Source organism: Pituophis catenifer, unplaced genomic scaffold, assembly GCF_029215685.1.
Source record: "Pituophis catenifer annectens isolate HBS135680 unplaced genomic scaffold, rPitCat1.0.hap2 SCAF_8, whole genome shotgun sequence".
Classification (NCBI taxonomy): domain Eukaryota; kingdom Metazoa; phylum Chordata; class Lepidosauria; order Squamata; family Colubridae; genus Pituophis; species Pituophis catenifer.
This window is the reverse complement of record NW_027256888.1, coordinates 24481819-24625997: the sequence shown is the minus strand read 5'-3', so window position 1 is coordinate 24625997 and position 144179 is coordinate 24481819. Positions and strand designations below refer to the sequence as shown.

Sequence of the window (144179 nt, the reverse complement as noted above, 5' to 3'; positions counted from 1 at the left end):
TCTATAGTCCCATTGTATTATTTTAGTGTGTAAAAATTTATAAAATTTATCCTGTTGTTGATTAGGTGCATATATTCCAATTAAAATCAGGGTTTTTAATGATTTTTTAAGGGGAACCGGGAGGAAGACCAATGGGGTTGAGGGGGGTAACCTACTAAAGTCGGAGCCGAGCCCGGCACGGGGGAATGGTTTGGAGGGTGCAGGTCGAGGGATTGGGGAAGGGTGGACGGGCTATCCGAAGGAGGAATTTACCATCAGCACCGTGAATGGGAGGGGCAGATATGGCAGAAGTAAGGAGCCACATCATGTGCTGGGGGCGCGCACTCACTGTTTGAGAGCAATTGCGTGCCCCGGTCCCCAAGGCTCCACTCAGGTACTAGGTGGCTTAGATACTCAGGACCTGGGCCTCCGGCTGATGTTATGCAATGCCAGGTCCGTGGTTAATAAGGCCCTCATCCATGATCTTATACAGGAGGGGGGAGCGGACCTGGCAGCTATTACTGAGACTTGGTTGGGCCTGGAGGGAGGGGTCCCCCTGGTTGAGATGTGCCCACCGGGCTTCAGAGCGCTCCATCAGCCGAGGGCCCAGGGAAGGGGCAGGGGGGTGGCGATTATTATTAAAGAAGGTCTTGGTCCGAGGGAGACTACTGTGCCACAGATTGCCGGATGTGAAACCCTCTTTGTGAGATGGGGTCATGGGGCTCAGATGGGCCTGTTGCTCACATACCTGGCTCCCTGCCGCATGGCAACGGCCCTGCCTGAGCTCCTCGACGTGATAGCCACGGTGGCAGTTGATACACCCAGGCTTATGGTCATGGGTGATTTCAACCTGCCATCCGTTGGTGAGATGTCTGAGATGGCCCGGGAGTTCATGGCTTCCATGACGGCCATGGACCTGACCCAGTTAGTTCATGGCCCCACCCACAGGGGGCGGTCACACTCTGGACTTGATTTTTGTCTCTGGCCAGTGGTTGAGTGGCCTTGTTATAGGGGATATAGACATGGAACCCTTGTCATGGTCTGACCACTCGCTCCTTCGCCTAGATCTTCGAACCGCTACACCCCGCCGCAGGGAGGCGGAGCCTATAAGATGGGTCCGCCCCAGGCGCCTGATGGATTCTGATAGATTCCAGATGGAGCTTGGGCCATTTCCTGAGGTTCTAGCACATGACTCGGTCGGGGACCTGGTGGCGGCCTGGGATCAGGCCACTAGCGGAGCCTTAGATCGAGTCATGCCTTTGCGGCCTCTGACCCGGTGTTGATCCCTCGAGGCTCCTTGGTTCACTGAGGAGCTGAGGGAGATGAAGTGCTGGAAAAGATGCCTGGAAAGCGGTTGGAGGGCCAGTCTCACCGAATCTGAACGAACACTGGTAAGGTCGCATATTAAGACCTACCTAGTGGCGATAAAAGCGGCGAAGTCTAATTACTTTTCCGCTCTTATTGCATCATCAGAGAATCGTCCGGCGGCCCTGTTCAGAGTGACCCGCTCCCTACTTCAACCGGGAGTGCGGGAGGACCCCTTGGAGGGCAGGGCTGAGGATTTCGGATGATATCTGTATGACAAAACCGCTCAGATCCGGTGGGATTTGGACTCTGACTGGGTAGATCCAGGCAGGATGGCGAGGAATAGTCTTGAGAATGTTATCTGGGAAGAGTTTGACTCTGTGACTCCGGATGACATGGACAGGATTTTGGGGAGACTTAATGCGACTACATGTTTACTGGACCCGTGTCCCTCCTGGTTAGTACTGACTTCCTGGGAGGTCACACGAGGCTGGCTCCAGGGAATTATCAATGCTTCGTTGAGTGAGGGTCACTTCCCCGCTGCCTTGAAAGAGGCGGTGGTGAGGCCTCTCCTCAAGAAGCCCTCCCTGGACCCGGCAGTATTGGCCAACTACCATCCTGTCTCCAACCTTCGCTTCGTGGCGAAGGTTGTTGAGAGTGTGGTCATGCGACAGTTTCCGCAATTCCTGGAGGAAACGTCTTATCTAGATCTGTTCCAGTCGGGTTTCAGGCCTGGGCACAGCACGGAAATGGCATTAGTCGCGTTGGTAGATGATCTCTGGAGGGCTTGGGACAGGGGTTGCTCCTCTGTTCTAGCCCTGTTAGACCTCTCAGCGGCTTTTGATACCATCGACCATGGTATCATGCTGCACCGGCTGGAAGAGTTGGGGATGGGGGGAACCGTGTTACGGTGGTTCTCCTCCTTTCTCTCCGACCGGTCGCAGTTTGTGTTGACAGGGGGGCAGAGGTCAACCTCGAGGCCTCTCATCTGTGGAGTGCCTCAGGGGTCGGTCCTCTCACCCTTTCTGTTCAACATTTATGTGAAGCTGCTGGGCGAGATCATCCGTGGCTTTGGGGTGAGATACCACCAGTACGCTGATGACACCCAGTTGTACATCTCCACCCAGGCCACCCCAGCGATGCCCTTGAAGTGATGGCCCAGTGCCTGGAGGCTGTACAGATCTGGATGGGGAGGAACAGGCTCAAGCTCAACCCTTCCAAGACCGAGTGGCTGTGGTTCCCGGCATCCCAATATAGTCAGCTGACTCCATCACTGACTATCGGGGGTGAGTCTTTGGCCCCCGTGGAGAGGGCGCGCAATCTGGGTGTCCTCCTGGATACACAGCTGTCCTTGGAGGCTGTTGCCAAGGGGACCTTTTGTCAGGTTCGCCTGATTCACCAGTTGTGCCCCTTTCTTGATCGGGATTCCGTGTGCACAGTCACTCATGCCCTCGTCACCTCTCGCCTGGACTATTGCAACGCTTTCTACATGGGGCTCCCCTTGAGGAGCACCCGGAGGCTCCAATTGGTCCAGAATGCAGCTGCGCGGGTAATTACGGGAGCTGCATGACGCTCCCACATAACACCGCTCCTGCGTGAGCTGTACTGGCTCCCAGTGGTCTTCCGGGTGCGCTTCAAGGTGTTGGTTACCACCTTTAAAGCGCTCCATGGCATAGGACCTAGTTATCTTCGAGACCGCCTTCTGCCACCGATGACCTCCCATCGACCCGTGCGCTCCCACAGAGAGGGCCTCCTTGGGGTGCCATCAGCCAAGCAATGCAGGCTGGTGACCCCCAGGGGGAGGGCCTTCTCTGTGGGGGCTCCCACCCTCTGGAATCAACTGCCCCCAGAGATAAGGAGAATCCAAGACCTCCGTGCCTTCCGCCGTTCCCTGAAAACTTTCCTTTTTCAACAAGCCGGGCTGGCCTAACAAATCCTTTTAAATGATTTTAAATTCGTTTGTCTTTTTAAATTCTGGGCCAAATTGAGATATTTCCTTTTAATCTGTTCTTAATTTATGTATTATGTATTATGTATTTATGTGTTTTTACTTGGCTGTACACCGCCCTGAGTCCCTAGGGAGAAGGGCAGTATATAAATTTGAAGTAAAATAAAAAAAATAAAAATAAAAAAAGCAACTTTCCACTCTGAGTTAATAGTTCAATTGCAATATATCTTCCTTGAGTATCTGCCTCAATTAAATTAGCTGATAGTCCTTTCTTTACATATATAACTATATATATATATAATTAAAAGATAGATTAAGGTATTAATAGAGAAGTAAGAAAAATGGGGGAAATGTTATAATAAAGGGAATGATAATATTAAGATATGATAAATATTGGAGGAGCAAAAAGAAGACTTAAAAGATGTATTCAGAAGATATAATGGTAAAGAATCATTATATCTTCTGAATACATCTTTTAAGTCTTCTTTTTGCTCCTCCAATATTTATCATATCTTAATATTGTAAACAAACAAACAAATACATAATCCATCATTCAATATATCTTCTGAGTACATCTTTTAAATCTTCTTTTTACTCCTCCAATATTTATCATATCTTAATATTATCATTCCCTTTATTATAACATTTCCCCCATTTTTCTTACTTCTCTATTAATACCTTAATCTATCTTTTAATTATATTAAAAATTAGACAACCATTTTATCCCCACACAACCTTCAACTCCTCCCTCCCCACCCCCACCCCCAACTTCCCAGAGCAAAAACAGGGTATAGCATTAAACTAAACATAAGCTAAAATATACTAACTTGCTACAAGATTCAAAACTCCCTCACCCTCTTTAACTTCTCTTTTAAAAATTGTTCATCAGCCTCCCCTTTTAAAATTCTAATTTAAACATTTTAAAACTCTTTAAACATATCTCTTTAAGAAAAAGAAAAAAAAGAAAATATTATTTTGCATCCATTCAATTTTAAATTAACCATTTTAGTACTTCATTAAGTTCTTTTTTTTCTTTCTTTTTTCTTTCTCTCTCAAAAAAAATACTTCAATAAAATATTCTTCAGAAGTATAGTATCTTAAAGATACTATTAATCCATTGAGTTTAGTTATTTCTAAGTCTTAAATTCATTCTTCAAAATATCAATTTCAAAACTTTCAGAAAGCTATCCATTAACTTTAAAGTTAACCATTTTAATACCACAGTCATTTTTTTAAAAAAGCTATCCATTTTTAGTTAAACATTTTTACTTAAACTTAAAAAAAGTGCTAATTTCAATAGACTTTTCAAATTTATTAAGATCCTCCCCAAAAGAAATTAATCTTCAATTCTTCCTTTCTTTCTATATTTTTTCCAATCCTTCTTCTTCAATAATATTTTCTCCCTCAACGTTGCTCCTCCCCCTGCTTTTTTTTTGAAAACTTTTGAATGTAGATTTGAGACTGATGCATCTTTGAAAATCGCTCTCTCCTTAAAGTTATCGCCTTCATTTTGAAAACTCCATTTCTATTCTTCCTGCTATAATCAGTCACTTCCTCCCTTAAAAATTGATTCTGTCTATAAAGCCAAGAATTGTCACGATAAAGTTTTATCAATCTGCAGGAAAGAGTCTATTTGCTGCTTTTCAGTTAACTGCATAGAAGCCTCTACCAAAACCTCTGTTTTCAATGTGGTAACTTCCATCATGTTCCTTTTCCCTGCTCCAAAGACAAATTAGTTTGATTTTCTTGTTCTTTTCCAGCCAGCAAATCATTTTTGTTCTCCAGATTATAATTCTGAATAGTCCTTTCAATTGATTCCAGTATAGCAGAAGTATAGAAATTTAAAAGTTCTTGTAAAACCTCTACAGTCACAACTTTGAATTTGCTGGCTCATATAGTAATGATCCTCCATCCTTGATGTCAGCCATATTTCAATTCCCAGTTTAAGTTTATTCAGCTATCAGGTCAATAAATCCAATAGTTTTCCACACAATTTAGAAGTATAAAGTAGTTGAAGTCAATACCATAGTCTTTTCCATTTCACTAGCACTTTAAATCTTTTTCTTGCCATGTAATCTGATAGCTTTTACAATGTTGCAGCTTTAACGATCACTTTCATTTGTAAGTTTCATTTTAAATGCCCTTAAGCGCCATCTTTTTTCCTTTTTCTTTTAAACGGAGTTAAAGTTTAATACTTGCATTTTCTGTTCTCCTGATTTGCTCTGCCAGCATCCAGATTCGAATTTTCTCATAGTCCCTAAAATTGCACTGCTGGTGTGGTCGCGACCCCTTGTTCTGCATAGAGCAGAATCGACCCGGATCCGGAGCACTGAAGGGCTTTCAGGGAGCTCTCATCCTGCAAACCCCAGGCTTAGGGGAGCCTGGGGGTCTAGGGGAGCTCTACCCAGACCCTTCTGCTCTTCTCTCCCCCTTTTTCCCTGGGGGAGAGTTTCGAGCCGCTAGAACAGCTGATTTTCGCTGTTCTAGCGGCAAACGGAATCACGGGGCTGGAGCTCCTAAAGGAGCGTCCATTCGGGGAACGCGGAGCCACCGGAAGTCGAAGATGAACAGTTTTTGAATGTAGCTGATTTAAAGACTGTAAAGGAGATCTGGCTGAAATTAAAAAATGTGCACATGCGTGTGTCAGCATGCAATATTGTACAATTATCCAGAAAGTTATACAGAGCCAATTTGCAACCAGGTGAATCTGTGGAACAGCATTTTATACAAAACACAAACTTTGTTTGTGGAGTTAGAACTGCGTGGCATGGAGATCCCTGAGTCTCAGAAGGTGCTGCTAGTGTTAAACAGTCTTGATGAAACATGGGACATTGTTTCTGCAGTGTTTGAGTGCAAACCAGAGCAGGAGTTGCATTTGGAGGCTCTAAAGGCTTGTTTGATTGCTGAGGAGCAGAAACGCCATTATAGAAAGAGTCACAAGGAGGAATTCCTGAGGTGGGGGCCCAAGGAGCAGATAGAGAAGAATGGAAAATTCCACAGACTGGATGTCTCCAAAGAGATAAGAAGTAGCAGAAGATATCAGATTACAGCCCAGCAAAGACTTTCTAAGCAGAAAGCCCAGCAACAATGGAGGTGTTTAAAGAAGGACTGTTTGCAAAGGACAAGTTGTTTGCAAGGAATAAATTATTTGCAAGACAAGAATTATTTGCACGGAAAATTGCACGATGGACAAATTACTGTTGCAAAAGTTGGTTACTGCAATAGCAGAGACAAATGGTTGATTGACAGTGGGGCAAGTCAAACAATTGTTAACAATTCTAAATTGTTTTACAGGATGGATTCAGCTGCTGGAAATGCAGTAGCCTTGGCAAATGGCCAGAAGGCTAAAGTCATTGGAAGAGGCAGTGTGCAAATTCATATTTGGAAACAAAGTTTAATGATGTATTATGTGTGCCTGAAATGGAGCATAATTTGCTGAGTGTCTCTAGTTTAGACAAGCAAGGATTTGAGACCACTTTTGCAAATGGGAGGTGTCTCATAAAGAGAAATGGGAATGTACGTGCACAGAGTATAAAAGAGGATAATCTTTATGTGTTGCAAGGACAAAAGGTTCAATGTGCACAAACATTTGGAAATGCAGCACATGATTCATATGTTCATCTCTTGCACAGGAAGCTTGGCCATGCCAGCTTCAGAGTTTTGCAAAGGATGGACCAGTTTGCAGAAGGATTAAATTTAAAGGGATGTAAGGCATACTTGGACTGTACAGTATGTAAGTCATCAAAGTTCAAGGCATTCCCAGTAAGCAAGTGTAGCATAAGGCAGACAACCTCTAGAGCTGGTACATGCAGATTTGGTTGGGCCAATGCAAGCCAGTTTGGGAGGAGCAAAGTATGCAGATGACTGCAGAAGGTTTGGGTTCTGCTATTTACTAAAGAGTAAAATAGGGGTGCTACAGAAATTTAAGCAATGGGTAAGCTTCATAGAAAGAAGATATAAACAACAGGTATGTCAGCTACAGACTGACAGAGGTTCAGAATTCATGTCAGCAAGTTTTCAACAATGGTTGGGACAGCTAGGTATAAAACACAGACACACAAATCTGTACACAGCTGCTGAGAATGGTGTCTTACTAACCATGAAGAACTCACTGCTGGAGGATTCTAGTCTGAGAAGGTTATATTGGGGTAAAGCCATGTTGACTGCTAATTATTTAATTAATAGTCTGTGAAGTTCCTCCATTAATGATACTCCATATGCAGTGCTATATGGGAGAAAGCCATGTCTGGCACATTTAAGAGTTTTTGGAAGTAAAGCATGGGTGCGTATTCCAAAAGCAATTAGAAGAAAGGGACAACCAAAGGCTAGAAAGCTTAGGTTTATGGGCTATGAGCCTGGCTCAAAAGGCTATCGTTTTAGCGATGGGAGCAAAAGAATAGTGATTTCCAGGTCAGCTAGTTTTTGCAGAGCAAAATTGGAACAGAATTGATTCAAATTTTTGGAATGATTCACCTAGTGACAGTGATTCACTTAGTGACATAAACTCACAGTGATGATGTCAGCATTCAGGGAGGAGAACCTGAAAAAGATATAGAAGCAAGAGTCAATGCCACGCACATTTCAAGAAGTTTAATTGAAAAGCCCTGATAAGCCATCATTACAAGTACATATCTACATATGACAGGAACCAGAAATACCTCACAGGAGCAGCTGAAGGCAACTCCTGGAGAGGCAGAAAATACATCTCAGACTAATCCTGCCAACACAGCAGACATAACCACTGTAACATCTTCCCTTTTCATATTAACACAACTAATACATATTAAAACATTATAAAACCTTATTAAACATTATAAACATTATAAACATTATAAACATTATAAAACATTGTAAAAGTTCCGATGAAAACAACTGTAATATCTTCCCCTTTTCATATTAATACAACTAACACATATGAAAACATTATAAAATCTTATTAGACATTATAAACATTATAAAACATTATAGAACATAATAAAACATTGTAAAAGAGTTCAAATTGTAAAAGGGAACAATATCAACACTTTCTACAATTTAAGTCAAAGATTCAGCTTTGCTGTTAGGTTAAGGTGACCAGATTTTAACACTGGTAAAGAGGGACACCATTGACCCGGGGGCTGGGGGGGTGGGGGGTGGGTTCTTGATTAAAAAATTGGTCTATATGGAACAACAAAAATTTTCATAGAACGCAAAAATAGTATTGTAATATATTTTTTTTAATTTCAACATAAGTACAATTTACAAATATAATAAATAAAAAAAAATATGTATAGTATTATTTTATTCTTTGGCATATTTCTCATTTGAGTGAATTTTTTTTAGTAGATTGCTGTCGTTGTTTAAAAGGTCATGAAATTCTTCACAAGAATTTGTTAAATTATATTTCACACATAAAATGGCTTTCAAAGTCTCAACACTTAATTGTGATTTTTCTGATGTCCACACTTTATTTACCGTAGAAAAAACGCATTCAGTCACAGCATTAGTTCCTGGTAAGGACAGCGTGTATTCCACAATTTTTAGTGCATTATTGTATGGAACATGGTTTGTTTCAAAATGATGAAATATTTCTAACCATTTGTTCTCTATTGTGATTTTTGCTGATGCCCAAGATTTAACCTTTTCCTTATCAATATATTTTTTTAATAATGATACATCATTAAAAAGATCATTTTTGGAAATATTACTATATGGGAAATTTTGAGTAATATGATCGAATGATTTTTGCACATCATTCCAATTAAGTTCTTGTTTTAATGTAACCCAATGAAAATGTTCAATATCATTGTAATGTACCGTCCACTCTTCTAAATAATCTATGCAGTTACTATAGAACTTTTTGACGTGATTCATGATATCTGCACGATTTATTGCACCTTGTTCTTCTAGCTGGCTTATACTAAAACCAGGTCTGGTCACATGATGATTCCCTTTACAACTGCACCGATGTATAATAGAAATTCTGGTCCTGTGTCATAGGTTACCTGTAGCTCTTCACACTTCTATGCACTCTGTGATGTACAGTACTTTTCATTCTGACTCAAATACCTCCAAATTCTCTTTCCTTGTATCCCCTTCCATTCATTCTGTGGTGAGAGTCACCTGTCTTGTAATATTTTTTTCTTTTTTTTCTTTTTTTTTATTGAAAAAGTTTTAAAACAAACACAATTTCCCCACAACCCCCCTCCCAACCCCCCCTCCCCCTCCCCGACTTCCCAGAGCAGAACACAAGGTATTTCTATTGACCTTTAACAATAAACTAAATTGCATAACCAATCATTAAACTAACACCCCTAAAAAAAAATTTCTTAACCCCCCATATATAAAATCCTATTTCTTAAACATAATACTTCTAATATCACTTATATAACGCTTATACAAATAAAAGAAATCATTCATAAGCTATTTGATATTTTTTGGTCTGATACTTATTTTGTATATAGTCAATCCATCTTCTCCAGTCCTGTATGTACCTTTCTTGTGTGTGATCCTTCAGATATGCTGAAATTTTAGCCATTTCAGCTAAATTAGTTACTTTCAATATCCAGTCATCAATAGTAGGCAAAAAGTCCTTCTTCCAGTGTTGTGCTACCAACAATCTTGCTGCTGTTATCAAGTTCAAAATCAATTTAGTCTCTGCAACTGTACAGTCCGTAGTTATACCCAGTAAGAACAACTGTGGAGTAAATTTCAGTCTCTTTTTAAGAATATTCTGCATCACCCACCAAATCTTTATCCAAAATGCTTTGATTTTTCTACAAGTCCACCATATATGATAATAAGTTGCATCATCACAGTCACATCTCCAACATTTAGCTTGCACATTAGAATACATACATGATAATTTTTTAGGATCTAAATGCCATCTATAAAACATTTTATAAAAATTTTCTCTTAAATTTTGCGCTTGTGTAAATTTCACATTTCTAATCCAAATCTTTTCCCAAGTCTCCATCATTACTGGCTCTTGAAAATTTTGTGCCCATTTAATCATACAGTCTTTAACCAATTCCGTCTCAGAATCTATTTCCAATAAAACATTATACAACCTTTTAATATGCATTTGTTTTTGATCTCTAATTTGTTTTACCAAATTCTCCTCATTTTGCACAAAGCCAGTTTTTTGATCTTCCTTCCATCTAGCTTGAAATTGACCGTACTGAAACCATGTATAAATTATACCTTCTTCTCTCAGTATATCTAAAGATTTCAAATACATTACCCCCCTTTCCATAATAAGAAGCTCTTTATAGGTAATCACCTCCTGTTTTTGTTCTATACTTATATTTTCTATTGCATGTCTAGGATTTGCCCATAAAGGTATCTTATAATTTAACTTATATTGATATTTTTTCCAAACCCTTAACAAGGCATTTCTTAATATATGAACCTTAAATACTTTATCCACTTTTTTGTCATATAACAATTAGGCATGCCATCCATATAACAAATCATAACCTTCTAAATTCAAAATTCTCCCCTCCGTTAAATTAAACCAATCACTAATTTGTGATAAAACCGCTGCTTCATAATATAATCTTAAATTAGGCATTTTAAGACCCCCTCTTTCACGTGTATCTTGTATAATTTGCATTTTTATTCTGGGTTTTTTCCCAGCCCAAATAAAAGTATTAACACCTTTCTGCCATTCTCTCAGATTTTCATCTTTCTTAAGCACAGGTATCATTTGGAACAAAAATAAAAATCTAGGTAAAACATTCATTTTAATTGCTGCAATTCTTCCCAATAAAGACAACTGTAATTTTTTCCAATTTTCCATATCCTTCTGTACCTTCTGCCAAAGTACCTCATAATTGTTTTTGTATAATTTTGTATTTGAAGCTGCTATGTATACCCCTAGATATTTAACCTTTTTAACTATTTCAAAATCTGTTAATCTTGCTAGTTTATCTCTTTCAAGTATAGTCATATTTTTAACTATCATCTTTGTCTTATGTGAATTAACTTTAAATCCTGATACTTTCCCGTATTGATCAATTATATCCAATATATATGGAGCCGACTCTATAGGTTGGGATAAAGTAATAACCAAGTCATCTGCAAATGCTCTTAATCTATAATCTTGTTGTCTAATTACAATACCCTTCAATTTTTCTGAATCACGTATCTTGTTCAATAGTACCTCCAAAGTCAAAATAAATAATAGTGGGGACAGAGGACACCCCTGCCTTGTTCCTTTCTCAATTTTAAAAGCCTCTGTTAAACCTCCATTAACTATAATTTGTGCTGTTTGCTGCTGGTATATCGCTCTAATTGATTGTGTAAAATATTCCCCAAAGTGCATTTTCTCTATTATTTTGAATAAAAATTGCCAGTTCAAACGATCAAATGCCTTCTCTGCATCCAAAAATATAAACGGTGCAGGGACTTGATTATTTTTTTCCAAATATTCCAGTAAGTTTACAATTTGTCTAACATTATATCTCATTTGTCTCCCTTTTATAAACCCTGATTGATCATTGTGAATTATTTGTTGCATAACTGGCATTAATCTATTAGCTAATATTTTAGCAAAAATCTTATAATCAGTATTTAGAAGTGAAATTGGCCTGAAATTCTCAGGTTTAATGGAATTTTGGTCCTCCTTTGGAATTAGTGAGACAAAGGCTGTTTTCCAAGAAGGTGGTACTCCTCCTCCTACTTGTATTTTATTAAATAAAATTTTGAGTGGTTCTAACATTTCAGATTGTAAATGTTTATAATAAACAGCTGTTAGTCCATCTGTTCCTGGAGCTTACCTATTTTTAATTGTTTAATTGCCCCAACAATTTCCTCGGAAGTTATTGGCTGATTCAATCTCTCTCTCTGTTCCAGCGTTAATTCAGGAATCTCCATCTTTAAATATCTATCAATATCAACATCTTGAATTGCATCTTTAGCATATAACTTTGTATAGAACTCCAAAAAAGCCTTTTTTTATTAAATTCTGTTGATAAATCTCTTTACCTCTAAATTCTATCTTGTCTATAACATGTGATTTCTGTTTTTTCCTCATCGTGTAAGCCAACCATCTCCCAGGTTTATTAGCATTACAAAATGTAATATGTCTGGCATATTGTATGCTGGTTGCTACTTGCCCAGCCATTAACATATTAAATTGCTCTCTTAAAATATTAATCATATCTTTTGCCTTTTTATCTCCCGGGTTAATTATAAGCAATTGTTCTTTCTTTTTAATTTCCTCCTCTATCTCTTTCCGTCTGTTTTGTTGTTTTAATCTATATTTATTATTCAAAAAAATTAATGTTCCTCTCATATATGCCTTACACGCATCCCATACCATCTCCATCGAAGTTCCTTTATTCATATTGTTAATAAAAAATTCTTTCATTTGTTTTTTAAGCTCACACAAGTTATCTTCATATCTAAATAAATTCTCATTTAACCTCCAAGACCTCCTTTCCCCTCTTTCCTGCTCTAGTTCCACCCAAACCGGGCTGTGATCAGTTAAAGTTCTTGGACATATCTTCATACTCTTCACCCTAGAAAAAAGATCATTTGTAGTTAATATAAAATCAATCCTAGAAAAAGATTGATGCCTATCTGAAAAAAAAGTAAAATCACTCTCCAATACGTTCCTTTCTCTCCAAATGTCTCTGAGCTCCATATCCTCCAAGATATCAAAAAAAGATTTAGGCAATTTAGCACGCATGGAAATCTTGGAAAGACTTTTTTTATCTTTCTGGGTATTTAATACCCCATTCCAATCACCCATTAGAAGTAAAGATCTATAATCCCATTGTAATATTTTGGTATGTAAAAGTTTGTAAAATTTATCTTGTTGTTGATTAGGTGCATATACCTAATATACCTTGGAGTATACGCATCTTGTAATATTTTTTTCATATAGGATTCATATTTTCTCTTCCCTCAACTGTTTTTATGCTAATTTCTTTCAGTTTTCTTCCATGTACTATTTTGTTTCCTGAAATCCTCTCTTGACATTAGCAAGAAATTATCTACGCCACATTTAGATTCTCTCCCCATCATTGTACCATTCACTAATTCAATCTTTCATTGTGAACAAACAAATAAATTATGTTCTTAGAATTCTAGTCATTCCTTTGCCCTGCCTATACATTGATGGACTTATGTTTAAATCACATAATCAAAACAAATATATGTTTTTTCTCAAAATTGGTTACTAAAGACTTTCTTTTGTACTGGGATCTCCAAATGACCAATTCACTATTTTATACTGTCTATCTGGATCCGTTCCAGTCCGGCTTCAAGCCTGGGTACAGCATGGAAACGGCATTGGTCGCGTTGGTTGATGATCTCTGGAGGGCTCGGGACAGGGGATGTTCCTCTGTTCTGGTCCTATTAGATCTCTCAGCGGCTTTTGATACCATCGACCATGGTATCATGCTGTGCCGGCTGGAGGGGTTGGGAGTGGGAGGCACCGTCCTATGGTGGTTCTCCTCTTATCTCTCCGACCGGTCGCAGTCCATGTTGGCTGGGGGGCAGAGGTCGACCTTGAGGCACCTTGTTTGTGGGGTGCCACAAGGGTCGGTCCTCTTGCCTCTCCTGTTCAACATTTATGTGAAGCCGCTGGGTGAGATCATCCGTGGATTTGGGGTGCGATGCCATCTGTACGTTGATGATACTCAGCTGTACACTTCCACCCCAGACCACCCCAACGATGCCCTTGAAGTGATGTCCCGGTGCCTGGAGGCCATGCGGGTCTGGATGGGGAGGAACAGGCTTCGACTCAACCCTTCCAAGACCGAGTGGCTGTGGATGCCGGTGTCCCGATATAGCCAGCTGGTGCCATCGCTGGCTATTGGGGGCGAGTCATTGGCCCCCACGGAGAGGGCTCGTAACTTGGGTGTCCTCCTGGATGCACGGCTGTCTTTATGATGGCCGTGGCCAGGAGGGCTTTCTATCAGGTTCGCCTGATACGCCAGTTGCATCCCTTTCTGGATCGGGACTCCCTATGCACGGTCACTCACGCCGTCGTCACCTCTCGCCTGGACTACTGCAATGCTCTCTACATGGGGCTCCCGTTGAGGAGCACTTGGAAGCTCCAGCTGGTCCAGAATGCGGCCGCGCGGGAAATTATGGGGGCGACATGGCGCTCCCATGTGACACCTTGCCTGCACGAGCTGCACTGGCTTCCGGTGGTCTTCCGGGTGCGCTTCAAGGTATTGGTTCTCACCTTTAAAGCACTCCATGGCTTAGGGCCCGGTTATTTACGAGACCACCTTCTGCCACTGATAACCTCCCACCAGCCAATTCGCTCCCACAGAGAGGGCCTCCTCAAGGTGCCGTTGGTCAAGCAATGTCAACTGACGACCCCCAGGGGGAGAGCCTTCTCTGTGAGGGGCACCCGCCCTCTGGAACGAGCTACCCCCAGGAATACGACTGATCCCGGACCTCCGGACCTTCTGTCGAGCTTTGAAGACCTTCCTATTTCAGCAAGCTGGGCTGGCTTAAAATTTTAATGGGTTATTTTAAGGGTAATGGGTTTTAATTTTTGGGAAGCCAATTCGATTTAATTCTGTTTTAAATTATTTTAAATTTTATATTGTATGTATTTTAATTTTGGCTGTTCACCGCCCTGAATCCTTCGGGAGAAGGGCGGTATACAAATTTAAACAATAAATAAATAAATAAATAAATAAATAAATAAATAAATAAATAAATAAATACCTTGTCTTGTTTTCACTATCAATTTATGTTACACAACCAAATTCCCCCCATGCCATTTTGCAATGTTGCACAATGTTCCATAATTACCCCTGAAACTCCTATTTGATCCCTCCATTATTACCGTTCTACTATTGGAGTGTAACGTTTGCTGATTTTATTATTAAATATTTGAACTGTTTTTTATATGTGATTTGAATATTAAATGTTTCTTCTGTCAATGTAAATGTTACAAATGTTAAATATGTAATTATGGAGGCTTGATAATGTAACTCTAAATTATGGGGAAATGGAGTTGATAAACAAGACTCTAGTATGTCAATATACAAGAAACAAAACTGAACGAAAATGTCTAATTATCCTTTCAAAGGGTGGTGACTTTTTATGTTTTGCTGATAATCTTCATCCTTCATTAATGACTGATCTTACCCCTATTTCAATGTCATATTACATTACTAGGAAATGTAGAGATAAAACAAATATCTAAATTCAAAAACCACCCTTCATCAAGATATTTGCCTTGGGCAAGTCACTTTATCCAATGCATTTTACTGGGTGGTTAGGAGAGAAAGCTGTATGATGAAGCATTTTGTTTACAGTGTCTACTACACGAACCTGCCTTCAGAGACCATCACATAAGGCCTAGTCTCAGTCCTCAGAAAATTGGAAGGCAAATCAAAAGTGTATAGCAGTATCTCCACTCGGGAATACTTTGGTAGACATGCAACTACCGTCTGGTGTATTTTTTTAAATTAGTCATCTATTTGCCTAAAGTTCAATTGGTGGATATGCATCTTTTAGATTGATGTTTATTTTGTGTCCCATTATTGGCTTTTTTCCCCCCAGAGTAAAAAACAATAACAACCCCAGAATATAGATTTTAGACACCCTTCTTCGAGATATTTGAGCCGCGTTTCAAAGATGCCTCTATCAGAAAGGCAGCAAGTGGAAATTTAAATATCAATAGAATGCGTCCGCATTCTCCTTAAAAGTGAAATCGGGGAACAGGTTTGGATTTAGTTCTGGCAAGTGAAACAAACACACGGACGCAGAAATCCCCAGCCCCGCCCGTCAGAATCACCATCAGTGACACACTTAAGATACGCTTTAAATCGACTTCCGGTTTCTCTGCCTTCGGCGACGGCGGTGCCTTTCGGAGCTCCGCCAGCCCCGCCGCCCGTAGAGCCGCTTCGCTACTCAGAAGCGGCTTGAAAGCTTCAAAATCCTAAGGATTGAAGAAGTAGAGATCGCAGGGTACAGGTTGAGCCCCCTTGTCCCCCAGGGAATTGTTTCTGGGGAGAGAACGGGTGTGGCTCCCTCCCAACCTGCGGAAACTCCGGGCGACGTGGGACGATTTTGCTTCCGCAAAACAAGCCGGCTGCAGGAAACGTAATTTGAAAAGAATCAGCTTTAACAAACAGCGAACCTATCTGAACCCTGAAATTTGGAAACGCAAGTATCAGCGCTTTGTTGATTTTTCAAACTGAGACAAATTTGAGTGAGTGAAAGTGCTTTGAAAAAAAACATGGCGCTTAGCCTTAAAGTTAACGAGCCAATGAGTGTGGATTGGTGAAGTTATTTTGTGTTACAAGTTTCCAAGTTGTTGCAAAGTTGCCTTGTTTGCTATAAGAGAAGCAAGTGGAAAATTTCTCCCTTTCTAATATTGGACTTTGTTCTACTTTAGCTTTTAATTGATTAAATCTGGGGGACTTTTTTAGAAGTCTTTGTGCAGGAGGGAAAGGAAAAGGAACTTCCCTTTTTAGAAAATCCAGATTACGTGGCAGGATGGCTTCAAAGAAGCAGGAAGGGAAGGCAGCAGGGGGGGGATCCCCCACACATAAACAAGAAACGCAGCTTCCCTCTGCACAGCAGTTACAGACCCAGAAAAAAGAATTTGATGTGGGAGATTTAAAACAATTTATTTCTAAAACTCTGGATGATAAATTTTTAAAATCTCAACAGGAGATAGATGACAAACTTCAAAAATCACATCAGGAATTTATGCAGGAAATTAATGAAGTTAAAGATATGGTGAAACAGAATCAAAATAAGGTGACCAAAAAAATATCAGAAGTGGCGTCTGGCCTGGCAGAATTTATTGGGAAAGTTGATTTTAAAGTTGAAGAATTTAAATCAGAAGTTAATGTCAAGATGAAAGACAATGATTATAAAATTGATGAAGTTGACAATAAAATGCAGAGAATTGAAGATGAGATTGTTATGATACAATTCCGGGCGATGGAATTCGCCATACGGCTTCGGGGAATTCGAGAGGGGGAGAGACAGGATTTGAGACAAGTTTGTTCTGAAGCCTTGGCCAAGATTCTACAAGTTAATCCTGATGTGGTATTTCACAAAATAGATAAAATCTACAGAGTGAACTCTTGGGTGGCCAGACAAAGACAACTGCCTAGAGATGTGGTCATATACTTTACAGAGAGAGAAATTAGAAATGATATCCTGCAAAAATCTTTTCATACTTCTGTACAAGTGGGGGGTTCACGACTTGAAATTTTTAAAGAATTACCTCCTAAAATGTTGAAAGCCAGAAAAGAATTTGGTTTTCTTGTTAAGGAATTGAAAAATCTACAGATACCCTTCCGGTGGGACGCACCAGCTGGGATAATTTTCAGATATAAGGGAGAAGGATATCGGTTGAATACCGTGGAGAAGGCACAACACTTTTATACTACTATTCTTAAGGAAAGAACACCATCTCCACGTACATCTACAGTTTTGGAGATTAAAGAGAGTGAAGAGAGGCAATTGCAAGAACAGTCCAAGCAGGAATCAGAAGTAGTGCAAGGTGCAGAAGGAGGTTTTCTGAGTGAGCCCTTGTTTGATTCTTCTCCAATTTTGGACTTGATTCAGTTGACTGAAGTTAAAGATCAACGTATAACCAGAGCTCAATCTAAGCTACTTAAACAAAAGCAACAACAACAACAGGAAAGACAAGACAAGAAGGCAGTTAAGAGTACTGTACAAGAGAGTGGAGCTATGGGAGGAGCGAGATCGAAGCTTTCGGATGATCTTCAAGTATTTTGCTCTGTGCTCCAGAAAGAGGCTGATGACCTTTAAGTGTTTATCTTGGAATGTCAATGGGTTGAATTCAGCACAGAAAAGGAAGAAAATATTTACATATTTGAAACAATTTAATAATGATATAATATGTTTACAAGAAACGCATATCACAACTCAAGATCAAAAATATTTGATAAACTCAAAACTAGGAGCACATTTTATATCTTCAACTTCGCAGAAAAAGAATGGTGTGGTTATTTATGTAAATAAAAAGTTAACAGCTAAAGTTATAGAAGTAGATCAAGATGGTAGGTTTGTAGCAATTGAACTGTTTACTGTAAAAGGCCAAATTCTTTTGATTGGAATTTATGCTCCCAATCAACAACAGGACTATTTTTACAAGATGTTATATACTAAAATATTGCAATGGGACTATAGATCTATTTTAATTATGGGAGACTGGAACGGAGTAATTGATTCTAAACTAGATAAAAAGAGTTTGGCAAAGTCTAGAATTAGACTACCATAGACTTTTTTTGATATGAAAGAAGATATGGAACTAAAAGATGTTTGGAGAATACATAACCCAAAAGAATTGGATTACACTTTCTTTTCTGATAGACATAGATCTTTTTCTAGGATTGATTTTATCCTGTTGTCAAATGATCTACTTGTTAAGACAAAAAGAACAAAGATTTTTCCAAGAACTTTGACTGACCATAGCCCTGTATGGATAGAAATTGAGATGGATAAAGTTGAGAGACGTTCTTGGAGATTAAATGAGAACTTGTTTAGATATGAAAAAAATACAATAGAACTTAAAAAGCATTTGAAAGAATTTTTTGAAATAAATTTGAATAAAGGTACCCCAATTGAAATTGTTTGGGACGCAAGTAAAGCTTATATGAGAGGGGTACTTATCTACATGAACTCTAAACATAGACTGTTCCGACAAAAGAAAAGATCTGAATTGGAAACGGAAATAAAGAATAAAGAACAGTTATTTATTAAAAATCCAACAGATGAAAGAATACGAAATGCTATAAAACTTTTGAAAGACCAATTTCAAATGCTTATGGCGGAACAAGTTGCAACAAATTTACAATATGCGAAGCATAATACATTTTGCAACGCTAACAAACCGGGCAGATGGTTGGCTTACACATTGAGGAAAAAACAAAGTATACGGACTATTGATAGTATTGATATTGGAGGGAAAGAAATTTTTCAACAAAAATTAATTAAAGAAGCTTTTGTGGACTATTATACCAAACTATATGCCAAAGAGGAGGTGCAGAATGGACTTATAGAAAAATATTTAAATGATAAGAGAGTTACAAAAATTACTGATCAACAAAAGGAAAGAATGAATTATCCTATAACAGAGGAGGAGATAACAGCAGCAATTAAACAGCTAAAAACAGCCAAAGCTCCTGGCACGGATGGTTTGACTGCAGTGTATTACAAAACTTTACAAGCTGAAATGGTGGGACAACTTAGAGATTTATTTTGCAATATTCAACAAGGGGGTAAAATACCCCCATCATGGACAACTGCTTATATATCTTTGATACCAAAAGAACAAGTTGGTCCTAAAAAACCAGAGAATTATAGACCAATATCTCTTTTGAATACAGACTATAAAATCTATGCGAAAGTATTAGCCAACAGGTTGATGCCAGTAATCCAAAAGGTGATTCATGAGGATCAAGCGGGATTTATTGAGGGCAGGTATATGAAGGACAATGTAAGGCAAGTAATAGATTTATTGGAATATCTTGATAAGAATAAACAGATTCCTGCAGTGCTGGTTTTTTTGGATGCAGAGAAGGCCTTTGATAGAGTGGATTGGAATTTTCTACTAAAGACTTTAAAAAAGATGGATTTTGGGGACCAATTTATACAGGCGATTTCAGCAATTTATCAAGAGCAAAAGGCACAGATTATTATTAATGGAAGTCTGACGACAGAGTTTAAAATTGAAAAAGGAACAAGACAGGGATGTCCGTTGTCCCCACTTTTATTTATTTTAACATTGGAAGTCTTGCTAAACACAATACGGGACTCTAAAATTTTGAAAGGCATAATGATAAGGCAAGAGGATTATAGAATAAAGGCATTTGCAGATGATCTGGTTGTTACCCTATCACAACCAATGGAATCAACAATCCTGATGAACGACATTATACAAGACTATGGTAGAGTTTCAGGTTTTAGACTGAATTCAAAAAAGACTAAAATGATAGTTAAAAATATGACACAAGATCGTAAACATGAGCTTGAAAGGAGGGCAGGTTTTGAAATTGTACCTAAGGTAAAATATCTTGGAGTTCAGGTTGCAGAATCAAACATGAAATTGTTTCAAAATAATTATGAGGTGTTGTGGCGAGAGGTTCAGAAAGACATGGAGACTTGGAAAAAGCTGCAACTGTCTTTACTTGGAAGAATAGCAGCAGTTAAGATGAATATTTTGCCAAGATTTCTGTTTTTGTTTCAAATGATTCCGGTGCTTAAAAGTGATAAACAACTGAAAGTTTGGCAGTCTGGTGTGAATAAGTTTGTCTGGAACGAGAAGAAGCCGAGAGTGAAATTGAAAATTATGCAAGATGTTCCAGAAAGAGGAGGTCTTAAACTCCCAAACCTACAGTTATATTATGATGCAGCAGCTTTAACTTTAACAAGTGATTGGTTTGGAAGTAAAAAGACTGGAATATTGAATGCAGAAAGTTTTGATCTTGAATTTGGATGGCATGCTTATTTATTTTATGACGACAAAGTAGATAAAGTATTTAAAAGTCATATACTTAGAGACTCTTTGATGAGAGTTTGGAAGAAGCACCGATTTAAATGGGATTATAAAATACCGCTATGGCTGGATCTTGGTCATACTTTGTGGAATACAAATATAATGTCACTCGGGGGGTTTTTATATAAAGAGGTTCTTTTCACAGATGCGGGCAGATGGCAGCTGAAGACATTACAGACACTGTTGGATGAAGGGTTTAATTTAACTTGGTTACAATATAATCAATTACAACTGAGATGGAAAGAGGACCAAAAAACTGGTATTATGTTGCATGAGGAAGAATTGGTTAGACATATAAGAGAGAAAGGTCCAATGCATATTAAAAGGCTTTATAATGTATTGTTAGAAAGAGATTCAGAAACGGAATTAGTTAAAGATTGTATGATTAAGTGGGCACAGAATTTTGAAGAACCAGTGATGCTGGAAACTTGGGAAAAAATTTGGGTTCAGAATGTTAAATTTACACAGTCGCAAAACCTGAGAGAAAATTTTTATAAAATGTTTTATAGATGGCATTTAGATCCTAAAAAGTTGTCATGTATGTACCCTAATGTTCAGCCAAAATGTTGGAGATGTGAATGTTTAGATGCTACGTATTATCATGTTTGGTGGACCTGCAGGAAAGTTAAGGCTTTTTGGATAAAAATTTGGTGGGTCATGCAGAATGTTTTGAGGAAAAAAATTCAATTTTCTCCACAGTTGTTTTTATTGGGTATAGTTAAGGGTTTTACACGGGGTGAGATAAAACTGATATTGTATATGATAACAGCAGCAAGATTGTTGATAGGTAAATATTGGAAGAATGAAGCTTTACCCACTATCGAGGAATGGACTTTGAAGATGGCTAGTTTTGCAGAGATGGCGAAGATTTCAGCATATTTAAAAGACTGTTCACAAGAGACTTATGAATGGGAATGGAAAAGGTGGATAGAATATGTTCAGAACAAATACCAAACTAGAAAGTATCAAATAGCTTTTATTTGAAAATAATGTATTAGAAATATTTTAATGTAAAGAGACAAAGAGGAAAAATTATACAGGGGGAGGGATGGGTTCAAGCTTATATATTAGTGTTACTAGTTATGAGTACATAATAGGGAAGTCTGGGGGGGGAGGGTTAGGGAGGGTTAGGGAGGGTTTGGGGAGGGAGGTGGGGGGGGTGAAAAAAGGGGTGAAAATGTAATTGTAAAACTTTTGCAATAAAAAAAAAAAAAGATACGCTTTAAATCCTCATTCCGATCTTGTGTCTCTCAACCGCAGCCAGGATTTCAATAATGCAACCACGGCGTCTCTGTCTCTCTCTTTCAACTCCCGCCGTTTCCTAGCTTGTTGTGCAAAAATTGGGACTTTTTTAAAACACTGCGAGACGCGGGACAAATTTTTAAAAATAGGGATTGTCCCACCAAAAGCAGGACATCTGGTCACCTTATGTTAGCTTGCAGATGATGCGGTGAAGAGGTCACATGCTCCAACTCCCACTCAGCAGCAAATTTCCTAAATGGTAAACTCGTAAACTGAGGACCATCATTATCTGAGATCACTTTATCTGGTTGGCCATAACGTGCAAACTGAGTCTTGCATCTCCCAATGGTAGTCTCAGCCAAACAGTCCGTAAGGGGTTCAATTTCCCAAAAGTCAGAATAATGATCAACTAATATTAGATACACTTTTCCTGCATAGTTGAACAAATCCATACTAACAATCTGCCAAGGACGTGATGGTATCTCGTGTGACATAATGGTTTCTCTTTGTTGCAAATATGCATATTCATTGCAGGTGGAACAATTGCTAACAAAATCCTTGATTTCGCCCTGAATGTTGGGCCAGTAAAGCATGTCACGAGTTTGTCTATATAGCATGCCTCTCCGCCAATATGGCTCAAGTGTATGCACAATAACCAGTAGTGGGATTTAATTTTTTTAACAACTGGTTCTGTGGGCGTGGCTTAGTTGAGGGTGTGGCTTGTTGGTCATGTGACTGGGTGGGTGTGGCTAGCTGGTCATGTGACCGGGTGGGCATAGCTATGTACATAGGGACTACTCAGAGGGCTGGAAAAAGTCATTTCTGACTGATCCTCACACTTTTGACCAGTCCTCACACTTATGACCATCCTCACATTTATGCCCGTTGTGACATTTTTAACAACCGTGACAGTCATTTCACCACTACTTCTCTTCACCACGGTGACAAGATAGGGCGCAAAACGTAAAATGTGAGGACAGTCATAAGTTCAAGGACTGGTCAAAAGTGCGAGGACCAGTCAAAAATAACTTTTTCAGCCCTCTGAGTAGTCCATATGATTTCTGACAGGTCCTCGCACTTTTGACCGCTCATCATTTATGCCCATTGCAGCATTCTTAATTAAATTAATTAAATTAATTAAATAAAAATGACCTGCTGGAGTGGTCGGAGGCAGTCCGAGGCGGGCATTCAGGCAGGGCAAGGTGATACAACCGGGGTAGGTAGGCCGCTGCTGCCCAGGTGGGAGGCGGGCGCAGGCCTACAGGGCTGGCTGCAGGGTGAGGCGATCGGATGGGGTAGATCAGGGGTCTGCAATTTTAAACACTGAACCTTAAACACATTTAAACACTTAAACATAACCTTAAACTTGGGTGGGCATTGCCAACTCCATATCACTTACTCCCACCCAGGTTTTGTGGCTCTCAGTATTTTCTTTTAAACAGGTATCTCTGTGTGTCTCTTTCATCTCTTTCTCTCCATCTCTGTTTCTCCCCCCTTTCTCTCCTTCATCTCTCTTTCTCCTCCCTTTCTCTCCTTCATCTCTCTTCCCCCCTTTCTCTCCTTCATCTCTCTTCCTCTCCATCTCTTTCTCCTCTCCCGCCCGGGCAGCGGCGGCAGTACACCTACCACACCATTGGGTCAGCTTGGAGGCAGCACCTTAAGCCTGCACCCCACTGTGCGTGCGTCTGCCCGGCTGCGCCTGCAGCCAGCTCTTGTTGCTCTTATTGAGCTTCACAATGGGGCAGACAGTGCCCCTCCTCCTCCTGGAACCCATTACGATGCGGAGCTTCAGCTGCAGCTGCACTGGGCAGCCAGTGTTCCAGGGCGGAGAAAAGTTGTGCGTCTCCCCCAGCGACTGGATGGGCTAGGGCAGGGGTGGGCAATTGTGGCTCTTTTACAACCTGTGGACTTCAACTCCCAGAATTCCTGAGACAAGCTTGTCTCAGGAATTCTGGGAGTTGAAGTCCACAGGTTGTAAAAGAGCCACAATTGCCCACCCCTGGGCTAGGATAGGCTGACGCCGCGTGGGTGGAGGCGGGGCAAGGGGCGGGCGAGCCAGCAATTTAACAAACAGTTCAGCTGAACCACCTAGAATGGGCAGAATCCCACCACTGGGAAGGATGCTGCAAAATCCCAATTCCCTCCCCACTCCTGGGGGAAAGATATTGCAAAATCTCCATTCCCATCCCACTCTGGGGCCAGCCAGAGGTGGTATTTGCTAGTTCTCTGAACTATTTCTGCTACCGGTTCTCCAGAACCTGTCAGAACCTGCTGGATTTCACCCCTGGGATGGAGGTATTCTTCCAGTCCCAGAAGGACATGTCCGGCTCGACAAAGGAGTGGACTAGAACAGGAGTCTCCAACCGTGGCAACTTTAAGCCTGGCAGACTTCAACTCCCAGAATTCCCCAGCCAGTTTTGCTGGCTGGGAATTCTGGGAGTTGAAGTCCTCCAGGCTTAAAGTTGCCAAGGTTGGAGATCTCTGGACTTGAAGACCTCCAAAGGTCCCTTCCAACTCTGTAATTCTGGTATTGGCAAGCAAGCACAGTTAAGCTACTTAAATCCTCCAGAGCCTTAGAAGATGGTAAAGCAAAGTCCCCTCCCCCCAGCTTTCCGCCCAGAGCCTTTTCCTCTCTTCCTAAGGCTGAATCTCCCCTTGTTTTGGAGGAACTTTAGTCGCAACACTCAGAGCACGATCTAGATTGGGATCTACATTGATGTGGTGCAACTTCAGGATTGCCCCCTCTTTCTGCGCCAAGGCAGCAGCTCACGATTGGTGTGTGGGGGGCCTGAGCCAGTCTAACTTGGCTCAAATCAGCGGCCCAAGCGCGAATTCTGGCTTCTTGCAGATCAGCGGGCCTGGCTCTCTCCACAGATTTGCTGCCTCGCTTTGATCAATCAATCCAGCCCCACTTTCTCCCTGCCTCCATGGTGGAGCCAACTCCAACATCACTTCGGCATCCCTCAGTGTTGCCTCTTACCAGGCAAGGGAATGCCATTGCGCCCCGAGAGAGCTGCAACGAAACCCAAGGGTTTCGATTGTTGCTGCCAGAGGGATCCAGTTTGCCCGCTCCTCCGACCGCCTTAGTAACGGCCTTCCTGCCTTAAAGGGGAAGATGGTGTGGAAAGGGGGAAAAAAAACAACTCTCTGCCGATGCAAAAGGGGCCAACTTGGAAGCAGCCGGTTTAAACTGGTCAGGGCCAGTGGGAAATTAATTCCCTCTCGGTTTCTGGAATAGGAATGAAGGAAGGGGACATTTCTCGGGAAATAGCCAGTGAAAGTTCTTGGACTTAAGTTGAAACGTTTAAGAATGTCAGCTAAAATGAGTTTATGATAGAGCTGTGCCCATAAGAGAGTAAATCAGAAGAGGGGCTACTTATTATATACAGTATAAAACAGAGGTCTTCAAACTTGGCAGCTTTAAGACTTGTGGACTTCAACTCCCAGAATTCTCCAGAATTCCCCAGAATGGGCTAGGGTAGGGTAGGCTGACGCCGTGCAGGTGGGAGGCGGGGCAGGGTGAGGGGCGGGCGAGCCAGCAATTTAACAAACGGTTTGGTGTGCTGCAAGGCCAATAAATTACAAAAAAACACCGAACCGTTTGTTAAATTACTGGCTTGCCCGCCCTTTGTCCCGCCCCGCCCCCACTATTTATTGGCAAGGGGCGGGGCGAGCCAGCAATTTAGCAAACGGTTCAGCCGAACCGCCTAGAACCGGCAAAATCCCACCACTGGCAATAACATCTCTGCTCTCATTGACCTAGACACTATGACTCTTGGGCCCTTGTACAAGATCCCATTTTGTATAGCAATCTCATCTCTGAAAGACCAATATTCCCTCATTATTACTGGAACTGACTCCTTCTCATCCAGCCACCCACTCATAACGATAGTCTTCAGTGCCTGTAAAGCTACATCAGTACCTGTGTGCTGCCTAAGCTGACATAGCCACTGATTTGTGACATTAAGATAGTCTGCTTGATTAACTTCAGTGAAAAAAGTTTGTTCCTGTTGCAACCAACAGACCGTTTGATGCTCATGTTCTCCTCCGAGTGTCATATGATCTAACGTAACCCTACTCAAAGTATCACTAATATACATTTCACTTGCTTGTAGACAATGCTTGTAGACAACATTAAGGTTGTAATTCTGCAAACTAAGCATCATGCTCTGCAACTGTTTGGGAGCGCTCAAGAGGGGCTTCTTGAATATGGCTATTAGTGGCTTGTGATCAGTTTTGGCAGTGATTGTATCCCGGCCATAAAGATAATGATGGAAATGCTGGCAGGCAAATATAATACTTAAGCATTCCTTTTCAATTTGAGCATAATTCAGCTTGGCAGAAAAGAGCGCACTGGACGCATATGCAATTGGCTGACCTTCTTGCATTAGGCAACATCCTAGGCCATTTTTGCTCAAGTCACTTTGGATGGTAACAATCTTTGTAACAACATAATATTTTAACATTGGAGCAATAGTGACCAAGTATTTTATCTCCTGTACTGCCTGCTCATGCTTGGGAAGCCAATGCCAAATCTTTGTCCAGAAGGTGTCTCAATGGCTGACATACCTCCGATAGGTGCGGCAGAAATTTTTCTAAATAGGTAACAAAACCAATAAATCTCTGCACTGATTTAGCATCATCAGGCGGTGGCATCTCCACAATGGTTCTAATCTTATCTGGATCAGCTTTCAAACCTCGTAAGGACAAGATATGCCCGTGGAAGTGGACTTCGTGTACCTTAAACTGCAACTTCTTTACACTGAGCCTTAACCTCACCTGCCTACACCGATCTAATAGTGCTATTAGCTTCTCATCATGGTCATGCTCAGCTTCTTCACCCGTTTTGCCACAGCCAACTATAAGAATATCATCAGCTATTGGCTCAATTCCACTGAGCCCTCTTAATAGTTCGTGCTGCTTTCGTTTCTGGTCCTACAGAAACTCCAAAGGTTAATTTGAGCCATTTTTTTCTGTCCTATGGAGTCCAGAATGTAGTCATGTAGCTACTCGTTTCATCCAGTTTACACTGTAAGAAGGCATCTCTGGCATCAGCAAGTGTGAAAACCCATGCTTTGGATAGCTTGTGCAAAACGTCATCAAGTGTTGGCATTAAGTAGTAAGACCGTTTCAGGGCCATATTCAGAAATTTAGGATCGATGCAAATTCTTATCTTCTCCAGCCTCCTAATAACAACCATGTTGCTTATCTAATCAATGGGCTCAGATACTGACGTAATATGTCCTTCTGCCCCGTACTTATTCCAGTTGTGCTTTAACCTGCAGCTTAATAGCTATAGGCACATTATGTGGAGCACTTTGTACTGAAGAAATGGTAGGGTCAAGTTCAAAATGAACCTCTCCTGGAACAGATACTATGGAGCCCTCAAACACCTCCTTATAAACTTAGAGGATTTGCTGTTTTGTCAATGGCCCCACCAGAAATTTGGGGGGGGGGTGTTAACTCACAACATTGTGTAACTCGACTGGAATGGTAAACTGCATCAACCCCAAGCGCTCATATGTTGATCCTGACAATAGTGGTTTCTGATCAGTTTCCACAATCTCAAATTCAAGTTTATAAATATCCCCACGTATGCTGCATTCTGTTTGAAATAGGCCCAGTGAGTCCACTAGTTCCCCTGAATATAACTCCAGTTTAGTACTGCTAGGCTGAAGAAGTATCTCAGGTGCCAGTTTTATTTTATCTTTTAGACTCATAACATCACATGTTGCATCTGAGTCCAGTTGGCAGGGTTGAATTATGTTGTTAAACCTGAGATTTACAAACCATTTTTTGCCTTTAGAGTGTACTGCACCGATACATTCTTTCCTATAAACCACATCAGTGGTAAACAAGGATGCATCCTCCAAGTCTAACATTTCCTCAATTGTGTGCAGCTTCCGCACTTCCTTTTTCCATGCTTGACACACTCCTGCAAAGTGATTTAACCTCCCACATGCTCTGCAGGTTTTCCCATATGCAGGGCACTGCTCTCTCTCTTGTATATGCACACTGCCACAATACTTGCATGCTCTTTGATTATTTGCAGATGAATTATAAAGCTGCATTTTATGCTGGCACGTGTGTTGATAATTCATCATACTTGGCTGTTGTTTAGAGACAGTATTAACACAATCCATAACCTGCTCTAGAGCTCTCAGCTGTTTGTCAGTAAGTTTTATAGTCTGATCAATTGCTGCTTGTAGGCTTAAATTATGCACCCTCAAGAGACGGTGGCATGTGCTTTCACTGGTAATGCCCAAAACTATTTTGTTCTGAGTTCATCCCTTGAGGGGCCATAGTCACAACTTGCAGCTTTTTCCTTTAAGCGTGTGATGAAGCTATCTATTGTTTCACCTTCTTCTTGCTTGCAGCTGCCAAATATATATCTTCATAAATGACTTTTTTAAGAAGTCTAAAATAGATCTCTAAAGTATCTAAGATAGCTTTGGAATCACTTTTTTGCTCCTTAGAAAGGGTTAAGTTGTGTTTATAAATGTGGAGGCATTCACTGCCCATCAACCACCAGGAGTTGCCTCAAATGTATCAGGAAGTCATGGATCCCACTTCTGACACCATGTTTCAAGAAGTTTAATCAAGACTTCCGGGTTGGCTCCGCAGCGCCATTGACGGTCTTTTTAGACCGCCGCCCCTGTGATTCCGTTGAGCCGTTCTGACAGCGTTAATCAGCTGTCAAATGGCTTGAAAATCTCCCCTTCGGAAAAGAAGGGGAGGAGAGCAGGTGGGTGAGGGTAGAGCTCCCCGAAAACCCCTGGATTAATTCCAGGGGTTAGGAGGGCGAGAGCTCCCCGTTCAGCCCACTGAAGCTCCGGATCCGGGGGGACTCTGTTTTTTTTTACAGAGCTAGGCGTTGCGTCCAATTTCTGCTGTCAAACAGAAGATTAAATGATTTCAAAAAAGCAGGCGGAACAGAAGCAGGAGGACAAGCTCTTTGCAAGTATAATACTTAACTCCGGGGATACAATGTTTCTAATTGGATTTTCTGAGCTGGAAGTTAAGATGGCGTTTCTTTGTTGCGATTTTAAAACTGAAAGTTAGAAAGGAAAGTCTTCGCTAATAGACTCGTGCTCAGAGACTGGCTTTAAGTTGCTGGAATAGATTTTGAAGAGCTGTTTGGGAAAAGATTATTTCGTTTGGTGATTTATAAAGAAATTGCTGAAAGCTGCTCAAAAGGATGGCTCTGATTTTTTGATTTTATGGTTGTGGGAAGAAAGAAAATCTTTTTAAAATAAAATGGCTTCTAAGAAAGGAGATCTTGAAAGTGCTGGAAGCTATTTGGAGGTGTCAGAAACGAAACAGTTGTCTGATTTACAGAGTTATAAGGATTTTGATGCAGAATTTACAGAATTTATAAAAGAAGCCATGAATAATCATACTGCAGCTATAACTAATCAAATAGCAATTCTTAAAGGGATAACAACAGAAATGACTGAGGAGACTAAAACAAGTACGGAGCATGATGACAATTCAGGATATATTCTGATTGCAGCAGAGAGGGTGGAAGAATCTTCTCAAGAATTTTCGAGCTTATTCTCTGCTCTTTTCGGAAAAATTGATAGAATCTTTCAAAATTATGACTTGGTTTGGAAAAAAGTAGTAAATGACCAGACTTTCGAAGTTTCAGAAGATGAAGGAGATTTGCCACTGGCATTTATACATTTAATAGAAAAGAAACAACTGAACTTTTTTTCACAAACTCTTGGCAAACTTTGGTTTTACAGACGAAGGAATGAACTGATTTATATAAGCATGAAGAGGCGATTTGGGGGCTCTAAATCAGAGGAAATTTTCTCAAAAAGGGGACAATCTTTGCAGTTACATCAACCTCAAATTAAAATGAAAAACCTCCTCAAAATAGAAGTAGGAGGGATGCAGAAAGACTGGAAAAAATATAAAAAGAAAGCAAGAATGGAAGATTAACCTTTTCTTTTGGCTTTGTAGTGGTTCTACTCATGGTTAAAAATGATTATGTTTTAGGTGTTAAAACTACTGAGGGGGGAAAAGTATAAAGTTAAATATTGATTTTTAAATATGATGTATTAATGGTTGATTAATCCTTTTTGGTTTTCTAGTTTATGTATTAATGGTTAATTATGTTGATGATTATCTTTCAAAATTTTAAAAGCTGGAGGGAGGAATAATGAAGGGGGGAAATTTAGAAATTTAAAAAATGTAGAAATTTAATTAGTGAATACCTAAGGTTTATTTTTTGTTATGAGATTTCAAAACAAGAAAGCAAGAATGGAAGATTAACCTTTTCTTTTGGCTTTGCAGTTGTTCTACTTATGGTTAAAAATGATTGTTTTAGGTGTTATAACTACTGAGGGGGAAAAAGTATAAAGTTAAATATTGATTTTTAAATATGATGCATTAATGGTTGATTAATCCTTTTTGGTTTTCTAGTTTATGTACTAATGGTTAATTATGTTGATGATTATCTTTTAAAAATTTTAAAAGTTGGAGGGAAGAATAATGAAGGGGGAAAATTTAGAAATTTAAAAAATGTAGAAATTTAATTAGTGAATATCTAAGGTTTATTTTTTGTTATGAGATTTCAAAATATCTGAACTTTGAGAAAAGTAGGAGGGGGAAAAATGTTTTTAGGTTTGAATGTTTAATATTTGTTAATGGTTTTAAAACTCTTAGAGTTATTGGATTATATGCTACTTTGAGTCTATAAAAAGGGAGGTTGATGAAATTGTAAAAGGGGAATTAAGGGGTCTTGGGAGTTATTAAATCTTGCAGTTAGCTAGTTTATTTTAGCGAATGTTTGGTGAAATCTATGCCCTGTTTTTGTTCTGGGAAGTCGGGGGTGGGGGGTGGTGAGGAGGGGTTGAAGATTGAGTTTACCAAGGATTGATTTTTTTTCTTTTTCTTGATGATACTTTGAATGATTGTTTATATTGTATACTTGTTTGATCAGAAAATAAAAACCTTTTATTAAAAAAAAAAGAAGTTTAATCAAAAAGCCCTGATAAGCCATCATTACAATTATATATCTACATATGACAGGAACCAGAAATACCTCACAGGAACAGCTGAAGGCAACTCTTGGAGAGGCAGGAAATGCATCTCAGACTAATCCTGCCAACACAGCAGACATAACCATCATAACAATGCAGGTCAGAGCGATGGAACAAGGGGATTCCACCTGACAGGTATTCTGCTAGTAAAGTAAAGGTGTGTAATGTATGGTATGAGCCAAGAAACTATAAGGAAGTATTGGTATTACCTAAAATTGAACAAATAAAGTGGAAAGAAGCCATGGACAAGGAAATGAAATCCATGGATGAACATAAAGTATTCACATCTATGGCTTTGCCACAGGGTAGCAAAGCTGTAGGATGCAAATGGGTGTACAAGAAGTAAGTACTACCCAATAATGAGGTACAATATAAAGCAAGATTAGTGGCACAAGGTTTTTCACAGATGAAAAATGTGCACTATGATGAGGTATTCGCGCCAACTGTAAAGAGTGAAAACATAGACTGGCACTAGCATTGGCAGTGGCACATGGCCAAAACATTTGGCATTTTGACATAACCACTGCATTCCTCAATGCACAATTAGAAGAAGAAATTTACATGGTTCAAGCACCTGAGTATGAAAGTAAAAAGCCTAAAATGGTATATAAATTGAACAAGGCCATTTATGGGCTGAAGCAGTCAGTCAGGAATTGGAATATATGTTTAGATACTGCATTGAAGGATCTTGGGTTCAAGAGTTGCAAGGCTGATGGTTGCATATACACTGGAAAGTTACAAGGTGAAGATTGTAAACTATTAGCATTTGTGGATGATCTTTGTTTCATTTGAAAGGATGTATCACAGTAAAAGGGTTTTCAGGTATTTGAAGGGAACTGTGAATGTGAGTCTTCAAATACAGGTATCTGAAGAATATTAAGTTATTCAATGTTATGTCTATTCCAGTCACGAAGGGAGGAGTGTTAGAATATTCATGACTGGGAAGACATGGTAACAAGGTCAGCCAATGAATAGGCATAGCAACTAAGTCAGCCAATTGGGAGCTGAGGCAGACTGGAGCCAGTGTGTGTCTTAGTCTGCAGCTTCTGATTCTGTGCAGAGAAATGAAACTGAAACCAGTGTGTGTGAACTTGTCTGCTGATCTGAGTTGAAATGAAACTGTGAATCTGCTGTTGGTATTGTAATTTTACTTCATGTCTTATTATGCATATAAAGAAGTTAATGAATCCAGCTGAATCAGTTATCTGTGTGTGCTTCTGGGTTTGATTTTTGCAAGAAACTCTGACAAATTCATTCCATCCTTTGTCGAGATTGCCCTGCCCATCACAGAACTGTTAAAAATTGGGGGGGGGGGACAGCCATGGCCAACCCAATCCCTAAACTGGACTTTAGACTGCCAATGGGCATTCAAAATGCCAAAAGCCCTGTTCTCCAAGGAGCCGACCCTCAAGCATCCTGACCCAAAACAGCCTTTCACTGACCAAGCAGACACTAGTGACTTAGCCATCATGGCAGTCCTCCTTCAGAAAAATGCCAACAGTGATTTACAGCCATGCACCTACACCTCCAAAAAACTAACCAAGACTGAAAGGAGATGGGTGGTGCAGGAGAAGGAAGCCTATGCAGTCCGATGGGCCTTATTGACCTGTAGACACTTCTTCAAGGGTGGTGATATTCCGTTTGAAATGTGGACCAACCACAAGAACCTAGAAGCACTAAAAACCCTGCGAAGGCTTCCCCCCAAACAAGTCCGCTGGGTGCAGTGCTTGTAGTACTTCAAAAGATTCAACTTTGAGCTGAAGTACATCCCTGGGGGGAAAAACCTTCTGACAGACACCCTGTCATGCAAGCCACAATATGAAGCAAACCTGAAGAAGTGATTCATGCCCTAATCCTCCTTCCCAGCCTGCCTCCCAAGCTACGATGCGTGGCCAAGCCAGTGTTGTGGTCCGCCAGCAGCCTGCGGAGCTGGCAGTGGAGTCGGACAGTGATGAGGCTGAGGAAGAACATAGGCCAGTCCTGGAGGCTGGGGAAGGCCCGGATGAGGGCTCTGCATCGGAGGCAGAGATGGGGCCAGGGCCATTGGGGAGTGATGTGTGGACTTTGAAGCCTCCAGAGGCTGACAGTAGAGAGGCAGAGGAACAGGGGCAGCCTGTTCCTAGTGCACGTATGAGAAGAGCTGCCAGAAGGCAGGAGCAGATAAAGTAGAGAGGATGTCTCGGGAGTAGGGCCAAGAGATGATTGGCCCCTCCCATAAGGCTTAAAAGACCAGCAACAGCTCTTGGCCTCTTTGCTGGAAAACAATGTTGAGAGAATTGCTTCTTGTTTCACTGTATTCATTTCTTGTTGGCATCTTCTGCTTCTGAACTTTTGCCAAAGAAGCCTTTGGCAGTTTCCTAATTATCCCAAGGTCAGTGATAAACTGAGGAATGGTGTTTTGAAGAATTTGCTTTAATTTAGTTTGGACTACGCTGAGAATGAGTTAATTCTCAGCTGTTCTAATAAAGTCTGTTCGTTTTTGAACTGTTTGTATTTAATACTAACTACTTAGGCCTGGGTCACAACAGCCAGATGGGATGGAGCGACAAGCGGGGGGGGTGGGGGTGACCAAGAAGTTGAACAGTGAGCTGCCTGTGGACCGATGATACAACAAAAACAAGGAGGCGCTGACCCTAAGTGAAGGACTCGCCTGGAAAGGCTCCAAGCTGTATTCTCCAACAGAGTGATGACTCCAAACAGGCAGGACATTTCGGTTACTTAAAGACCCTGCATTTGGACAGAAGACAGTTCTGGTGGCCCAAGATGAAGAAGGAGGTTGAGGACTATGTCAAAAGCTGTGCAATGTGCACAGCCATGAAAAAAAGACCAGAGAGACCCCTGGTCTGCTGCAGCAGGAGGCAGACCCATCATGGGCCTGGGAGGAAATTGCTATGGACTTTATCATTGAGCTTCCTGAAAGCAGTGGAAACACCATCATCTGAACCACGATAGACCTGTTCTCCAAACAGGCCTACTTCATCGCCTGCTCTGGGCTCCCCTCAGTGACCAAACTTGCCAAGTTATTCATTAAGCACATGGTTGCATGGTGTCCCACATAGGGGGGGTGTCCAATTCACCGCTAAATTCTGGAGGGAATTTGTTAGGTCCATTGGGTCCTCATAGGGGCTTAGGTTGGCTTTTCATCTGAGTACCAATGGGGCTGTGGAATGAGTGAACCCTATGGTGGAGCAGTATTTAAGGTGCTATATCAACTATCAGCAGTCCAATTGGGCAGAATTGCTGCCATTCGCTGAAGTGGCATACAATATTGCTGTGCATAGTAGTACTGATCTAACCCCTTTCCTGATCACTAGTGGCATGGAATTCATCCCCATGCCCAAGCTCCCTAGGGAACCCCCCTCATCAGTATTCTTAAATGAATGGGTGGAGTCTTTGAAGGAGGGGTGGGAAAATACTAAGCGTGCTTTGCAGGAAGTGGCAAAAACCTACAAAACACAAGCAGACAAACTCCACCGACCCCAAGAGCCATTTCAGGTCAGCAGTAAGGTCTGCCTTTCAATGAAATACCTTAAACTAAAACTAAAGGACTTCCAGTTGGCTCTGCGCGCTTCGAGACGCTCCTCCGTGAGTGCCCGATCCCCGGCACCGTAAAAGCCTCCAGAACAGCAAAAAAACAGCTGTCTGGAGGCTGGAAACCCTCTCCCCGGGCAAAAGGGAGAGAGGAGAGCCGACAGGTGGAGGTAGAGCCCCCCCCAGTGCCCTAGGAGAATTTCTGGGGTGCGAAGGGTGAGAGCTCCCTAGAAGCCTGTCAATCCGCTCCGGACCTGGATCGACTTTGCTAATTAGTGGAGCAAGAAGCCACGACCAATTCTACTAAATACAAATGAGGGGAACTACAACATCCTGAATTGCTGCAGGCAGAACAAGCCAGGAGAAGTCAGACTGCAAGTATTTAACTTAACTCCAATGTTTATTGCCTCCTTCGGAAGTAACAATTTAGTAAATTTGCAACAAAATGGCGATTGAAGTTTGAAAAGGGCGTGGAAAGTGAAAGTTAAAGGAAAGTTTCATTTCGCTGGAAGCCTCTTGCCTGAAAAGAGCTTTTGTAATGAGAGAAGGAGGATTTTAAGACATCAATTTAAGATTGGGGCCTCTCAGCAATTATTGATTGGATAAATTTAACGGAGGAAAGGATATTAAATATTGAAGGATATGGTCTGGTCTACAGCTGGCATGCTTATTTATTGTATGATAAGAAAGTAGATAAGACTTTTAAAAGTCATATATTAAGAAATGCTCTATTACGTGTATGGAAAAAGTATCAATATAAATTAAATGATAAGTTATCAATATGGACAGTACCCAGACACGCGATAGAGAATATAAATTTGGAGCAAAAGCAAGATAAGACTACATACAAAGAACTCCTTTATAAAGAAGGAGTCAGACTACAATTAAAACCTATGGAGCAATTAAGAGAAGAAGGAATAATTAGAACTTGGTTTCAATATGGGCAGCTGCAGGCCAGATGGAGAGAAGATCAAAAAATTGGTATTTCGCAACAGGATGAGAATTTGATAAAACGAATAAGAGACAAAAGTCAAATGCATATAAAAAGGTTGTATAATGTGTTAGTGGAAATAGATTCAGAAACAGAGCTAGTCAAGGACTGTATGATAAAATGGGCACAAAATGTAGGAGAACCAATAATGATGGAAACATGGGAAAAGATATGGGTTAGAAATGTAAGATTTACACAAGCTCAAAACTTAAGAGAGAACTTTTATAAAATGTTTTATAGATGGCATTTAGAACCAAAAAAACTAGCCTGTATGTATCCAAACTTACAACCTAAGTGTTGGCGATGTGGATGTGAAGATGCTACGTATTTTCATATATGGTGGACATGTAAAAAAATTAAGGCTTTTTGGATAAAAATATGGTGGATTATGCAAAATATTAAAAAAAAAAAGATTAAATTTACACCACAGTTTTTTTTGTTGGGAATAGTTACGGATTGTACTGTAATAGAAACTAAGTTGGTTTTGAATTTAATAACAGCTGCCAGGTTACTGGTGGCATAGTATTGGAAGAAGGAAGATCCACCTACTATTGAGGAATGGACACTAAAAGTCGTGCATTTGGCAGAGATGGCAAAAATTTCAGCATATCTTAAAGACCATTCAAACGAAAGATACATAACGGAATGGAGAAGATGGATTGACTATATTCAAAACTACTATCAGACTAAGAAGATTCATATAGCTTATGAGTGAAACATTTTTAACATTTTAGTGTTTTGAGTTATAAGGAGTTGAAGACCTAGAAAGAATTTGAAGTCAACAATTTGTTAGCATATTTTAGTTTTATGTTTGTGGATGCTATACCCTGTGCTTGTTCTGGGAAGTCAAGGGAGGGGGGTGGGGGGGAAGGTTGAGGGGGGATGGGGGGGGAGGGCAAGGGGGGAGGGAAGGGTTGAGGGGGGAAAGGCGGGGGGGAGAAAATATTTGTATTTCTTATAAAACTTTTCAATAAAAAAAAACCTAAAACTAAAGAAGCTAGGACCTAAATTCATAGGTCCTTTTCCCATAGAGAAGATAATTAAATGCACAATGCAACTTATACTCCCTTGACTGCTAGGGAAAGTGCATCCAATCTTTCACAGCAGCTTGTTAAAGCTGGTGGTAGGCTCCCTAATCAGGCCAGTAGATTGGGCAGCCCTGAAACCAATAGTCATGCAGGGGGAGATGCATTATGAGGTGAAGAAGATTTTAAATTCAAGGCTGCACAGGGGTCGGTTACAATACCTTGTACATTGGAAGGGGAACCCCCTTTCTGAGGCCACATTGGTCAAGAGGCAGACAGGTTGATTAAACAATTTCATTATGATTTCCCTCAAAAGCCTAAGGGGACTCTGGGGGGAGAAAGAGGGGGTTGAGGTGAGACTTAACTAATTTCTTCTGTGTGTCTTGCAGGAAATCCTCTTCAACTGAGGGGGGAGGGCAGCCTGTAAACCCTGAAGCTGACCTGGCTGAAGCCATCTTGGAGTTTCAGTGTTGCCACACTAGAGCAAGGAATAGGGAGGGGGGGATTAGAGATAGCTGGGATTGTGTAGTCAAAATAAAATACTTTCTCCTGGGAACCAAGAACATTCTCACACCTGGCCGGAGGAAGGAGGAGTGATATCACCAGACCAGTGGATGCTGCATTGATTGGACCATGTGACTGATTATTTGGGACTGGGGGGAAAACTTTTACTTTTAATTAGGTGAAAACCAAAGGGCCCTTCAGAGTTGGCTTTCACCAGATACGTGCCAATTTGATATTTCCAATAAAGATATTTTTTGAGGAATCTATCTGCCTTGGAGTTCTTGCTTGCAATGGATATATTACTTGGAACCCTGACAGTTGCTACACCAGAGACATGACCAGGAAGACCCCAGATCCCCAGAGAATACCGGCACCTGGCAGAAGTGTTCAGTGAGGAACAATGTAATGACCTCCCACCTCATCACCCCACAGACTGTGCCATAGAGTTCGTACCAGGGGCCAAACTGCTCAAACCAAAGATGTACTCCATGACCCCAAAAGAGATGACTGAATTAAGGTAATACATCAACACTAACCTGGCCCAAGGATTTATACAACCTGCCAAATCCAGAATCCAACCCTTTGTCGTCCAAGCCGACGCCAGCAACTTGGCTGTCATGGCAGTCCTTCTCCAGAAAAATGCCAATGGTGATTTGCAACCCTGCGCATACACCTCCCAAAAACTGATGGAGACCGATGGCTGTGTTGCACAAAAGCTCTTTTGAGCACTACCATTTTTTGTCCCATCACATACATCTTTTGAACCAGCCTTAGTCATAAGAACCCCAAACAGCTATTTCTCTGGGTTTATGTAAATCAAGCTTCTTAAGGGGCCTTTTTGGCTTAGCAGGAAAACATTTGAGAACATTCTTAGAGAAAGATGAAAATACAAATATTTGTAAAAGCAATAGTTTTAGTCCTAGAAACATTCTTCTTCTCCTACATTAACTGCTCTTTACTTTTCCCCATGTTATGATTCTTCTGCATTTTAAAATGTAACATTTTGATAATGAATATTAGTATCCTCCCCCAGAAGAAACAAACTACAAGACACTATTGGAAGAAATATCCTTCTGGGTTCAGTTCCAAATGGGGAAAAAGACACTGGATTCATGGAAGTTGCTTGGAAAGAAGGTTTATTGATGAACAGGATCACATGGCTTGAGATCCTGAGCAGATTCATATAGCTTGAGTTCCTGAGCAGAAAAAAGGACCGAGATGCTGAGAGTGCCTTGGTTTTATGCCCTCTGTTGGGCTTTGAATTTGAGCTTGTATTCTGATTAGTTGTCAGACTCCCATGGGGCCATGCAGGGGCAATTCTGTAGTTTCTCCTGAGTCCCAAGCTTGGTGGAGCCTTGCTGGATGATGCAATCTCCCCAGGTGCCATGTGGTGAGTTCTGTTACTAGATGAGTAGAGGGCTAATCCTATCTTCCTTGGATCTTGGTTGAGGGCATTTACCTATGCATAGACCTAGCTATCTCTTTATCTCTTCAGTGTGGATATCTGCTGTGGGCTATTGAGGGTGGTGGGGGCTATTAAGAGTGAGTCTGTTTTCTGCCTAAAAACATGTTTCTACATTTCTTATCCAGGGAAATAAAATATTCTGCCTTTTTAATATTTCCTAGAATATTTCATTTTCCTAGGAGAGGGTGGATACTAACTTCCTACAACACAAAGCAGAATTAAAACCGGAGTGACAAGTCTCCACCGGTGACCATTCAATGAGACAGAATCTGAGTCAAGCTGGTGCTGTCCAACTTCAAGTGAAGCTTTTCCCTTGAGCCAATAGAAATGCATCTCAGGCTTCTCTGCAAGTGTGTCTTTACAAGTGTGAGCCAGTGAGCCAGCAGAGAAAAATAGGAGGAGGAGGGGCAGGAGCAGGAACCGCATAAAAGCTACATTGCTGCCAGAAGTGAAGGAGGCAGAAAGTTCAGCTGTTGCTGCTTTTCAGAATCTTTTACTAAAATGCCCTTTCAAAACAGTTCTTCCTGGACAAGGAAACAGAAATTGATTTTGACAGGGGTGGTAGTGGTGCTTTTGGGCACCATGACTGTTTTTGTGGTTTTTGGACTGCTCAGGGTTGGAAGGAAGAAGACCCCCACTGCAGAAGAACAGCAGTGGAAAGGCAGAGGGACCACTGAACACCTGGTGGAAATTGTCCTGGGAAGATGTTACAACTTCATTACTACAATAAATTCTGAACTCAGGTGAGTGGCAGGATATTCTTGCAAAAACTGAAAGCAGGACTGATCCAAAGGGTATGCAAAAAGGAAATAAGTAGGAAAAGGAAATGTCTGAAGCTTTTTTTCCAGAAAAATATTTTCTAGCAGTTGGAAATAATTTTATTCCGAAATGTATCATACTTAGGCTTGCTATTTTCTTCTGAGGAGTGCTCTATTTTATTACAAAAACATATTTAATAAAATAATATAAAAATGTATGTTCTGCCTTCAAATGCATCTGCATCCTTTAGGGCTGATCATATCAGAATTTCAATTATCCCAGCAAACTATTTCAATTAATGGAAAATCCATATACATAGACATTTTCACATTTCTTCCACAGCAAGTAGTATAGGCATATCTGTTGTCTCTAATATTAGAAATAATACCTGACAATTGATTACCTTCTCTGAAAATCCCCCCCCCCACTTTTTTGAAAATTCCAGCTATGTCTGAAATGGTGCAGGATCTCCTGCTTGAGTAAGGGGTTGGACTAGAAGACCTCCAAGATCCTTTCCAACTCTGTTATTCTGTTCTGTTTAAAATTACCTATTACTAGAGCAAAATCAGAAGGAGAAAGGAGAGTTTATTAGTACGAGTGAGGGATACCTCTGTCATATTCCCACTTAACCTTCCTTTATCTTGAACTACAAAGCCAAAGTGTTGCAACCTTGCTCCAGCAGCTTGACCCTTTGATTGTTTCTTTCACAATCCTCTGAATGTGGCATGTTCCAAAAAGCATACCTATTCTCTGATAAGAGTGATTCATGGGTGCTCGTGGTTCTGGTGTTACAAACTAAGGATTTGTTTTAGCATGCTATGGCATTTCAGACTGGAAACGAGACATTTCAATGACTTCTTGAGGAGTGGAAGGTGTAACATATAAGATGGCTAATGAAGGGGTGTAATACAAGAGAGAGATGAGGACAGATGGATCTGAGAGGTGATCTTCAAAAATAAGATTGCATTAATTGTTCAAACTATAGGTAATCCTCAATTTACAACCACAATTGAGCCCAAAATTTATGTTGCTAAGTAAGATAGTTAAGTGAATTTTGCCCCAATTTACAACCTTTCTCGCCACAGTCATTGCAACTATTAGGTTAGTCATACAGTTGTTAAATGAATTCGGCTTCCCCATTGACTTTACTTGTCAGAAAGTTGTCGTAAATATGAATCAATTGCCAAGCATTCAAATGTTGATCACGTGACTATGGGGATGCTTCAATGATCATGTGAAAAATGGTCATAAATCACTTTTTCCAGTATTGTTGTAAGTCTGAATGGTCACTAAATGTACTGTTGTAAATCAAGGACTACCTGTAGATTATCTCTGTATTTCAGGTATGAATTTGGGGAGAGAAAAATTCTGGATCTTAATGATTTTACTTTGTCTTGAATCATGGATTTGCATTTCAGGGCTCTCTCTATAAAGTTTACTCAGAAGTAAATCTAATTATATTCAGTTGGGTTTCCTGCCCACTAATGCAAACAGAATTGTAGTTCTAGTAGGAATATTAACTCATGAGTAAATCTTGTGTGCCTCATTGTTAAGTAAATATCCCATGGTTATAAAAAAAAAGTCCTGTTAATTTACATTCCCAAGGAAATCAGGATTTTAAATCAGGAAACAGAGAAATGTGATTAAATTTGGAAATGCATGGCTGATTGAATTAGACACTATTTTTTAAAACTGGTTTGTAATTATTAATGCAATGGAGGTGGTAATCTGCAAAACTCAATGGTAAAGGAATGTATTGTTATCTTTGTGTAAGCAAGATGCTTCCGGAATTTTATCAAGGCATTGCAATTTTAGTGCATTAGTGTGAGCTTGAAAGGGAGATGTTATTGCTCTAAAATGAGTCAATTCTTCAAAATAAATGTAACTCTTAACAGAGTAGCACTATTTCTTTCTAGGCTCATTTGGAAATCGGAAGAAGTTCCAAACCTTACTTAAATACTATTCCCTGAGAGCAACTTCTAAATGCATACCATTTTAAAATTACTTTAATTTTTCTTGAAATTGTTGAATTCTTTAGAGAATCATACTCTTAGAGGATTTGAGGAGATATATTAATATTAATCCACATCCTTTCTTTTCTGGGTTGCTAATGGTTTTAAATGATAACTGATCTTTTCTATAAAGACAAACACATCAAAGTTTGATCATACTACTTTAAACAAAGAGATGCTACATTCATGTTCACTCTCATTCCAAAGTATTTCTTCCATATTTTTGTGAAGTGTACTCATCCTGTATTTATGGATTCATTTTCTTTTTAAATCCAGTTTATACAAATCAGCATTTGTTGTGTCAGGGAGGCAGGCTAGACTGGGAACTATATACTATTCAGCCTCCATTTCTCCATCCCTTAGGCATTATTTCTGTTTCTGTAATATTTAAATTTTGTAAGTCATTAACTGGTGGAGTGGTTGTGCTAGTCTCACATTCAGACTTTCAAAAATTATAGGTTGATTACATAAATTGTTATTATTTTTGTTAATGTTAATGCCATATGTCTATTTTTATTATGTTTATAAATAGGTGGTTTAATCCCATATACATATAGTAAAATTGTAAGATAGATGGCAAATGCTACATAAATCTGGTTATAAAATAGAATAGAATAACAGAGTTGGAAGGGACCTTGGAGGTCTTCTAGTCCAACCCCCTGCCCAGGCAGGAAACCCTACACGACTTCAGACAAATGGTTATCCAATATCTTCTTTAAAATTTCCAGTGTTGGGGCATTCACAATTCCTGCAGTCAAGTTGTTCTACTTATTAATTGTTCTAACTGTCAGAAAATTTCTCCTTAGTTCTAAATTGCTTCTCTCCTTGATTAGTTTCCACCCATTGCTTCTTCTTCTACCCTCAGGTGCTTTGGAGAATAGTTTGACTCCCTCTTCTTTGTGGCAACCCCTGAGATATTGGAACACTGCTATCATGTCTCCCCTAGTTCTTCTCTTCATCAAACAAGACATACCCAGTTCCTGCAACCATTCTTCATATGTTTTAGCCTCCAGTCCCCTAATCATCTTTGTTGCTCTTCTCTGCACTCTTTCTAGAGTCTCAACATCTTTTTTACATCGTGGCGACCAAAACTGAATGCAATATTCCAAGTGTGGCCTTACCAAGGCATTATAAAGTGGTATTAACACTTCACGTGATCTTGATTCTATCCCTCTGTTTATGCAGCCCAGAACTGTGTTGGCTTTTTTGGCAGCTGCTGCACACTGCTGGCTCATACAGATAGTCTTCAAAATATAACTGTAATGGAACCTGCCCATTACAGTGGCATGTCACAATGGTCGTTAGGTGAAGTATCTCACCTTCTCACATCCCTGTTCTCCCTAATGAAGCATTAAACATCTAGGTTATTAAGTGGAGCAAGGGATGCTACATTTAGGTCACTGCTATGTGGCCCAGTAACCTGAATGTTTTGCTGCCTTAACAGGATCTACACAATGATTCTGAGTGCTTCAGAAAGCATCTGCAGCACTGTGCAGATTGTCGAGCCCGAAATCCTCCGACATGGTGGAGTCGGGAGAAACACATGAGGAGATATAGATATGCACACGATAGGTGGTGGTGGCATGGTAGGCAGGCGGTCGATCCTGGGACTGCCGGACGCCAGGGGTAGGACAGGGCCTGAGGGGCTGCAGAATGAAACCGGACAGAATGGAGCGTGCAAACGAAACCAAGACGCGCTATGGCCGCTGGAGCAAATTGCTGGGAAGCTGACAGCCCGGAGAGGAGGGGCCGGAGCAGAAGTAATCCAGTTGAGGGCGTTTGCCCAATTATACTAAACTATGGAAAGGGAGGGGTAATAAACCTACGGAAGGGAGGAGTAATAAAAGGTGCTATGAGGCGAACGCTCGTAGCGCCAATTTTGAAACGCTTGGGCTCAGCGTCTTTTTGATGTCACAGTCAGCATTAAACCAGCATTGCCTCTTATCTACATGCTTGCTGCGTTTTCTGGTTGTTTTCGATTGATTTGAGAGATAGAGCTGAGAGAGATCTCTTTAAGGCAACAAAATGAAGTAGTTTGTCAGGCAGCCACCATTTTGTTCCCACCGACAAGTGGGTGGCAGCCACATTCAAATCACCTCTGTGCAGTCCAGGAACATGTGGCCTACCCTTTCCCAACATAAGGTCCAGAGGATTTCAAAAGGAAATTGCAGTGGTTGATGGGCATGAGAGGAACAGGCCCAACCATTGAGTGGTCTCAGATTGGGATGCGGGGGGGGGGGGAGGGGAAGGTGGAGGTGCTGCAGCAGCTTTGTGGTTGGTTGTAAGGACAAATGACTGCAGGGGTGCTGCAGCCACTGTAAATTTGAAACAGGGTCATAGGTAATTTTGGGGTGTCTAATTTTGAATGTTTGTTAAGTAATCTGTTGTACAGTAGAACCTCTGGTCATGAATGCTTCTGACCACTGCCAAATCGGGTTCCGACCAAAAAATTCACATTTTTTTTTCATGGCCGATTTCCCCTTCTGCACCATTTTTTCGTAAGCACCAATTTCCAAAATTAGGTACAAGTCACAACCAAATTGGGTTGTGACCAAAGTAATGGAACAAATTATGGTCGTGACCAGAGGTTCTACTGTATCTCAAGGACTACCTGTAAGCCAACATGCTATCTTTGTCTTTTCTTCATTCAGGAAAACAAAACAGCTAGTTCTTGCTTAACAGTGGCAGTTGGGACCAAAATTTCTGTTGCCAAGCGATACTGTTGTAGAGATGTTTTGTGGAGATGAGGAATTAAGAAAACATCCCAATTAGGGCAGACAGAATCAGTTTAATTATTTTATTGCAATAAAAGGATCAGATAGGTATTGATACCTCAAGATCTGAACCCCGTTATGATCCTGAGACTCCAGTTTTATACAGTTTCAAACAAAGGATCCTTTGAAGTTAGCAGTTCATATGGTCCTATACATTTATCAATTTTAATGGACATTACAGAATTTCTTTGCAAAACAGTCATAATTCTTTTTGTAGATTACTGAAGCATATCTGTTATCTTTTGTTGAAATAACAAAGTGGACATCCCTGTCACTTTAACCTCAAGGTGTAAATCACGTAGACTGTTCTTATCTGTGACAACTGAGAGGCCTTGAAGTAAGCATCCTGTGTTCTGAATATAATTACAAGCAATTTCTCTCTTACAATATTAAGAACAAAGAAGGGCCCTTTAGTGACTATCTAACTGGACCCGTGTTTTTTATTTATTTTATTTTATTTGTTACCTGTTCCACCATACTCCCCCCTCTGAGAGTTTGTCTTAAGCATAAACTCTCACAACTTACTTATAAGTATAACTACTGAGTATAACAAGTTCCAATAAACAATTCTATGATATAAAAATACTAACAAAATATAAGAATTAAAGGCATATAGAAGATTATATATGATTGTTTCCATTCTTCTAAGTCTTAGGAAGATTCTCTCCATCTTTCCATTGGTCCCATTTCCACATATGGATCTACAGCAGGATCTGTAGGTCCTTCCATAGGGTAGGAACCAAGTTGATTAAGAAATTGCTCTGTCAGAGCTAGTTCCCTCTCAACTTTAAGTTCCTTTACTGCTTTTATGGACAATTGTCTGAGGAGTGGTATGACACATGGAATGAATGCTAAACCAGCAATGGCACATATGAACAAAAATAGCATTTGCTTAATCCAGCCGGACCCAGGCACCCAAGAAAACCACATGTCAGAAGCTTGTAACCTCTGACTTATCTTGGAAGCCCTATCCTGTAACTCCCGAGCACCTTCTCTGACCACACCTGATTTGTTCATGTAGAAACAACAATCTTCACCTAAAAATATACATGTTCCTCCTTTTTCTGCTGTCAGGAGGTCTAAGGCACGTCAGTTTTGTAACACCACTGCTGCCAAGGAGTCTATTTGATTTTGGACCTCTATCAAAGTACCAGCGATCCGATTCAAACTTCCTTGTAACTCTTCTGAGATTTGTCTGAATTGAATTACTGAGTGTGTAATTCCGGCTATACCTGTCCCAACAGCTGTACCCATGCCTATAAGCACTAACAGTGGGATAAGTATAGGGACCCTCTTCTGGACATGTCCCAAAAGGGGAACAGGAATAGCATGCTCTGCACTGACCACACCTATTTTAGGAAAAAGGTGGGCCAATGTACAAGTTCCAGTCCAGTTTGTTGGTATGCACAAATATGCATTAGTTCCACACAGAAAAAACACTCCTTTTTCTTCCACGCATATTCCGATGTTCATGGAAAAGGCATGGATTCTTCGGTTGTTTTCATTAGTCCAAACACCTAGAGTACCTGCTACAAACATTCCTGCTAAAGGTTGTAATGGGACTTCTAGTGAAGGGTCCTTCTGCTTATCTCTGAGAATTGGACCTTCAAAAACATATCGAGAGGTAGTATTTCCAGGTGGAAAAAGGATACATAAACCTGATTTGGATTGTAAGTTGAACCAAAGGGGAAATCTTGGAGGTCGAAATGGTCTTGGACAGCTTTCAAAAGACAGATTCCCTCCACCCCACTTTTCTTTCCTAAAGTGCAGTTCAGGTGGAGCTGTGAAAGTAACCCTTTGTTGAAATTTGCGGTAAGCAGAGGGAAAAATTCCCTTTGTTAATTTTATGTCCACCAAGTTTATTTTAGGGCCAAAATATATTATTGACTGACATTGTTCGTCTGTCAGGGATCCTACAGGCCTACCAAGTTTCTGATGTCTCTTTACACACAAAGAAGGTGTTCCTATAAGGTCTACACCTGTAGCAATTGGGCCTGTGATAGGAAGACGACTTTTTCCCAATCGTTTGAATGCTTCATAAAAATCTCCTTGTATTGGTGAGACAGGTACTTTATCTTTACTATCCCTTTCAAGGAGAATTGTAGCCTTTGTTTTGACCCAAAGGTGTGATTTTACAGGAATAGCATGATAAGATGTAGGGTCAGCGGATAGACATAACCAGCATTTCTGACCTAGGGTAGGGTTATACTGATTAACAAGATCTTGACTTAATTCCAGAATTCGTGATATATAATCTCCTCTATGTAATTGTTGCAAAGGCCCATTTTCCTTATCTACTCCCCCCTCAGCTGCGTATGTCAAGATAGGAACCTTAGGTGGTGGAGTTGTCTTAGGTCTAAGGTAACGACCTCGTGCATATACAATGCGTTTTTGGCGTGAATGAACTTGACCTAAAGTGTAGTCATCTAGGGAATCAATGTTCCCTACATGGTTACTTGAGAATGCAAGAGCAAATAATGTACAAAGCCATAAGCAAAACATAATCACTGTGGTGTGTAGCTCACAACGTTAGGGTCAGGGAGAGAGTGAGTGGTGCGTGTGGTTTGGGATATAGCAGTAGCAAGAAAAATCCTAGGTCTACCACAAAAACGTTCCTTATATATGTAAAACAAAATTACTAGTAAGATTAGAAAAACAAATACCCACAAAGCGTATTCCCAAACTGCTAATGACATTAGCATATGTATGAAGGAGTTATATGAAAGCTAAGAGAATGTATATGTGCACTGTGAAGGTCGTTGTCCTCCTGATGAATCTTCCGCCGTGCGTAGAGAATCAGCTTCCGGAGTGATTCAGCAGGGCTGGCGGTCACCACCGTGCGTAGAGAGCCTGTTGCCGGTAGGGTTCAGCAGGGCGTGTTCTTCCTCTTAAATCTCAGCACTAGGGGTTTCTCCGTCTGTATCACCTCGTACGTCACTGGATCAGCCTGGTTCGCCGGTTTCAGCCTCGTCCAATGGATCCAGGATTTGCCTTCTAGCGTTTTAACTGCAAGAGGTGAACACATCACAACAGTATACGGTCCTTTCCATCTAGGCTTTAAAGGTTCATCTTTCCAATGTTTCACCCACACTCTATCACCTGGCTTGTAATTATGACCTGCTGTTGTAATAGGGGGTGGTCTGCACTCCTGCATATAATGCCTTAATTGGTTAACATGATTGTTATGTTGTTGTAACTGCAAAAGTAATTTCTTGGCTTCCACTCCCCCTTTCTGAGCTAAGTCAGGCCAACCTTGAAAATGGTGTTTGAACAAAGCCGGGGGTCTTCCATATAAAAGTTCAAAAGGAGACAACTGGTATTTGGTTCGTGGGGTAGTTCTAAAAATGTACAAGGCCATAGGAAAGACTTGAAGCCATGGCAAATGTGTTTCTAGGCACAACTTGGTAATGATTGCTTTCAATGAGCGATGAGCTCTCTCAATTTTCGCAGCTGATTGAGGACGAAAAGAACAATGATATCTCCACTTTACACCTGCTGCTTCAGCTAAGTGGCGATTTATACGTTGTACAAATTCAGGGCCATTATCAGAACTGATGTGGGATGGGCAGCCAAATCTTGGAATTATTTCCTTTAAAAGAAAGCGTGCAACTTGTATAGCTAACTTGTTTCGAGTAGGGAAGGCTTCCAGCCAACCAGAATACGTGTCAATAAAAGTGAGCAAAGCTTTATAACCATTGCATCTGGGCATATCAGTGAAATCCACTACTAAATAGTCCATTGGCAAGTAAGAGATGGGCTGTTGTCCTTCAGGTAAACGTGGTCCTTGCCTGGCATTTACTTGAGCACAAGTGGAACACTGAGAAGTGACCTTGGCCACCAGGCTCTGCAAATTAGGAATGTAAAAAGCAGCCTGTAATTGCTGAGCCAAAGCTGTTTTGCCGATGTGTGATGTTTGATGTGCTTCCATTACTAGGGGCCACGCAAGGGAAACTGGTATCACTGGGCGATTGTCTGGAAGTGTGTACCATCCTCTCACAAGAGTGGCTTTGAGATCCCCAACAGCTTTTTCCTTTTCCACAGGTGTATAGGTTGGATGGGATTTCTCAATGTATGATGCAATTTCATGTGCCAAATAGAGATGAGAATTTGTTTTGTCTATAGGCTGATGTGCTGCGAGTTTAGCTTCCTTATCAGCAAATCGATTGCCTTGGGCAATGAGGGTGTCTGCTTTCTGATGACCTGGGCAATGGATAACAGCTAAAGACTTGGGAAACTTTGCAGCTTTGATCAACCTTTTGATTAAAGAGGCATGTTGTATTAATTTGCCTGAAGAATCAGTGAAGCCCCTTTCTTTATAAATAGCAGCATGTGCTTGAATAGTCAAAAAGGCATATTTACTGTCAGTGTAGACGTTAAGAGTTTTGCCTGAGGCTAATTCCAATGCACGGATAAGAGCCCATAATTCTGCTGCTTGTGCGCTGGTGCCCACAGGAAGGGACGAACTTTCAATGACCCCTTGTATACTAACAATTGCATAGCCTGCATATCTAGTCCCGTGTTCTACAAAACTGGATCCATCCGTAAACCAAGTGAGCTGAGCATGTAAAAGAGGGGTGTCAGTTAAATCTGGTCTGCAGGAATATTGATGATCTAAAACATATAAACAGTCATGGAGTGGGAGAGATGCATCTGGTATTGGCATGAGGGTAGCTGGGTTAATGGTCGCACATTGATGAAGAGTAATTTGAGGATTGTCTAGCAAGAGTGCTTGATATGTATGCAGCCGTTGGTTACTCAACCACAAATGTCCTTTATGTTCTAAAATAGTTTGCAGAGCATGTGATGTATAAACTGCTACGTCTGAAGTAAAAGTCAGTTTGTTTGTATCTTTCACAAGTTCTGAGACAGCAGCTAGCATTTTAAGACAGTGCGGCCATCCCTGGGCCGGGGCGTCAAGTTGTTTAGATAAGTAAGCTACAGGCCGTTGCCATGACCCGTGCTGTTGTGTCAACACCCCTAAAGCCACATTATGACAGACGTCTACATAGAGACGAAAGGGCTTAGTGAGATCTGGCAAGCCGAGAGCAGGGCAGGAAGTGAGAAGTGTCTTTAATTGCTCAAAGGAATTTATTTGCTCTTTGCCCCATTCAAAAGGATCGTTTTCAGCGCCTCGAGTCGATGAATACAAAGGCTTGGCCAGGAGAGCAAAATTAGGGACCCATAAACGGCAAAAGCCCATGACTCCCAAAATGCCTCTCAATTCCTTTCGGGTTGTAGGTGGGGGCAGCTGTAAAATTGCCTGTTTTCTAGGTAAGCCCAAGTTTCTTTGGCCTTGAGACAAATTATATCCCAAATATGTAACTTCCTTTTTAACTAATTGCGCCTTCTTTCTGGAAGCCCTGTAACCACAGTCTCTCAGTAATTCCAGAAGCATTTGGGTATTTTTAAAACAATTCTCCTGTGTGGTTCCTGTCACTAAGACATCATCTACATATTGAAGGAGACAATCACCTTCCTGAATTGGCTGAAAGTGTTGTAAGTCCAAAGCAAGGGCTTGACCAAAAAGAGTTGGAGAATTTTTAAAACCTTGAGGCAACCTAGTCCATGTATATTGAGAATGGCGACGTGAGTTAGGGTCTTTCCACTCAAAGGCAAATAAATCCTGGCTATCAGGATGTAAGGGAATTGTGAAAAAAGCATCCTTCAAGTCTATGACTGAAAACCATGTTGCTGAAGGAGGGATAGTTCCAAGCAAAATATATGGATTAGACATAATTGTATGAAGCGTTACAGTCCTATTATTGATGGGTCTTAGATCCTGTGCAGGCCTAAACCCGCCATCTGGTTTTTTTATGGGTAATATTGCAGTGTTCCATGGGGATTTAGTTTCCCTTAATATGCCTGCAGCTAAGAATTTGTCAATTAAGACTTGGATGGCTGTAGCTGCATCCTGTGGAATGTGATACTGGGGTATTCTAATGGGCTGGCATCCTGGTTTCAGCTTAACTTCAACTGGAGATGCAAATATAGCAAGCCCAGGGGGATTGTCTTCTGCCCATAAGGTAGGAACATTGAATTTCTCCCAATTGCTTTCAATGAGTGTGTCTTGCATTAGCATTAATCGCCACGTTTCTTCCACTGGGTGTGTTACTGTTAAGTACTGTCCATTATCATTGAAAGAGATAGTGGCTTGTAGTTTAGAAAGCAAATCTCTGCCTATCAGTGGAACTGGGCAATTAGGCATGTACAAAAATTGATGCTCTACTAAGCCGTTTCCAACTTTGCATTTAACTGGTTGCAGGAGACTGTGTGTAACTGCATCGCCAGAAACGCCTTGGACTCTAATCTTCTTAGCTGACAAAGGAGCCACTTGTGTGTTAATTACTGATCGACTGGCTCCGGTATCAACCAGCATGCGTACGTGATGTTTTCCCACCCATAAATCCATCAAGGGCTCCGGGGGGTGGGGTGAAGCCGCGGAGCAGAGGCAGCTTCAATCGTCCCAGTCCATATCAGCTAAGCCGATAACTTCTGGATTCTGGGTTGACTGGCTGGGTGAAATAAATTGCCTCTCATTTCCTCTTCTTCCTCTGAAAACTCCTCTCATATTCCCTCTCACAGACCTTCCGTTAAATCCTCCTCTATAACTTCCTCTCACCATCTGAAATCCACGCCCGTAGGATACTTCTCTGGGTTCCATTCTTCTACGGGGACATTCTTTCTTCCAATGACCATTTTCTCCACAAAATGCGCACTGGGTAGGTCCTAAAACGACCCCACCCAGCGCCAAAGCTAACATCTCCGTCTGCTTTCTGTCCTTAGCAACTTGCCTTTTCTCTTCCTCTTTTTCTCTGTTCAGATAAACCTTCTTAGCAACTTCTAACAATTCAGACGTGTTCTTGCCAAGAGCGCCCTCTAGCTTCTGAAGTTTACGTCTGATATCAGGAGCGCTCTGGCTAATAAACCTCTCATTCAACATAAATCTGTTTGCAGGATCCTCAACATTTATGCCTGTATGAGTTTTATAAGATTCAATCAAACGAGTTAAAAATGCTTCCGGGGATTCATCTTTTTCCTGCAAAACAGTGGCGGTCTTTGCATAATTAACAGGACCTTTTGCAGCCTCTCTCAAACTTTCTACACATAAGAGGCGGTAGTTATTTAGCAGCGTTTGATGTGGGGGATGGTTATTATCCCAGTTGGGGTCTACTTCTGCGGCAGCGGCTATCCTCGCGGCTGCTTGATTTGCATCAGGAAACATGCGGTTTAATACTTTTCCTTTAGCAAGTTTGAATTTCTCTCTGTCTTCCATAGAAAGCAATGTATTTAACAGCAATTGGATATCTCCCTACGTGGGTCGGTGAGTTTGCATAAGAGTGTTGAAAAGGTCAACAAGATCAAAGGGTCTTTTGCTAAATGGACCATATTGATGCTTCCAATTTAAGAGATCCGTTGTTGTGAAGGGCTGATATTGTAAAAGGGACCTAATCACAGGCTGACCTTGTGGGTCCTGTCCATGATCCAGTATCTCCCTTAAAGGAGCTACAATCGCTACCTTTTTAAGACTTGTCTGAGATCTGGTCCGGGAACTAACAGGGTTTTCTGTCTCCTCTTGTTCTCCTTCACTCTTAACTTCTCTTTTGACTTGTAAATTAGGTCTCCGAGGTGGAATGTTGGCAGGCTGCGCTGAATGAATGTTTTGTCTTTGTGCTGCAGGAAGGGGGGCATAGGGAGGGGGGCGGTTTGTCTCTTCCTCCTCTTCCTGACTGAAAATCTTAGTTTTAGCTTCCTGTTTAGTTTTCCTATTCTGTTCTGCCATCACACACACACGCACACATTCCGACTGATACTTTTTAAGCCATTCGGGGTTTGCCATTTGAGTAAGCTGCCATTGATCAATGTACGGAAACTGCTCCCAAAATCTTTTCTGTGTTATAATTTTATGCACCTTTGAAATTATTATTGGATCGAGCGAGCCCTCTGCTGGCCATTTTACACCTAAAGTTGTCCAAACGTTGGTGCAGAGGTGCTGTAACTTGTCAGGGTTGCATGGAGGACCTCCGTAAGTTTCAGAAAAAGCGGTTTGAAAGTGGGCTAGCATGCCTTGTAACGGTGTCCGCTGGACACTGTTTTTTCCACCCATTCTAATACACTACCAACGATCTGAGGCCCTGGACACTCACAGCCACCTGCAGAAACTGCGTTGGTTTAACCTCCCTTCACAGCCTAATCTAGAGGGTTGGAAAACGCCGTTTCCCCCTCTCAGGAGATTGATCAGATCCCCTTTTCTGTCTCAAAAATAGACAGACCTATCTTTCCCCGTTTAAATGATTTACTTGCCTGGCAGGCGCTGTCTTCCTTCGGCCGTCTGCGGAGTTACTGGGTCTTGTCTGCCCTCTTGTGGGTCCTTGGCTGAAGCAGCTTCGCCAGCGAGCATACGGCCGTCTCCCAACGAAGAATTCTAGAGACTTTCAAAGGAGTCTTGTGCCGGCTGTTGATTTCTTCGATGTAAAAAGGCCGGTCCCGCTGGGGCAGATCGCCTAGGAAGGAAAAAATCTCTGCTTCTCAAAGTCCCCTCTGCCGGGTGCCAATTTTGTTGTAGAGATGTTTTGTGGAGATGAGGAATTAAGAAAACATCCCAATTAGGGCAGAGAGAATCAGTTTAATTATTTTATTGCAATAAAAGGATCAGATAGGTATTGATACCTCAAGATCTGAACCCCGTTATGATCCTGAGACTCCAGTTTTATACAGTTTCAAACAAAGGATCCTTTGAAGTTAGCAGTTCATATGGTCCTATACATTTATCAATTTTAATGGACATTACAGAATTTCTTTGCAAAACAGTCATAATTCTTTTTGTAGATTACTGAAGCATATCTGTTATCTTTTGTTGAAATAACAAAGTGGACATCCCTGTCACTTTAACCTCAAGGTGTAAATCACGTAGACTGTTCTTATCTGTGACAACTGAGAGGCCTTGAAGTAAGCATCCTGTGTTCTGAATATAATTACAAGCAATTTCTCTCTTACAATATTAAGAACAAAGAAGGGCCCTTTAGTGACTATCTAACTGGACCCGTGTTTTTTATTTATTTTATTTTATTTGTTACCTGTTACACCATAATACGGTTGTAAAATGTTGTGTGACCACACAGCTCAGAAATAGCAATTTCAGCAGTCCTGATTGCCATTGTTAAACAAGGATTGTACAGGTTGTTAAGTGAGGATTTCTTAATCAAAGACCACCTGCATGTCAAAATAAAGCAGTGACAAAATCAGAAAGAGATCACTACCACACTTTAAACTGAGTTTTTAAGGTGAATGTTGAACTGTATAAACGTTTGACCTACATTACACCATGTTTTAGATGTTGGGAGAAAGCTGATTTCTTGCTTAATCACATATGCTTAACCCCATTCCTGCTAAAAGAGTAATAAATTGTGTGCAATCTTTTTGAAATTAGAGCAGGTAAAAAGTTACTAGGAATATATGTTCTGATTCCGAGAAACTGAAATTTCTCTTTGTTCTGAAAATAGGTTTAAGCTTCTTGTCCCCTCTTTTTTAATTACAGTGTATTTATTAAGACCCCTATTAACTTTATATTTTCTATACATTGACATATTCATGCTTTCCTTTTTTACATTTCACCCCTATTATTCTTCTCTGTTATTCCTATTCCTATTCTCCAGCCACTTATATCATTTGTGCCAGATTATATACTATTCCGTATCCTCTTTTTCTTTAAATTCTTTTGTTAATTTATCCATCTCGGTGCACTCTAAAATTTTTTTTATCAACTCTTCTTTTGTTGGTATATTTTCTTTTTTCTAATTTTGTGCATATACTATACGGGCAGCTGTTATAATGTGTAAGATCAAATATTTTATTTCCTTGGAGTATTTTTCCATAAATATCCCTAATAAGAATGTCTCTGGACTTCCGGTTTGATGTCGCGGTGAGACAGTTGGGGAAATAGCAGGCTCTGATGAGCCCTGCGAAAACCCCGACTGCCGAACCGCCGCCGATGGGTCTTCGGACCGGAACCATCCTGCAGGGACAGGGATGGAAGAGAGGTGCCTTGGATGACCAGAGGAAGAGGCAAGTTCCTCAGAGGTCAGAGGGAGCTCTCTGTGAGTTGTTGGTGGGAGGCGGCAGCCATGGCGGCTGCCACGAAGCTGGGACAAACCGGGCAAATGATGTGAAGGAGGAAAGCGGAAAAGAGTGATGCCTTTTGAAGCCGGGTGAGTGACAACCAACCCAGGCTTGAAACAACGTTTGGAGTAATGGCTTTTTATTTTGTAAGACCCCTAGCCTTAAATCAGCAGCTGCGGAGCTAAGGGGCATAGAAGATTTTAAGATGAAATTTTTAAAAGAAAAGAAAAAGACCCAATTGAAAATTGATATTTGAATAGACTAAATTTGAAAAATAAACATTGAGACTTGGTTCAAAATTGAACAACTTTAAAATTTGAATTAGACTTTTAAAGAAAAGAAGATAAAGAAGAATTATTACTTTTAAAACACAGAAGGAGAGAATTGGGCTGGAATGTTATATAATTGAAACAAAATGGTGATTTGCATGACTAAAGGAAATTATGGATTGTAGAGGGACACCTTCTGGTCTAAAAAGAAACATTGTAACTGGCTTCTTGTTTGGGAACATTGTGAATACTTCAGATAACAATTGGGATTTTGGAGATGGAGCTGTTTTTTCTTTGTCTGCAGATGATTTGACTTTGTTGAAAAAAAAGGGAAAGTATGATGGAACTCTTATAATTGGACTAATTGGCGCAGGAACAAAAGAAGTTAAATGGCGCAGGAACAAAAGAAGAAAATTGATGTGATTTGTTTGAAATAGAAGTAAGAAAAAGAACTAAATTGATATATGGAGAATTAAATTGTGAACATTGAAACTGAAATGGAATTATGTTACAGACAAGGAAATGAGGAATGATATACACACGGCTGGAAAAAAGAAGATAGAAACAATGTGATTAAAAATAAAGCAATGTATAGATGGACAGTAATAATAAAAAGGAGGTTTTTATAGATTAATAAAAATGAATATGAATATGAGAAGAATTTGATATAATATGTAAAAAACTGAAATAAAGAAAAAAGTAAGCATATGAGAGGAATAGAATATATTAACAGAAATTTACTAATTTATATAAGGAAGGGTTTGAAGTAAGAACTAAGCCTCAATGTTAAATTGTTATAAAGATAATCATGATAATGTGATTGAATATTAACAAGTAATGTATTGATGGATGGTAAAATTAAAAAGGGTGATTGTGCTGGGATAAGCAGCAAACTAAGATGATTATGCTGGGATAGACAGCAAAACATAGAGAATTATACTGGATTTAACAGTTAAATATAAAGAAAATTATGCTGGGTTTGACAGCAAAAATGATGATTATACTAGGAATAATAGTAAAACCTAAGAAGAATATGCTGTGATTAACATCCAAAAGAGGATGAGTAAGAGGAAGATTATATACTGGGATAAACTTTTAGAAATAAAGATGACCATGCTGGAATTTATTTTTTATTTTATTTTATTTCAAATTTATATACCACACCTTCTCCCGAGGGACTCAGGGAGGCTCAGCCCTCCAGAGATCATCTACCAATGCAACTAATGCCATTTCCGTGCTGTGCCCAGGCCTGAAACCCGACTGGAACAGATCTAGATAAGACGTTTCCTCCAGAAATTGCGGAAACTGTCGCACGACCACACTCTCAACAACCTTCGCCACGAAGCGAAGGTTGGAGACAGGACGGTAGCTGGCCAATACTGCCGGGTCCAGGGGGGGCTTCTTGAGGAGAGGCCTCACCACCGCCTCTTTCAAGGCAGTGGGGAAGTGGCCCTCACTCAACGAAGTGTTAATAATTCCCTGGAGCCAGCCTCGTGTAACCTCCCGGGAAGCCAGTACTAACCAGGGTCCAATAAACATGTGGCCACACTGAGTCTCCCCAAGATTCTATCCACGTCATCCGGAGTCACAGAGTCAAACTCTTCCCAGATAACATTCTCAAGATTGTTCCTCGTCACCCTGCCTGAAACTACCCAGTCAGAGTCCAAATCCCCCCGGATCTGAGCGATTTTGTCATACAGATATTGTCCGAAATCCTCAGCCCTGCCTTCCAGGAGGTCCTCCCACACTCCCGAATGGAGCAGGGAGTGGGTCACCCTGAACAGGGCGGCCGGACGATTCTCTGATGGTGCAATAAGAGCAGAAAAGTAATTAAATTTTGCTGCTTTTATCACCACTAGGTAGGTCTTAATATGCGACTTTACCAGTGTTCGGTCAGATTCAGTGAGACTGGCCCTCCAACTGCTCTCCAGGCGTCTTTTCTGGTGCTTCATCTCCCTCAGCTCCTCAGTAAAACAAGGAGCCACAAGGGATCGGCACCGGGTCAGAGGCTGCAGAGGCATGACTCGATCCAAGGCCCCACCAGCCGCCCAATCCCAGGCAGCCACCAGGTCCTCGGTCGAGTCATGTGCCAGATCCTCAGGAAGTGGCCCAAGCTCCATCTGGAACCTATCAGGATCCATCAGGCACCTGGGGCGGACCCATCTTATTGGCTCCGCCTCCCTGCGGCGGGGCGTAGCGATTCGAAGGTCTAGACGAAGGAGCGAGTGATCTGACCATGACAAGGATTCCATATCTATATCCCCTATAACAAGACCACTCAACCACTGGCCAGAGACAAAAATCAAGTCCAGAGTGTGATCCCCCCTGTGGGTGGGGCCATGAACTAGCTGGGTCAGGTCCATGGCCGTCATGGAAGCCATGAACTCCCGAGCCATCTCGGACGTTTCACCAATGGACGGCAAGTTGAAATCACCCATGACCATAAGCCTGGGTGTATCAACTGCCACCGTGGCTATCACGTCGAGGAGCTCGGGCAGGGCCGTTGCTACATGGCAGGGAGCCAGGTACGCAAGCAACAAGCCCATCTGAACCCCATGACTCCATCTCACAAAGAGGGATTCACATCTGGCAATCTGTGGCACAGTGGTCTCCCTCGGACCAAGACCTTCGTTAATAATAACCGCCACCCCCCCCTTCCCCTGGGCCCTTGGCTGATGGAATGCTCTGAAGCCTGGTGGGCACATCTCAACCAGGGGGACCTCTCCCTCCGGGCCCAACCAGGTCTCCGTAATACCCGCCAGGTCCGCTCCCCCCTCCTGTATAAGATCATGGATGAGGGGGGCATTATTTACCACGGACCTGGTGTTGCACAGCATCAGCCGAAGGTCCAGATCCTGAGTATCTGAGCCATCTAGTATCTGAGTGGAGCCTTGGGGACCGGGGCGCGCAATAGCTCTCAAACAGCGAGTGCGCTCCCCCAACACATGATGTGGTGGTCTGCTCCCGCCATATCTGCCCCTCCCATCCACTGTGCTAATGGCACAACCCTCATTGGTATAGCCCTCCATCCCCTCCCCAATCCCTCGTCCAGCACCCTCCAAACCGTTACCCCGTGCTGGGCTCAGCTCTGACCTTAGTGGATTTCCCCCCCATCCCCTTTGGTCGTCCTCCCAGTTCCCCTTAAAAGATTGTTAAAAAAACCCCTCCCTGAACCTTTTAAAATCTTATTAAAAAACTTTCCCAAAAAACCCCACAAACCCTTCCTCGCGCCATGCCATCTCTCAGGATTCCAAAATCCATCATCGAGATAGGTCCTCGATAAAGTGGAGGGCCAAACCTGCAAGAGGGGGGAATCTCGCAGGGCAAGGAGTTCAGACACTGAATACATCAAATCGTTAGGGGTGAGAAAAGTCCATGGTCGGGAGACCACCATGATGTTATAATACGGGGGAAAAAGTTCCAGTCCATGGCACAGACAACCGGACTCCATTGTCCTCTCATAGCAGTGGAGAGGGAGATATATGCCATTAATTGATACTAATAATGAAATGATTATGTTGTGATTAAAAGGGTTAAGCTGAGATAAATAGTAAAATGAAGATGATAAATGCTAACAATTAAAATACTGCATAAATATTTTGTTGATTTATGTCTTTAAGATATATCCATCCATGTTAAAAGGAAAAGAAATTGAAATGATACTGAATTAAGGATTTTAAGATTAGTGTAATGGGTTTAAGAATTTTTTCTTCTTTCAGATAGAATTTATGGCAATAATGTTAGAGAAAATTAAGTTGTGTTATTTGAAAACTAAGATTTGTGGTGAAATAATAGAAGGTAATTGATTTGTGTAAAATGATATAAGTTAGGGATTTTTTTTATTTTTTTCTTTTTTTTATGGTAATTAGCGAGGATTCGGGAAAAGCTTTTGTTAAAGAGGAATTAGTAATTGTACCTACTTATGACTGGATCAATGGCTCATTCTGAAAAGATTTTTGTATGTTTATGTGCTTTTTAAAAAAAATGTTCAAAAAAAAGGCATGTTTCTGGTTTTCTGCTCATAGGTTGTTCTATTATTTTCTCTAGCCATTCTTTAATTTTAGCCCAGAACTTCTTTGAAGCTGGACATGTCCACCAAAGGTGGTAGTATGTTCCGTAGCTCTTGTTACATTTCCAACACACTGGAGATTTACTTGGAAACATCTTTGCAAGTCTAGCCGGGGGTAGATGCCATCTATGAAACATCTTCAACTGGTTTTCCTTGTATGCTGTGGACATTGTTAGTTTTGTATTTATTTCCCACATTTTTTCCCATTTCTCCAATTCTATTGTGTGGTTAAAGTTTTTTGCCCATTTAATCATTGTATCCTTAACTATTTCTTCTTCCATTTTATATTGCAGCAAAAATTTGTATATTCTACTGATTAATTTCTCCTTCATCCCTTGTGTAATTTTGTCCAATTCATTTTGTTCAGTGTGTATTGCATTTAATTTTGTGTCTTCTTTATATTTTGACCGAATTTGCGTATATGTCCACCAATCAATTTCGCTATTTAGATCTTGTTCCAATTCCTGTTTTGTTTTCAGATTTCCTTGTTCTTTTAATATATTTCTATATCTTATTATTTTGTCCCACTCAGTTAAATTTGGATGTTTTAATGTTTCTGTAGGTGAAATCCAAATTGGTATTTTTGTATAATTTTTTAATCTTTGATCCAAATTTGTAGCAATGCATTCCTTAGTATGTGTCTTCTAAAGTAGCCATGTATTTTATATTTTTCGTCCCAAAGGAATGCATGCCATCCCACTTGCAAGTTGTGCCCTTCAATCACTAATGTTCTTTTGTCCCTTAACTCCATCCATTCTTTCAGCCAGGTTATACAAGATGCTTGGTAATATATTTCTCATTCTGGGAGTACTACTACTCCTCTATCTTTTGTGTCTTGCAATGTTTTTAATCTAATTCTCGGTCTTTTTACAATCTGCACATTTTCATTGCTTGTTTCTACTCTGCACAACTCTCTTCTAAGCCTTAACTTTTTGACAACAGCCAATATGTTGCTTTTCTTACTTTTAACCAGTAACTTCCAGCTGTTTGCAGCTATATCTATTCTTAAAAGAGATCCACATAAAATACATTTCTCCCATAGTCCTACAAAAAGGAATTCATAGGAGCATAGGTGGGAAGAGACCCTGGAAGTGTTCTAATACAATTCTGTCCTTAACTTTGACAGCATTCACATTTCTGCTGCAGGAAAAACTATCTATTGCTGACATAGTCAATTGTAGACATTTTTGATAATAACTTAAATGTTTTTTTTCTACCAGCATTTATGATTATCATTTTTTATCATCAGTACTATGAATTCATCATTTTCTCACCATTAGCACTGTAATATAATAAACATTGACTGATTTGAACCTTAGGTGAAGAGAACACAAAATCATCATGATTTCTGAAGCTTTTTTGTCACAAAACATAATCTTGCTGAACTTCAGCATCATCAGGATGTCTAGCAGTGGTAATTTCTTCATGTACCAGTATTACAGGAGGAATATGTCATGATCCATCCACCAATCTCCATTCTCCTTTCATTATTTTTCCTTGATTTTTTCAAGTCCAGGAGAAGGTCAATACTGCACATTCTGAAATAATTCAAAGGCGGTGTTTGTGTAGAGAAAAAGGCTCCTTTGTTCTATTTCCTGACTTGCTGCAAATGTTAAAGACTCTGAGTCATACATTCTTAGCCAAGTTCCGCTAGTATTCTGACCTTCTCTCCATTTTATTTTTCTCTGTGTGACACTCAGCATTTCAAATATGTCTAGACTCTTCAAAAGATTTTCTTGCACTGAAAAAATACCACTGAATCACTTGCTTTTTAAGTTAGAAAATATGTTTTTCATTGTTCCAATTGTTTGTATTTAAATTCAGCATAAGATGTATGCTAACATACTTTAGTATACCACACCCATGTTGAACTACCTTTGCTTCTGAAAGCTAGTTTCTGTAGTCAAATAAGACCAAGTAATAAGCCTTCTAGATTCTGGATTTTACCATATTTATGTTTTGAAGATCCTCTACAATCTCTCCCTCTTGGGCTGTCTGTGTTTGGAAGACAGACTGATATAACTCCCTGCTCTGCAGGGAGACTGGCCAACCATTGAAAGGTTCTCTCTGTCTATGAAACAGACTAGCCATAGAAATACTGTACTCTAACCCAGTGGTAGGATATAGATAATTTAACAACTGGTTCTTTGCCCTAATGACCATTTTAAGTATAAAAAAATGATATACCAAAAGGGTTAGCGCAAGGGAGTCAAACTTGCAGCCTGCAGGCTGGATGCGTCATGCACTGGCCATGCCCATCTCCAATTTAGTGAAGGGGGGAAAAGTCATGATACATCATGTGACGATGTGACGACACAAGTTTGACACCCCCGGGTTAGGGTTAGGGCCTGAATATTTTTTGATCACCCTAGAACTTTGAAACAGATTCCTGTATGTGGCTCAGTTGGCTTCCTTTCTCGCTGAGTTCCAGGTACAAAGTTTTTCTTTTGTTTTGCTTTTCAAAATTTGTCACTGCTTTGTGAGTTTCTTCTATTTTCCTGGCTGGTTATTTGGGCTACATTTGATATGATGATACTCTGCACACTTTTTTTTTTTATTGGAGCTGAAGTAGTAGAGCTCCCAGATTAAATTCATTAATTTGGACCCTGTAATGAAATCAAAATATGTCTGCAAGTGTTGCTAACTAGGCCAGAAGTGCATTTTGCCAATGCTGGAACAGCTGCACTGGTTTCACCTGACTAATTTCTCTAACATAGAGATAGACAACCTGCTTTACTCCAGGTGCTTTGGATTACAATTCTCAGAATCCATGACATTGCTCACATTGGCTGGAGTTAATGGGATTTGTAGTACAAAATATGAGGAGGTGCAATATACTTTATGTGCACTGCACAAATCACACTACCTTTCTTGCATTGCTTGAGTGGACAAATAATTCAAAGCCATCTCCATGTTTACAAAACCAATTCCTGAAAAGGAATTAGGAACCCATAGGATTGTATAGAAAACATCCTGATTGGCAGAAGCTATTGATCCCTCAACCCATATGAGAGGAATTGCAATCAGAGATGAAATGAAGACAATCAGAAATATACAAACTGAGTCCTAGATGAAAGATTGGATTCAGAATTAATTTGTTGCTTTTAAGGATACTGTCTTATTAGTTCTCTTATGTCAGAGGAATTTTAAAATGCTTCACTGACAGGTCTATAATTCTCAATTATTTGAGTAAAGGTCAACTTTTCTCCTCTGCCTTGGATTTGGACTCTACTTTTCTGATAGAATTCTGGAGTCACAAGAGGCAGGAGCTCTTTCCCAGAGAGCAAAAAGACAGTGGAGCTTGGAATGTCAGATGGGCAGGAACTCTCCTTAGCAATTCACAGGGTCTATTTATAGTTATTTATAGTTATTGCAGATAATTGCTTTAGTCTGGTAAGATATTTGTTTGTTTGTAAGTGAATAACAATAAAGGACTCAGGAGTAATTCCACATGTCATTCTTAGTTCTTTGGGCCAGACATTTTTTCATCCATTGTTCAGTCAGACAATCTTCATTTAGCAGTTGAAGGAGTTCATCCAGGGGTGGGATTCAAAAATTTTAGCAACCGGTTCTCTGCCTGGTTGCTGGGTCGGCGTGGCCATGGTGGGTGTGGCCAACTCAGCCTCCTGCACCATGGTGAGAGGGCATTTTTGCCCTCCCCAGGCTCTGGACGTTTTCCTCAAGCCTCTGGGAGGGCAGAGGCTCCAGAGGCTAGAAATGGGCCCATTTCTGAACTTCCGGAACTTCCAAGAGGCCAATTTTCACCCTCCCAGAGCCTCCGCGTGGGCCCTGCACTTACCTGGCATCCAAAACGGGCCACAGGGAAACTCCTGGGAGGGGAGGGCCAGCCAGTCCTTGCAACTACTGGTTTGGCAAACCAGATGCAAAATTAGCATCCGGTTCACCCAAACTGGTCCGAACCACCTGAATCCCACCCGAGTTCATCCTCAAAGCACTTATAGTACTGGCTTGTAAGGCCATCTGGGTCTGGGGCTTTACCTGATTTCATTTTTTAATGGCTTTTGATATCTCAAGAGCAGTTATCAGGTCACTCATAAGTTGTCTCTGGATTTGTGATAGTTTAGGCAGCTATTGTCTTAAAATATATTCATCTGTTTTTGACATATCTAACTCCTGTCTTCTATACAAATTTGAATAGAAGTTATGAAAGGACTTCTCAATGAGTTCATTATCTGCTGCCTTCACAATTTTTTTTCAATCATTATCTTTTCCCTTTTCTTTCTTAATTTGTATGCCAACCATCTCCCTGGTGTCAGGGTTTCAAGTAATGCACCCATAGAAAGCAGAACTCTGAGTCAGGCAAATTCCTCAAAGAACAATTTATTGGATACATCATATTGGCACAACTGGTGAAAGACGACTCTGAAAGTTCCTGCAGCTTTCACCTAATAAAAAGTAAAAGTTTCCCCTTTCCCTCAAGTCACTGGTCACACTGTCCAATCAAGGTCCTGGCCAGTTGCTTGGTTACTTCACTCCTCCCCTGGCCAGCCACCTGTCAGAATGTTCTTGGTTCCCACAGGAAAAATTTCTTGTTTTGGCTACAAAACCCCATCTCACTTCTCCTTTGGTTGGGGAACTGGGGCAAGCATTTGGTCGCTTGGTGGCCTTGTTGGCCATAGCAAAAGCATTTGATGGGCTGCCTGAAGGTTCCCCTTGGTTGCTGTTCAGCTTGGCGGGGGTTGGACAATGGCCGGAACGACTCCTGGTCTACTTTTTCAAGGAAGGGCACAACTCAGAGCTGCTTCACACATGTGTCTGCTGAGGAATCCCTGACTACATCCATGAGTAGTACCAATGACCCAGAGGGGGCCGCCTGAAGAAGAACCCCACATGACACCTTGGGGAGATTGGATTGGACACTCAACCTGGGTCCTTGGGGAGAGGGATTTGGGGATGCTTTCAATATGTAATTTTTATGCCTATTGCCTCAGACTTTGCTTTTCTTTCACTGCATTCAGTTCATACTCAGTAAAAGTACCTTTCTCTACAAACATGGAGTTGGGGTTTTTCTTTCTTGAATTTTGAATGGAGGCACATCTGACAGGGCCATAGTTGTTGATGTGAGCCCACACCTGGTTCAGGAAGAACGCCAGCTTATCCAGGTCCCTGTCAAAGGTGGCTTTAATCTGTGGCAAATGGGCCAGGCGGTGAGGTTGAGGAGCAGGCGCAAGAACCGGCAGTGGTGGTGGCAGTACAGGAGTCCACTGCACTTGGATCCAACCATGACCGGGGTAGTATGCCCATCTGGGAGGTGCCTGCAATCCCAGCTGGTGGTGTGGATGGCCAGGTGGGCTCCCTCCCTGCATTGCCTTGGCAAACTTCACTACAGCCCAGGGCTGGACTGCACTGATGAGGCTGCCAGAGGGCTGGCAGCTTGAGCCATGGGAGTGGAGGGGAGGGAGGCAATCTCAAGGTTGGCTGGCTCAGGATCACCCTGGTCCACTTGACCCTGCTCCACTTGACCTGCTCCAGGCTCTCAAGGCTCAACCTGTCAAACCATTCCAGCAGGCCTTCTAAGGTTTGGCTACAGACTGCTGTTCGATACCTCCAGTCTCCAGATGTGTCCAACTCTAGAGGTCCCTTCACCATCCATTGGTGCATGGTGGTCATTGATTCCCATGTTAAAGTCATAGAGAGGTCTCTCACCAGCCCATAAATCGAGCTCCGGCATCTGAAATCCTCCTCCACCTTGTACAGGTCCCCGGTGGTTGGCCATTCTGTGCTGACCTTCAGCCAAGTTGCCATTTGAAAGGTGTTTTCAGCCACTGCTTCCACCACCCACTGGCTTTCAGTGGGGTCTGCAAGGTGTCCAGGGGGGGCAGCACCAGTGCCTTTGACTTCCTCCCCTTGCTTTTACATCTCTACAATCTACCCTGAGTCTTTGCTGCTCCTTTGATAGATTGGGTGAGCAGCCGTGGTTCAGGATTCCAGAGAGCAGCTCCAATTAGAGCTGAAAGCAGAGTTGGCTTGATATCAGCATTCCAAGTAATGCACCCATAGAAAGCAGAACTCTGAGTCAGGCAAATTCTTCAAAGAACAATTTATTGGATACATCGTATTGGCATAACTGGTGAAAGCTGACTCTGAAAGTTCCTGTGGCTTTCACTTAATTAAAAAATAAACATTTCTCCTTTCTCCCAATCATTGGTCATGCTGCCCAATCAAGGTGCTGGCCAGTTGCTTGGTTACTTCACTCCTCCCCGGCCAGCCACCTGTTGGAATGTCCTTGGTTCTCACAAGAAACTTTTCTTGTCTTGGCTACAAAATCCCATCTAACTATTTCTCCCTTCCCTGCCCCTTCTGCTTTGCGGCAACCCTGAAACCTCCAAGACGGCCTCAGCCAGGCTCACTTCAAGGTTGACACCTAGTTTTTGTCTTTGTTTTGCATAGTTCAATTTTTATTTCTAGTACCATAAAAATAGACAGTTGTTGCTGTAACAGCTTAATTTGATGTAAAGTTTTAAGATTCATATGTGTCTTTTGCAATTCAATTTCTTTCCGTCTGAAATTATCCAGTATCCTTTGTGTCCTTTCCTGGGATTTTTTTTCTTCTCTAAATGCTTGTACTGTATAAAATAGCCCCTCATGGCCACTTTTCTAATATCCCATACAGTCATTAAACTTGTCCCTTTACCTAGATTATTATCAAAGTACTCACATAGTTTCTTTTTACAGTCTCTTACAATCCTTTCCTTTTGCAAAATAGATTCATTTAGTTTCCATCTAAAGCTCATCTTAAAACCTCTTAAAACCAAAAGCACAGGATTATGATCAGAAAAAGATTTGGGTAAAATATCCATTTTTGAAATTTTATTTGCAAGATTTTTAGATGTCCATATCATGTCAATCCTTGAAAAAGATTTATGTCTTTCTGAGAAAAAGGTATATTCTCTGGCATCACCATTTTTATATCTCTATGAATCTAATAATACTAGATTATTCATCATCTCAAAAAAAAAATTTGGTAATTGTGAGGGTTTAATCCCCTTAGTGAATGTTCTATCTAGCTCTGGTGTTGTCATTCCATTTCAATCCCCAAACATAAGCCAGTTTTCATACAAAAAGTACTGATCCACTAAATTCAAAAAATTGCTTTTATCATCATTTGGCCTATACATGCCAACCACTATTGATTTTATTCTATTAAGTTCAGCTTCCACTACTACAAAGCTACCATATTCATCTGCTATAAGTAGCTTAGATTTAAATTGAGGTTTTATATATAGAATAACTCCATTAATCTTTTTTACACCCGCAGATATAAATTCCTTCCCTAGTCGTTAATTTATCAAATATTTCTTATCTTGTTCCTTTATGTGTGTTACTTGAAAACAAGCTATGTCAACATTAATTTTCCTCAGGTATTGAAATATTTTTTACTCTTAGATGGGGCATTTGCCCCATTAATATTCCATGTAATGGACTTAATCTCTATCTTTAGACAAAGTAATAGGTACTTTTAGGTACTACAGCGATCCCCCACTAGCTTCTTTTCTATATCTATTTCTTCAACTGGCTCTATAATTAATTTGTGTCTAATCAAAAAATCCTTGGCTTTTTTTTATAGAGTTCAGTCTAAATCTTTGCTCTTGGTAAATAACACTCCTTCCAGTTTGTCCCAATGGAATAAAATTTTTCTCTGCTTCAAAATGTCAGTAAGGAAAGCATAAGCATGAGTTTTCCTTTTTCTCAAAATTCTAACCAGAATTTCCTTCAAAACTATTATATCCATATTCTCCATTGTCAGTTTATGTTTAAAATGGCAATCCAAAACATGATCTCTTGTTATTCTTCTTGAAAAATGGACTATCACATCCTTGGTAACTTTCTTTTGGCGGCAAACCTGGAGTTTACTCTATAAGTCTTATATAAATCTATATCAATATTTCTTCCTCTTTTTTAGTTAGCTGAGCCAAAGTCTTCACCATCCTTAGTGTAATACCTTCTGATTGTTCAGGAATTCCTCAAAATCTTAATTGGAATTCTTTAATCTGAGCTTTCAAACTTGTTATCCCATCCAGTTCAGCTTCACATAAAGAACTTGTCTTTTCCAATTTGTGTTCCATAATATCCACTCTACCTTTCACCTATTTCATATCTCCCTTTATACATTGGATTTCCTCCTGGAGTTCCCTTGCTAAAGCATTGAACTTTGATTCAAGCTTTGTTCCAATGGATTGGATCAACTCATGTGTCTTAGCTGTATATTCATCAATAAAAGGCCTTAGGAATTCTATATCTCTGGATAATCTTTCAAGTCTCTCTGTCTTCTTATGGGTGGCCATGGGTAGAGCACTACTGAAATTTTTAGATTTAAAATTTTGAAATTTAAATTTTAAAGTTAAAAGTTTTAGAGTTATAGGTTTGTAGCATAGACTCCACTGGGTTTAATAATACTAGTGAAATGATAGAAGGAATTAGAAGTAGTATAGTCTTTTAGCTTCCTCTTTTGGTTAAAGAAAAAAAAATCCAAAAAACTTAAGTTCAGCCTTTTATTTGAACCCCACACCACTCATCCAATCAAAAGCAGTTAAAATAGAAACTGTTTAACCCCCTCCTCATAGCAAGCATTAATCTCCATTCAGACCAGTCTTATTTTAAACTCGAGAATAAAGTTCTGTACTGTAGAGTTGTCTAATAGTATAAAATCCTCTGGAAAATTTAAGTCAAAAATTTCAAAAATAGTTTTAGAAATAGTTTCCACAATACTTTAGGTTCTAGTGGTTTCCATCTTCTTTATATTGGCTTAGATAGTCCAGCTCCTCCCTCCTCTCCATCTTAAAGTCACAAAGCCTCAACAATGACGATAGTTCCACAAAATAGGAAATGGCAAGCTGCAACTAGAGAAAGACTGTTTCAGTATGAAAGGTAAATATGCAGAAAAAACTAATGCCTAAGAAGCAGTGGCACCCTTTATTGTCCATTGAAAGTGGTGATTCTTCCACAGTGAACTTGCTTGGTTGACCCTGGCTGCGGTGGTCCTAAGATAAGCAGGTAAGACATCCCCCCCCAAAAAAGAAAATAAGACTGCTCTTTTTTTGGGGAAACATGGTATATAGAGCAGAGTTATCAATCACCTGAAATTGAGGCTAGTTTAGCAAATCATTTATGGGTAATGGACCTCTTTACATGAAGTTCAACAGAACATTTGATTTAAACATTGAGGTTGTTATGTCTAGGCATGATTTCTGCTGTCTGCTGTAAAGCAACTTTGTTGTCAAGTCTTCCAAACATCAGTTCTTAAGCACAGTAAGTTTGGTTTCTGGAACATAGAGATATTTCACTATCCTTGTATGAAGTCTGACACTCTCAAACTGCCAGATTAAACAGATTTCAAGAGACAAGAATTGGGTATGTCTGGTGAAAAGAAGGACTAGGGGTGACATGATAGCAGCATTCCAATATTTAAGGGGCTGTCACAAAAAAGAGGGGGTCAGTCTATTCTCCAAAGCACCTAAAGGCAGGACACGAAGCAATGAATGGAAACTAATCAAGGAGAGAACCAACATAGAATTAAGGAGAAATTTCCTAAGGGTGAGAACAATTAATCACTGGAATAGCTTGCTTTCAGAAGTTGGAAATTTTAAAGAGATTTGACAGTCCGACATATGAAATGATTATAGGGTCTACTGTTTGAGCAAGGAGTTGGACTAGAAAACCTCCAAGGCAACTTCCAACTCTGTTATTCTCTTACTTTGGTCTCAATATGCCACCAATACTGGTACTTCTAATAAAGGCCTCTGAGATGCAAGAAAATGCCCAGGATAATGATACCAGGATGTTGGTGGATTTTGACATTTTTTAGAGAGACACAGACTTCATTTATCATGTAATTTTGATTGATTTGGTTCTTGTGAACATGAAGAAGATATGTGATACCAAATAAAGATGTTTAATAAGTTGCTGACAAATTCTATGTTTGCATCCTGACATATTCCAAAAGTGAAGCATTTTTGAAATAAAATCTGAGAGGTCAAATGATGATGGTGACGATGAAGATGACATTGGGGATCAGAAGAATGGGTCCTTCAATTACATGTCTTTGACACAGCCATTTGGTACCATTGTGATTTAACAACAATGAAGCTATATTGCAGCCATTCTTTAAACTCCATGTTTGTCTCTCTGTGCAGAAATAAAGATTGTCTCAGAGTATGGAAACTATTTGAACAGGCTTTTCTCTACAAGGACCCATGCAGCATGACCAAAGAAGATTACCAGCCTCTAATGGACCTGGCAAGATATTCCATACCATGCAACAAGGTGTATTGTGCCAGTAGATTTCCAGAAAAAGGATTACATCTGGGGTTCCCAGTTTGCTATGGCTTCAAAAAAATACATTAAATTGTTTTGTTTTTCAAGGACTAATTAAAAGAAGGAACTGTCCATATTCACAAGTGTCTGATAAATGTGAAAGTACTTTATCAGAGTGATTGTGATGTGCAGTTAAAGTTCAACTGGTTTTTATATCCATATGAAACTTTGATCTTCCCATTGCAGTCATCATCTTGCCCATATCCCATGGACTCCTCTGTAAGTGATTGAAATATGTGTCCTAGCATTAGATCATCAGCTTCTATAGAAGACCAGTGATTTTCAACTCAGGCAGCAAAATATCCTGAATGTACTCCTAAGAAGTATTTACAGGAATATTTGCAATCTCTGGCTAAATGCAGTATATGTGCAATTGTTAGGAAAATGTCAAGGTTCTGACTGACAAACCCAACCAAGTCAGCACTCCGAGACAATCAGACTTCACAAAGAACTGTTTTATTGAGTACATCATTTTGGCACGCATGAAAGCAAAACCAACTCTAACTATTTCCCGTGATTTTTGTATAACTAAGAAATAGATCTCCCTCCCTCCTTGTCACAGGTCACATTGTCCAATCAGGTATCCCAGCATCTCCTTCTAGTCTTTGGCCAGCACCTGTTGAGATGGTTCCCATAGGATGATGAGATGTTATTGTCTGGTCTGACATTCCAAACCTCTCCCTCTCCCCATACTGTGTGGCAAGCTGAGAAACAAAAAGATGGCTATGGCAGCATGAATCCATTTTGAAATTGATAGTTGGACCCATCTAGAAAGTGAGAAGCACCTGGAAAACATTAAGCACACATACATTAATGGAGTTCAGGGATTCCCTAAGTCCCTAGGGAGGGTCTTTGGATTTCTGAATGTATTTCTTGTGAAACTTCTTTATTAATCTGTCTGCCATATTCTGTGCTTTTATCTGTCTAGCTTCTGACATTGGGTATCCCTTGCAATGGACTAAGTACTGAGGTTTCCCTTGTACAACCTAGAATCCAGGACCCTTTTAGTGTTTCTCCCCTTCTACTACCATTGGACCTGGAGCTATTGTTGCTACTAGCTTTAGATCTGAACCTACCACTGGCTAAAGCAGACTGCAGTGGAACATCGGATACTTTAACTGGGTTTATGATTTTCACTATGGGGAAAGGTTCTATAAACTTTGGACCCAGCTTTTGGCAGGGCAATTTCAGTTTCAGATACTTGGTGGATAAATACACTTTCTCTCCTATGTGAAATGGTCTATGTGACCATCTCTTATCTACCATGTTTCCCTGAATATACGACATGTCCCGAAAATAAGGCCAAGCCTGATTTTTGGGGTGGGCGTAAATATACTCTCTCCCCTGAAAATAAGCCCTAGTGAAGGGATGGGTGTGGCCAGCATAGGAGATAGCCCTTCCCTTCTCCCATCATCTCAGGGCTTCTCGGCCCCTTAATGGGATCAGCTGAGGTGGTCTGGCTGCCATTCAAGAAACAGCTGATTCACGGGTGCTGCTCAGGCTCCCGCCTCCAGCAAGAACAGCCGCTTTTACTGCCAATTGTGGTTGCAAAAGAAGCGGAGGCCAAGCAACCCACCCCACATGCCTCGTGCTCTCCTTAACTAATGGTGACAATCACAGGAGGTAATTCCGTCCACAGAACAGGAAAGGAAGGCCTGGAAATCCATACACCTGGGATATCGGAAGAAGCCCTGTGAGGAGACACCACTGCTGATGTGCAGGAAATCTGCACATTTCCTGCATATTGGCAGTGGCGTCTCTTTGCAGGGCTTCTTCCGATGTCCCAGGTGTATGGATTTCCATGCGTTCCTTTATGGGAGGTCACTTCGCACCTGCATATTCACATTGAAGCTCTGAATGGGGAGTTTTTGCAAATTGCTTGAAAATGGGGAGGGGGGATTTTGCCTCTTATTCTGTTCACAGTCTGTGCTGAGCTTCAGAACAAGGTGCTAGGCAGGAAAATCCCCCCCCCCATTTTCAAGCCATTCACAAAAAACACCCCATTCCGAGCCTTCAGCACATTCCAGGATTGCAACATTGAAGGCTCCGAATGGGGCGTTTTTGCGAACGGCTTGAAAATGGGGAGGGGGAATTTTCCTGCCTCTCACCCTGTTCTGAAGCTCAGCACAGACAGAACAGAATAAGAGGCAAAAACACCCCTCTCCATTTTCAAGCTGTTTTTGCAAACAGCTTGAAAATGGGGAGGGGGAATTTTCATGCCTCTCACCCTGTCCTGAGGTAAAAGACGGTGTATGTGAGGGAGAGATCCCTAACTCCCCACCCCTCCCAAGGCAGCCACATCCCTCCACTAACCTACTTTCCTGCTCCATGCTCTACTGTCACGTGCAGGGCAAGGGCAAGAAAAGTAGTCTGTGGGACTATTTCCAACTTCGCGAGATTTTTTTTTTTTTTTGGCGGGAAGTTGGAAGGTCTGAATTTCTGGTTCATGTGGAGAATTTGGGTCATTGCGGCCGCAGGCAAGCAGGTGGTGGGACAGAGAGGGTGGGGCCAGTGGGCTTGCTGCCTCCTGCACCTCAAAAATAATAACACCTGCCCAAAAATAAGGCCAAGGCCTTATTTCAGGAGGCGGGGTGTCAAAAGAAAATAAGACCCTGTCTTATTTTTGGGGAAACATGGTACTTGCACTTTCTGAGTCTCTGTTGCCTTAACCAGTGCTTGTTTCACATTCCCCCAAGTATTTTGTGAAGAACCCACCCACTCATGAGTCCATTTTGAAGTTGACAGAAGAAATGTATAGGGCAGGAGTCTGCAGTCTTAAACAGTCAAAAAGCCATTTGGACCCATTTCCCACAGAAAAGAAAACATCGGGAGCCACAAAACCCTTCCGTGCCTGACTATTTCTTGAGCGGCCACAAAACTAGCATATGTAGTTGAATTAAACATTCTGTTTTCTTCTGAAACTTTTCTTTTCTTGGATTTATCCATGGTTGGCCTACCAGGGGTTGAAAAGCTCAGTAAATCGCATGCCAGCAGGTGTCTCACATTGGTGGTTGTGATGCATATTTTGAGTGATAGGGAGCCACAGCAGAGGGGTGAAAGAGCCACATGTGGCTCCAGAGCCACGGGTTGCTGACCCCTGGTATAGGGGAAAATGCCAATAGCTATGGATCCAGTATATTTATTGATACATCTATTTATTTATCTTTGAAATGGACATGCTACTCTTTAAAGAACATTTTTCCCATGACAATTTTGGAAGAAAAATTCTAATTTTTTTCAAGATGAAAAGTAAACAGCAGAAACAAATTTTGGAAAAGCTCAATCAATACAAAACATTTTTTAAAAAGAAGTGTGAGCATACTGTATAAAAACATTTGGTTAATGCTGAAAAATGACAAATGTTTGTTCCTCTTATTTGCAGTCCTTATTTTGGAGCAAAACATATGACCTGGCACATCATTACACGAAAACAAATCATGATTTCCTCACCTTAGAAGATACTTTGCTAGGCTACATAGCAGATGGGATTACCTGGTGTGGAAATCCCTCTGATTCAGGTAGAAAAAGCAGAATTCTTACCTCAATACATAGTTGGAGGGATGGTGGGAGGAAGAAATTGTACAGCATTTGGCTCTTAAAAATGACTGGAAAGAGAATTAACCCCATGAAACTAAGAGTATTATTTCACTGAAAATGTCAATGAAAATACAGCTTTTATTTAGTCTATAAATGCCTTTTAAACAAAGCATTTGTTCCAATTTAAGGATAAAAGAGAACTGTGGTGGATCCCATGGGACATTTATAAAAGGAGGTAACATTAAATGTTAATATATCTCATCCTTTCTACATTATATTTATGTCCAAACATCTTTCTTTTAGGAGTCAATTATGAATCTTGTCCAAAGTGGACTGAGTGTGAAAATAATCCCAGTTCAGTTTATTGGAAATTGGCCTCTAAAATGGTATGTTTTACTTATCTCTTTTCAGCCCCGATGCTAAGTGTGCATAATGTATCAGTGTTATATACTTTAATGCAATGAACCCAAATCACCAATCTAGAAAATAACTCCTATTGATCATTAAATATGGGTAGTTTCATTTTCTCATTGGGAGAAATAAAAATTTTTTAGTGGACTCAAGGTGCTGATACTGAAAGCTGTGCTGAACAGGCTTGTGTTCTGCAGGGTCTCCATCTAGATCTGCTTGGGGGCTAATTAATGATTCTGCATTAAGAAATAGGGTCTGGTATGCTTGCACCCCAACAGCAGCAATTCTATTTTCCACCAGTTCAGTTTTTATGTTTTTTTCAGCACTCCATAGCTGCAAACTAGCTAATTAGTGTACAGTTAGTCCTCAATTTACAACCATTCAGTTAGCAACAGTTACAACAACACCAACAAAATTAAGGTACCATCTCATACTTTCAACCATTGAAAGTATGAGGTGGTAGCACCCCTGCAGTCACAAAATTCAGGTGCTTGGCAACTGGCATATACGGTATTTACAATAGTTGCAATATTCCAGGATCATATCGTTACAATTTAGACCTTTTCAGCCAGCCACTGTGAAGCAAAATCAGTGGGGTAAGCTGGATTCGTTTAAAGGCTTTATTTAACAACAGTGATTCACATAACCATGGCAAAAAAGGTTGTAAAATACGGCGCAACTCATGTTGCTTAGTGACTCCTTTGGTTTAGTAACAGAAATTCTGGCCCCAATCATGATTGCAAGTCAAAGACTACCTGTATTGATGCGATGATCGCTATCCACCGGAGGGTAAAAAGTGTCAGGATAAGCAGCCACAACTATGCAATTGAAGTTCTGCTCCTCTTTATCATGCATCAAGTTATGTAAAAAGAGGCAGAGCTTCAACTGTGCAGAGCTTCAATCAAGCCTTGATATTTTCAATCATTTTGGTATCATTCTGATATTTTCAAACATATTGGTATTTTTTACTCTTCCCTGGATGCTGCTGCCTGCTGACATTGTGACAAAGCTGTTGAAGTTGAGTTACAATCAGAGCCAATAGGCATGGGTGGTATAAAAATATTAGTGATAAATAAATATATAAAGCACAGAACTAAAATGGAACCCAGCAATCATGCAGAGGGAGAAGTATTATTTTTGCATCCACAAAAACAATAAATGGGGCAGGTTTGCAAAAACAAAAACCCACTCTACTGAATTGTCCTCTCTCTTCCCCCATTTTGACATTCTAACTCTTCATTATGTAAATATTATCCTCAATTTATACCCATAAGTGAGCCCACAATTTCTGTCATAAGTCATGACAGTTGTAAAACAGGTCACCATGTGACCAGACCTGATTTTACAACTAGATTAGATTAGATTAGATTAGATTAGATTAGATTAGATTAGATTAGATTAGATTAGATTAGATTAAACAGAGTTGGAAGGGACCTTGTAGGTCATCCAGTTAGCAAATGCCATGGCCATTAAGCAAGCCCATTGTTTGCTATGAGGTGGTTTTTGCCAGAAATCAAAACTATATGAATGCAGCCAATTGCCAAGTGCCCAAAGTGTCATAATGTGACTGTGTGGGGTAGGGGAGGGCAGACATGAGAACTTCAAATTGGTTGTAAGTACCATGTTTTCCTGAAAATAAGATCCGGTCTTATTTTCTTTTTGGCCCCAAAATATGCACCAAGTCTTATTTTGGGGGGATGTCTTACCCACTTACGTTAGGATCACTGCAGCCATGCCTTCGATGCCCCAACATGTATGTGCCGCTGCCCGACTTCTGCAGCCACTCGCGGCCAGATGCCATGTGGCTCATTGCACCACTGCTACCACTTGCAGCAGGATGCCGCGAGGCTCATTGTGCCACTGTCGCTGCTTGCGGCAGGAAGCTATGTGGTGTGTTGTGCTGTTGCGTTTGTGAGCAGTGGCACTGGCATGATGAGCCTTGCAGCATTCTGCTGCAAGCAGGGGCACCAGTGAAATGAACCTCATGGCATTCTGCTGTGATCGACTGCACCAGCGCAATGCACCAGGTGGCATCTGGCTGTGAGCAGTGGCACTTGCACAATGCCGTGATGCAGCATCCAGCTGCAAATGGCCACAAGCGGCTGCAGTAGAAGTCGGGCAGTGGTGCGACAGGTGTCAGGACATGGGAGGCCTAGCTGTGGTGGTCCTAAGGTAAGCGGGTATGGTGTGTGTGGGGCAGCTCCAACCCCCACCCCTGCCCTAGCTTGATTTTTACGCATGCGCCTCACCCCACCTCCGACAACCAGATCCTGGTCGGGGCTTAACTAGGGCTTTTTTGAGGGGTAAGGCTTATATTAGGGGCAGGTGTGAAAATCAGGTTAGGGCTTGTTTTTGGGATAGGTTGTATTTTGAGGGAAACACAGTAGATTTTAGGGATCCATTGTAACTTTGAACAATTGTTAAGCAACCAATCATAAGTTGAGGACTATCTGTATTTGTTGGATTTATTATTACAATTACCATTAAAGTTTTTCCTCTTCCATGAATTTTGTGAAAAACTGAAACCATTTTCAGACAGCATTGATCTAGGTGGGCATGTCTTTTTATGAGTACATATTTTTGAAATTGTGGCAGGGAAATTAATCCTGTAGAAATAAGGGGTTCAAACATCTATTGTATTTTTGGAAACACAAAATAGTAACCAAATATAAAATAGATGGTAGTAAGAAATTATGTTCCTCCTTGTTTTAGTTTGCAGAAACATCCTGTGGAACAGTCCAAGTGATGCTCAATGGGTCAACAGTGACTGGAGCATTTAGAAAAAGCAGGTATTCTCTTTCCTTTCATGTGCTTAAAATGTTCCTAAAATAAACAAAGAAAGTTCTTCACTATTTATTTGTGGATATTTCTGACCAAGCATCTATATGTTAGCCATTGGTATCTGCAAGATATGGAATAAAGATGGCAGCCACAATGATATGATTGAAGTATTACTGTAGGAGATGACCAGGCTGAGCCCGAGGAGGGGTCAAATGCATCAGGAATCCCTTCATGCCCATAAGAGGTCTACTGTAAGTCCTATCTTGAATTCCTTATCTACCACCAAATTGCTTTGACTGTTAGTAGTTCAGACTCTTGAAGAGAGTTTAAGATTGCAATAAATCATTGTATCCATTTGAACTGCCTGGATCTCCTGATATCTCTGGTGCTTGACAACTATCAATTTTAATCTGCATCTCACACATGACACACATTAAAGAGTGTGGAGCTTTAATTGCACCATTGTGCTACCATCTTGATTTTTTCAACTGTACCCTTGCAGATACCCCAAGGGTCAGTATGGCTTTTCTAGCACTGGACTAGCAAGTGGGCTGTGGCTTCCAGTTCTCAGCCTGGTTGATGATAAATGATAAGTTCTGATGCATTTCAAAAATGATTTGCCTTTTCCCTTGGAAGGAAAAGAAAAAAGAAAGAAGTGAAAGAATGAAGAAACCAAAAAAGTAAAGGATTTTTCTTTTAAAAAAGGAGAGCAAAAACATAGCTCAATTTACCATTTACTTCAGTAGCAGCCACCATGGGTGTGCAGGTCCCAAGTAGGTTCCTTCTGCTGAAATACTCTTGAAAATAAAGCCCCTCCTTTTAACCTAAGGTGTCAAAACAAATGCAAGGCCTTCTTAATAATAATAATAAAAAACCAGTGTTAATATTTATTTATTTATTAAATTCATTGGCTGGCCATCTTACCACAAGATAACTCTAGGAGGCTTACAATCATAATAATATTTGCATGAAAATTCATCACAGCATGGTTAAGAGGATAGATCCGTGATGGCAAACCTATGGCATACATGCTGGAAGTAGCAAACAGAGCCATCTCTCCAGGCACGTAGAGCCATCGCCCATTGCTCTTCTGGGTTCTGGCATGCCAGCCAGCTGGTCTTCACGCACGTGGGAGCACCAGAAACCAAAAGAGCAGTTGTGCAGTGTGCATTCAACAAAAATTCAACAAAGTCCTTTTTGGTTATGTCATCTTGTGGTTCCTTTTCTTTTCTTCCTGGTTTTCTTTATGAACTTGTCCCCATGGCTGAGAATTTTATGATGAATAGCAGACAAGGCTCATCCACCATTCACTGAGTATGGAAAGCACAGATCCACCTGTTGAAGAGTCAGAATGTATAAGGATCCAGAAAGATCAAATTAGGTCTTTTTTTTTCTCTTCTGAAAACAGAAGTATACATCCAGTAACAAAGGAGTTATATTTTAACATTTTGGCCTGATATATTTTTTTAACTGAAGCAGTAGGCATGACCTTAAATGGACTCCAGAGGATGGTAGAGGACAGGAAGGCCTGGAGGAATGTTGACCATGGGGTCGCAATGGGTTAGATATGACTTCGCAACTAACAACAACAAAATTTGTTTAACCAAGAAAAAGTTTTGAATGTGTTTTTCTGCTTCTGCTCTTTTAGCATTTTTGGCAGTGTTGAAATTGTTAACTTAAACCCAGAGAAAGTTTCCAAGATGCAGATTTGGCTAATGCATGACATTGGTGGACTTCAGAGGTATGTATGGTTAGCCCGTGCAAAATATAGCACTGCTTTATTGCCAGATGTCAACACTTCAACCTGAATTTACTCTAGTGCTGACATAAGAAGGAGAAGAGGGGGCAGCTGGCAAGAGGATGCTTGACTTCTCACCTACTTATTTTCCCTGAAGATAATATCCCCTAGGAGATGAGATGGGAGGGGGGACATTCCTGGGAGCTGAAGTAGTAGATATGGGGAGAGTGATTTGGAAGAGGGCCAATGAGACGCAGAGAATTGGGGAACGGAAAGGGAAGGTTTGGGGTCAGGAAGTCAGTATTGGCTACGCCACAACCGGGGACAGGTTGTTGTGCTTAATAAAATGAAAGATTTCTTCAAAGACTATTTGTTGGAAATGCAATTTATTCTATTTGAGATGACATCGAAACCTGACACCACCATTCTGGATAACACATATGGGCAGCTATATAAATTTAATAAATAAAACAGTGTATATCAAAATAACTTCTTGTGTCTCTTGAATGTTTCCCTAAAAATGAATCCTTCATCCTTAGATGTAGTGACCTGTCTTTAGAAATATAGTGGAAACATCATTTAAAAAGAATTTTCATTTCATTTATTTATTTATTAAATTTATTGACTGCCCATCTTAACACAGATTATTGGTTATACATTCATACCTTCCTTTACACTTTCCTTTTAGCATAAGCAACATCATTAAAATAGAAAATAGGGAATGATGAACAACATGCCACCCCAAATTAAAGGCAAGAGATAAGAAAAAAAGAAAAGGAAATAGAACTGCATTTACTGTAGCTGACCCCAATACCACCAACAGGCTACCCTTTATCTTCCTAACGTCGCAAATAAGCCTCACTTCCATCACAACAATGGACATTTTCTTCTTAAATTTCTCACCTCCCTCCTTCTCTGGATTTCCTTCATTCCATCCAGTGGTGGGATTCAGCCGCTTCACACTGGTTCAGCTGAACCGATTGTTAATGTTGTGTGCAGTTCGGTGAACTGGCTGAATCACCATGCTTGGCCTCACAGCTCACTCTTCCCTCCCAGCTTGCCTGACCTCACCTGAGGCCATTTTGGTATCTCAGCACTCCTCTACCGCCCCCCCTCCCCCCTCTGAGAAAGCAACATCTGCACAGGCAAAACCACAAGGCAGCTCTGACAAGGCACTCAGAGGGAGGGGCTGCAGCTACTAAACAGGCAGCCAAGCTAAGTGCCTGAAGGACCCCATCTGTCACCAAGTGCCTCAGTGGGTGGTAAGCAAGTCCTTGGCTGGGCTCCTCAGCAGACAATGGTCTTTGCGGGGGCTGATCTAGCGCCCAGAGCTGGCTCTGCCCTAAGGAGGCCACGGGCATCATTGGGGCTCCTGCAAAGAAAAGTTCAGGCCCAGTTCCCACACGGCACCATGATCCACGAGCTGCTGCTGGCACTGTATGGCTACCCAGGTGGCCTCTTCATGGGCGGTGGCCTGCAGGTGGGTGCCCCTCCCCCCTCCCCTCCCAGCCAGTCCTCACCTGGCCTGAGAAGGTAAGGCCAACATCAGGGGAGGGAGATCAGTTCTGGGCCCACTGCACTCAGCCAAAGGGCCGTCTTGGGGTGGGGGGGGGGAAACATGGTGAAGCTCAGCTGTCTTTCAGGCCTGGTTCTGGGAGGGAAGCCCAAGAAAAAGTGCCTGATCCAGGCACATAGCACCCCAGTGTGGCACTCTCCCCGAGCCCACCTGCTTGTCCACCACCCGGAAGCGGCGAGTACCCCCATCGTGGGTTGGATGCGGGACCTGAGGTGGAGGGGAGGGTGACAGCCAAGACCTGAGCCCAAAAGGAGGCCAAACCCTGCAATGTCACCCCCAAGGCGGCCCTTTGGCCAAATGCAGCAGGTCCAGAGGGGGTCTCCCACCTATGCTATGCTGCTTTCCACATTTAAGTTTGGAACTGCTAGATGCTGTCCTCTTCTCCCTCCCCTTCCCCGCTGCTGGGTGATCCTGTGTGAAGAAGGGGGTGGCCACTAGCAAAGAGGGGAGAGTGCAAGGTTGGTGCTTTTGGGACAAGGAGACCCGGGAAGCATCTGGGTCCGGCTCACCTGGCCTCTCTTCTGTGTGTGCTTCCACTGCTGTTCCAGAGGGCTATCTCAGGAGTGAGGGGGAATAAAGAGGCCAGCCAATTAGCTAAAGGTTCACTTCCTTGCTTTGCTCTCCTGCCTCCACTCTTGCAAGTTTTGCTGCCTTTTCTCTTCCCATCCGGCCCTCCCGATCTTTGAGACTGTGGCTCCCTAAATGGGAAAGATGGCTGTGAAAGGAAAAGAAGCCAGGTGAGCCAGACCCAGACACTTCCCAGGTCCCTCATCCCAAAAGCACCAACATCGCACTCTCCCCTCTCTGCTAGCGGCCATCTCCTTCTTCACACGGGATTGCCTGGCAGCAGGGAGGGAGAGGGAGAAGGGGGTGGTGGCAGCCACTAGTAGAGAGGGGAGAGTGCGAGGTTGCTGCTACTGGGATGAGAGGAGCCTCTTCCTTTCGCAGCCTCATGTGCTGCCACTGCCATTCCAGAGGGCTGCCTCGGGAGCGAGGGATAAGAAAGAAGCCAGCTGGCAGGCCTAAGGTTCACTCACTTGCTTTGCTCTCCCGCCTCTGCTCTTGCAAGTTTCACCTCCTTTTCTCTTCTTACATGGCCCTCCCGATCTTTGAGACTGTGGCTCCCTAAATGGGAAAGCTGGCTGCGAGAGGAAGAGAAGCCAGGTGAGCTGGACCCAGATGCTTCCTGGGTCCCCTTGTCCCAGAAGCACCAACATCGCACTCTCCTCTCTCTGCTAGCAGCCACCCCCTTCTTCACACGGGATCACCCAGCAGTGGGAAGGGAGAGGGAGAAGGGGGAATATTCCCCATATTTACAATATTTGGATATGTCAAAGCTTCTATTGTTGAAAGCCACATTGGTATGTTCAAATAATGTTTTTCTTTCACTCTCTCCCACACTAATAACAAGCCATTTCTTACATAATGTCTCTGGAAATATCCATGTATCCTTTGTTTCCCATTCCATCTTGGTCTAATAATTGACTTATTAGCTTCTTTTTTTTCTCTTTTTTCATTTTCTATGCTAGCCACCGTCCTGGTTTATTTGCATTTTCAAAAAAGTTTTGCTTTGTAGATTTTATTTTGTTTGCTAACTCTTTATTTTCCATTAAATTCAACTTGTGTTTTTTCAAGTCCATCAGATTCTTCTTTTTTTATTGAAAAAGTTTTTCAAATACAGATTTTTCCCCATTTTTCCCCCCTTCACCCTAACCCCCCTCCCCCTCCCCTCCCCCCATGGCTTCTCCAAAATAAAATCCAAATTAACATCAAATTATATAATACTTTACCATCCTTTTACACCACCCCCCACATGCTAACCATTTCTTTCTAACATTATTATTATATCCCCCCTATACTATACTATACATTTCAAAGCAACCTTCAGCTATAAAACTATATAATAAATCCTAATTTGGCATTTATTTAACTCATAATCTACCCATTTCCTCCACCCCCAAACATATATCTCTTAATTCAAATCTTTTGCATATATTTATATCTAAACATAACATCCCTTTTCCTAAACTAAATAATCAATAACCTATCTCCACCCATTTTCCTACAGGTCTAACATACATAATATTTTTAATATCTTTGTTCTTCTGCCCACACCACACCACTAAAAGATATTTCCATATATAAATAAAATCCTCAGATGACTTTAAATTTGTAATCCATATAATATCTTCTGTAATGTCTTTCAACTGGATTATTAATTCCATCACCCATGTTAGGGTAATATCAGGTTCAGTTTCCAACAGTATATTCAGTATCTTCAATTACCATCTGCCCCCATCAATAATAAGTATTTTCATATATAAAAAACCACCCGAGTGACTTTATATTTATATTCCATGTAGTATCTTCTGTAGTGTCTTTTATCTAGATTGTTAATTCCAACCACCACATTGGGGTAACAACCAGATCTTCTGCATGCCCCAATCCCATAGATCTCTTGCCACATAACTCAACATATACGTAATCCATTTTTCAAAGAGTCCAAAATAGAAAGTTCCAATCCACTCAATCAGAGGCCATCTTCCACATCCCAAAAGCACCAGCATTGCAGAGATCTGTTATTCTTCTCAAAATAGTATAAGTCAATAATTTGCCTCAGTTATATTTTCATGTATCAGCCTTCTATAAATCCCGCTTATTATATTTAGTCATCTCTTAAGTAACTGGCATTAGACTGTTGTTTAGTTTAAAAAATTTTAGTTTTGTAGGACCTGCTTCTTCTTTTCTTGGCTTTTTGTGGTTTAGATCTCCATCCTAGTTGCCTTTCTAGAACTTGCATATCAGCTGATTGATTTCCATGCTGGTCTATAACTTGATAAGACATCACATTAAAATCCAAAGCCGCCTCTCTTGTATTTATAGGTAATCCAGCTATAACCTCTGAAGGAGAATCCAAAAGCGGCTCATCCAAAAGAGCCTCTGCAACTTGTTGTTTTTCCATTACCTCCATCTTCATCTGCTTAGGCTGAGTTTCAATCTCTTGTTCATTTTGCTTTTCTTTATTCCCCTCCTGTATTCCTAACACTGATAGCATACATGGAGATGTTGGATCCATTTTAAAAACCTTGTAGTAAAATTCTTCCGCTTTTTCAACAGTATTTAGTTGATATCTTTCTCCTTGATATCTCAATATTATACGAACTGGAGCATCCCACCTAAATGGGATGTTTTGTTTCTTTAGCTCAGTCACCAAAATCCAAAGTCCTTTCTATCTTTTAACATCTTAGACGGCAGCTCTTTATATATCCAAATCTTCCTTCTGTTCCTTTCCAAAGTGGAGTTAAAAGACTTTTGCACAATATCATTTCTTATTACTCTATCAGTAAAGTAAACCACCACATCTCTAGGCAACTGCCTTTGCTTTGCAACCCAAGAATTCACTCTGTAGACCTTATCAATCCTACAGGATATCTCTTCAGAACTAACCTTTAAAATCCCAGCCAGAACTTCAGCAGACATCTTTCTCAAGTCCTCTCTGTTATTTTCCTGTATTCCCCTCATTCTGACTGCAAATTCCATGGACATGTATTGCATCATTATAGCTTCTTTTTCAATCCTTTGTTTTATATTGTCTGCATTGTAAATCTTGTGGTCAGCTTCCTTTATTTTAGGCTTTACTTCTGAGCTATTGTCTTGAATATTTTTCAAAACATTTTCAATTCTTTGTATTTTATTGTCCAAATTATAAAACTTATTATCAACTTCCTTCATTTTAGACTCTAATTCTAAGTTGGTATCGTTATCCATCTTTATAACTATTTCTGAGAAAGTTTTCAAAGCTGTTACAATCTGTTGTTTCAGGTTGGCATATTTTCGTTGTACCAACTCTTTAATTTCCTGCCTGAATTTTTCAAGATTCTGGTTCACAATCTCATCATGTCTTGCCATCTCCTCCAAAACAAGTTCCTTTAGGTCTTTAGAGCCATTCTTCTGAATCTGCAAGCTCAAAACTTGTTCATATGATTTGTAAATGGGGGAGCCCCCCCCCCCCGCTGCTTGTTTGTCTGGCTTTGTCAGTTTTAACGCCATCCTGCCACACAGACAAACTCTTTTTAAGGAAAAAGACTTCTCTCCAAACGGTATCAGTATCAAATCTCTAAGAAGGAAGAAACATAAAGTAGAAATTTTTCTCTTCAATACTAGCCAGCGCTATTATTTCAGATACTTTGTAACGTATTGAACTATTCAGGCGGAAGGACTTTCGCTTTCAGCTTTCTTCTTCTCAAGCCTCAGCCAGTCGCCATTTTAAACTTTTTTTTCTTCGCTTTTAAAATCACTTATAAAATTGTTAGAAATACTTGCAATTTAGGGTCCCAAATCCGGATTTCATCCTGTTTGTTTAGACAATTTGTTAATTTTCATTAATTGGATTGGTCCCGTCACCTGGCTCTGCAAAAAGCAGAGTTCCCCCGAAGCCCGAAGCAACGGCGAGCTGAATAGGGAGCCACATTCTGCTTCCTCCCCAAGAGTAATAAAAAACTCTGGGGAGTTCGCAGAGGGCTCTACCTGTCCTCGCCAGCTCTATCTCACGTCTCCTCAAGGAGACGGAGTTTTTCGAGCCGTCTCTCAGCTGTAGAGACGGCTCTTTACAGGCAACGAGGCTGGCGGTCCCAAAAGACCGTCTGGCGGCGATGGAAGCCAAACCGGAAGCCCAAGTCCATCAGATTCTTAATCTTTTTATCTTGTGTATTTTTCTGTAACTCCATCTTTTTGTACTCCTCCTTTAATTTCTTATGCATTTGTTTATTTTGCTTATTCCGTTTTCCTAAATATGTCATTGTCAATATATGCTTTCTTAGTGTCCCGCACATTTTGTAGTGATGTATCTTCAGGGGTGTGAAATCTAAAATTTGTTACTACCAATAGTAACAAATGAGGGCGTGGCTTGGGTAATGAGACTGGGTGGGCATGGCCAACTTTTTTTTTTAACTTTTAAAAGCATTTTTTCTACAACCTTAAGAGTTTGCAGAAAAAATGCTTTTAGAAGCCTCTGACGATCAAGCACTCAGCTGGGATCATCAGAGGCTTTTAAAGGCTTTTTTTTTCTACAACCTCTTCGGCCGAAGAGGTTGTAGAAAAAATGCTTTTAAAAGCCTCTGATGATCCCAGCTGAGCCGCACAATCATCAGAGGCTTTTTTTTTTTTTTTACTTTTAAAAGCATTTTTTCGGCCAAAGAGGTTGTGGAAAAAATGCTTTTAAAAGTAAAAAAAAAACAGCCTCTGATGATCACACGACTCCACTGGGCATTGGGGGGCGGGGGGCGGCGCAGGGATTTTTGCTACCGATTCTCCAAACCACCCACCATCGCTACTGGATCGGGCGATCTGGTCCGAACCAGGAGCATTTCACCCCTGTGTATCTTCTTTCCTGTTCTCTTTAAAGAAAAAAGTCAATTCTTTTTCCATGTATTTTTGAAAGCTCTTTTCACTTAATAATTTTTGATTTAATGTCCATCTCATTTTTTTCTTGCATCCCTTCCATGTCATTGTTATTGGATTGTGGTCTGCCCATGTACATGTTTCTATATCAATCTTTTGTATTTTAGATATTAATTCTGTTGACATCCACATCATATCTATTCTTGACCACGACAAGTGTCTATTTGAATAGAACGTGTACTGCTTTTCTTTTGGGTATCTTTATCTCCATGCATCTTGCAAACTTAATTCATCTATCATTGTAAAAAATGTTTTTGGAAGAGTCTTTCTTAATTTCTTGTTCACTTTTGTGGATTTGTAATCCAATTCATTATCTATAATCACATTGAAATCCCCCATTATACATAAGTCTTCATATTCATATTCTATTATTTTTTTATAAATTTCACATAGAATTCTTCTTGGTTATCATTTGGGGCATATATTGCCACTAATAATATTTTATTTTGGTTCATTCCTATTTCAACCATTAATACCCTTCCTTCCTCATCTTCAAAGATTTGCTTAGATTGGATTGTCTTTTTAATGTATAGTGCTACCCCTTTTTTACTTTTATTAGCAAGCGTTGTATATAATGTTCCCAATTTTGTCTGCTCCACCAACTGTTTATGTTGTTTCCTAATGTGAACTTCTTCTAAGCATAGTTTTTCTAATTTGTTAAATATTCCTCTTCTTTTTATTACTGAGTTTAGTCCATTTATGTTTATTGATATTATTTTTAATTCTTCTTCCATATTTTACTTATTTGTTTGCTTAGTTTATTTATTTTTATTTATTTATTATTATATTTCTATACCGCCTTTCTCCCGTAGGACTCAAGGCGGTGTACAAGCAAGAAGAATATAGACATACAAACATCATAAAATTGCTAATTAAATTATTACTTAGTTTGGTAATTAAATAAACCCAGAATTAGATAACATTTAAAAAATCATTCACATGTTCGTATGTTTAGCCCCGCCTGTTGGAACATCAGGGTCTTGAGGGCATGGCGGAAAGCAAGTAGATTAGTGATATTCCATAGCTCCGGGGGCAGTTCATTCCAAAGGGTTGGAGCCATCACAGAGAAGGCCCTTCCCCTGGGAGTTGCCAGTCAGCATAATTTGATTGATGATACCCTGAGTAGTCCCTCCCTGTGAGAACGAACTGGTCGGTGGGAGGCTATTGGTGGCAAAAGACGGTCTCGTAGGTACCCAGGTCTTAAGCCATGGAGCGCTTTAAAGGTGATGACTAACACCTTGAATCGCACCTGGAAGACCACCGGGAGCCAGTGCAGCTCGCGCAGGAGAGGTGTTACATGGGTGCAACGAGTTGTGCCCATAATCACCCGTGCGGCTACATTCTGGACCAGCTGGAGCTTCCGGGTGCTTTTCAAGGGGAGCCCCATGTAGAGAGCATTACAGTAGTCCATACAGGAGGTGACTAGGGCATGAGGGACTGTGCATAAGGCATCCTGATCCAGAAAGGGACGCAATTGGCGGATCAGGCGAACCTGATAAAAGGCCCCCCTGGCCACAGCTGTTATGTGTGCTCTTCTAAAGATAGCCGTGAATCCAGGAGGACACCCAAGTTGCGAGCCCTCTCTGTGGGAAGTAAGGTCTCATCCCCAATTGTCAGTGATGGTACCAGCTGACTATGCCGGGACGCCGGAAGCCACAGCCACTCGGTCTTGGAGGGGTTGAGTCTGAGCTTGTTTCTCCCCATCCAGATCCGCACGGCCTCCAGGCAACAGGACATCACAGCAAGGGCATCATTGGGGTGGTCCGGGGTGGAGATGTATAGTTTTGTGTCATCAGCATACTGATGAACACTCACCCCGAAACCACGGATGATCTCACCTAGTGGCTTTACATAAATGTTGAACAGAAGGGGTGAGAGGACTGACCCCTGTGGCACCCCACAAATAAGGTGCCTCGAGGTCGACCTCTGCCCCCCTGCCAACACAAACTGTGAACGGTCAGAGAGGAAGGAGGAGAACCACCGAAGCACGTTGCCCCCTATTCCTAACCTCTCCAGCCGGTGCAGTAAGATACCATGGTCGATGGTATCAAAAGCCACTGAGAGATCTAATAGGACCAGGACAGAGGAACAACCTCTGTCCCGAGCTCTCCAGAGATCATCAACCAATGCGACCAATGCCGTTTCTGTGCTGTATCGTGGCCTGAAGCCCGACTGGCACGGATCCAGATAGACAGCTTCATACAGGTATCGGGGTAGTTGTCGTGCCACCACACTCTCAACAACCTTCGCAACGAAGCGAAGATTGGAGACTGGACGATAATTTGATAATATAGCCGGGTCCAGGGAAGGCTTCTTGAGGAGGGGCTTCACAACCACCTCTTTCAAGGTGGTGGGAAAGACACCCTCACTCAGAGAAGCATTTATAATCCCCTGGAGCCAGCCTCGTGTAACCTCCCGGGAGGCCAGTACCAACCAGGAGAGACACGGGTCCAATAAACATGTGGCAGCACTAAGCTTGCCCAGAATCCTGTCCACATCTTCAGGAGCCACAGAGTCAAACTCTTCCCAGATAACACTCTCAGGACCTACCCCCGTCTCCTCCCCTGGATCTACCCAATCGGAGTCCAGACCTTCCCGAATCTGAGCAATTTTATCATGCAGGAATTGCACAAAATCCTCAGCTCGACCCTGTAAGGGGTCTTCACGCACCCCTACCTGGAGCAGGGAGCGAGTCACCCTAAACAGCGTGGCTGGGCGGTTCTCTGCAGATGCAATAAGAGTGGAGAAGTAGCTAGACTTCACCGCTTTTATCGCCACTAGGTAGGTCTTAATATAAGATCTCACTTGTGTTCGGTCAGATTCAGATCGGCTTGTCCTCCAATTGCTCTCCAGGCGTCTTTTCCGATGCTTCATCTCTCTCAGCTCCTCAGAGAACCAAGGAGCTAGTCGAGATTGGCATCGGGTCAGAGGCCGTAAAGGCACGACGCGATCCAAGGCCCCAGTAAACGCCCTTTCCCAGGCCACCACTAGGTCCTCAGTCGAGTCGTGAGCCAGAGTCTCAGGAAATGGCCCAAGCTCCGTCAGGAACCTCTCGGGGTCCATCAGGCGCCTGGGACGGAACCACTTGGTTGGTTCCGTCTCCCTGCGGTTGGTGAAAGTGACTTGAAAGTCCATGTGAAGGAGAGAATGATCAGACCATGACAAGGGCTTGATGTCTAGATCCCCTATTCTTAGATCATTCAGCCACTGATCTGAGACAAAAATCAAGTCCAGAGTATGATTCCCCAAGTGGGTGGCGCCTTGAACTACTTGGGTCAGTTCCATGGCCATCATGGAAGCCATGAACTCCCGAGCCACCTCCGACATCTCACCAGCAGATGGCAGGTTAAAATCCCCCATGACAATAAGTCTGGGGGTTTCCACCGCCACCCCCGGCTATAATGTCAAGCAGCTCAGGCAGGACCACCGTCATGTGGCAGGGAGCCAGGTACATGATCAGTAGGCCCATCTGTATCCCCTGACCCCACTTCACAAGGAGGGACTCACATCCGGCTATCTGAGGAACAGTGGCCTCCCACGGGCAAAGACCTTCTCTAATAATTGCTGCCACTCCCCCACTCCTTCCCTGAGCCCTTGGCTGATGGAATGCACGGAAACCTGGCGGGCACATTTTCACAAGGGGAACTCCTCCCTCCTGGCCTAACCAGGTCTCCGTAATCCCTGCCAGGTCAGCACCCCCCTCTGAAATAAGATCGTGAATGAGGGGAGCTTTATTTACCACTGACCTGGCATTACATAACATCAGCCATAGACTCAGGGCCTGAGACTCTGAACAACCTGGGAAACAAGTAATGCTTTGGGGGTCGGAGTGCGCAATCGCTCGTAAACAGCGAGTGCACACTCCCGAAACATAATATGGCCCCCTGCTACCGTCATATCTGCCCCTCCCACTTATTATACTAATGCCCATCGTTTCGTCGCCCTGTATCCTTGTCAAATTTCTGTCCCTGTCCTCCCCGCCGTGATCATCAGACCCATTACCCCATTCAGTGGATTTATGGATCCCCCCAGATCCATTCCCACAATGCCTCCCAGAACCCCTTGAAATAGAAGTTAAAAATTTATCTAAAAACTCCCAAAGCCGTCGTTTTTTTGCAAACCACCTCTCGGGGTTCCAAAACCCGTCCTCAAGGGCAGCCCTCAATAACTGAGAGGGCCAGACATGTGAGAGGGGGGAATCTCGCAGTGCAAGAAGCTCCGCAGTTGAATACATCGAAGATGGGAGCGAGCTGAAGGAGATGCAGGATCATTTTCTTCTAAGAGTGTTAGAGATGGTTAAGACAGGTAAATTAAAATAAGGGAGGGAATAGATGTTAAAGGAAGACCAGTATGTTACAAGTGTCAATACATCAGAACATCATCGCCCTCTCACGACGATGGGAAGTCTTATGGTTGTAGTAAGTCCATCCAAAAAAGGAGGTGGGGGTAGAAGTCTCAAAGGGTTGCTCTCTCATGGTGACCAAACCAGTATCATACAAACAAAGAGAAGGTGATCTATCTCCCCATAATCCAAGACTCTCGATGTCTGTATCTCCTCCAGTCCTGACACCAGCAATGGCCGAGGATTAGATCAAAGAAAAGTAAGGTGGAACCACTGGACAGAGTACATAGGATTGAATGATCAGGGTAATTTTGGAGGATAGGTGTTTAAATAAAGCTGCAGATCGATCCAAGATTGCAAGTTAATGTTGAGTGGTCATAATAGATCTAGATCAAATAAGGGGAGAGAGGAACAATCGAGGGGGAGAATAAGTCACCATCCCCAGTTTGTAATCATCAGTCCCTATCCCACCACTTTGCTCTTCAGGTTATTTAGCTTATTAAGCTTATATTTAGCTTATAAGTCCCCCAGTGTTTCAAGAAAGGGGAGTGTCAAGATCCCCCAGAGGTTGAAGGGATCCTAATATTTGCAGCCTTTGCAGCATTGCCCTCTCCTCTACTAACGAGGGCTTCCTCGCAGCCTCCAGGTGTTGCCGTCGCCGTCGCTGTCATTAGCGCTATTCCTCTCGCCATTATGGTAACCCCCCTTGTTGTAGCCATCATCGCCGCCGTGTTGCCATCCGCAGCGTCTATCAGCCCAGGCATCATTGTCAGCACCATCTCCGTTGCGTCGCTGTCTCCCCCGTCTCACCAACCATTTCGTCAGCCATATCAGCCTCAGTGGCCGACCCGGTCTTGACAGCCAGGCTTTGATGTTGACGTCCTCCGTGCCGCCCTCAACCTTCCCACCGACAATCAGCTGATCTTCGGGCTCGGCTCGGGTTTTATCCTTAGGCTCCATCCACGGCTCTATCGAGCCGACAATACCTCAGCTCGCTGGGAGGGGGGTCTATGGATGTTTAATTGACCCCCACACTCTTGAAAATGCCGAAACATCTCCCTCTTAGCCTCGGAGCTTCAGCTTGGAGCTGCCATTTTGATTTGCAGCTGTTAACGGTCCTCTAGGTTGATCTAGTCACTCTTATTTCCCTTTGTTCTTTTGCCTTCTTCACTCTTGCTTCCTCTCTTATTGCCCTTTCTTCTTGTTCTTTGGTTGTCTCTTTTAGTTGCTCTCTTTTCTCTTCCTGGTAGCCTGCCCCTCCTTCTTCTCTCCTCTATATATTGTTGATAGAATAATTCTGCCTTTTCTACTGTATCTAATCTGTGTCTTTGTTCTTGCCAGTTCACCGAAATTCCTTCTGTTACCAACCATCTAAAACTCACTTCTTTTTTAATCAAGCATTTTGTCTTGGTATTCTTTTCTTAAATCTCTAACCCTTCTTGGGACTTGTTTTAACACCATTATCTCTCTACCTTTATATTTTATCATCGTGTTCCTCATAAACTGCAAAAACTCTGTTCTTGTGTTCCTCATAAACTGTTCGTCGTGTTCCTCATAAACTGCAAAAACTCTGTTCTCAGTGGGGTGTTTTGGTAAATCTGACCTGTATTTCTCTGGGTAGATTATTTTTCATTGTGTATCTTTTATGTACTCTAAAAGTTTCATCTATCCCATTTAATATCTTTTCTGCGCTCTCTTCCATTGTTTCTACTAGTATTCCAGCAATTTTTTCAGGTAAATTCTCTCCTTTTTCTTCTTCTATGTTTTGGAATCTTAAATAATAATCAGCCTTATCCATTTCCAGAGATATAATTGTTCTTTCCTGATTTTTGTCTATTGTAGTGAGTCTATAGTTCATCTCCTCCACCTTTTTCTCTGTTGATTCTGCTTTCTCTTCCACTACTTTCAATTGTTGTTCATTTTCCCCATCATTTCTTTCATCTCTTTTACTTCTTCTTCTACTTCATTTATTCATTCCTTAAGATCTTCATGCATTGCCTGCAAAATACTTTTTAATTCCATGTTAGTTTTCTCTTGTTGTGTTGTGGTGTCTACTGCTTTTTGTGCTGTGGAGCTAGATACTGTTGTTATTGATGGTGATGATAAGTATGCTATTAGTTTCTTCATCTTGATCTTTGTTTTTAAACCACATAATTTATCATCCAAATATCGAGTATAGTTATAATCCACATTTGTTATTTTAGTGTCCACAAATCTTCAGGTTCTTGTTACCCTAATCCATTTAGTTGAAGGCAATGGTAGAAAATACCCAACAAGATATTCCACACAAAGAAAAGAGGCGTCTACCAAAAAGAAAAAGAAAAAAGAAAAAAGGAAGAGAAAGAGAGAGAAAAAGAAAAGAAAATCCCAAAAATGGAAAATTTAAAAAAGAATGAAAAGGGGAGCAAAAAAGAAGGAAAAAATAAGCACAAAAAATAAAAATGATAAAAAACAAAAAATAAAAATTAACCAAGTACTTAATCCCAAACATTTCCAATGTTAGGAAAAAATCCAAAAATCCACAGTCATAAATCCAAAAAAAAAAAAAAAAAGAGTAAAAAAGAATAATAAAGCAGTGGGTAATAAACAATAAGGCTAAAACAGTAAAGTATTTAATCTATTATGCACTGGTGATTTTCTGGCCACCACTCTTTCACTGCTAGCACTGGAAGTGGAGAGGTAGCCAAACGTCTGCTTCCTCCCCTTTCACTTTTGCTGTTCTTCTTCAGCTATAATTCTTTTTTTAAAAATCAGGGAGTATAGTAAAAATAGGAGTCTTGTTTCCAAGACAATAGATTCAATCTCACCCAGATGATCTAGCTCACTTTCTTCTTTCTTCTTTCTTTGTGCGCGGCTGCCCCAGCTTTAAGACAGCTCCCAATGGCTGTCTTTCCAGTCATTGAGTCAAAGGCTCTTCCCCGGCGCTACAGGGAATTTGCAACTTCCCTGTTCACACCAGCCCATATCCCCATTCTTCACCATCCCTACGAGACGGTTACGGTCCTTTCTGGACATTGGCTGGAATGTTGACTCTTTTCCAGAGCTCCAAAGTTTGTTGTATCACTGCAATGCTGGCCCCGCCCCCTCTCCAAAATTTTCATTGCTAAGCAAGATTTAAGTGAGTTTTGCTCTGTTTTGTGATTTTTCCTTGCTAAGTGATGTTCAGTAGTAGTAAATAAATAGAGAGGGAAATTGTATCTTATTGAGGCCTTTGAGGTGAATGGCCAGGAGGCAGGGATGGGCATGGTGAGTGACATTGAGTTGGCCATGCCCGCCCAGTCACATGACCACCCAGCCATGCCTACCCAGCTGGTCATTAGGGCAGAGAACCGGTTGTTAAATTATTTGAATCCCATCACTTATTCCATAAGAGTTGAGAGTTCAATCCTAGATAGCAGCAGATGTTTCTCTCCTACGGCACAAAGAAAAAATTATCTGCTGCAAACTCTCCATGGTACCAAGAACAGCATCTGGCAAGTAAACACTCAGCTCCACTCAGTTGCTTGACTCTACCCTGAATTAAGAGATTACAGGGTGATTAAAAAAAAGAGTTATTGTCAGTATTTGTTTACCGGTATGAGCACACACATGCTCACAACACTTATTATTTAAGAATCACTTTTTATGCAGGTTGCCTTGTAACAATGTCTGTGCCATCCCAATTTAAACTCTCCAGCAAACTATTGTTTACTTTGAGTCATTCTCCACTTTGTAAAAAATCTAGATTGATTTTTATTGCATTCTTAGCTTCTACCATTAGAGGACTCTGTCCCCCATGAATACACTAGACCTTGCTCATCTTAAAATGCAGCAGTGATTTACAGTATAGGTTGATAGCACAGTTAGCCAGATGTTTAGCTTGGATTTAGCATTTTTTTTCACCTATCTGGTGCATCCCAAGGACCTTGGATAGGCAGAGGTTGTTATTTATTAAGGGTATATAATTATATAAATATAATATATTTATATTATATATAAATATGTAATTATAGAAATAATTAATAAATATAAAATATAAATATATAAAACAATATAAACAACAATATATTTAATAAATATAAATAATATAAATAATATTAAAAATAGTAGAAAATAATTAATTATATATAAACTCAATCCAGCTCAATATCACTGAAAAAGAAAACCAAGGAAAAAAACAGGATGGATGCATAAAGAACTCTCTGACCAACTGAAGAAAAAAAGATAAGTACAAAAAATGGAAAGAGGGACAAATAACTAAAGCAGAATACTGACAAATAGCCTGAATCTGCAAAGATGACGTTAGGAAAGCTAAGGCTCGGAACAAAGTAAGACTTGCAACAAATGTCAAAAGCAATTTTAAAAAGTGTTTTCAACATGTATAAAACAAGAAAAAAGTCAAAGAAACAATCAGTTCACTAATGGCAAGGAAGTAAGGTAGATAAAATGAGGACCCATTTTATGCAGGTGCAATAAGCTGAGTTTGTATAAATATACAAAAGTATGAAGGCTATTGCTTCAATAATCAAAGAGTCCAATAATTCAAAGAGCTCGTTCATTGTCTCTGTTAAATTTGGCTATTTTCTTCGCATCTTCTTCATCAGTAGGATTCCATGCTGTTACATCTGGTGGATTATTAACTATGTCCCACAGTCCTTCTTTACGCAAAAGTAGATTACATTTTGCAGACCAGGATACATAGTTTGTTCCATCCAGCCGGGTTATCATGGAAAAATTTGCTGCTTGTTCTAGTGCCATCTTCACTTGGATTGTATATCACAAACACAGTTTGTTCTATTCACATTAACTCTCAGTTTAGCTTTTAACAATCCTAGTTAGTTATGGTTGGCTCTGGGCCCATAACCAATGTTAAGGTTATTGTTGTGTTACCAACCAGCAGAGTAGATTACACAGAGAAATGTTGCTGAGAGCAATGAATAAGAGTTATGCAAACTGGTTTATCAAAAGCTTACTTTATAGTAGAAAAAACAGTCTCATAGTCTTTAAACAAATTCTAAGTCTTTGCCAGGAAAATAAGTCCAGTAGTTACAGATATCTTCTTACCAAATAAACATTAGTTGGTTAGAATAACAAACTCACTCTGGTTCACAAACCATGATGGTAACAGATCCATCCAATGATGATTACACAATGGTTGCAACTCCACACACACTATGGTAGCTTATCATACTCTGATAGCATATCACATCAGCTTCATACACAATGGCAGCATATCATAGCAGCAACTGAACACGTTACAATACCTTGCTTAAATACTCTCACAACCAGTGATTACCTAATTACAGCATGACTCAGCATTAAAGTCACATAATACATTTACAGATTAAAGTTATAGTACACATATATTGCCTGGACAACTTGTTAGGCTCAAACCATATCCTAACAGAGAAGGAAAGGCGGCAACTAAAAGAAAACAGAGCGCAGAATGAAGAGATGAATTGGAGAAGATGTTAGTGCGAAAGAAGAAAGATCCCATAAGGTGGATTTAAATAGCCTGAGAGGATAACTGGAACAGAGATAAGAACTTAAAAATAAAAAGAAGTGGAGAGAGTGCCAGAAGAAAAGAAGAGAGGGGAAAATATATTGGAAAATATTCTAAGGGACTTACAATATTGGAAAAAAAAACATTTAAGGATTAATAACTGATTAGTGAGTGACAATATAAATATAAACTGTGCAATTATAATAACGGAAATATAAATACAAAAATACAAGTAAGTGGACGGGGAAAAAAACATTAATTACTGTTATGAGAGATAAAGATACTAAGAGAGACTGTGTTGGAAGACTGTGGATATAGTAAATAGGAATTACAGAGATACATATATAAACATAATTAGAGAGTATTGGTTATATGATATTGTGGAAAAATTTTACCCGAGGCTTAAAAATGTCAAACACGGCAACAGTAGTTAAAACAGGGAAAAAACCAGCTACAATTCCCACTCCAATAGCTGTCTCCCCATCAAACCAAAGAACAATAGAAAACATGTTGGGGAAAGAAAAAGAGAAAACAGATTTGACAGCAAACAATATGCAGAGTATGGTGCAGATGATACAGGAAACATTAATGAAAACACAAGAGAAAATTGCTGATAATCATGAAGAGGCAAAAGTATTCTTAAAGAAATTAAGAATGAAATAGGAGAGGTAAAAGAAGATATTAAAAATATGAACGATAAAATAGAGACCATACAACAAGCAATGTTGGAGAATGACCAAAGAATAAAAAAAATGGAAACAAAAATGGACCAAATAGATGTCAAAATAGAAATGGTGGAACAGAAGTCATTACAACTAAATAAGGAGCTGTCAGACTCAATTGCGTTCTTAGAAATGGAGAAAGCTTCATATTTCCTACGGTTCCAAAATATCGTGGAAGAGAAAGAGGAGGATTTGGGCGAAAAAATGGCAGAAATTTTGGCAGAATTAACACAAAGAAACAATAAGGGGACAGATAGACGAAATTTACCGTGTGCACACCAACTATATATGAAGACACAGGCTGGCAAGGGAAGTACCCATAAGATTTACAAAAAAAACAGTGAGAGATGAAATTTATAAGAAATCAAGAGAAGAAACATTAACATACGAAGGTAAAGAAATTATAATTTTGAAGCAGATACCACGAAGAATCCGGAATCAACGACAACAATACCAATTTTTGACAACTCAACTGACCAAATATAAAGTGATGTTTAGATGATTAATACCACATGACATACTTATTACATGGCAAGACAGAAAATACAGAGTGGGCACGGTAGAGAAAGCACAAGAATTTTATAAACGTTGTCTTTCACAGGAAGAAGAACAAGAAATCAAGGAAGAATCAGAGAGCAAAAGCCAGGAGGAAGATCAAATAGAAGAAATGGAAAGAGAAAGAGAAATAAGAAAAATACAGGACAAAGAACGAGAAGAAAAAGAGGGAGCAAGAGGGAGAATAAAAAGAGAGACAAGAAACACCAAAAACCAACTTCAGTAAGAAATGGCAGAGGCAATAAATCTCTTCTCTGTGAACATAAATGGTTTGAATGCACCAAAAAAAAGAACACAAATTTTTACTAAATTAAAAAAACTTGAAACGGACACAATATGCCTTCAAGAGGCACACATTAAAAAAGGATACCAGAAACTATTAGAGAACCCAAAATTAGGAAGACTATATACATCACTAATACAAAAGAAAAAAAGAGGAATTTCTATATATGTAAAAGAAAGAATAAAATCAAAATTAATTCATTCAGACGAAGAAGGTAGAATGTCAAGAGCCTTGGTGGTGCAGCGGACTAAAGTGCTGTTAAGTAGCACTTAGCTGCCAGCTGCCTGCAATTACTGCGAGTTCAAATCTCACCAGGCTCAAGGTTGACTCAGCCTTCCATCCTTCCGAGGTAGGTAAAATGAGGACCCGGATTGTGGGGGCAATAAGCTGACTTTGTATATAAAAAAAACACCGCTTAGGGGGGGCCGAAAGCCCTACTAAGCAGGTATATACAAAAGTATGAAGGCTATTGCTTAATGCATTGTAAGCCACCCTGAGTCTCCAGAGAAGGGCGGCATATAAATCAAACCAATAAATAAATAAATAAATAAATAAATAAATAAATAAATAAATAAATAAATAAATAAATAAATAAATAAATAAATAATGTTAATAGTAGAATTAGAAATCGAACAAAAACAACTGTTATTAATAGTAATATATGCTCCCAATAAAAATCAACATGAATTTTTTTAAAAAATGTACAGTAAAATAATAGAACTAGGATATGATAATATTTGTTTAATTGGGGACTATAACACAATAGTGGATATCAAAAAAGATTACAAGAGTAATAAAAAAAATAAAAAAAGAAAGATATATTACCAAAAGAATTCTTGAATATGACAACAGAACTAAAATTGCGAGATGTATGGAGAAAAATGCATATGAAGAGAGCCAATATACATTTTATTCACACCCACTCAATCCTGGTCCAGGATTGATATGGTTTGGATGACAGTGGAAATATGGACAGGAGTGGAAGAAGTAGAAATAGGAGTAAACGAGTGGGCAGACCATAACCCAATAACTATAAAATGGAAAGGACAAAAAGATCTAAAAGATGGACATTGAATCAAAATATATGCAAAGACAAAGAATACAAACAGATATTGGAAAAGGAGTTGAAGATATTCTTTAGGGTGAATTAAAAAAAAGATACATCAATACAAAACCTTTGGGACATGCTAAAGGCATACATCTGTGGACTGACAATGGCTTATAACGTAAGGAAGAAGAAACAAAGGAAATGTCAACAAGAAAAAGTACAGGAAGAACTTAAAAAGTTAGAAAGAAAATTACAGGAAGATCCCCAAAATAAAAAAAATAAAAGAGGAATGGAATATAGTTAGACATAAAATAAATTTAACAATCCAAAAGGAAATAGTGCAGAAAATAAAGATGTCAAAACAAAAAATTTTTGAACATGCGAATAAAATGGGTAGATGGTTGGCCTATAAATTAAAAAAAGAAAAAGATAAAAGAATGATATATCAATTGAAAGATGAAAATGGAATAACCCAACACAAAAGGGAGGACAAAAAGGAAATTATACAAAAGTTTTTCTCAAATCTGTCAGGAAGAGATAGCAGAAGAAAAAGTTAAAGACTATATAGAGGGAACAAACTTGTGTAAAATTGTGGAGGAACAACAAGAAATACTAAATAGACCGATAACTGAAACAGAATTTGATATGGCAATGAAAAAACAAAAAAAAGAAAAAAACACCAGGCCCGGACGGACTCCCAGTAGAGTTATATAAAAACACTCAAGAAATGCTGGGGGGGATGATGTTGGAAATATTCAATGAGGCTCTAGAACAGGCAAATATACCTAAAACATGGACAGAAGCAATAATCACCCTTATTCCCAAAGAGGATACAGATCATTAACAAATATAGAACTACAGACCAATATCATTGTTAAATACTGATTACAAGATATTTATGTCAATCATAGCTGAAAGAACAAAAAAAATCTTGAACAAACATATACATTCAGATCAAAATGGTTTCCTGCCAGGTCGACCAATTAAAAACAATGCGAGAACAATAATAAATACCCTAGAGTTTTATGAAGTACATCTGGAAAAACAAGCTTCACTGGTTTTCCTTGATGCCCAAAGCATTTGATAATATGAACTGGAAATTTATTGAACTGAAATTTATTGAATTTATTGAATATGAACTGGAAATCAATTGAAACTTATGGAATTTGGGACTAAATTTGAAAATATGATTGGAAAAATTTACACAAAACAAACGGCGAGGGTAATCATGAATGAAGATATGACAGGGAAATTCGATATAACAAAAGGGGTGAGACAAGGATGCCCACTTTCTCCACTTCTATTTATATGAACTTTAGAAACACTTTTGAAGAGAATTAGAGAGGATCGAGAAATAAAAGGGTTAAAGATAAAGACAGAAGAATATAAGCTTCAGGCTTTTGCTGATGATCTGGTGTTTATAATGGAGGAACCATTAGAATCAGGCCCAAAATTGATAAAAAAAAAAAGAAGAAGAAGAAGAATTTGGCGAAGTAGCGGGACTTAAAATTAATAAAAATAATTCTAAATTATTAACTAAAAATCTTACAAAGATACAAGAGAAGGAATTAGAATGCAGTACAAAAATTCAAATAACCAAGAAAATAAAATACTAATAATATACTAGGGATTTGGCTTACTGCAAGATGCTCCTCAATTAAGGAAGACAATTATGACAAATTACTACTGCAAATTAAAAAAGATTTAGATAATTGGAAAAATTTACAAATTTCATTTATGGGAAGGATCGCTATGATCAAAATGAATATTTTGCCCAAAATACTATTTCTCTTCCAAGTTATACCAGTAAAATTTGAGAAGACTTTCTTTGAAACATTAAATAGAACAATTACCAAATTTATATGGCAAGGAAAAAGACCGAGAATTAGATTAAAAACATTGCAAAACACAAAAGATAGAGGAGGAGTAGCACTCCCAGATTGGGAAATATATTATCAAGCATCTTGTATAACCTGGCTGAAAGAATGGATGGAGTTAAGGGACAAAAGAACATTAGTGATTGAAGGGCACAACTTGCAAGTGGGATGGCATGCATTCCTTTGGGACGAAAAAATAAAATATATGGCTACTTTAGAAGACACATACTAAGGAAAGCATTGCTACAAATTTGGATCAAGATTAAAAAAAAAATTACACAAAAATACCAATTTGGATTTCACCTACAGAAACATTAAAATATCCAAATTTAACTGAGTGGGACAAGATAATAAGATATAGAAATATATTAAAAGAACAAGGAAATCTGAAAACAAAAGAGGATTTGGAACAAGATCTAAATAGAGAAATCGATTGGGGGACATATACGCAAATTCGGTCAAAATATAAAGAAGACACAAAATTAAATGCAATACACACTGAACAAAATGAATTGGATAAAATTATACAAGGGACGGAGGAGAAATTAATCAGTAGAATATACAATTTTTTGCTGCAATATAAAATGGAAGAAGAAATAGTTAAGGATACAATGATTAAATGGGCAAAAAACTTTAACCACACAATAGAATTGGAGAAATGGGAAAAATGTGGCAAATAAATACAAAACTAACAATGTCCACGGCATACAAGGAAAATCAGTTGATGATGTTTCATACATGGCATCTACATACTTGCAAAGATGTTTCTGAGTAAATCTCCAGTGTGTTGGAAATGTAAGAAGAGCTATGGAACATACTACCACCTTTGGTGGACATGTCCAGTTGCAAAGAGTTCTGGGTTAAAATTAAAGAATGGCTAGAGAAAATAATAGAACAACCTATGAGCAGAAAACCAGAGACATTCTTATTAGGGATATTTACGGAAAAATACTCCAAGGAAATAAAATATTTGATCTTATACATTATAACAGCTGCCCGTATAGTATACGCACAAAATTGGAAAAAAGAAAATATACCAACAGAAGAAGAGTTGATAAAAAAAATCTTAGAGTGTGCCGAGATGGATAAATTAACAAAAGAGCTTAAAGAAAAAGAGGATACGGAATATTATATAATCTGGCACAAATGGTATAAGTGGCTGGAGAATAGGAATAGGAATAATGGAGAAGAAAAATAGGGGTGAAATGTAAAAAAGGAAAGAATGAATATGTCAATGTATAGAAAATATAAAGTTAATAGGCGTCTTAATAAATACACTGTAATTAAAAGAGAGGGGACAAGAAGAAACTGGAATAATATAAAGGGAAAAGGGAGAAAATGTAAATACTAGAAGATCATCACGAAATAGCTGTTAAGAGAGTATATATATAAATGTTGTATGTCTTGTCATTTTATGTTATAATAAAAAATTAAAAATTAAAAAAAAGAAAATTATAACCATTGCATTAAATCAAAACATCCTATATCTTCAGGGATTATGATATCGCTATTTCCTAGAACTACTGTGTACAAGGCAGGTTGATCAGGTTAAATGCTCCAATTCTTACACATTTAATCTACCAAGTCTTCCACTATTACTATATCACAAGGTTCTTCACAAGCACATACTGGTCCATGATCACAACAATGGTAACAACAACAATATTCAGTGAAACAATTACAATCACAGAACCAACACATCTTGTAGGGTGCAAAGTCCCACAGCTTCTTTTGGGATCTTCAGATGGAATAACATTATTCGCGCATTTCATCAGCTGATGTCACAGGGGAGGGGAGGGGGTGGTGGTTGTTATTAAAGAAGGTCTTGGTCCGAGGGAGGCCACTATTCCTCAGACGGCCGGATGTGAGTCCCTCCTTGTGAAGTGGGGTCATGGGGTGCAGATGGGCTTGTTGGTTACGTACCTGGCTTCCTGCCACGTGGCGGTGGCCCTGCCCGAGCTGCTCAATGTTATAGCCACAGTGGCAGTTGATACCCCCAGGCTTATGGTTATGGGGGATTTTAACCTGCCATCTGTCGGTGAGGCGTCTGAGGTGGCTCGGGAGTTCATGGCTTCCATGACAGCAATGGATCTGACCCAGTTAGTTCATGGCCCTACTCACACGGGGGGAAAGACACTGGACTTGGTTTTTGTCTCTGGTCAGTGGTTGAGTGATTTTGAGATAGGGGATATAGTGATCAAGTTCTTGTCATGGTCGGATCACTCCCTCCTTCGCTTTGACCTTTGAACCTCCACACCCAACCACAGGGACTGATGAGGTGGTTCCGTCCCAGGTGCCTGATGGATCCGGATAGGTTCCAGACGGAGCTTGGGCCATTTCCTGAGGCTCTGGCTCATGGCTCAACTGAAGACCTAGTGGCCGCCTGGGATAGGGCGGCCGCTGGAGCTTTGGACCGGGTCGTGCTTTTGCGGCCTCTGACCCGGCGCCAGTCTCACCTGGCTCCTTGGTTCACCGAGGAGCTGAGGGAGATGAAGCACTGGAAAAGATGCCTGGAGAGCAGTTGGAGGGCCAGCCATTCTGAATCCAACTGAACACTGGTAAGGTCTCATATTAAGACCTAACTGGTGGCGATAAAAGCGGCAAAATACAATTATTTTTCCGCTCTTATTGCATCATCTGATAATTGCCCAGCTGCCCTGTTTAAGGTGACCCGCTCCCTGCTCCACCAGAAAGTGCTGGAGGACCCTTTGGAGGGTAGCACCGAGGACTTTGTACAGTATCTGTATGACAAAATCGCTCAGATTCGGGAACATTTGGACTCTGACTGGGTAGATTCAGGGGGGATGATGGAGGCAGGTCTTGAGAATATTATCTGGGGAGAGTTTGAATTTGTGACTCCCGAAGACGCGGACAGGATACTGGGCAGACTGAACGCGACCACATGTTTATTGGACCGGTGTCCCTCCTGGTTGGTGCTGGCCTCCCGGGAGGTTACATGAGGCTGGCTCCAGGAGATTATTAATGCTTCCTTGAGTGAGGCCTCTCCTCAAGAAGCCTTCCCTGGACCTGGCACTGTTGGCTAATTATCGTCCAGTCTCCAACCTTCGCTTTGTTGCGAAGATTTTTGAGAGTGTGGTAGCACGACAGCTTCCTCAGTACCTGGATGAATCAGCTTATCTAGATCCATTCCAGTCGGGCTTCAGGCCTGGGTACAGCATGGAAATGGCATTGGTTGCGTTGGTGGATGATCTCTGGAGGGCTCGGGACAGGGGGTGCTCCTCTGTCCTGGTCCTGTTAGATCTCTCAGCGGCTTTTGATACCATCGACCATGGTATCATGCTGCACCGGTTGGAAGAGTTGGGGGTGGGAGGCACTGTACTACGGTGGTTCTCCTCCTTTCTCTCCAACTGGTCACAGTCTGTGTTGACAGGGGGGCAGATGTCGACCCCGAGGCCCCTTATATGTGGGGTGCCACAAGGATCGGTCCTCTTGCCCCTTTTGTTCAACGTTTATGTAAAGCTGCTGGGCGAGATCATCCGTGGTTTCGGGGTGGAGTACCACCAGTATGCTGATGACACCCAGCTGTACATCTCCACCCCAGACCACCCCAACAATGCCCTTGAAGTGATGTCCCGGTGCCTGGAGGCCGTACGGATCTGGATGGGGAGAAACAGGCTCAGGCTCAACCCATCCAAGACTGAGTGGCTGTGGTTTCCGATGTCCCGATATAGTCAGCTAGTGCCATCGCTGACTATTTGGGGCGAATCATTGGCCCCCACGGAAAGGGCTCGCAACTTGGGTGTCTTTAGAAGAGCACTTGATGGCCGTGACCGGGAGGATTTTTCATCAGGTTTGCCTGATCCGCCAGTTGCGTCCCTTTCTAGATCGGGACTCCTTATGCACGGTCACTCATGCCCTTGTCACCTCCCGTCTGGACTATTGTAACACTCTCTACATGGGGCTCCCCTTGAGGAGCACTCGGAGGCTCCAAAGGGCGCAGAGTGCGGCCACGCAGGTGGTGACGGGAGCAACATGGCGCTCCCATGTAACGCCTCTCCTGCGTGAGCTGCACTGGCTCCCGGGGGTCTTCCGATTGCGCTTCAAGGTTTTGGTTATCACCTTTAGAGCGCTCCATGGCTTAGGACCTGGTTATTTACGGGACCGCCTGCTACCACCAATACCCTCCCACTGACCAGTATGCTCCCATAGAGAGGGGCTCCTCCGAGTGCTGTCAGCCAAACAATGTTGACTGGCGGCCCCCAAGGGGAGAGCCTTCTCTGTGGGGGCACCTACTATCTGGAACGAGCTCCCCCCCGAGATACAGAGGATCCCAGATCTGTGTACCTTCCGTCGCGCGCCCAACACTTTTTTATTTCATCAAGCTGGCCTGACCTAAGTTTTTTCCCCTTTTTAAATGGAAATTTTAAATTTGGTTTTAAATTATTGGGGTTTTAAATGCAGCCAAATTATTTAATTCATTTTATTCTATTTTAAATTTTGTATTTATATGTTTTATTCTATGGCTGTTCACCGCCCTGAGTCCTTCGGGAGTAGGACGGTATACAAATTCAATAAAATAAATAAATAAATAAATAAATAAAAACAAAGCTTAAGAACTATATGTTTATATGACTACTAATATTATTGTAAAGTGACAGAATATGTATGGAACCAGTGATGTCATATCTATGTCCAATGTTTTTTAAATTTTGTATTATTAATAAAAAACTTTTTATATTAAAAAAAAGAAAGAAACCTCAAACATTTCCAGAAAAAAAAATCAAAATTGTATTCAGAGCAGAAAAGAAAATATATCCGCATAGCTTTTATATGCAGATGAAAGAGAAAAAAACAGTGAAAGGCCAGGCTGCAAGAGCAGGTCACCCATTTGCCCTGCCTTTCTCAGACAGGTTTGGCGGGGGGGGGGGGGAGAAAAATGGTTAAAATGAGCAGAAAAACTGCATTCCCTCCTTTCCTGCTTCTCTCGCTCTTTCAAGGCAAAAAATCCTCAAATTAATAACCAGTGAGGACAGGAAAAAATTTAAAAGACTACACAGAAATCTCATCCCCTTTCTCCACTCAGCATACTTTTGACAAAATAAGTTTCTTTATTTCTTTTCCTTGCAAACACTTGCTATTGCCTTTCCTCTTACTTTACAACAACAACAACAAACACCTTGCAACTTACTGTTTCTTTCTACGAAAGGGAATCAAAGTACATTCACACCAGCTTTTACCATCAACATACTCACATTTGCAAACTGCAGTCAGACTGCAATCAGACTGCTTGTATACACCAATTTCACATGCAAAAATCCCATTTCATGCTTTCTCCATGCAAAGCAAGAGAAAGGGAGGTGGCTTAGAAAAGAGGGCAGCATGGAAAAAACAAAAATAGAGTAATGAGGAAAAGGTGAACCTTCAAAAAAAAGACACAGAGGGAGAATCTAAAGCATATTTACAGCAACCTCTTTTGTATTCTGAAATTGTATAAAACTTCTGGGGGGCCCTTTGTTATTAGAATAGAATAGAATAGAATAGAATAGAATAGAATAGAATAGAATAGAATAGAATAGAATAGAATAGAATTTTTTATTGGCCAAGTGTGATTGGACACACAAGGAATTTGTCTTGGTGCATATGCTCTCGGTATACATAAAAGAAAAGATATGTTCATCAAGAATCATAAGGTACAACACTTAATGACAGTCATAGGGTACAAATAAGCAATATAAATTGTAAGGATACAAGCAACAAAGTTAAAGTCATACAGTCATAAGTGGAAGGAGATGGGTGATGGGAACGATGAGAAGATTAATAGTGCAGTTTTAGTAAATAGTTTCACAGTGTTGAGGGAATTATTTGTTTAGCAGAGTGATGGCGTTTGGGATCTATAGTTTTTTCACGCATTGCTCTTTAGTTTTTCCTGTTTCTTGTTTTGGATCTCGACCCTCCCTCCCCCATCCCCCAGACGAGCCTGATTTTACATTTTCTTTAATTGTAATGATGATACTGCGAAACCCCTTCCAAATATGCTATCTATGTGTGCAATGTGGTATAAGAAGAAAAAAAAAAGCTTGCTATAAAAAAAAAAATCCTCTGTGTACTGATGCCTCTTTTGGTCTGCTTAAATGGTGGATGCTGGGGGCAAGACTGATTATGCTGATTTGGGTGTTTAGGACTGAGGTTACCTTGAAAACACTAGAGTGATTTTTAAACTATTAGAAAAATATTTATTCAGGAATCAGGCATCACGTTTTTATTTTCTGGAAGGATTTAGCACAGAGACAATATATATCTGGAACTAACATGTGATGGGTTTCTATTACCAGGGAATCTTGCACAGGACATTCCATTGCACAATTGAGAGAGATCTTGGAAAACCGAAATATAAGTGTCTCCTGCGAAGACAATTACAGGTAATTTCTGTGCAGCAGAATAATAAAAATTACAGAAATAATGCGACATTATCATCTTCAAAAACCTCAACAAAAACAATTTCTGCCTTATCACTTAATAGATATTATTGTTATTTTAATCAAGTATCAATCATTGTAATTTTTAAGGATACTGTTTAAACTAGAGTTAATATAATAAAAGAAAAGGAATGAATTGATAAAGGTTATATCCATGGCTCCCTCCTCATAAGTCAACCTTTCCAGAGGTTACAATAAAACTTATAAAAATGATTCCATTATATAGTTATAATGTGAACATATGCAGAATCAGATAAGCAAAATATAGATTGAGAATCAGAGCTTTTGTAAACAGCTTTTTCATCAGTTTATTAAACTGGCGTTATCAAGATCAAAAATTAAAGATTCAAATGTATTTTTGAACAATGTGCCTCAAACTAGAGGCTTCCAATCACATAAAGAATAAAAGGATGATTTGGGAGGAAAGGGACAGCCAAATAAATCACTATTCATACAAATCATTCAAAGATAGTGTGACCCCAAACTAAACCTTGTATGCAGTGAACTCTCTATTGATGTGATGGAAAGACATACCATATTTTTCAGTCTATAAGATACACTTCCCCCCCGAAAAAAGTGGGTGGAAATGTCTGTACGTCTTATAAAATGAATGTTGCTGAAACCCTGCCCACCTGCCAGCACGCACCCTTCGGCCGTTTTCGGCCTCCACATGCCCCATTTTCAGCCTCTGCATGCCCCATTTTTGGCCTCCATGCACACCATTTTTGGCCTCTGCACACCTTGTTTTTGGCTTCTGTGTATCCCATTTTCAGCCCATTCCAGGCAGAAAGGAATTGCCACTGCCACTGATTGCCGCCTATCACCGCCAATTGCCAGCAATAGGCAGAGGTGATCCCCACTGCCTGGAACAGGCTTAAAACAGTATGCACGGAGGCTGAAAACATGATGCACGGAGGCGGTGATAGGCGGCAGCAATCCCCGCAGCCTGGAACAGCTGATTGGCGGTATTCTGGGAGGCCTATCCAGCCACCAATCAACTGCTAGTGCTAAATCAGGCTGCCATAACATGCTGAAGCTGACCAGGATGTTTGCTGTTTGCTGCAAGGACACTAGCCAGATGAATATCGATGGGAGGCAGAGGCAGATATTTTTTTCTTGTTTTCCTCCCCAAGAGCTAGGTGCATCTTATGGTCTGGAATGTCTTATAGTGCAAAAAATATGGTAATTAATTTTATGTCTTTGGTGAAGGCTTAATGCTACATTCAAAAGTAGTTTGAATTATTTTTCTTATGCAAAGTAGTAGGTTTTCCTGATTGTTCTGTATTTTTTCTTTGTTTCTTGTTTGCTCTTTGTCTATTAAAGTGGAAATTTTGACAAAATTAAACTTTCATAAACTGTGTTCAGTAAGGGTGCCTAAAGTGTTATTTAGGCACTCTTACTGAACACAGTTTATGAAGGTTTAATTCTACTTATATCAATAACTAGAAACTCTTCTACTATTACATATACATTGATAAATTAGATCTATACATCTTCTGGATGGATGTAGACCTGCCATATTTATTTATTTTATTTTATTTATTAAATTTGCCATGGTATATGTGGATTTATATGTATATTTTATTACTGTTTTACAACAGGCCGGCACAGTTACTTCAGTGTACGAGAAACCCCAACCACACCGCCTGCACAGTTTGTTCCTAAAATCATGGTATTGTTGTTAACTAAATATAATATGGAATGGAGTATAGCATATAATTTATAAAGCAGAAACTAGAGAAGTAGAAGATAGTAACAAGAAAAATCTTAGCTAATATTTGGTTTGCATTTGTATAGGGATATTGCATACGCTGTGTGCATTTGCAAAAAAAGAAGGAAATGGTTAGAAGTGATTTATATCTTTCAAAAAATAATCAAAATATTCTTATCAGAGGCCACTTCAAAATCTGAGGGCTATGTCTATCAGAGATCAGAGCCACCACAAGTCTTCCATTTGATAATATGACTCGTTGCCATCTAAATCAGTTAACATCTGAGTTTATTTATTTATTTATTTTATTTTATTTATATACTGCCCTTCTCCCGAAGGACTCAGGGTGGTGAACAGCCGTAATAAAAACAATGTACAAAATAGAATTTAAAAGCAGATTAAAATAATTAAATCATAGGCCGAATTTAAAACTCTCATTTTAAAACCAATTTTAAAACCCCATTAAAACCAAATTAAAATCATTTATCCCATCAGAGGGGCTTGCTGGAATAACAGGGTCTTCACTGCACGACGGAAGGCGCGGAGGTCGGGGATCCTTCGTATGTCTGGAGGTAATTCATTCCAGAGGGCAAGGGCCCCACAGAGAAGGCTCTCCCCCTGGGGGTCGCCAATATACATTGTTTGGCTGATGGCACCCTGAGAAGGCCCTCTCTGTGGGAGAGTATTGGTCGGTGGGAGGCAATCGGTGGCAGAATGCGGTCTTGTAGATAGCCAGATCCTAAGCCATGGAGCGTTTTAAAGATGGTAACCAACACCTTGAAGTGCACCCAGAAGACCACTGGGAGGCAGTGCAGCTCATGCAAGAGGGGGGTTACATGGGAGCAATGGGTCACCCCCATTATTACTCGCGCGGCCGCATTCTGGACCAGTTGGAGCCTCTGGGTGCTCCTCAAGGGGAGCCCCATGTAGAGAGCGTTACAATAGTCCAGATGGGAAGTGACGAGGGCATGAGTGACTGTGTGCAAGGCATCTCGATCCAGAAAGGGGCGCAACTGGAAAATCAGGCGAACCTGATAAAAAGCCTCCCTGGCCACGGCCATCATATGATCATCCAAAGACAGCCGTGAGTCCAGGAGGACGCCCAAGTTGCGAGCCCTCTCTGAGGGGGGTAAGATCTCATCCCCAATAGTCAGCGATGGTGTGAGCTGGCTATATTGGGACGCCAGAAACCACAGCCACTCAGTCTTGGAAGGGTTGAGTCTGAGCCTGTTCCTCCCCATCCAGATCCGCACGGCCTCCAGGCAACGGGACATCACGCCAAGGGCATCATTGGGGTGGCCTGGGGTTGAAATGTACAACTGTGAGTCATCGGCATACAGTTGACACTTCACCCCAAAGCCACGGATGATCTCGCCCAGCGGCTTCACATAAATGTTAAACAGGAAGGGCGAGAGAACCGATCCCTGTGGCACCCCACAAGTGAGGAACCTCGAGGTCGACCTCTGCCCTTCCGTCAACACAGACTGCATAGGGTCAGAGAGGAAGAAGGAAAACCACTGTAAAATGGTGCCCCCCACTCCCAACCCCTCTAGCCGACGCAGCATGATACCATGATCGATGGTATCAAAAGCCGCTGAGAGGTCTAGGAGGACCAGAACAGAGGAGCAACCCCTGTCCTGAGCCCTCCAGAGATCATCAACCAATGCGATCAATGCCATTTCCATGCTGTAACCCGCCCTGAAGCCCGACTGGCACGGATCTAGATAGACAGCTTCATCCAGGAATCGAGGAAGTTGCCTCACCACCACACTCTCAACAACCTTTGCCGTGAAGCGAAGGTTGGAGACAGGACAATAATTAGCTCCCACCTGGAGTAAAGAGTGGGTCACCCTGAACAGGGCGGCTGGGCGGTTCTCTGCAGATGCAATAAGAGTGGAAAAATAGTTAGATTTCACCACTCTTATTGCCACTAGGTAGGTCTTGATTCGGCACGGCTGGTCCTCCAATCGCTCTCTAGGCATCTTTTCTGGTGCTTCATCTCTCTCAGCTCCTCGGAGAACCAAGGAGCCAACTGAGAACGGCACTGGGTCAGAGGCCGCAAAGGCGCGACGCGGTCCAAGGCTCCAGTGGCTGCCCTATCGCAGGCGGCTGCCAGCTCCTCAGCCGAGCTGTGGGAGCCTCTGGGAATGGCCCAAGCTCCATCAGGAACCTCTCGGGGTCCATCAGGCACCTGGGATGGAACCACCTGGTCGGTTCCATCTCCCTGCGGCGAGGGGGAGTGGTACGAAAGTCCAGCTGAAGGAGTGAATGATCTGTCCATGACAAGGGCTTGATGACTAGATCCCCTATTGTGAGATCATTCAGCCACTGACCAGAGACAAAAATCAAGTCTAGTATGTGTCCCCCTATGTGGGTAGGGTCATGAACTAACTGGGTCAGGTCCATGGCCATCATGGAAGCCATGAACTCCCGAGCCACTTCCGACGTTTCACTGACGGATGGCAGGTTGAAATCCCCCATGACCATAAGCCTGGGGGTATCCACCGCCAACCCGGCTATTACGTTGAGCAGCTCAGGCAGGGCAGCTGCCACGCAGCAGGGAGCCAGGTACGTGGTCAGCAAACCCTTCTGCACCCCATGACCCCACTTCACAAAGAGGGACTCACAGCCAGCTATCTGAGGAACAGTGGCCTCCCTTGGACTAAGACTTTCTTTAATAATCACCACTACCCCTCCGCCCCACCCCTGGGCCCTCGGCTGATGAAATGCGTGGAAGTCTGATGGGCACATCTCCATGATGGTCTCCATGATCCCAGCCAGGTCTGCATCCCCCTCTTGAACTAAATCATGAATGAGAGGGGCTTTATTAGTCGCAGACCTGGCATTGCACAACAACAACCGAAGGCCTGGGCCCTAAGACTCTGCACAACCTGGAATACAAGAAGCGCCTTGGGGGCCGGAGCATGCCATTGCTTGCAACCAGCAAGTGCGTACTCCCCGTACATGATACGGCCCCCTGCGCCCGCCATATCTGCCCCTCCCACTCACTGTTTTGATGGAATGGCCCTTTGTCTCATCCCCCGACTCCCTATCTAACCCCCTCCCTCTCTCCTCCCGCCATGACCCTCAGACCCACTCTGCCACTCTGTGGTTCTACAGACCCCCCCAGGTTCTTCCCACCCCTTCCTAAAACCCCATAAAAACTTTGTATACGTATTAATCAAAAATCCCCTCACTCTCCTTTTTGCTGCAAGCTCAGCTTTTGATTCTGAGGGACCATGATGAAAATAGGCTGCCTTTCATCTGTGGACATCAGTAGTTGGATCTTAGGAGACTCCTGACTTTTTGCCCCTGGGATATCTGCAGAGGACATTCTGACACAAAAAAGTCTAAGGTTGCACATAAAAAATGCTCTGCCTCCTAATACAGCCAGTAACCACAACGACCTTGGGAGAGGGGGAAAAACAATGGCCAATGGTGGGGGCCATATTTTAGGAAAGAACATATATTATCAAGCGGCAGTAAAAACTGGAGTCCTACTAGACAATTACTTAAATATGAGCCATATTTGTGTGCGGCTGCCAAAAAAGCCAATGCAGTCCTAGGCTGCATTAACAGAGGGTTAGAATCAAGATCATGCGAAGTGTTAGTACCGGTTTATAAGGCCTTAGTAAGATCACACTTGGAATACTGCATCCAGTTCTGGTCACTACAATATAAAAAAGATGTTGACACTCTGAAAAAGTGTAGACAACAGCCACAAAGCTGATTAGGGGGCTAAAACATATGAAGAAAGGCTGCAGGAATTGGGTATGTCTAGTCTAGTGGAAAGAAGGACTCAGAGTGTTCCAATATTTGAGGGGCTGCCACAAAGAAGAGTGGGTCAACCTATTTTCAAAAGCATTAGAAGGCAAGACAAGAAGCAATGGATAGAAATTAATCAAGGAGTGAAGCAACCTAGAATTAAGGAGAAATTTCCTAACAATGAGAACAATTATCCAGTGGAATGGGTTGCCTTTAGAAGTTGTGGGTCTCCATCAGTGGAGGCTATTAAGTAGAGACTGGATAGCCACTTCCCTGGAATGGTATAGGGCAGTGATGGCGAACCTTTTAGGGACCGAGTGCCCAAACTGCAACCCAAAACCCACTTATTTATCACAAAGTGCCAATATGGCAATTTAACCTGAATAATGAGGTTTTGTGAGGAATTTTAATCATTCTTTCACAATTTGACTTCTCCCTGGTGGCACTGGATTTCTTTAACAGCACAACTCAGGAATGATGGGAGTGTAGTACAGTAGCCTCTTCCTTCCTTCCTTCCTTCCTTCCTTCCTTCCTTCCTTCCTTCCTTCCTTCCTTCCTTCCTTCCTTCCTTCCTTCCACCTCCTCTGATTTCACCTTAGGAATACATTTAACTTCAAGATGTGTAACAATAAAAGAAGATAACTATTACAAATTAAAAAGACAAATTGAGGAAGATTTGGAGAAATTGAAAAATGTACAGTTAACATTAATGGGAAAGATTGCGATAATTAAGATGAATATATTACCGAGACTATTGTTTTTATTTCAGACAATACCGATAAAAGTGGAAAAGACATATTTTGAACAGCTTAACAAAATAGTAAGGAAATTTATATGGCAAGGGAAGAAAGTGAGAATCAACATAAAAATGTTACAAGATGTGAGACTATGTGGAGGATTTGAACTGCCGAATTGGGAACTATACTACCAGGCAGCAGCATTGACTTGGATGAGAGAATGGATTGGACTAAGAAATATAAGACTATTAAATTTGGAAGGACATGATTTACAATTGGGATGGCACGCCTTTTTATAATATGGCAGAAGCAAGATGCAAGATACTTATTTTCTATGTAAGAAATGCATTATTACTAGTGTGGGAGAAGATCAGAGTTAAATATTATTTGAAAATACCAACATGGTTATCAACAATGGAAGCGTTAATACACTCAAATATTATTAATATTAAAAATATTCTTAGATACAAGAATATATTAACAGATAAGGGGGAATTGAAAGGGAAACAAGAAATAGAAGAACAAGGGATTGAGATGGACAGATATACTGTACTCATATTCAAATACAAACAAGATATGAAAAAGACTACATGGTTTTTATTTAGAAATGACAGAACTGGATAAGATACAGGAACAGATGAAAAAATAATTAATATATATATAATTACCTACTTACCATTGAATTAGAAGAAGAACAAGTAAAAGAAACAATGATAGCTTGGGCAAAAAAAATTGGATATTCAATTGAGTTAAATAAATAGCAGCAGCTATGGGAAAGGAATTATAAATTCCACAGCATATAAGAAGAATCAATACAAAATGTTTTACAGATGGCACATGCCAACTGAAAAATTGGCAAAAACATTTAAAGATAAATCAGCTAAATGTTGGAAATGCCATCAGACACCAGGATTGTATTATCATATGTGGTGGACATGTCCAAAAGTGAGAAATTATTGGATTAAAATTAAAACATGGTTAGAAGAAATGATACAACAACATATGGATTTAAAACCTGAACTGTTCCTATTGGGTATCTTACCAGTGAAATTTAGTAAAGAAAATACATATTTGATTATGCACATTATAACCGCAGTGAGGATAGTATTTGCACAAAGATGGAAAGCAGAGAAAATCCCTACAGAGGGAGAAGTAATTAAGAAAATATTGGATTGTGCAGAAATGAATAGATTGACTTTGACAATTAAAGAAAGAGAGGAATCGGAATATTTTAAGGTAAGAGGCAATTTTATCATTGGTTAAAGAATATATATATATATATATATATATATATATATATATATATATATATATATATATATATGGTAATGTAATGAAATGAGCGAAGAAGGAAGAAGAGAAAGAAGATAGATAAATGTATTAATAGAAAAGCAAGAAATGTGAGAGAAATGTTATAATAAATGAAATTATAATATTAAGATATGATAAAAGTGGAGGAGTAGGAAGAAGACACAAAAGATGTACTCAGATGATACACTGATTGATTGATTATGTATTGTATGTTTGTTTGTCTATAAAATAAAAAACTTTTATAAAAAAACATGTGGATAGAACAAACAAGTAGAAGTTGGTTCCTGAAATTCCTGAGATTAGTGTCATTTGATAATGCACTGGTAAATATAATAGGTGTCATCAGTAAATGACTTAGAACTGTGATGGCGAACCTATGGCACGTGTGCCACAGGTGGCACATGGAGCCATATCTGTGGGCACGTGAGCGTTGCCCTAGCTCAGCTCCAGCGTGCATGTATGCACCGGCCAGCTGAATTTTGGGCCTCTTGGGCCCACTGGAAGTTGGGAAATGGGCTGTTTCCAGCCTCCGGAGGGTCTCCGGATGGGGTGGGAAAGGCTGTTTTCACCCTCCCCAGGCTCCAAGAAAGCTTCTGGAGCCTGGGGTTGAAAAAAATGGGCCTACTGGGCTCACTGTGCCATCACGTGCCAAAAGCGGGGGGAACATGGGGGGGTGTCGCGCATGCATGAGGGGCGGGGCGCATTGAATTATGGGTGTGGGCACACATGCGTGCAACCCCCCCATACTCCCCACGCTTTTGGCACGCGACAGCAAAAAGGTTAGCCATCACTGACCTAGAAAGACCATAAGAGCAGTCACTGTTTCTAAATACCGTGTTTCCTCAAAAACATGACCTACCCCAAAAGTAAGTCCTAGCTTGACTTTTACATGTGTACCCAATATAAGCCCTTCCCCCAAAATAAGCCCTAATTAACACCCCACCAACTCCAGGGTTAAAATTAAGCTAGGGTGGGGATGGGGGGTGGAGCTGCCCTACTACTTACCTTCGGACAGTTGCAGCCAGACCTCGCACACCCCGACACTTGCCTTGCCAGCCCATTTCTTCTGCAGCCAGCAAAGCCGGTAAGGCTTTCCTGAAGGCCTCTGCAGCTGATAACAAAGCTCTGGATCAATCATTTTGATTTTCACTCAAATCTTCTCAAGACTGTGAGGGGTACTTAAGGCAAAGTATGTTATCCTGGCTCATATTTATATTCCCAAATTTCACTCACAGGAGCAAGGCTTGCAAGGCAGAGTATCTGGCAATTTCTCTTCCTAGCACTCTTAACATCCATACCATAACAGTCAACCTTATTTGGGGTCTCAGGTTTTGGCTGGGGAAATCCATGGGAAATACTCTGAAGGGACTTGCCTGGAGAGCAAATGGGGTAGGGTTGTGAGAGAAAAAGTCAAATATGACCATTAGACGGCAGCAGGCAAGGGAAACTCAGTTTATTGGCACAAATTGAGGACCAGTAAATAATACAGTGGTACCTCAGTACTCATCATTAATTGGTTCCAGGAGCCGTGATGAGCACCAAAAAAGATGAGTAACAAACAATTTTTCCCATAATGAATAATGTAGTGAGTCACAAGGCAGCCAACAGTGACAAATCTAGCTTGTGTGTTGAGTACCAAATGAACGATGATTATCAGGACAAAATTTTCATGTCAAAATACAATACATTGAGTACCAAATTTGATGAGTTTCAAAGCAGTTGAGTGCCAAGCTACCCTTCTACATGATTTGTTTCACTTCTCATCTCACTTCTCTGAAACTTGGGAAAGTTGCAACACATACATTGTTTCAGTGAAAACAAGAAATATAAAATACTATATTTACATGGATGGAAGATAGAAAAAGATCATTATTTGGCAATGAACCAATTGACCTATATATAAAGAAGTTTCTTATATAAATGAATCCTGCTGAATTATTTACTTGTGTGCTGGTTGGATTGCTACAAACTCTAACATAATTCCTTTTAAGAGCAGCTCAGCTAATGACAGTTGTGATCAAGAGATATATCAGTCTGCAATAGGGAGCTTGTTATATCTGTCACAGTGGTCCAAAACAGGCATAGCTTGTGTGGTAAGCATCTTAAGTCGCTTTACTGCTGCACCAACACAATTGCATTGGATGGGTATAAAAAGGATTCTCAGGTATTTGAAGGGAACTGTGAATTTGGGTCTTCAATATGTTTCCCAGTCTGGGAGTGCTAATCCTCCTCTCTCCCTCGTGTCTTGTAAATGTTTTATTTTGATCCTTGCTTTCTTCCCCTGCCAAATATTTGATATGGATTAAAGAGGATGGCATGCTTTCTTGTGGGAGGGAAAAAGAAGACAGCACGAATATTTTCAAAGACATTTGATCAGGGAAGCATTGCTACAGACATGGCAGGGGATAAAAAAGAACCATTATGATAAAATTCCAGAATGGCTATCCACTATGGAGGCACAAATCTACCCAAATGCTCTAGATATTGGTAAAATGAAAACTTACAAAGATCTTTTGAATAATCAAGGGGAATTAAGAACAAGACAGGAATTGAAAGAATTGGGTACAGACATTGATTGGTGGCCCTATATGCAAATAAAATCTAGATACAGGACAGATTTGGCACAATTTGGATTTCAAAAGGGAACATACGAATTAGATAAAATTCTTCATGGAACAGAGGATAAATTGATTAAAAAAAAACCCCTATAATTATTTATTAAGATACAAATTGGAAGAAGAAGTAGTTAAAGAAAATATAATTTGGGTCAAACATTTTGGATACAATATTGAATTAGATAAATGGGAGAAATTATGGAATATAAATTACAAACTAACAATGTTTGTACCCTATAAAGAAAATATGTATAAAATGTTTTATAGGTGGCATCTCCCACCCGCCAGATTGGCAAAGATGTTTCCAAATACCTCCCCGCTATGTTGGAAATGTAAACATCAAAAAGGAACTTATATCACATGTGGTGGTCCTGCCAGAAGGCAAAACAATTTTGGCAAACAATTAAAACACAAATAGAAGAAATTATAAATCAACAAATAGAAATGAGGCCAGAAACTTTTTTACTGGGAATAATTACCGGGCCATATGAAAAAGAAATAAGATACTTTTTTTTTTAATTGAAAAGGTTTTTCAAATACAAATTTTTCCCCCTTTTTCCCCCCTCCCTCCACCCTAACCCCCCTCCCCCTCCCCTTCCCCTTTGACTTCTTCATAATAAAACCCAAATTCATAACAGATTATATCATATTTTACCATCCACTTACTCCATCTCCATATGCTGACCCTTTCTTTCTAATAAAATTATCATATCCCCCTTATACTATACTATAATATACATTTCAAAGTGACATTCTATTATAACATTATCTAATAACTCCTAATTTAACATAATAATGTTATTATATCTCCCAATTTAACGATTATGTCCCCCTTATCCTATACTATAATATACATTTCAAAGTGACATTCTATTATAACATTATCTAATAACTCCTAATTTAACATAATAATGTTATATCTCCCAATTTAACGATTTCCACTCATGATCTACCCTTTTACTACCCCCCATACGATATAACATTTCAGAACATACTTCCACTATAAGACTATACAATAAGTCCTAATTTAACATTTATTCAGTTCAGTTACCCATTTCCTTCCCCCCCATCATTATGTCTCTTAGCTCAAATCTTTTACATATATTCACATTTAAACATAATATCCCTTTTTTTTAAACTAAACAATCAATAACCTAACCTATCTCCACCCACTTTCCTACAAAACTGCCATAATTGTTCTTAATATCTTTATTCTTCTGCCCACTCCACTAGAAAAATATTCCCTTATGTAAATAAAATCCTAAAAAGAAAAAAAACTTTAGACTTGTAATCCATATAATATCTTCTGTAATGTCTTTCAACTGGATGATAAACTCCATCGCCCATGTTAGGGTAACATCGCGTCCTAATAACAGTATTCTCAGTATCTTCAATCACCATCTGCCCCCATCAGTAACAAATATCTTCATATTGCAAGAAGAAAAAAAAAAGAACACAACAACCACCCGAGTGACTTTATATTTATATTCCATATAATGTCTATAGAGGTGTCTTGTATCTAGATTATTAATTCCAACCACCATAATAGGGTAACAACCAGATCTTCTGCGTGCCCCAATCCAGTAAATCTCTTGCCATGTAACTCAGCATACACGTAATATATTTATCAAGAAATCCAAAAAACAAACAAGATATTTCCAACCATTTGATTTAAGACCTTTTTCACATCCCGAAGATTTCAGCACTGCAGAGATCTGTCACTCTCCTCAGGATAAAAAAACCAATACTTTGCCCATTATCTTTTCGTATATTCAGTCCTCTCGTAAGTAGCTGGCATTACACTGTTGTTTAGTTTAAAAGTTTTTGTTTTTGTGGGACCTACTTCTTCTTTTCTTGACTTTTTGTGGGTTGGATCTCCATCCTAAATTCCTTTCTGTAGATTGTGTATCGACTATTTGGTTTTCATGCTGATTTATAACTTGATCTCGTTGGTTTTGCTTTTGTGGCTGAAATTTTTCTGGTTCTGTAAATTGTATGTCAACTGATTGACTTCCATGCTGATTTGTGGCTTGATACATCATTGCATTAGGGTCCGGAACCGCCTCTCTTATATTAAATAATCCAGCTGAGACCTCTGAGAAAGAATCCGAAAGCGGCTCATCTGTGGAAACCTCTATAACTTGTTGTTTCTTCATTACTTCCATCTCCTTCTGCTTTTCTTGAATTTCTGTCTCTTGTTGATTTTGCTTTTTAAAGACCTTGTAGTAAAATTCTTCCGCTTTTTCAACAGTATTTAACTGATATCTTACTCCTTGATATCTCAATATTATACCCACTGGGACATCCCACCTGAATGAAATATTTTGTTTCTTTAACTCAGTCACCAAAAGTCCAAATTTCTTTCTATCTCTTAACATCTTAGGCGGCAATTCTTTATATATCCAAATTTTTCTCCCATGCAGTTGTAGAATAGAATTAAAGGATTTTTGCACAATATCATTTCTTATTTCTTTATCTATAAAATAAATCACTACATCTCTAGGCAGTTGCCTTTGCTTAGCAATCCAAGAATTTACTCTATATGCCTTATCAATTTTACAGAATACCTCCTCAGGATGAACCTTTAAGATCCCAGCCAGAACTTGAGCGGATGTTTTTCTTAGATCATCACTGTTATTTTCCTGTAAGCCTCTGATTCTGATCGCAAATTCTGTAAACTTGTATTGCATCATTACAACTTCTCTTTCAATTCCTTGCTTTATATCTTCTGCATTATAAGTCTCGTGACCAGCTTCCTCTTTAGACTTTACTTCTAAACTATTGTCTTGAATATTTATTAAATCCTTTTCAATTCTTAATATTTTATTGTCCAAATCATAAATCTTATCATCAATTTTCTCCATTTCAGACTCTAACAATTTAATATTTGTATCCAACTTTATAACAATTTCTGAAAAACCATTAGTCACTTTCACAATCTTTTGTTGCAAGTTATCATACTTTAGTTGTATCATTTCTTTAATTTCCTGCCTTAATTTTTCAAATTTCTGGTTCACAGTCTCATAATATTTTGCCATTTCCTCCTGAATAAATTCTTTTAAATTAAAACCATTCTTCAGAGTCTGTAAGCTCAGAGCTTGTTCAAACAGTTGTGAGTGGGGGAGCACCCCCCCTTCTTGTCTATCAGGCTTTATTAGTAACGCCATCCTGCCAGCAAACTTTTTTTTTCCCCAAACAAGATCAAGTACAAATCTCCAAAAAGAGAGGAACTTAAAATAACTAATTTTCTTCCAAGTTGTAGCCAGCACTATATATTCCGCTACTTTGTATCTGTTATGGAAGGACTCTCACTTTCGGCTTTCTTCTACTTCCCAAGCCTCAGCGATCGCCATTTTAAAAATTTTTTCTCTTTTTTCTCTTTCACTCTGAAATGCTTATAAATTTATTAGGGATACTTGCAATTTAGGGTCCCAAGTCTAAGTCTCATCTTTTTTAATAAATCCATCTGTTAGATTCATTGATTAATCCAGTTCCAGCGCCTAGCTCTGCAAAAAGGCAGAGTGCGCCCGATGCCCAGAGCGACAGTGAGGGGAAATAGGGAGCCTCAACCTGCTCGTCCCCAAGAGTTAAAAAAAACCTCTGGGGACTTCGCAGAGGGCTCTACCTGCCCTCGCCTGCTCAGACTCACATTTCTGTCAGGAAATGGAGTTTTTCTTTCAGGTGTAAAGGCGACTCTTTTACAGGCAACGGGGCGGCGGTCACGGAGGACTGTCTGGCGGCACCGGAAGCCAGACAGGAAGTCAAGAAATAAGATACTTAATTATTCACATAATGACAGCAGCACGAATAGTTTTCGCCCAAAATTGAAAAAACAATGACATACCATCAGAAGATAAGGTGATTAGAAAAATTATGGAGTGTGCTGAAATGGATAAACTCACAAAGGAGATACAAGAAAAAGATGAAACAGAATACTACTTAGTCTCGAGAAATGGTATAAATGGTTGAAGGAGAAAGGAGAAAAAAGGGGACAAAAGAAAACTAAACAATTGTTAAATTAGGTGGAGAAATATGGAAACAAATGGGAAGATATATATTGTGAAAAGGAAACTAGGTGCCTGTTTATGTTAAATGTAAATAAAATATTTAGAATAAGAGAATATAGATATAGATATAGATATAGATATAGATATAGATATAGATATAGATATAGATATAGATATACTTGAAATATATGTATAAAAGATAGATTAAGATAAAAAAAGAAAATGTATAAATATAGATTACTGATGCGAAGATGTTGAAAAGAAGAAGATGTAAATATCGGTTTTTATTTGTTTGTTTTTTTGTTTGTTTTAAAAAAACTGTTCAATAAAAATTATTTTTTTAAAAAAAGAACTTGGGTCTTCAAATACAGATCTCTGAAGAATTGAAATTAAAATGTTATGTTGACAGTAATTATGCCAATGATGTAAAAACCAAAAAGTCTAATTCTGGGATTGTTGTATTGTTTGGAGGGACTTTAATTGGTTGGAAGTCCAGAAAACAAACAACTGTAGCCATTTCTATGGCAGAGGCAGAATTTATTGCTCTGTCTGAGTTTTTCTCAGAGGTGACTTGGTACGTACAGCTGTTATAGGATTTAAACATAAAAGTAACTGAAGCTGTAATGGTTTTTGAGGATAATGCTGCTTGCATTAAAATGGCAACAGGTGACAGAGTAAAGAATAGAAGCAAGCATGTGGATATTAAATAGTGAAATGTAAGAGAATGTTAGGTGTTTTGTGCCAGCCATGGCAGTCTCTTCAAAGGCCACCAGATGGGGGCAAAGAGGCACCTTTGATCCCACTGGTGGGTCAAGGGGCTCCAGCCCCTGCAGCCCCATTGGGGAGAGTTAATGGCCCTCCAGCCCCCTCACACACATGGGTAAGGGAGGGGCCAGGGGCCCCTATAAGAACCCCTGTACAGGGGCTGCTTCCTGCTTTTCCCTGCTTTCCCTGCTCTTGTTCTACTCTCCTATGGGACTGACCTATGGGCTCAATCCAGGCATGGATGCCTCCATGCCTGGGAACTTATTTTACTCTACTTTTACTTCTAAATAAAGACTTAATTTGATTGCATCCTTGCGTGCTGACCTTTTCTTGGAAGCACCCTCAACGAACCATCGTTCTTCGTGAGATCCCTCACAAAGTGGTAGCCAAGGATGGTTTGAGGCAACGCTTCCAAGCCAGCAGAAGCAAGATGCCAGGAGATTCCAGCAAGAACTCCCAAGAGATGGATGGTAGGACTTCCCCGGTTATGACCAGGAGTCTCCAAGCAAGGTTGGCAACCCTGCATCCAGTCCCTGATGCGAGCTTCAATCCAGAGGATGCTACAGATGATCTCTATGCCCCCAGAGGACCCAGCGGAATGCAAGGGACCCCTTCGCATGCTTCCTTGCAGCTGCAAGCCACAGAGGAAGGCATGGAAGACCAGCAGTCCACCCAGGACTGCCAGGACACCGGGGAGGAGGCCAGAGACCAGGCCACCCCCAGCGTAGACCAGCTCACTAGCGAGGAATGCAGAGAGCTGCTACGAACGCTCCTAGCAACCCGAGGGACGTCAGGAGCCCAGCCACGTGGGACACCAGTGCAGGGGGCCTCTGGACACCGGGTAAGTCCTTCCCCAGCACCCAGAAGACTCCCCAACATGGTGCTGGCCACCCTGGGGGACCCCAGGGACCCAGAGCTTTTGGCGGGAAAGTTCCCGCCAAATCGCGACCTGCAGCTTCCGGGGCCAACCGGAAGCAACATGGCGGCCCCCAGGCCACCTACTCCAGCAAGGCTTGGTAGGCCTCAGCTAGGCCATGAGGCCCAGTAATGGATGGCAGCCAGCCAAAGCAGCATGCAAACTGCTCACCCCCCCCCACCGGCAAGCCTCAAAGTCTGCCCAGCTGCTCCTGCTGCAGCGGGCATCAGGGCTGCAATCCAAGTCCTGGTTGCAGCCCTGGAGGCCACGATGACCGCGGCCTCAACCTCGGGGGCAGCCAGCCTCCCTCAACACCCCCAGGGGACCAGCAAGGGGGGGGGCGTCCAGTCCGGAGCCCCCAAGCCAGGACCCAGGCCTCCAGAGAGCCCCAGAAGAACCCCTGGGGGCTCTAGCCTTCCCAACACCCCCACCGAGGCAATGGAGGACTCATCTGGATGACTTCAGGGGCCCTCCAGCCGAGCCTCCCACCTCCCAAGATGGCTGCCTCCTCCGGAGTCCTCAGGACCAGCGGTGGGTCCCTCCATTTCCCAAACGTTCCATGTTATCTTCGGCTATCCATTCTTAGTAACCATGACTATCCTGTTCCGAATGGTGTCTCATGATGTAACCCAGCCCATGAAACCCTCTATCCATCCACTAAAAGCACACAGTCCCACTTCTCACGTCCATATATTGTAACTCCTCCCTTGATGTTTTTTCCAAGGCCGCTGGTTACACTCTCAAGATCATCTCAATGGTCTGGAACCACCCCACCCTACTTGCTTTTTAAGAGGCATTTGATCGCACCCTTTATATTGGTACATTCACCCTCATGTTCTTATCACGTATGCTCGCTCCACCCCTGGTTGTCCTTTTTTTCTCTACCTTTCACCTGACACCCATATATGCTCGATACCGTTCCCCTCACCGGGGTAGACCATCTAGTCTGGGTGGACTAGTCCGGGTGGACTAGAGCATGTAATACACCTTTGACATTGCCCAGCCTCCAGCATTTTCAGGCTTTTCCGGCCCCATCCTGCAGCCTTCACCCCCTGGTAAGAGGGGCTTCCAGAAGACTCTTCAGAGCTCCACAGGCCTGGGCCCAGGCCTGGCCCTGAAGCACAGAGGGAGAGGTCCGCTCCCGTCGGCTCCTGGGCTGGAATGAGTTCTGAGCATGCTCAGTTGGCCCCATCTGAAAAGGAGAAAAATAATCAGAGAAAAATACCTACACTGTCCAGCAGAGGGATCCCTCTCCCATTTACTTCAATGGAACCAAAGCAGAGATACCAAGGACAGCAAAATACATCAGCATTTTCTGCCCCAGCTGTGTCTGTTCTCCCAAATAACTTTGGAAAATTACATCTGGGAGGGGAAAATTTTAACATATGGAATAAAGAGATACAGGTATGTCTCTTAAATGAGGGGACCCTAGAAATGGTTTTAACCCCCCCCCCTTTCCCTTGGGGACCTCAAGAAGAGTGGTACCACAGGAGAGCCTATACCACTCTACTGAGCTCACTGGATGCTAAATTGTACCCTAGCATTCCAGATGGGCTCACAGCTGGTGAAATTTGGGGATTGTTATATAGCTTATTTAATAGTGATAGCTTGGGCTCCACCACAAGACTCACAACGGAGTTCTATAACACCAAGCTAAAATTTGGGGCTAGCATGGCTGAGCACCTGGGAAAGTTGAAGGCACTCAGGGCAGAACTGGTGCTCAGGGACTACTCCGTGACTGAGGCCAACATGATCGCTGTCATTCTGGCATCCCTGGACAAAAGTTGGGGCAATGTTATTGTCTCACTAGAGGGAACCAGAAAGGAAGCCATGACTCTGTCCTACCTCACAGGGAGGCTCAATGAAGAAGACAGGAGGCGTAGAGATGTGGGAGAGTACACCAGGGCCACAACTCATCGCATCAACAGAAGGCACCAGAGTTCAGAGCAGGTTAACGCTCTACCCAAGTGTTTCATCTGTGGTTCTGAGGAGCATCTGAAGAAGGACTGCCCCCATTACCAGCAAGGACCTAAGTATGGTTCCAATCAAGGAAGGGGCAGGGGGCAGAGAAGGGGGCCTGGCGGGGGCAAAGGTGGTGCTAAGGGCAATTTTGTGTATACTAGTTACCTCACCCCTGCCACAAAGGCTGATGGTCCTACTGGCCTCTGGTTACTGGACTCTGGGGCTTCATCTCACATTGCTAACTTGAGGCAAGGCTTTGAGAGGTTAAGGAGAATTAACTCCTCCATTAAGGTTGCAAATGGTAACAATGCTTTGGTCGTTGGGGAGGGCACTGTCTCTGTACCAGGGCTGGGCAATGTCAAAGGTGTATTACATGCTCCCTCTATAGCCAATAACCTGTTAAGCAGAACCAAGCTATATGATGATGGCAGGGTGGAGGTATTGTTTCGCAAAGGGGGAGGTCATGTCACTCGAGACAAAAGGGTCATTGGAAATGTTACCATTATAAATGGTTTGCCATATTTCTCCCCCGAGTACCCAGCCACAGGAGACAGCTCACAGGGTGCCACCCCAGAAGGGGCCTGCGCGCAGAGAGAGAGAAAGGCTCCACAGCCAGCTCCCAGGCTGTCAAAGATGCACAAGACTGAGACAGTTGTGCCCACGCCGCCTCAACCAGCACCACGGTCTTCCAAGGCCAATGTGGGCAAGAAACCCGAGCCTCAGCAGGCACCTAAGATGCCAGCACTGCCCAAGGCAACCAGAGCCAAGGGGGTATCAGTGGGAAAGCCACTCCATACTAAATGTGCCCACCTCTTACATCAGAGGTTAGCCCATGTAAGCTTCCCAGTGGTTAAAAAGATGGGGGAATTTGCTGAGGGGATTCATCTCCAGGATTGTGAGGTGTTTCTGGACTGTGCCATTTGTAAGAGGACAAAGAGGAAGGCCGCCCCAATACCTAAGGTGTCACTGTGTAAAACTCAATACCCATATCAATTAATACATGTTGATTTGGTTGAGCCATTTACACCGTCCCTAGGAAAGAGGCAGTATTTCCTCACTGCTGTTGATGATTTCTCAAGGTATGGCCATGTGTATACCCTCACAGAAAAGTCTGAAGCCTTTGATGCCATAAAATCACTGTACAACTATGTGGAAACTCAGTACAAGACAAAGATCGCGCAGCTGCAGAGTGACTGTGGGGCCGAGTTCATGTCCCGAAAATTCCAGGACTGGATAAGGCACAAGGGCATACACCATTTTCCTACAACACCTTTTTCTCCTGCGCAGAACGGCGTTGTAGAAAAACGAAATAGCATTCTACAGACTATGGTGCGCAGCCTGATTGTGGATGCTGGGGTTGCAGAATCGTACTGGGCGGAGGCGGTACACTACGCCAACTACACCCTGAACCGCACCTGGAGCAGCGTTGTGAACCAGACCCCATATTTTCTGGTCCATGGTAGGAAGCCAAGTTTGGGACACTTGCGTGTGTTTGGCTCCTATGCTTGGGTGCACATCCCCAAGCAGCTGCAGAAGAAGGGGAGATCCATCTCCCAGAGACTGAGGTTCTTGGGCTATGCCCCTGGCTCCAAGGCCTACTGATTCCTGGGAGAAGGGGGCAGGACTGTGACCTCCCACTCTGCCTCCTTCGAAGAGGACTCCAATTGGACCCAGATCCACTCAAATGATCTGGGTCCATACATTAAACAGCCCAGCAAAGCTGCATCAACCATGACACCACCTGAGACAACCACAGATCCTGCCACTGATGCGAGCGAGGAACAGGATGAAGAGGTCAGCCTACCTAGTCCAGATGAGAAGGATGAGCCGTCCAGTCCTGAGGGGGAAGACACGCCATCTTCACCTGACTCTTCACTTCCAGTGACGCTCCAGAGGCCCATGATGCCCAACGCCTTGGACCGAGGGCCTCCACATCCTGGTCGTGAACATCCAGTCAGCGAAGAACCCGCAGAGGAAAAGGGTGGTGAGTGGCAGGAGGTCAGAAGGTCAAAACGGTCCATCAAGGGGGTCCCACCAAAGAGAATTGACATTGGGCACATCGCATCTGTCAACAGCATCGTGGTCACCCCAAAGACTTTCTGACATCCAGGAGCTGCCCATCGAAGGAGAAGTGGCAGCTTGCGATGGAACAGGAGATGGAGAGCCTGAGAAAACTCAAGGTCTTCACCCCTGGGCAACCACCCAAGGAGAAGAAGGTTATTGGCACAAAGTGGGTTTTCAAGGCCAAACCACTTGCCAATGGCCGCTACCTGTACAAGGCCCGCTTGGTAGCCCAGGGGTTTGCCCAACGCTACACGGAGGACTACATAGAGACCTACTCTCAACTGTCCGGGCAGAAAGCATCAAGGCCGCCCTCATAACTGCAGCCGCTCTGGGGAAGGAAGTCTACCAATTCGACATCCAGACGGCCTACCTCCACGCCAACTTGGACCGGCAGATTTACGTGAGGGCCCCTCCTGGTTACCAGCAGCAGGGGGAAAACACATGGTTATGCCAAAAAGTATTATATGGCCTCAAGCAGTCGAGGAAACTCTTGTACGACTGCCTCAAAAAGGGTTTAGAGCAAATTGGCTTCAGGGCATCCCATGCCGATGAGTGCGTTTTTACACGTGACACCAAAGGTGACATAGAACGAGTGTTGGTTTACATGGATGACCTCCTATACATAGGGCCTGGCAAGGAAAGCTGTGATGAATTTGCCAAGGCCCTGGGGGAAAAATTTACCCTAAAGTCCTTGGGGCGGGTTGACAGGTACCTGGGTGTACATATCTTGGCCACTAAAAAGGGATTTGCATTATCCCAGAAACAAAAAATTGAAGAATTGTTGGCCAAATGTAAAATGGCGGAGTCTAACCCAACACGTAGCCCCATACAAAGTGATTACTATGGCCACGATCACAAAGACAGCCCTGACTTCACAGACAACAAATTATATAGATCTGTGATTGGCTCCTTGCTATACATTAGCAATTGGAGCAGGCCAAACATAGCTTTAGCTGTGAATCTATTGTCCAGGCACATGGAAAACCCAAAGGAATTCCACTGGAATGTTGTCAAGAGGGTACTTAGTGTCACTGTGTTTTTTTTGTATTTGTCAGCTGGGCTCCCATTCTGAGATTTACGGTAGACAGACTCTTATCTCAGAAGCCACTGCGCATGTCCACATTCTTTCTTCCACATTCCTTCACTTTCTTCTAACTTTCTTTGTTTGCCTGCCAAGAGGTACGGCAGGAACGCTGCCAAGATGTAATCATTAGCTAGTAAGACTGTTTTTACTTCTTTATAATAAAATGTGTTTATTAGAATATATCTCAGTTTTATTTTCTTAAAGTGTACTTCACAGAAAGGTCACGATCCATTCTCTAATCAAGGTGCAATTACCCAAAAGCAGAATGGGATTAATTGCCACCCTGACACGTGGTAGCAGGAGGTTGGCTTCGATTAAATTATGGCTTTTTCCTTGCTTGTTACTTTGATGATTAGACCTCTAGGCTAGTTTAGTCAGATGATTATTTTCAGTGACCGAGGAATGCTGATTATTTTTTGCAAATATGCCAAGAAAGAAAAAGATCAAAACAAAATACAGACAACACTCTGCTGAAGATATAGATATCTCTGATGAAGCCATGGAAAGAACCACAAATAGGTTTTCAATTCTTCAAACGCCACTTGCTTCACCAACCTGCCTGGAACAAGGAACCGTGGGAGGAACAGGAGAATCGGATGAAATGCTCTTACAGACGCTTCAGGAGGAAGATAACAGAAAAGCTGCTTTTGAAGGCAACGTGCTGCAACTGAGGTCAATGACGTCTCCTTCTGAATATGCATGCTCTCAAACAGTCCTCCCAGAACCTTCTGAATTTGAAACGCTTGGTGCAAGGCCAAAGTTTTCACTAATTGCCGAGCATTTTTCCTCCCACGCAGAGAGAGAAATAACCTATTATTCTCCTCAAAGCTTTGAGCTCACTCAGCATGAGAAAGCTATAAAAGGCTATCATGACCATATAAAACTTTTTGAACATGAGCTATCCCAGGCAAAAATGGCTTTATCTATGCTCGAGCAAGATAAGAGAGAATCTCGTGCTTTTAAAATTCCTGAAACCGCCATCTTAGCTTCTTCTTCAGAGCTAAAGACACACCCCCTAGAGGATATTGTGTCAGGCCAATCAGAACAGAGAGCTGTGTACAAGTCACAATTGTCACATGATGTTCTCTCTGATCAAATTACATATCATGCCACGAAGGCAGAAAAATTATCTGAGCTGCCCGAAACTAAAGGTGCAGCACCATCTGCTGGCAAAAGTAATTTCCTAGAAAAAGCTGAAATGCATCGCAGTTTACATGAACACTTTCAAGTATTACATAAGACTTTATCAAACATGTCCTTAACTCACCCAGATATTCAGGCTGCAGTGCAACAAGTGTCTACACAGTCTCAAACTTCAGCATCCCCTGGTGGTACTGGTGTCCTTTTAGATGGAGCACAACAACGCTTAATGCAGCAAAGGCAAATGATTGCATCTCCAGCAGGCCATGTTAATATTGCAGCTCAAATGCAACAGCTCCAAGCTCAAGCACAAATGGCAGCTGGAGCACAGCAAATTCCTATACAGCAGCCACATTTTCAAGTACGTGCACAAATGCCTCCAGCCTTGCAACCAGGACCATTTGTTGGTCCACAACAAGCACAACAAATACCACAGGTATTTTTACTGGCACAGTGGACAGGATCCTGGGGAGGTTAAATGCAACCACATGTTTATTGGCCCCGTGCCCCTCCTGGCTGGTATTGGCCACCTGGGAGATTACACAGGCTGGCTCCAGAGGATTATAAATGCTTCTTTGAGAGAGGGTTTCTTGCCTCCTGCCTTGAAAGAGGCGGTGGTGAGGCCCCTCCTCAAGAAGCCTTCTCTGGACCCAACTGTTTTGGCAAACTACCGTCCAGTCTCCAACCTTCACTTCTGTCAGCGTTCCAAATTAGGCTCTCTTCCAGCGCTGACATAACAAGATGAACTTTTACCTAGTTTTGTATGTACAGATAGTGTTTCCTGGGAGACGAGGATGGGGGCTACATTCCTGTGAAAAGAACGTGCCGGGAGCTAGAGATGGATCTGCATGATGGCCAATGGGACATTGGGGTTGGAGAGCGGAAGAGGAGGGGGTTGGAAGGAGGGGCCAGTTTGGCTGCAAAATGAAATCAGGAATGTCGGACTCGGCTATTCTTAAAATAAAAGTGATTCATTAGAGTTTGCATTTGAGAATGAAGTTTATTCAAGATAGCACCGAAACCTGACAGCTTCGTTGCAAAGATTGTGGAGAGTGTGGTTGCGTGACAGCTCCCACAGTACCTGGATGAAACCGTCTATCTAGATCCGTGCCAGTCCGGCTTCAGGCCTGGGTACAGCACGGAGACGGCATTGGTCGTATTGGTGGATGATCTCTGGAGGGCTCGGGACAGGGGTTGCTCCTCTGTTCTGGTCCTGTTAGACCTCTTAGCGGCTTTTGATACCATCAATCATGGTATCATGCTGCACCGGCTGGGGGGTTTGGGGGTGGGAGGCACCGTGTTGCGGTGGTTCTCCTCCTATCTCTCTGACCGGTCGCAGTCTGTGTTGGCAGGGGGGCAGAGGTCGACCTCGAGGTGCCTTGCTTGCGGGGTGCCGCAAGGGTTGGTCCTCTCGCCGCTCCTGTTCAACATTTATGTGAAGCCACTAGGTGAGATCATCCATGGTTTTGGGGTGCAACACCATCTGTACGCTGATGACACTCAGCTGTACATCTCCATCCCAGACCACCCCAATGATGCCCTCGAAGTGATGTCCCAGTGTCTGGAGGCCGTGCGGGTCTGGATGGGGAGGAACAGGCTTCGACTCAACCCTTCCAAGACCGAGTGGCTGTGGATACCGGCGTGCCGATATAGCCAGCTGGTGCCATCGCTGGCTATTGGGGGCGAGTCACTGACCCCCACAGAGGGGGCTCGCAACTTGGGTGTCCTCCTGGACACATGACTGTCTTTAGAAGAGCGTATGATGGCCGTGGCCAGGGGGGCTTTTTATCAGGTCCACCTGATATGCCAGTTGCGCCCCTTTTTGGATCGGGACTCCTTGTGCACGGTCACTCATGCCCTCGTCATGTCACGCCTGGACTACTGCAACTACATGGGGCTCCCCTTGAGGAGCACCCGGAGGCTCCAGCTGGTGCAGAATGCGGCCGCGCAGGTGATTATAGGAGCAACGTGGCGCTCCCATGTAACACCTCTCCTGTGCAAGCTGGTCTTCCGGGTGTGCTTTAAGGTGTTGGTTCTCATCTTTAAAGCGCTCCATGGCTTAGGGCCAGGATATTTGCGAGACCGCCTGCAGCTACCGATAACCTCCCACCAGCCAATACGCTCTCACAGAGAAGGCCTCCTCAGGGTGCCGTCGGTCAGGCAATGTGGTGGCCCCCAGGGGGAGAGCTTTCTCTGTGGGGGCACCCACCCTGTGGAACGAGCTGCCTCCTGGAATACGACTGATCCCGGACCTCCGTAACTTCTGTAAAGCCCTGAAGACTTATTTATTCCACCAAGCCGGCCTAGCCTAAATGGTTCTTAATTGGAATTTTAAATTTTATGGACTTAGGGGTTTTAAATTGGGAAGCTAATGATTTAATTCTTTTTAATTATCTTAACTTTTGTATTTGTTTGTTTTTTTAAGTTTGGCTGTTCACCACCCTGAGTCCCCTCTGGGAGAAGGGCGGTATACAAATTAAATAAATAAACAAATAAACAAATAAATAAATAAACAGATTCCAGAGGAGGCAGAGGTGGAAGACAAGGTCGTCGTGGTCCCAGGCATGATCCACAAGCTCCACTTGCCACATTGTCTTTAACCAACGATCCACAACCTCAACCAGAGTACGACAGACGACTCCTGTGTACTTTGGACAGTGGTGCAGCGTTGCATGTTACTTACAGAAAGGAACTTTTCACAGAGATGCATGAGCCTGAACCTGAACTACATGAACTTTATTCTTTTTCCAATCATCCTTATCAAGTCAAAGGAAAAGGAACTGTTTATGTTGAAGAGCTCAATGCATTCATTCCTGATGTTTATTATATACCAACAGCAAATAGTAATTTGCTTAGTCAGAGTCACTTGTCTAGAATGTTAAAGTTCCAGGTTCACCACCTTGAAAAAGCAAGTTACATAGTTAAAAATGGAGATATTGTTGCTGAAACCATGCTAATTGGTGATGTTTATTACTTAAAGCCAAAGCCTAAATCACAAACACAGGCAAGTATACCAAAGAGGGAGAGCATAGGCCCAGAGAGAGATGTTCCAGAGAGAGATCCTGTTGCTACTCCAAAGGCTCCTAAAGCCAACAAAAAGAAAATAAGGAAACAGCTTGCTCAGAGCAAGCCTGAGGTTCCTCATAAAACTGTTAATGTTAAGAATTCACTAACTGGTAAACCTTTGCATTCCAGGTGTATCCATAAATGGCATAGAAGATTGGGGCATGCCAGTTTCTGTGTTCTTAGGAAGATGCCGGAGTTTGCAAAAGGTTTGGATCTAAAGGGGTGTAAGGTGTTTTTGGATTGTGCTGTATGCAAAAAGGCCAAATCCAAAGTAGCAACCATTCCTAAACGCGCTACACGCCTGTCAACACTAATTTTTGATTTGGTTCACACTGACATAGTTGGTCCTTTTCCGCCAACGCTTGGTGGTAGAAAATATTTTTTAACAATTGTTGATAATTATTTTAGATATGGATATGTATATCCTATGAAAGAAAAATCTGAGACTTTTCAGATCTTTAAAGACTTTGCAGCTCTTGTTTCTACCCAACACCAAGTTTGCATCGCCAGAATCCAGAGTGATCGTGGTGCTGAATTCATGTCTGAGCGTTTCCAGGACTGGATGCGTAAGAATGGAATTCTTCATCAGACGTCGGTCCCTTACACACCAGCTCATAACGGAGTCATAGAACGATGACAAGGGGTACTGCAAACCATGATGCATTGTCTCCTAGAAGACGCCAACCTTAGTATGCCATACTGGGGTGAAGCTATCAAATATGCAAAATACATTGTCAACCATACTTGGAGTATGGTTTCTCCTTTCTTCATGTTGTATGGGTACAAGCCCGATCTCAAAAACATCCATATTTTTGGTTCATATGCTATGGTGAAAATTCCCTTAGCTCAAAGAAGAAAAGGAGGTCCAGCAGCAAAGAGACTGAGATTTATGGGTATTGATGATAATTCAAAATGGAGCAAATTTATTGACTCTAAACATGTAATTGTGATTTCCCAATCTGCTAATTTTGAGGAAGATGTTGACTGGTCCAGGATTCATTCCAATGATCCTGGAGTTTATTTTCCTAGAGATGATGTTGCTGATGCCACACAGATTGATGATCAAGATTCCACTAGTTCTTCTCAACCTGATGTTCTGTCTTCGCAAGCCGCAGATGCTAATGCTAGCGACGAATGTGAGGACGAGGACGAAGCAGAAGAAGAATGGACAGTTGTTCCGAGATGTTCCAAGTGGGTCACAAAGGGAATCCCTCTACAACGATATTCTTTTTTTTTATTGAAAAAGTTTTACAAATACCAATTTTTCCCCATTTCCCCCCCATCCCTCCCTAACCCCCCCTAACCCTCCCCTCCTCCCATGACTTCCCCAAGGTGAAATCCGTCCACATTGTATTATAATATACTTTACCACCCCTCTATTCTCCCCCCTGTGCACCATACATTTCTACATAACAATAAGCTATATTGCCCCCTATATACTATACATTTCTACACAACATTCAGCTAAAAACTATCTGGTACTTCCTAGTTTGATATTTATTCTGCACATAATCTATCCATTTCTTCCATTCCCATACATAAGTCTCCTGAGTCCGGTCTTTTAAATATGCTGATATCTTCGCCATTTCTGCAAAACTGGCCATCTTCAAAGTGCATTCTTGAATTGTAGGCATATCATCCCTTTTCCAATATTGACCAATCAATAACCTAGCTGCTGTCACCATATACAATATCAATTTTGTTTCACCCACTGAAAAGCCCTTAACTATACCCAATAAAAACAATTGAGGAGAAAATTGAATTTTTTTCTTCAAAACATTTTGTATAACCCACCAAATTTTTATCCAAAAAGCCTTTGCTTTCTTGCATGTCCACCATATATGATAATATGTAGCATCTAAGCAATCACATCTCCAGCATTTTGGTTGAACATTAGGATACATGCATGACAATTTCTTAGGATCTAAATGCCACCTATAAAACATTTTATAAAAATTTTCCCTCAAATTCTGCGACTGTGTGAATTTAATATTCTGAACCCATATTTTTTCCCACGTTTCCATCATAACTGGTTCTCCAAAATTTTGCGCCCATTTTATCATACAATCTTTAACCAATTCATTTTCTGAATCTCTTTCTAACAAAACATTATAAATCCTCTTGATATGCATTGGGCCTCTATCTTTTATCTGTCTAACCAATTCTTCTTCATGCAACATTAAACCATTTTTTTTATCTTCTCTCCATCTCAGTTGAAGTTGACTATACTGTAACCAAGTTAGATTAATCCCTTCTTCCAACAGTGTGTTTAATGACTTCAATTGCCACCTGCCCCCATCATTAAAAAGTACTTCTTTGTATAAAACCCCCCCGAGTGACTTTATATTTATATTCCGTATGATATGACCAAGATCCAACCACAACGGTATTTTATAATCCCATTTGAGTTGGTGCTTCTTCCAAATTCTCATCAAGGAGCTTCTAAGTATATGGCTGTTAAATACTTTATCCACCTTGTTTTCATAGAATAAATATGCATGCCAACCAAATTCAAGGTCATAGCTCTCAATATTCAATATTCCAGTCTTTGTCCTTCCAAACCAGTCACTTGCTTGTGTAAACGCTGCTGCTTCATAATACAATCTCAGGTTTGGAAGTTTAAGACCATCCCTTTCACGAATATCTTGCATAATTTTCAGTTTAACTCTTGGCTTTTTCTCATTCCAAACAAACTTATTCACTCCTTTTTGCCATTCCATCAAGTGTTTATCATTTTTAAGCACCGGAATCATTTGAAACAAAAATAAAAATCTAGGTAGAACATTCATTTTAACTGCTGCTATTCTTCCAAGTAGAGACAGCTGCAGTTTTTTCCAGCTTTCCATATCCTTTTGTACCTTTCGCCACAACACCTCATAACTATTTTGAAACAGTTTTATATTTGAATCTGCAACTTGAACTCCTAGATATCTCACCTTTGATACTATTTCAAAGCCTGCCTTCCTCTCCAGTTCCTTCTTTTGATCAACTGTCATATTTTTAACTATCATCTTGGTTTTTTTCTGATTCAGTCTGAATCCTGATACCATACCATATTCTTCTATAATGTCTTTCATCTGAATTATTAATTCCATCGGCTGTGTTAGGGTAACAACCAGGTCATCTGCAAATGCCCTTGTTGTATAATCCTCTTGCTTTATCACTATTCCCTTCAAAGTGCTCGAGTCCCGTATTGTATTCAACAAGACTTCTAGAGTTAGAATAAACAACAAACAACTGACAAAAACACCCTTGCCTTTGATTTGCAATGTTACACTTCCACCTGATACGTTCACACAAATCAAACATCTTCCTGATTCAGAGCAAGAGAAATGGTATGAGGCAATGCAGGTTGAAATGGACAGTCTAAAGCAGCGGTTCTCAACCTGGGAGTCGCAACCCCTTTGGGGGTCGAACGGCCATTTCACAGGGGTTGCCAAAGCCCTCTCTCCCCCCCCCACGCCTTCACTCACCCTCACCCTCTGCCTCTGTTGGATCGCCCGGTTGCCGTTCGCTTACCCCGCCCACTCCCAATCTATTGCTGCCTCCGGAGTCCCAGCTGATGGCTAGAGGGAAAAAAAACTTTAAATTCTTGCTGTGGGGCTTCAAAGAGCTAGCTGTAAAGAGGTAAATTCCTGGAGCAAATTTTTTCCCCCTAGCTATGCTGAAAAACGAAATTGAAAGTAAGGAAGCAGGGTCTTTGCTGCAACGTGACAAAATGAGGCAGAGAGATTTCTTTTTCTTTTTCCTCACCAAAAAAGGTAGGTGCAAAACTGCAAACAATGGGAAATTTAGGGCAAGAGGAGGTTCAAGATTTTAAAACACAAAAGAAAAAAAGCTCTATTTAACTAGGGAATTGTAATAATTGAGATACTTTTAATTGTATATTGTGTTGAAAGCAGAAATGGTTAAGTTGTAGTTTGGAGGAATATATGGGGGAAATTATTTGGTTTATTATTATTGGTAAATATAATTAATTGATTTGTAAGAAATTGGATTGCATGGAAATAATTGGAATATTCATGTTCATATTGATTAATATACAAAAAAGATAGTTATATAACTAATTGATTTATATTAAAATGTTGAATTTGTATTAAACAACTGTATTACATAATTAAACAATCTGATGATGGATATAAAAATAGATGACAATGGGAAGGGGTATAATATAGAATAGAAGGGAAAAATTGAATTTGATTAAGATTAGAGATGAGGATGAAAGGTAATATTGGTTTTTTTAAAAAATAGATGAGGAATAAATATGGTAAAAAGGAAATATAGAAATTGTAAATTTAATTGAAATGACTAAATACTGTGTTGGAAGAAATATCCTTCTGGGTTCTCCTCCAAGTGGGGAAAAAGACACTGGAAACATGGAGACTGCTTGGAAAGGTGGTTTAATGGTGGACAGGATCACATGGCTTGATGGGGCCCATTGTGTTAGTTTCTGTTGCTATTGTGTTGCAAATGTCCTTTGACAAAGGATTGACTTTCTGCCTCTGGCCCATTAACAAAGGGTGGGGGGCAGGAAGGTGGGAGCTGCTTTGTCTGTAAAATATGCTTCTCCATTTCTCATCCAGGGAAATATAATATTCTGCCTTTTTAATATTTCCCAAAATATTTCATTCTTCTAGGAAAGGGGTGGGTGCTAACCTCCTACAACTGTTTAAATTTGTGAACCAGCCAAATACTCTGTTCAAAGAAAATATGTTGTATGTTTGTATGTGTGTTTCTAATTATTGCTATTTATTCCTATTTGTTCTCTTTTATTCTTTAAAGTTTAACATTCATTCTTTATCTTAATATCTTAATATTTGTTTGGGGTTGGCTTTCTTCCCTTTCATCTTTTTTATTGTACAGCAATCTTTCTCCTTAAACCTACCATCTTTGTCTTTTCTTTCCTTCTTACTTTCTCTTCCCCCCCTCTTCTTCTTCTCCCTACTTCCTCTTTCTTTCTCCTTCTCCTCCTCTCTTCCTCCCTCTCTTACCTTCACTCCTACTCTAATTTCCCTTTCCTTCCTTCATCCCTCTCTATTGCTGTATCCTTTTATACATATGGACTACTCAGAGGGCTGAAAAAGTTATTTTTGACTGGTCCTTGCACTTTTGACCAGTCCTCGAACTTACGACTGTCCTCACAATTTACGTTTTTGCCCTATCTTGTCACCATGGTGAAGAGAAGCAGTTGTGAAATGAGTGACACGGTTGTTAAGAATGGTACAATGGGCATAAATGATGATCAGTCATAACTGCGAAGACCGGTCAAAAGTGCGAGGACCTGTCAGAAATCACATTTTTCAGCCCTCTGGGTAGTCCTTTTGTGCACAGGGACTACTCAGAGGGCTGAAAAAGTTATTTTTGACTGGTCCTCGCACTTTTGACCAGTCCTCGAATTTACGACTGTCCTCACATTTTACGTTTTTTGCCCTATCTTATACCACGTTGAAGAGAAGCAGTTGTGAAATGAGTGACATGGTTGTTAAGAATGCTGCACAGGCATAAATGTGAGGATGGTCATAAGTGTGAGGACCAGTCAAAAGTGCGAGGACCTGTCAGAAATGACTTTTTTCAGCCCTCTGAGTAGTCCCTATACACATAGCCATGGCCACCCGGTCACATGACCAGCTAGCCACGCCCACCCAGTCACATGACCTCCAAGCCACGCCCACAAAATAAGCCACGCCCACAGAACCGGTAGTAAAAAAATTTAGAACCCACCCCTGGTTGGGGGTCACCACAACATGAAGAACTGTATTAATGGGTCGCGGCATTAGGAAGGTTGAGAACCACTTGTCTAAAGAAACTTAAGGTGTTTACACCTGCAAACCTCCAGCAAACAAAAGGGTCATTGGCACTCGATGGGTCTACAAAATCAAAAAGAAGCCAAATGGTGAGTCACTGTATAAGGCCAGACTTGTAGCTCAGGGTTTCACTCAATGTTATCCTGAGGACTACACAAATACCTATTCACCGACAGTCCGGACTGAGAGTGTAAAAATTGCTTTAGCCACTGCAACTATCCTTGGTTTAGAAGCTTTCCAGTTCGACGTTGACACGGCTTATCTACATGCTGACCTAGATGAAGAGATCTACGTGAGAGGTCCTCCAGGGTTCCAAAAGCAAGAAGGGGATACGTGGTTTCTAAACAAAAGTCTTTATGGTCTGAAACAGTCTGGTTTAATGTGGTACTTATGTCTTACTGACAAACTAAATTCAATGGGTTTTATTAAGTCTGAAACTGATGAGTGCATGTTCACAAAAAGATCTAACAATACATATGATATAGTTCTTGTTTATGTTGATGACATTGTTTATATTAGTCCAAATAAGCAAATGAGTGAAATTTTTGCCAAAGCTTTGCAGAGATATTTTACAATGAAATCATTGGGTCATATTAGCACTTATTTAGGTGTTCAGATTGACAAAACACAGAAGGGGTTTAGTCTTTCACAAGAAGATAAAATTGAACAAATTTTGCATCATTGCAACATGAAGGATGCTAACACAACAAAGACACCCATGCAAACAGATTTTCACAACTTGACACATGAAGCAAGTCTTGAGTTCGAGGATCAAACACTTTATCGTTCAGTTATTGGGTCACTGTTGTACATTAGTAGTTGGACCAAACCCGACATTGCACTTAGTGTTAATCTTTTATCTCGACACGTAGGTAAGGCAAAACAGTTTCATTGGACATGCGTTAAGAAATTATTGAAATACCTAAAACACACTAAACATATGAAGTTACTGTTAGAACCAACACATACTGATTATGCAGAATTACGTTGTTATGCAGATTCTGATTGGGCGAGTGATAAGAAATCACGTAAAAGTACTTCAGGTTATATGATGTTCTTAAATGGATGTCCTGTTTATTGGCAAGTACGTAAACAGAATTTTGTTTCTTGTTCATCTACTGAAGCTGAATATGCTTGTGTTTTAGATGCATGTAATTCTCTAACATGGTTTGATGCTTTGGTCACAGATATCTGGACACGTCCGATTCGACCGATTACCGTGATGGAAGAAAATGAATCGGTGGTTTATATTTCTGAATCACATTTCACAGGTTCTAGGTCCAGACACATTGACATCCGTTATCAAAACATAAAACAATTAGTGAAAAAAGGTTTTGTTAAATTGCAGTATGTATCTACACATGATCAAATTGCTGATATGCTCAACAAACCACTTCCAGCAGCTCAACACGAGTATCTGCATAAGAAGATGTACCTTAATTGATGATGTATTGATGTCCGTTCAACTGGCAAAGAAGGGGATTGTCACTGCGTTTTTTTTGTATGTGTCAGCTGGGCTCCCATTCTGAGACTTACGGTAGACAGACTCTTATCTCAGAAGCCACTGCGCATGTCCACATTCTTTCTTCCACATTCCTTCACTTTCTTCTAATTTTCTTTGTTCTCCTGCCAAGAGGTACGGCAGGAATGCTGCCAAGATGTAATCATTAGCTAGTAAGACTGTTTTTACTTTTTTATAATAAAATGTGTTTATTAGAATATATCTCAGTTTTATTTTCTTAAAGTATACTTCAAGGAAAGGTCACAATCCATTCTCTAATCAAGATGCAATTACCCAAAAGCAGAATGGGATTAATTGCCACCCTGACATTTAGGTACCTCAGGGGCACGGCCGATGCCCTCCTTATGCTGGAGCCAGAAAAGGGGAAACCAGCCCAGCTCTCCACTTACTCGGATGCAGTTGGGCTGGTGACACCAAGAGTAGACGGAGCACCTCTGGTTTCCTCATACTGCTAAATGGCTGTCCTATCCATTGGCATGTTAGGCAGCAAAAATTTGTTTCTTGCTCCACGGCCGAGGCAGAATATGCCAGCCTATCAGACACTGTGAATGACTTGATTTGGTTCAATGCTCTGGTAACGAGCATCTGGGCACCTCCTAGTCTGCCCATCCAAATTCAGGAAGATAATACAGCCGCAATTGGAATCTCAGGGGCATACACGGTGGGCTCTAGGTCCCACCACATAGACATCCACTACAAGAATGTCAGGCAGCTTGCCAGAATGGGGTTTGTACACATCAAACATTGTAACACTACCGACCAGTTAGCTGACCTGTTTACAAAACTTGTGCCCATTGACCGACACAACCTTCTGTGTAAGTGTTTGTGTTTGGTCCTGTAAACGATGCATCTGTATGTCTATGACACCTGCTCGCCCTCTCAGACATATTCACCATCACCTGTCATTGGCTGGCAAGAAGGGGAATTGTTAGGTGTTTTGTGCCAGCCATGGCAGTCTCTTCAAAGGCCACCAGATGGGGGCAAAGAGGCACCTTTGATCCCACTGGTGGGTCAAGGGGCTCCAGCCCCTGCAGCCCCATTGGGGAGAGTTAATGGCCCTCCAGCCCCCTCACACACATGGGTAAGGGAGGGGCCAGGGGCCCCTATAAGAACCCCTGTACAGGGGCTGCTCCCTGCTTTTCCCTGTTTTCCCTGCTCTTGTTCTACTCTCCTATGGGACTGACCCATCGGCTCAATCCAGGCATGGATGCCTCCATGCCTGGGAACTTATTTTACTCTACTTTTACTTCTAAATAAAGACTTAATTTGATTGCATCCTTGCGTGCTGACCTTTTCTTGAAAGCGCCCTCAACGAACCATCAGTCTTCGTGAGATCCCTCACAGAGAAGCCATCAAATGTAAATTGCTTCACTGTTCTTCAGAGGACAATCTGGCAGATATAATGGCCAAGCCTTTGGGTGGAGTGCACCATGGGAAGAATATTAAGTTATTCGGTTTTATGTCTATTCCAATCATGAAGTGTCAGTATATAAGGGTTCATGAATTGGAATAAACATGGTAACAGGTCAGCCAATGGGGACTGTTTCGTGACCCAGACGGCTCGGAGCCTGGGCATGGCTTAGATTCACTAATCTGTATATATATGCGTGCTTTTGTGATTCTATAGCTTCTGTGATTATTGATTATTTACTTCTGGATTCTGAGTTCTGGTTCTGACTTCTGCTGTATGGTATTGTAGATAAAGAAGTTTCTTATATAAATGAATCCTGCTGAATTATTTACTTGGCTGGTTGGATTGCTGCAAACTCTAACATAATTCCTTTTAAGAGCAGGTCAGCTAATGAAAGTTACAAAATAAATTTCATTGCTGCCATGTTGACAAAGAAAAAGCATGTTTAGTTAGGAAATATTTCTGACCTCAGTGTCAGGCTTGCCCCAGCATCAATCAAACCTCTGATTTCTGCACTGCAGAGCATGTCGAGAGGACAGAATCCAACAAACCTGCAGTGTTGCTCATCACTATTACTCTACATAGGAATAGCTTATAGCAATGTAAGTAGTTCACTATTCAGTTAATACTTGTTGGTCGAAAACTTTGTTGCTTTCTTGTTGTAAAGCACACAGTAAGCACACAGTTGCATAGCAAAGTTCAGTTGATGTGGTTACTTTCTAAGAAGGAAGGGTCAAATCAATTGCTTAGTTATCCAAAGAGGTTACATTTATGATATGCTGTGAAATTTGTTATGAAATCATTTGTTAAATCCAAACCTGTAAAGTGGGATTAGCTCTACAGACTGTCACATGAGGTTCACAGTTCTTTATGGTTTCTGTTTTCAACCAGTGGCATGACAGCAAATTGTACCCCTGCCATTTATTTATAAATCAACTATCTTGTCATAAGATGCTCAAGACAACAAGCAGGACAAAATGTTCATAAACAAGTTAAAATCACTATAAACTCACCTAAATTGAAAGGTCAGAATACACTAGCAATAGCATTTAGATTTATATACAGCTTTACAGTGCTTTACAGCCCTCTCTAAGCAGTTTACAGAGTCAGCATATTGCCCCCTCATTTTACCTACCTTGGAAGGATGGAAGGCTGAGTCAACCAGAAAACAAAGATCTCAATGCTTTCCTAAAAGTAGAAAGAAAGAGGCCATGTTTAGTTCCCAAGGAGTACCTTCCAATGCTTACAAACAACATGGAAAGCTTATTCTCTGTACCTAACATGAAGGCTTGGAAAGTGCAAGCATGTTAAAGAGGTTCTTTTGTGCAGCTCTCAGTGTTCACAGAAGTTTACACTGGCATGAGTGGATTTTCAGAAGTTTAAAGCCAGTATTACTTATAGGAAGTCATTGCTAATCAGGATAAGTGTTTTTTTTTAAACCCCAGATTGCAATGTACTGTATTTGCAGAATTTTCTACCAATTAGCAGCTTGGCTTCTATATTTGCTTAACTGGAACTTAAGAAGTTTCTTGGACAAGAAGTGAAACATTTTCAAAGGGAACCCCCCACCCCCACCCAAGAAAGTCCAGTTGCCTTTTGGAAAAAGCATCTTTGGGACAATCATGACCTGCCTGATTGAAAATTTCCATAGATGTTTCACTGGGAGATTCCATTTTGGGAATCTTCTGGGATCCAGAAACAGATCCTAAACTATAGGCCTGCTTTTCTAGAGGTGCAATTCCTGGTTCTCCCAGAATCTCTTTTCTATTAATCAACAAATTTAATCATTTAACATCATTTAAATTCAGCTTGTTCACCCTCATGCAATTCATTGTTTTCTTGAAATTAGATGGAACTGGAAGTTATTGATACCTTATTTGGATTTTGATTTTTCTACCAGCGATGTCATCTACATATTGAATAGTGCCTGGAACAAAATGGAAACTATGAAAGGCCAGGTACTTCTTGACATAACATTATAGAAAGGAATGGAATCATAACATAACAAGAACTTCTTAGTCCAAAAGGGTATTATAGTTGATTTTTTTGAAAGGTCCACATTCAGCACAAGTGATTCAACAAGGTAATCAAAACATATTGTCCAATATCTATTTAAAAGTCCATTGTTCCAGATTATTGATTTTCAACTTTATAAATTCTAAGACATGATCTGCTAGGAGAGAGCGAACCTTCCAGACATCATTTTTTAATGTTGTTTTTAGTCATTCCTTTTCCACTGTGTGTGGAATACAACATAGAAATTGACTTTCCATCCTCTGAGGAAGGAATAAATTATAAATCTGTGGTTCAGGAGTCATAATTCTGCCATATTATTCTGAGATATTAGACTCCTGTTATAAATTAAAGGCAAAAGAATATAATTGGGTAATGAAATATTGTTATCCTCTTTCCAGCTTGCAGACCAAGTTGAGAGACTAATAAGGAGCCACCTTCATTGCTATAATTCTGTTGCATGTGAGGCTGCAGTTTACATATATGAGAAAATTTGATTTTGCAGAGGAGTTTGGACAAGGAAGGTGCAGCTGGGAGACACCTCCAAGCCTAAGGGGCACAATGAAGTTTTTTTTCCTTGAACTTCTAGGGCTGAATGTGCCAGATCTTCATACATTGCCAGATAAAATGCAACTGCCTTCACTTGAGTTTTTACTAAGGAGGAGTGTTAGATAAGTTGTGACCCAGTCAGGAACAGGCCACTCCCTAGTTCTTTACGGGTTGCTCAATACCTAGTATTTTGAGGGAGGCAGCCAACAAGCTTACAACTATTTTTCAAACAGAAGTCATTATTTCATCAACAATTTGGATAAATTTGTGAAAATTCTTAACTAATCTATTTAGTACAGATGCACCTTTTCCAGTTAACTGGGACAAAAGGGCCTGTATCAGTGGAACTTCAGATGGATTAGATTTAGCCCTAAACAGATTAATCAAGATAATTCTACTTAATCATACAAAAGAAATGGATGAGAATTGGGTAAGACACATATTTCTCTTCAATCTTTTAAAAGTCTTAATCATATCTCTATTTTTTAAAATTTTGCTATTTGGAAAAAAGACAAAAATAAGGAAATAAATGTGAAAATCTCTTAATATTGGGTGATTGTATCTTGGCCAAAAAATGAGGATCAACTCAAGATCGTGCCAAAGAGATACTCACTTCTTCCTGCCACTAGCAGTTCTCCAGACTTTTGCACCTTAAAACAATCAGTCTTAATGGGTATTCTTTGCCACAGTCAGATAGCTTTAAATGGCTGTCACAGTATAGACTTAACTACTTCTGTTTCACTCCTGATGGGATATATTGGTGGTTCAACTTACTGTGAGAGGGGAACAGCTGGTGCAACCTAAGGTTAACCATGAAGCAAAATAAACCTGTGGTTAGGGCACCAAGGGAAGGGGTACCCCATTTCCTAGCTGTCACTTGACTACAGTACAACATTTGACTTTATTGTTTTTTAATAATTGTCCTTATCAGTCATGTCTGACTTTTTTCTGATTGTTAAAATGGGTTTTTTTAAAAATGGTGATTGACTAAAGCAGGAGTGTCAAACTCACATCGTCACGGCATCGTTGTGATATATCAGGACTTTTTCCCCCTTCGCTAAACCGGGCATGGGCATGGCCAATGTGTGACTCATCTGGCTCATGGGCTGTGAGTTTGACAGCTCTGGACTAAAGTATAAAAAGTTTGATGTGAATGTGTCAATAGATTTCATATTTGTTTCTGTTTTATGGCATGAGAATTTTGCTTCTGTTGAGGGACACCATTGTTGGGTTGAGCTTTGGGCATCAGTTGGCCTTAATCTTGCCCTGGGCTCATAAAACAAGACTTAGAAAATGGTTAAGAGCACACTCGGCTGAAATCCACAGAATCCGGTTGTTGAATTCATTGCTGTCACTTCTGCTTAATAAAAGGGTCCTTTTGAAATACTCCATTTCAAGAGTTTTTACTTTCTTAAATTGGGAGGCTCTTACAGAAAGCAAGGTCTGCAAAATGGTCAACCCAGAGAAGCAATCTTCGCTCTACTGAGGGGACCTTACAAACCATGTATGAATGAAGCAGAGAACTCGGAGAAGCCGAATGCTGGGTGGAGACATCAACCACCACCCAGTTAGATGCCTGTTTCGTACACCCCATCAGAGAGGATGAGATAACCCTGGAGAATCCTGAAATGAGATAACCTTGGTCAATTGGCATTGGGAAGAAAGACAGCTGGGATGAGAGAACCAGAGGAATCACCCTCAGCCGCAGCAACTGAAAACTGGGGTGGAAACTGGAACTAGAAGCCCTTGCTGACCAGGGGGAACTAACTGAAGCACCACTGAGGGAGGATTGTCTGAAGAGGCATATAACCCAATTGGTACAAACCTTGGAAAATCTCAACATCCGAGGGGAGCCAGGACAACAACCAAAGAGCACTGACAGGGCAGCAGTTGCAGATGATGCCAGAGGAGGCACCCCCCTTCTGGAGCCTGCCTATCGAGCAGATGGTGCAGCAGCAGGAGAAGACCCAGGAAATCCTCCCATTCAGGCAGCACGCACACCAGCGCCCATTCCCAACCAGCCCCGAGTCCCGCAACTGGAAAGAGAAACTCCCTCCCTTGGGGTGAAGTTTGATGGGAATCCACAGCAATTAGGATTTTTTGTGGCACACGTGCTCACCTACATGCAAGAGTATGGGTGTGATTTTCAAACCCAAGGATCCCGAATGCAAGTTGTGACCCTAGCCCTAGAGGGTGCCACTGCCAGATGGATGGTGACCCTGCATAATGCCAATGCACCAGAACTGTAGGATTTCGACCATTTCATGATGGCCCTGCGACGACAGTTTGAGGACCCACTAGCAGATCACAAAGCACGCGACCGCATTGAGGTGGTGAGGCAGGAGCGACGGCCAGTAGCAGAGTATACTGAAGAATTCCGGGACCTCATGTGTCGGGTGAACTGGCCAGAGGATATTTTAGTGAGCTGTTTCAAGGACGGCCTGAGTGATGATCTATACAATGCCTACCTGGCCTGAGGTGCACCAAATCACCTACATGAGTGGTACATCACCACCAAAGAAGCTGAGATCGATATGGCCAGAAACCAGTACCGAACGGGGCGAGGATGGAAGAAATCCCCACCCCAATGGAAGCAAGAGCCCCTCAAACCACAAACCAC

The 144179-nt window shown here is 41.2% G+C and overlaps 1 protein-coding gene across 1 annotated transcript; it reads left to right on the top strand.

Moving 5' to 3' along the window:
- Positions 1-39035: 39035 nt before the first annotated feature.
- LOC139320468 (ADP-ribosyl cyclase/cyclic ADP-ribose hydrolase 1-like) lies at positions 39036-111442 on the top strand. Its single transcript, XM_070948809.1, has 9 exons — positions 39036-39277; positions 68688-68817; positions 72251-72386; positions 72709-72791; positions 75529-75605; positions 77246-77338; positions 104974-105060; positions 106719-106789; positions 111363-111442. The coding sequence occupies exons 1-8, from the start codon at positions 39036-39038 to the stop codon at positions 106780-106782; spliced, it is 912 nt and encodes a 303-aa protein (XP_070804910.1). The 3' UTR covers positions 106783-106789; positions 111363-111442.
- The last annotated feature ends 32737 nt before the right edge of the window (positions 111443-144179 follow it).

Excerpts from the sequence above, each read along its gene's own strand:
- LOC139320468 (XM_070948809.1), top strand. The coding sequence starts at position 39,036 with ATGCCCTTTCAAAACAGTTCTTCCTGGACAAGGAAACAGAAATTGATT. Across the intron at positions 72,387-72,708 it reads TGGAAATCCCTCTGATTCAG|GAGTCAATTATGAATCTTGT; the intron begins GTAGAAAAAGCA and ends TCTTTCTTTTAG. Across the intron at positions 72,792-75,528 it reads GGAAATTGGCCTCTAAAATG|TTTGCAGAAACATCCTGTGG; the intron begins GTATGTTTTACT and ends TCCTTGTTTTAG.